The sequence below is a fragment of the Sciurus carolinensis genome, chromosome 10 (assembly GCF_902686445.1).
Source record: "Sciurus carolinensis chromosome 10, mSciCar1.2, whole genome shotgun sequence".
In the NCBI taxonomy this organism is placed as follows: Eukaryota; Metazoa; Chordata; class Mammalia; order Rodentia; family Sciuridae; genus Sciurus; species Sciurus carolinensis.
The window spans coordinates 67,058,667-67,202,845 of record NC_062222.1 but is presented as its reverse complement, the minus strand read 5'-3'; the positions used below and the strand labels follow the sequence as shown (position 1 = coordinate 67,202,845).

Genomic DNA, 144,179 nt, shown 5'->3' with positions numbered 1-144,179 from the left:
TAGACCAAGCGACCTGCCGCACTTGTCCTCTTCCTCCGGGCAACCCCCCGGTGTTCTGGAGCGGTCGTTCTGAGTCCAAACAGCTCGCCTCACAGCTCCTCCTCTGGCAACTGCCTGTGGCTCTGATGCAGTCACTCCTAGACCAAGCGACCCGTCGCGATCTTCCTCCAGGCAGGCCACCAGTGTTCTGGAGCGGTCGTTCTGAGACCAAACAGCTCGCCACGCAGCTCCTCCTCAGGCAGCCGCCCGGAGCCCCAGTGGTCGCTCTGAGTCCAAGCGCTGTGCTGAGCCACCTCCTCTACGATGATCCCAGTTGTCCGTGTTTACCGCTACTGTAGGGGGAGGGGCGTCTCGCCGAGCAACTCTACTTCACAAAGTTCCCTGCGTTCCGGGGCTACCGCCCCATCCAGGACGCCTCCCCAATGGGAGAGACTCACCCGGCAGCTTTGAGTTGGTCCCAAGTCTCTCACTATCTCCTCTTTTGAATCTTGCGTCCTGGAGCAACGTGAAATGCAGCCGCCCCCTAGTTCGCCATCTTGAAAACTCGACGGTGACTTATTTTAAAACTGGTTTTTTTTTCTTTTCTCCCTCTCCCTAGTCATGGGAGAAGCATGATTAACCTTCTTCCTGTCCTAGGTCAAGTTATCTGTCTTTCATTTCCTGCACCACAGAAATGAAGGAATCCATACTTCAGGGCTGCCACTGAAAGATCTAAGAAATGGCTATATCTCAAGGTTGCAAATGAATTATTGCTCTTGACAGGGCACAGCTGGAGCGTAGCCTTTGAATCACCCCTTTAAAAACCCACTGTTTCTCCCGACAGAATCACAGTACAGGAGTCCCCTGTGTTGCTCCTTTGCTAATAAAGTAATAAAATGTCTGTTTCTTTCCCTTTAAAAATCTAGTCCTCATTATCAGATTGGCATTAGGCACAAGGACCACAAGGAACCTGAGAGCCCTTCTGCTCCAGGTTTCCTGGGCAAGTCTGGCACTTGGAGCAACGCCCCACACCTATGCTGCCTACCACAATCAAGGAGGCGGGTGAGAGTCCAACACTGGAGAATGAGGAAACAGGGCAAGTTTGCCTTAGGTTGAACCAGAGGACCTATTCCTAAGTAAAGGGAGGGACTGAGGGACCATCCCGGCAGCTGCTGAGGTTTCTTGTGCTTCAGGGATCTCCCTCCTTCTCTCTCTGAATGGTATGGTTTGATACACCCGTTAGTCTACTTTGAGAAAAGGAAACTGGATGAAGTAAAGTCATGACAACTTAGTCATTTTGTAAGTACCCCTGGTGTGCAGGCTGAGACCCTTGATTCCACACATTTGGTCCCTCTTCATGGGGACATCTGTGGCACCACTGGTGTAGCAATCACAGTTAAATACGAGTAAGGAATTTGGGGATTTCCCCCCTAATCTTGTCTATCTGTTTTAAAGGTTTCCATCTGTCAGTCCTAGTGTTGGGGTATCCCCTCTGCTTGCCTACCTCTGTGGGGAATTTTGTTTCTATTACTGGCCCTTTAAGACATGGTCAATGCTTCAATGAGCTCACCAAAAGTCTCTTGGGCAAGATTTTGGCTTAAAAGGCCAAATATAGGCATAAGCCTATGACTAAGAAAAAGATGATGTTTTACTATGGCATAATCTGCCATTTAATGGTTTTCTGAATCATTACATAGTCTTGAAGTTGAAGTTGATCGTCAGAATTAAAGTAAGTGGAAGAAATTTCATATGTTCAGGCATTTTATGCAGTTGCATGGTAAGGAGTCTGAATAGTCAGAAACTAAGTTGATGGTGCAAAAAGGCAGGGCCTCTGGTGTGAAAAAAGAGCAGACATGAGAAGAAGAGGTCACAAAAGAGCTAAATCCTTTCAACTCAGTGCTGGCAGGCTGCCATTGCTTCTCAGCCCAACTCCAGGTAGCCACAGATCATCCTGACCTGGGGGATTATTCCAGCTGCCTGGGCTGTAGAGAAATTGGCTGCCAGCCTAAAAGGACATGGCAGTTGATGTTGGCACTGCTAGATTATGACTTGGGGACAGAAATGGTCTCCCTTTTAGGATCTGTTAGGACATTCCAGGAGATGCCCATCACTGGGGCACAGGAGTTCTTGCTGTGACAGTACTCCATCAATCTAAATGACAGGGAGACTGGCAAAAAACAAACAAGCAAAATGCTATGGACCAAATGGCTAGAACAAGGGAAAAAACCAAACCGCAACCTTCGGTTCTGGACAAAAGTATCAACAATGAAATATGAACTGAGCAACTGCAGGGTCCTGCCATCCAGCTATAAAAACTAAAGACTTTGAACTATGCAGGCTGTACAAGCAGCAGGGGCCTGCCCACATAGAGACAAAGAGGAGCCACCTGTCTGTCCTCAGCACCCAAGATAAAGGCTCCAGGTACTGATATAAATGGAGGCCAGGGTAACCTGGAAGAGGCAGTCCTCAGTATGCCCATGCATACTCCCCCACCTTGTGCATCCTAAACCTCTGAGCTTTCTCCTGCCAGCACACATTTCTGGGTGGAACCCTGCCTACTGCTCAGAGAGCTGAGCAGGTACAAGGGCATCCTTGGAATCCCCATGTATATAGGCACCTGCCTCTTTGCCCTGTTAGCTTGTGCAGAGTGATCCCTAAAACTTTCTGTATGGTCAGTCTGCACTTTACTGGACAGGGTACACTGGACATAAGGAAAAGACTTCAGTGAGTGGAGGAGGTAAATGATAAACCCTTCACAGCTAATCAATATTACCTTTCAAATATATAATGCCTGGGAGAACAGAAACTAAAGCCAACTCATGTTTTGTTGCAGCCCCTGCAAAAGAATTTTCAAGAAAACCTAAAGAAAAGGACAGGAGGTAAATAATATTAAGTAGATCCTAAATGGGTGTTAAAATTTGTTCATGATTATTTAAATAAATATTCATAAAAATGGATGACTGAGGAGAATATATAAAATTAAAATATTCAGGTTTTTAAAAAGGATAAAATAGAAGGGCCTCCCTCCCTTGAAATCAATACGCCTACTGTAAGAAAAAGACCCAGCAAGAGCCTCTAGTACAATGGACCGTGGGATGCTCACTTAAAGTCAGTGGCATTGTGATAATGATAACAGTCACAAGTCAGGTTCAACCACATCCCAAACTCCCACCCCTTGAATGCAGGTTTGGGAAATAATGATTAAGGCATAGGATTTTTATACATGCTGGATTGTCCAGTCCCTCTCCAGGGAAGAGATTTGTTATGTAAATATTTAGACAACCTTCTCATCCAAAAAGCAATGACTCTATTTGCAAGTGCCACCAGAATACATGCTCTGGTTTCAACTTCAACTTCTCATCCAGGAAAAGGAAATAGAGCTTGCTGTGCCTGAGGACTATTAAAAAGTGAATAAGGCCATAAAGGTCAACCCTGGGAAGGATGATCAATGTTACCCCAACCAAAATTTGCTTAAGGAGGAAGTTACCTGCCTCAGGAAGAAACAATACCCCCTTTAAGAGAGAGGTATTGATAAGGATCCAGCCTCTTCTGGATAAATTCTTAAAACATGGATTGAGGGCTGGGGATGTGGTTCAGCCGTACAGCACTTGCCTAGTATGCACAAGGTCCTAGGTTCAATCCTCAGCACTGCCAAATTAAAAAAAAAAAAAAAAAAAGACTCAGTCTTGTCAGATATCTTTACAATACTCTGATCCTGCTGTTTAAATGCACATACCCACACAAATCCTGATAGGTACTAATTTGTGTAAGACCTTAGAGCTTAAAGAAATATTGTTTAGGATATTCAGTCCTTAGTACCACATCCATACTCCCTGCTAACTGAAATTCCAGCACAGTTCTACATTCAAATGATGCATTCTTTTGTATCCCACTGCAAAGGAATTTCCAATTACCGTTTGCTTTTGAGTGACCGTACTTCAGTACCAAAGTAACCACCCAGTATTGCTGGATTGTCCTACCTCAGGGATTTAAAAACTCTCCTGCTCTGTTTGGTGAGAGTCTTGCAAAAGACCTATAAGGGTAACAGCTGAATCAAGAAATCCTTTTGCAGTGTGTGGATGATATGCTTATAGACAGCCTTTCAAATACTATTGTTGACTAAACCACCTAATCTCATACAGATATGAGGTGCTCAGTAAAAAGGCTCAGTTTTGTACACAAGTCACCTACATGAGATTCCAGATTAGCCAACAAACATGAAGTTTGATGTCAGACGCAAGCAGGCCATTGAGATTTAGTGAAGCCAGAAACCACAGGCAGTTTTATGTGCTCCTGGGAATGGTAGGATTCTGCCATATTAGGGTCTCTAATTTTAGACTAATAGCTAAACCCCTGTATAAAATCTTAAATAGAACAGAATTAGAACTTTAACTTGGACCCCAGAATGCCGACCTGCCTTTGAGAAGTTCAAATAAAGCCCAAAGACAGTCCCTACCCTAGGCCTGCCTACTCACTAAAGGAGTTCAGACTATGTGTATGAGAAATAAGGTAAATTCCTAAAGTTCTCTTACAAACATTGGAGACACACTGTGACCAATATTTGTCAAAACAGCTTGATGACACAGGAAAAGGATAACTACTGGCTGACTGGATAACTACTGGAACAAAAGGGAGACAGCAGGCATTCTGTCAGACAATCCAAATGTCCATTATTAAAAAAAAAAAAAAAATTCCACTTTAAATCCAATAACCCCATTGCCAACAAATGATAATAGGCCAATACAACATGACTTCTCAGAGATCTGAGAGACTGTTTAGCAGGTTAGATTTGCTTGATCAGCCTGTCACTGAACTGAACTGGGACCTCTTCACTGATGGGAGAAGCTTCATGGACAATGGTCACCAGATAGCTAGATAAGCCATGGCTCAGGACAATAGGTACTAGAAATTGAGGGTTCGCTGCTGAAAACATCAGCCCAGAAAGCTGAACAAATTGCTCTAACAAGACCCCTCAGACTTTCCAAAATGAAAGAAGGTAAGCATTTATACCAACTCGAAATATACTTTCATGATAGTACATGGACATGGAGTTACCTTAAAAGAAAGAGGGCTCCTCACTGCTGAAAACAAGAACATTAAACATACCCTTGAAATTGTGGCTTTAATATAGGCTGTGGCTGCACCAAAACAGATGCCAATCATTCACTGTCCTAGGTATCAGAAGTTGGATGATTATGTGATCAGGAGAAATGGAGCTGCTGACAGGGCAACCGAAGGGACCAAAAGAACAAAGACCCTAACACCTCAATTTGAATCAGATCAAATAAACAAACTGGCTCCCAGAAAATGGTGGAGGGAAAACAGTAAGTCAGCTCCTCCACAGACCAGAATCAAAGCAGTGGCGGAACAACTTACCAAAGAACCAAATCAAGTTGAAAAGCAATTTTTACTTTTCTTACTAATTTCTTAACCAATTCAAAGAAATCGCTCCAATGTACCACTCAAAGTAGTGAATGCTGAAGGACATTATGAATAAGTTTTTAAAGATTTATGAGTATAAGGCATTGTTCTGAAATGGCTATAATTACTGGAGATTAGAATCTCCTCTCAATGTGGTATTAAAAACTGAGCATATTAGCAAGTTCAAATTTTGTGAAAATATTTACACTAAGACGTGCCCAACTCAAGACAATACTAAAGAAAAAAGCAACTCACTAAAAAATTCCTTATATAAAAGTAGAAGAGATAATTATCCCAGAATATGGGTAGAAATACTAATGATATTTAAAAAAGCATGGGAATGAGCTGCCCCAAATAGCTCATAACAGAACTGACTCTATTGACACCACAGTACCACAGTGGTAGAGATAAAGACAGAAATAGAGATAGAGACACTGGAGGAAAAAAAAAAGAAAAGAAAAAATAGAAATCCTGGAAATTAAAGATTTAATAATCAAATTAAAAATTAAGTTAGAAGCATCACCAATATATGATACCACTTTAAAGAAAGAGTTTTGGGCCTCAAAGACAAAATAAATAATCTTGAAGATAAAGTCAAAATAAAGAAAAGATGTTAAGAGACCACAACCAGAATATTCAAGAAATATGGGATAATATTAAGAGACCAAATCTAAAAGTCATAAGCATACAAAGGCACTGAAATACAAACTAAAGGAATACACAATCTTTTAAATGAAATATTATCAGAAAAATTGCCAAACCTTGGGAATGAAATAGAAATCCAAATATAAGAGGCACTTAGAACACCAGATATTCAAGACCACAAAAATCCTCTCCAAGACACATTATAATTAAAATCCCCAATGTACAGAATTGCCACAACCAGTGCAACCAAACTCTAGGGTCCAGCAAGGGGGAAGGGGAATTGGAAAATAAAGATTCACAGACACAGATCTTGAAGATTAAGCTGGGATCAGGTGGAACTCTGCTCTCTGATGGAGATGCAGGTCTAAAGAGTTATGCCAGCAATCTTTATTTATATATGTCTCATTATCAGGTTAAAGACTATGCAACCCATTATTCTTTGTGTTCAGGAAAATTACAGAAACTAGGACATCTATGTAGCTTTTCCACAGTTGCAAAGTGCAGTGTTAGGAGCTTTGTGTAGCTCTCAAGAAAATCCATTGTTGTTTAAAGTTACTATAAAGTGGGCAGGAACCGGAGAAGCAGAGCTGGTGAAGCATTGTGGTTGTCTAGCATAAGAATTCCTTCCTTCCCAGGAGCTGTGTGCCTGAGATCAAGGTCAGAGCTGATAGGACTCTTACACAGAGTCTCCTCATGCAGGGCATTGCCACAGCAGTTAAGCATCCTATGCCCTTGCACAGGAACATACCCAGGTACCAGGCATACCACAGCCATGAGGTCATCAGAGATTCCCAATCTCAGTCACTGCTCTCCCATCCTCTGTCACCACTTTCCACACAGAATTCTAAAATAGAATTCCAAAGCCTACAAAAGAAAAATTTAGAGGTAAGTCAATTAGAATTTCTACTGATTTCTCAGCCTAGACTCTTAAAACCTAGGAGGACTTGGAATAATATGTACTAAGCCCTGAAAGATAACAGGTGCCAACCAAGATTCCTATATCCAGCAAAACTGTCCTTCTAAATTGACAATGAAATAAAAATATTCCATGATAAGCAGAAACTAAAAGAATTCATAAACACTAAGCCAGCACTACAAACCATATTCAATGTCTCACACAGAAGAAATGGAAAGTAAGTATCAGAACAGCAAATGGATGAAATCTGCTAGAATAGTCAAAGGAAAATCAAGTCTGAAGCATTAGAAATAAATCAAAATGGCAGAAAATAAAAGTCATCTCTCTATAACAACACTGAATTTAAATAGCCTAAACTGTTCATTCAAAAGACAGGTTGGCAGAATGGATTATAAAACAAGACCCAAACATAGTTGTTTACAAGAGACTCATCTTATAGGCAAAAGCTGAAGGTAAAAGAGTGGAAGAAGACAAACCATGAAAAAGGAGACCAAAAGCAAGCTGTAGCACCTACTCTCAAAATAGACTTCAAGTCAAAATTAATCAGAAGATACAAAGAAGGTCTCTTCAAACTGGTTAGGAGAATCATCAAACAACAAGATATGATAATTATAAATGTTTATACCCTAATATTGATGCCCCTATGTACATAAAACTAACCCTATTCAATAGAAAGAATCAAATGACTGCAATACAATAGTACTGAGAGTTTTCAACGCAACTCTCTTACCAATACATAGGTCATTCAGACATAGACTAAGTAAAGACTCTCCAGAACTAAATAGTATTAATCTGGACCTAACAGACAACTGTAGGGGAAGGGAAAGAAGTACCAGGGAATGAAATGGAGCAAATTACATTCCAAGCATGTATGATGGTGTCAAAATGAACACCACTGTTATATATAAGCATAATGTACTAATAACACATAAAAAAACCAATAGGTATTAGACACAAGTTATTAGTCATTAAAAGCAAAAAGCCCTTTTAGAAATACAGTATCTTCAGGATCAAAAAGTCATCATTCAAATTAATTATATCAGTGATCAATTTAATGCCTCTAGATTCATCCTACCCAAAATAGCAGCCACTGGCCATATATGTCTACTGAGTACTTGAATAGATAGTCTGCATTACAATATGCTGGATATATAACATGCACAACATATTCTGAAGAATTAATATGAAAAAATATTGTAAACTACCTCAATAATGTTATATTAATCATGTCACTGGATGAGGTCTGAGGAGGTCCCAGGGAAAGAGACTTCAACTTAGGACAAACACCATAAAAAACAATTTCAAGACTTGTTGGATAGAGGAACAAGCAGTTTTACTTAGGAAGAATCTACATACTTGAAGGGAAAGAGAGAGAGTGAGGTCTGTCTTGAGAAAGAAAAAAGCAAGACTTAGAGTATTAATATCTAAAGAAGGATAGTAGCTAAGGGCTTGACTAGATGTGAAGTCAAGGTAGGGTTACACTTTGAACCGCAGTTTTCCTTATACTTATACCTTTCCCTCTCATCATGCTACTTTCCTGGGCAAGGATGTGGGTACAAGAACACAGGTTGGGTTCCTCAGGAGTTGCTTGTTTGCATTCCAAAGGTTCATGTACATTTCCCTTCTGAGACTCAATACTGTCCATGTCTCTAAATTCCTACCTCAATTGCAAATTGAAATTAAAGTATCCTTAATATGTTACTGCACACATTACATACAGATAGATAAAGTGTTTTACAGTTCCCAAACAATATTGCTGTATTATCTCCTTTGGTCCTCACAGCCATGAGGTTAGCTGGGCAGGAGAGGCTATGAGCTGGTGATTGACATGCCAGCACCGATCCTTGGGCCTTAGACTCTTACCAGGTCATGACTCCACGGGCTGAACACTTACATAATACAATGGCTGAAACCATGAAGCATCTAGCATTCCTAGTGAACGGTCCAATAAGACTAAATGTTCTTAGCACACTTCACACTGTACTGAGTGTACACGGGCACTTTCCACTGACCCATAATTCACTTGTGAACTTCTTAAATAAAATACAGATCATTCCTGACAAACATGTTCCCTCATCCAAGAAAGAAGCTGTCATCTATGATGAAGTAACTAGAGGTAGAAAATGAAGGAGTGGGATAGTTTATAGACAGCTAGGTCTGAATCTCCCTGCTCCCTATCAACTCACACCCTCTACTGGATATGGAGAATAAGTAATTCCCAAAATAATGAAGCCTGAGAAAAAGAAAAGGGAGTGAAAATGAGGGCCTTGCACTGACAGCTTTCATCTCCTGAGACAAATGTTTTCCAGATGCTGGCTGAAGGCAGAGGATGTTTTATCATCCTCAAAGGAAACAGTCGCTAGGAGGCGTTATCTCCTCCAGAGTAAATCCTCTTCAGACCCTTCCCACAGATCTTGACCAAAAAGGTCACATTCCTGACCGTCTGAAGCGAGCAGCACCGCAGCGCTTCTTTGTCTTGAAGGGCAGCTAGATTTCTCTGAGTTGCCAATCAGAGGACGACGAGACGTACGGGATTGAGGACACGATCACACGGAGATGGCAAACCAACGAATGGTTTATTTTATGATGCTCTCACACACAGGGGGGCACGCCAGCCAGCTTAATGACCTGACCGTGACCGTGCGCAGACGGTCTCGGAGCAGGTATTAGCCCCAAGCAGGGTCACAATCCGGGGTTTTTATATGTTTCACACAGGGCATATCTTATCTACCACACACAGCTTAGTACTCTATCTAGTCCTACAGCTTAGGGTTGCCTAATTTGCATAATTAGTATCAGTGCACTCCTCTTAGTACTTTATCTAGTCTTACAGCTTAGGGTTGCCTAATTTGCATAATTAGTATCAGTGCACTCCTCTTAGTACTTTATCTAGTCTTACAGCTTAGGGTTGCCTAATTTGCATATCAGTGCACTCCTCTTAGTCTGAGCTTAGAGAGCTCTTGTTTTACATTGGCAAAGCACTCCTCCTGGCCTGAGCTTTAGAGAGCTCTTGTTTTACATTTACAAGGCACTCCTCCTGGCCTGAGCTTCAGAGGGCTCTTATTTTACATTTATAAAGCTCTGTTTTACATTTATAAAGCTGTGTTTTACATTTATAAATCTTTGCTCCATTCAGTCCGTCCCCTGGAGCGGGGGCGACCCCCAAGGAGGGGCGTCGCCGCTCCACACAAATGTACCAGGTCTCCAACATAACAATATTTGGTAAGGAGACGGAGGAGGTTTTCATGGCCTGGCAGGTTAAGTACATAGGAGGGGAGTGTTTTATTGCAAAATTTATAGAGGAAAACCTGGTGGCTATCGGGGAGGACAGAAGGAGGAAGACGAGTAAGATCAAAAACAGAGCCGTCGATGGCGATGAATTTGGGGCTTGAAGACCGGGGGAGGCCCACCACATAGCGCCAGAAGAGGTGTTCCATGAGTGTGTCCCGAGGAATAGACGAAGGTACGTAGATAGTACTAAAGAAGAGAGAAAGAGAGAGAGTTCAATAGAGGAATAGGGTCCGTGCGAGAGGATAGAAGAGGAGGTAAGGTATAATGTAAGTAGACATACTTAGTAAGCCTAATAAGATAGGGTCGCATGATGGCTTTAAGAGCCAAGAAAGAAAGGGGGTGTACAACAGACTTATTTCTGAAAGATAAAAGAGAAAGAAAGAAATTCATAGTATGAGGCTGAAAAGAATGTTCCAAGGACAAGAACCAGTCACATGCTTTTATACTAGGGGCATCAGGATTATTCAAAGAAGCAAATAGAAGACCTAAAAGGGCTTGGTTATGGTAAGGGAACTTAATATAATAACAATCAGCAAGCAAAAGGGAAGGTGGATGTTTATGAAACCAAAGATGGTTGAGAATCATATATGGAGAAGGAAGGGGTGAGAAAACATAAGGGTTGTGAGGTTGTTGGCAAACATAAGAGCAAAGGTTGCATGGTAATAATGTTGGAGTTAAGCTTTTAACAATATGTGATAATATATCAAAGGAGTAGGTGGTATAAGTTTTTAGAGCTGCAAGTTTGAAAAAGTCATATACATGGAATTGGATGCATAGTGGACAGGAAGCATGATGGATGCGTTCCAGTTCAAATATGCGTGCCCTTTCCAGGCGTCTGCTACGTCTATGGCGGTTGTGGTATCTCCGGCGGTAGGTAATGCCGGGGGTTGTACAGTTCGGCCTTGCGGAGTTCATCATACTTCGAAGAAGTGGTGTTATTGCAGATGCAAAGCAAAATTTTAATGATGAAGAAAGCACCTAAAAGGAAACAAACGACAGTAAATGATTCTTTGAGCCAATGGAATGGGTTCCATCTGGTAATGCAGGCGAAGTCAGCAGCTATCAGCCTGCGGAAGAAACCAATAAAGGAACAGTCAGTAGTACTGGAAGAAAAGATGTGCGTTGGGATAAGATAAGAGTTATCCACGAGGGCTTTAACTTCGTTCAAAGAATAATCCAGGTGACGGAGATCCTTGGCAATAGAGTCATTGAATGCTTTGTATACTTTCTCATTTTGTTCATATACTCTGTTCAAAGCAGAGATGGAAGACTGAAGTTTCTGCATCAAATCTTGTTGATAAGCCGGTGTCCTGAAGAAAATTCCAAGTCCAAAGGTGTGGTTGGAGATGATGGAAACATGAGTGGTTGTAGCTTTGTTAAGGTCATTATGAAGCACACGGATGACGTTGGAAGATAGGTGGCAACCAGGATCCAGGTAGACTGTATCATTATAGGTAACATTCTGCCATCGGGTGATAGAGTAATTGGAGTGATGACAGGTGAGAATCCTGTAATTTCCCAAATCAGCAATGGATGAAGCAGGAAGATGTACTACAACGTCCGTAGTAGGAGGTTTATCAGAAATAACCTGAAAGGTCAAAGCCGTTTGTTTTCCAAGGTGCCAAACTGAGGAAGAAGGAATAAACCAAGAATGTTTGTCAAGTTGAGCCCAATACATGTCTTCCAAAGGGAGAACCCATGAGTCATGAATTCTCCGAGGTGTAGGTTTAGTTTTGTAAGCCACAATAGCAGTAGAAGTAGAGATTTCCCAAAGATGTAAAGAGCAACGTCCAGAGTCACAGTGGCTTTCTTTGGTAGGGTCCAGTATGGTTATCATTGATGCGGTTTCTTGTCCAATTCCAGTGATGAAGAGTGTGCGTAGATCAGTGAAAGATGCCTGAAGCAATGCTTCCACGTGATGGCATTCCTGTTGTTGTTGGAGGTGAGTTATAGCAGCCTGCATCATGTTAGTAGTAGTAGTATAAGATTGTTGGAGGGAACGGAGTTCAGAATGTAAGACCTGTTGTTCAGCCTGGAGTTTCTGTAGCAAGACGCTCATAGTATGCATATTTCTGGAAATTCCATGTATGATTCTTGTGTGTTGATTGGTGAGCGCTCTAACGGAGTTGATTTCAGCTCTAAGTTCTTCAGTCATAGCTGCAGCAATTAAAGCTCCAATAGCGGCGCCAGCCAAGAAGGCGCCGACAGCAGCCGCCTGTAGAGGGCGTCTGAGGTTCATACCACCATTAGGGCTATAATATAAGTCAGGAAGAATGGTAGCTACAGAGGTTTTACAAGGTTCCATATTAGACGCGAATTCATGAAGGTCTAGGATTAGGTGTATGGGAGTGATAGAGGGTTTGACAAGCAAGCGAGTAGGAGCATACAGAAGAGGTAAGTACATAGGAGCAGTGTGGGTAACGGGTAGGTCATGTGGTGGAAACAAAACAGATCTGGGGAAATGGGCTGTAATCCATGAGTGGGTCTCATTAAAACCACCCCGATGAATAAGACAAGGTTCAAAATTGGTAGTTCTATAACACATCTCATGATCCATCTTAACTTCATAAATCTCAGAAAATCTGTAATTATCAACCAAGTCTGTTTTGTTCTTAAGGATAGAATGGGAGATCATATCATACATATACCATTTGTTATTTTGCCCTGGGGCTACCATGTAAAAATAGTAAGGTAGATAGCCAATTTTGCGTGGTGAGGGCCATTTAGAAAAGTCCATACCAGCATGGAGCCACCAATTAATGGATCTATTGTCAGCTGCGGCGATATGGTATCGGGGAATAGAGTGAGAAATGGATAGATTAGAACAACCATAGGGGGTACTGTGATAAGGTGTAAGAGGAAAAGGACGTTGGTCCAGATGGAGAGTTACTTCCTGGATACAAGGGTATTTATAATTTAAAATGGTAACGGTAGGTTTCAATTGTAGCAGGGTGGAACGTTCTGGGTAGTAAGTGGAATTAACAACAGAGGCATTAAAAACATCCATGGGTACATCATAGAAAGAATGGTTATACATAATAGATCGCTGGGTCACATAGAGAAGCTTGGTAGCAAGGGGACACCAATGACATCGCTTGAGGCCTGACTGAGGAATGTACGGCAAACCCAGGGTATCATTGTGCACATTGATAGGTAAAGGGGGCATGCAAGGAATGTCCATATAATGTACCATAGAAGCAAGTGAGGGGTCAGAAATATTAATAATAGGAAAGAATTCAGGAAAGAATCTGGTAGTAGAGGAAGTGCCGGTAGCACCACGAAGGGAAGGGCGCATATAAGAATCTGGTCTATAAAGGGAAATGTTAAAAGAGTGCGGCGAAGGTTTTGAAGAAACATTAAGAGGCAGAAAGAAAACAGGGGATTTAGTGGCATAATAGGGGAGTAGGTTCATTGTAGAACTATTAAAAGTACTGGAGTTAAAGAGGTAAATATGAGAAAGGTTCCATATAGGAATGCTGTTATGTAACTCCTGGGAATCATTCCTCCATACCCAACGTAGACGCCTCATAGAGGAGGCATTATTGTTATGGGAGTTGCTATAAGAGTAATAATCTGGTTCAGTATGGAGTGACTTATTATAGAATGTAATATCAGAATATTCTGAGTAAAGGACAACACCATCAGTGGAGTTGCCAGCATAAACAAAGCCTGTGACGTTGAGGTATTTAAGCAAGAATGAATTGGCAGGAGTCACATATGATTTGGGCATAGTAATAGGTTTAGGAGAATTTTGAAGAAAGATGGAGATAGATAGTTCCTGGTAAGGGGGAATGGGGAAACAGAACCAGCCTAGTTCAGCTGATCCATTGTGAAGCGGTACCATAGTAGCAAAAACAGCACGGATACAGAAGGTTTTGTAAGGGGAAAAGTGGTTTTGGAAAGATGTAGGAGGGAGAGTACTGGGTGCCAAAAGGTTAGCAAAAGGTTGAGGGACAGGGTCAGTAATGACCACTGGGTATCTCCAGGTTTGAGTACCTAAAGCCATAATTTCCCACCATTGATCAACCGGTGGGAAGGAAATATTGGAGACAATGTAACGACTATGAGCATTGAGGAGTTCAAAGCGGCCAAAGATAGGTAGATTGGGAAAATCTGCTACACAGGTAACTTTTGCTTTCAATAATCCACCCTTAAGTTCATTAACATCATTAGAGGCATTAAAGGGTAAGTTCAATCTTTTAAAAAGAAGGGAAATATTAACAGGGCACAGATTTCCAAAAGGTTCTGGAAGAAAGGGAGGCCATCTAAAAGAAGGAGTGCAATATTGTATAGATGTGCCTGTATTGCATAAATTATAAGGGGGTGCGGTAGTTGTGAGAGTTGTTGATGTTGTAGAATTTGTGGGAACCTCATCCTTAGAGTCATCCTCTTCTTCATTCTCATAATTATAATCCCCGTGTTCCTCATAATACTCATCATACCAAGGGTCACCTTTAGGGCCCTCATTTTCCCATAAGGCTAACATGCGGGCGAAGAGAGATAATTTCGCCGCCGCATAGCAGGTGAAGGGGGGATCTGTATCTAAAGCATAGGTGATAGTAATGTTGTGGTTTTCAAACTTAACAGCTATAGGAAAATGTTGCAGGCCAAGCTGTTGAAAATGATAAATGTAATGAGGTGAATGAGCCCAGACAGTTTTAACCAATTCCATGTGATGGCAACGTAAAGGGTTAGATTCCAAAATATTAGAATCATCCCAAGCGGATTGAACATCCGTAGAATGCCAAACAGGGCTAAAAAGGCCTGTAATGTTTGCTTTATGATATTCTTCACAAGGGAGAACAGAATCGTGAGAAAAGTGTTGAAGCCTATGGGTGCAAAAGGCATATTTAGTCCAAAACAATTGCTGGGCAGCAGTGTAATTATTAAGAAAAAGCTGGGAGAGCCAAAAGTGAGGAACTATGGAATCATTTTTATGTAGGGAAATGTATCCTTTGACAAAGGATCGAAATGATGCTGCATGGGCTTGGGTCCAGGTTGACAGATTAACTGAATACCAAGGAGTAGTAGGAACAGTGCTGACAGGAGAAGTGTAAGTCCCAGTAGCAGCTCCATTTGAGCTACTGAGGGAGCCAACAAATAGTAACGTTAAGGACAACACAAACCCAATATCGGAAGTGGTGGGAGGAGTTAGTATCATTGCAAGGGGGGCGATGTTCGGTGGTACAGATAGTGAAATGGGTGACAAGGACCGTAATAAGGTAAAGCAGGCAAAGAGTAAGAGTAGCAGAAATAATTCTAATGGGGTGCATGATCCTAGCTATCCTACAATAATAGGGTGCGAGGGGCCATAACATAAAAAGGGGGTACAACAAACCAGAACAGGGAGGCGAAGAGAAGAATGCAAAGAAATGTATACATACAAATTATAAAGGAGTGATGTCCTTAGCTTTCACGAGGGAAAGTTCTCCCTTAGAGCTGGAAGTCCAATAAGTATTGCCAGGTCCAAAAGCAACAATGTCCTTTTCTTGCAAGGAAGAGTCTTTGCGGTGTTTATGAAGAACCTTAGAAGACGTCAGAGGCGGTGAGGGAGGTTCAGAAGGGTAAGAAGAAAGGTGTTTGGGGAAGGCTTCGTCCAAAGGAGAATCTCGATGGAAACGAGGACGAGAATTCAGTTCAAAAAGGGCGATCTGGAGAGCACGGGTGAAAGGCAAGTCTTTGAGGGCAGAAAGGCGCTGTTTCAGTAGTCCATTAAAGCGTTCGACGTGACCAGCAGCCGTGGGGTTATAAGCGAGGTGGAAGTTCCAAGCGATGTCCAAGTTACTGGCTAGTTTCTGCACAAGAGTTCCAGTAAAATGTGTGCCTTGATCAGATTCAATCAAAATGGGAGGTCCAAAATGAGAGATCCAATCCCAAAGTGCAAAGATGGTGGCAGCCTGATTAGGTTTGGCAGAGTCATGAGCCGAAGCAAGTCCTGTAGATACATCCAGAATAACGCAAACAAAACGTTTATTTGAAAGAGGACCAATAAAATCAATTTGTAAGGTGTGATTAAAGGATTGGGGTGATGCAGTGGAAGCAGGGGGGTTACGACGAAAACGGGTGAGGGATTGAGGGCAGTGTTGGCAATGTCTGACAGCTAGTTTACATTGATGCCAAGTAACGCCCAAATTTCGGTGTGAACACCACTGATAAAGCCCATGAGTACCAATATGTCCCAGAGCGATATGTAACTTAGTAATCTCGGAGACATGAATAGGCAATTCAGTGGGAGGAGGAGAGACTTTCCAGTTAGGTTTTCTGGTCAATTTTAATTTAGTGTCTCCAATTTGTTCTGAGGACCAAAGCGCTTTGTTAGTCAATTTCCAGTCAGGTTTTCTGGTTAATTTTAATTTAGTGTCTCCAATTTGTTCTGAGGACCAAGGCGCTTTGTTAGCCAATTTAAGAGTATAAGATTTAGCGATTTTATCAACAATGTCGTTATTTTTGGAATGGGTGTCAGTGTGTCCAGTATGTGCATCAACATGAGTAATTAGAATGGTAATGTTGGAAGAAGCAAGTTCTTTCCAACAGTCACGACCCCACACTGGCTTGCCATTTATAGTAAAATCAGTCAAGAGCCATTTAGAGGACCATATTGCTATACCATTGCAAACTGACCATGAATCAGAAAATATGTGAATTACCTTGTGACCTTCATTCACAGAATGTCTGACAGCCAAAAGAACTGCTATTAATTCAGCAATTTGAGCTGATTTATCCGTCCCCTGGTCTTCCAGGACACAACCATCCGATGGTCTGAAAGCAGCTGCTTTCCAATGAACTATAGAGTTAAGTACTGAAGCTGAGCCATCAGTGTACCATACATTTGTGGTGGAGGGGGAAGTAGGGCCCCAACGACCGATGGGTTTTAACACACGTTCGGGGGGAATTTCGGGGGGTTCTACAAGAGGAGCAGCCGCTATCAGTTCGGAAAGTTTGCCTGGGGAGGAGGAGGATTTAAATTGGCCTTGAGAGATTAAATTTTGGAGGAACCATTTCCAAGTAAGGACCTTAGGTTCCATAGGGAGTCCTTTGAGGGACTCATCAGGCATTTTAATCCAATCCAGTAGGGCAACTGGGGTCCTAATTAGGAATTCACGTCTGTGAAGGTCAAAAGTAAAATGTTGTAGTGCGGTCATAAGTGTCCACACATACTTTTCAAATAAAGAATATTTATTAGAAGAATAGGGGAAGCGTTTGCAATAGAAGCCTACAGGTCTTGAAGTGCCTTCAGACTTAGCAAAAATGCCCCAGGTTCCATAACCATTTAAAAAGAAAAGGTCAATAACAAGAACATCTCCAGGTTGAGGGATGAAGAGTTTAGAGTATAATTGAATATACTCTTTAGCTTGGGAAAAAGCAGTTACTTGGGGAATATCCCACAAAAAATCAGAAGCTTTTCGGGTAACTTTATATATAGGTGCCAGAAGAAGTTGCAAAAAAGGGATGTGATTTCTCCAATACCCAAACATGCCAATAAGATGTTGCGCTTCTGTTTTGGATTTAGGAGGGGGTAAGTTAAGTAACTTATCCAAGACTGGCGAGGGCACAGTAGGGCCTTCGGTGGACCAAAGTACACCTAAGAACTTCACTTGGGTGGCTGGTCCGTGAACTTTATCTGGGTTCACAGACCATCCTGCATTCTGTAATGCCGAGATAACAATGTCTTTGGCCTGAGCTGCTGACTGCTCTGAGTGAGCACAAAGTAAAAGGTCATCCACATAGGAGAAAAGTTTGATGTCTGGAGGAAGGGACGACCAAGGTAAACAAGTTTGGAGGGCATTATGAGCAATGATGGGACTATTTTTGTAGCCCTGAGGTAACCTAGTAAAACGATATTGTTGGGCATTCCACGTGAACGTGGTAATATCCCGGGATTCTTCCGCCAATGGAATGGCGAAGAACATGTCAGAGAGGTCAATAGTAACAAAAAATGTTGGGACATATTCCCTGATGGAATTAAAAATAGATTCAACATCGGGTAATTGACCAGGCATGGCAGGGGAAAGTTTATTAATCTGCCGATAATCAACAGTGAATCTCCAAGAACCATTAGGTTTCCTTACAGGCCAGATGGGGCTGTTATAATTAAAAGAGGTAGTGCGCTCAATAATCCCTTTATCTAACAAAGTATTAAGTGTGTTTGTAATTTCTTCATGTCCACCCTTTAGAGGGTATTGGGGTGTAAAAGAGGGTGGTATGGATGGTAAAGTAATGGGGTTAATAGCCACTGCTGGCATTATAGTGGAAGAAAAGCACTTGAGTTTTTTTAGGGGTAAATATTCCCCAAAAAATAGAGGTAGGGTGTCCATACCTAAAATGTTAGCAGGAGCAGCGAATGTAAGTGCTTCACACTGAATTTGGATATCATAGCAATAAAGATTAACAAATACCACATTCGCATGGATTGGATTACCAGAGATCCCTTGAATCAAGATTTGTGATGTGGGTTTGGCAGCTGGGATCAATGAATGATCAATAATGGTTACTTGGCTGCCTGTATCAATTAAAAAGGAGGCACTAAAGGTGGTGCCATTACAATCACCGGTCACAAAAATGTGAGGTCTGTTATCTGGTTCTAAGATTGATAATTTACTTGTGTGGAACGAGAAGGTTGTAATCTGTTTTGTAAGTTCCACCGCTGATTGTTTATCCTGTAATTGCTCCTGGGTTGGGGATATGATGTTCTTACGGTTGGAGGTAAGTTGGGACGAGGTGGGCTTTGATTTTGGCCCCTGAAACGGCCTGAAACGAGCTTGGGGTGCCAGGTTTGGCCAGAACGCTGGACCCCTAGTCCGTTTTTTGCTCTACGGATCTCAGAGAAAGGTTGCTGGGTTGTGGGTGTTCTATATCTATTTTGCAGAAAGTTTCCCTGTCGCCCTGAGGTTCTATTAGGTTGAATACGGTAGAATGGATTCCAACGGGGTGATCGGGCCCGTGAATCCACTCGAACAAGAGGGCGGGGAAGTCCCTGAGAGACCTGGAACGTTAGCTTTGGTTTCTGTTGCAATTCCCTGCAATCCTTTAGAAATTGATATACATCTGAGAGTGAGTTATAGGTGGACATGGCCGTTTGTAAAGAAAACTGCAAGGTGGAAGGGGCTCCTCTAAGAATTAGCCTTTTAAGGGTTTTATTTAAGGGATGGCGGAGAGGGTGGTCTGCGTGATCATCATAAATGCATAGTAATGTGCCTATTTTCTTAACCATTTTTAGACCTTCCTCTGGTGTTTGCCATCTCACCTTGTCCTGAAACTGCTCTAAATCTATAATAGGGAAGGCATGCCTCCATGCCATGCACATCCACGTCCATAATGAAAAGGTGCCTATTACACTTTCTTGTACTACTTGCAAGGCATCATGCAAATTAGGATTTTCTGGTGTTAAAGCCAATTGACCTAATTCTTCATTATTCAAACGGAGGGATCTTGCTCCTCCTTGATATAAGTGAACCATATAATCTGCGTCGGACATATTTCCTTGCTTATAATCTGTCCTTGCCTGAGCTAATTCTTGTCTGTTCAATTCTCTAGTTTCTATTACTTCTGTCTTATCATTCCATCCTCTGGCTGGTGTGTTAGTTTTAGTTACACTCACTGGGTCTGCAATTTTTGATAACTGGTTAACTATAGCGGGGGATCTGGCGTTTTGTATTGCTTCTTTTACTAGGTGTTTGCCTCTCATTCTATCTTGATGTATGTCATCTATTACTTTCATTAATATCCCCGGGATTTCCTTTTTATCTGCTCGAGCCAAGATAGGCTCGACGTTCTCCGGATTGCTCAACGGAATTTGAACGTCTGTGCCTTTCCTATACTTAACAAACTTCCCTTGGACTATGCGTTCGCTATTTCTCCAAGGTGATTGGGGTTTGAGACCTGCAGGATCCTCCTTAATTTTTAATCTCTTAAATGCTGAAATAAGATTTGCCATGGCCATATTTATTTATTACTTAGTGGAGTAGCTTTATTAATTTTGCCAAGGTGCGCACCTTAAGAATTCTAATTCTCCACTGAAGGATTGAGTCGTTCTGGGTACCCTTGTACAAACTGTCTAGCTCGAAGCAATATTTACTTATAAGCCAGTCCCTTATCATATTATGATATTAATGCTATAATTACTGTAATTATTATCTGAGTTGATTTGTTTGAGGCTTGAGGTAAATGAATTGGAGCAGAATTTACTGTGCACTTGGCGGTTAGGGTCGTGTGTCTCCCCTCATCCGCTACCTTTGCCAGACTCCCCTTGACGTCCGCTACCGTGGGAAGCGCGGGTGTCACGCCCCCATGCCGGTCTTAAACCAGACGTATCCGGTCGTGCCTTTCGGAGTTTCAGTCAAGGATCACTGACCAATGCCGGTCTTAAACCAGGTTCCCCCGGTCGTGCCTTTTGGAGTTTCAGAGGTACTAGAGACTGACCTCAGTTAGCCAAGTGCCTCAGTTTACATATTAAATAAACATATATATATTAATATGGGTGTAAATCAACTCAAGATAATAAATATAACTATATATGAATTATTATATATATACATATATGCTGACTGGCCTGTGGGAGATATATCCTGTTAAGGCTAAGGGATTTTCTTACCAATCCACGGTCCCGCGATGTTCGTCCAGGAATCCTGCCGACTACGCCAGCTGAAGCGAGCAGCACCGCAGCGCTTCTTTGTCTTGAAGGGCAGCTAGATTTCTCTGAGTTGCCAATCCCGTACGTCTCGTCGTCCTCTGATTGGCAACTCAGAGAAATCTAGCTGCCCTTCAAGACAAAGAAGCGCTGCGGTGCTGCTCGCTTCAGCGTCCAAGCAAACTGATACATGTTCACTAGACTATCCCTCAAAATAACCTATAGAAACCAGTCCCTTTCTTTGTTCAGTGGCTCATTTTCCACCAGGAGAGTGGGTCCACGGGCACCATTTCATACCCCTGAATAAAGAGCTGAGATGACGCGTGAGATTTGCGTCCTGCCCGGTATTTTGTGCTAACACACTCCTCCCTGCTCCCTGCTGGCCTTCAGCCTGAGCTGCTCCATGAACAAGCAGGAGAGATACAAACACACTACCCAGTTAGGGGAGAGGAAGAAGAGAGGGAAAGAAGGAAGGAGTGCAGTGGGCAGGCAGGAAGGCAGGCTGCCAAAAAGACGAGGGAAAAAAAGAAAAGAACAAGGGTGATGGACAGACATGGTGAACTTCAGTAAAGTTCACTAGTCTTTTGTCTCATTTGAACACTCACCTTCCTCATCTGTGAGACTAAAACTCATATCTAGAAGGCTTTGTCCCAGATTATGTGTGTATGTGTGTGTGTGTGTGTGTGTGTGTGTGTGTGTGTACACACTGGGGATCAAGCCCAAGGCTCACACATACTAAGCACATGTTTACCACTGAGCTACACCCCCTGGGCCCTACTTTTTCTCAACTTTGAGTGACCCTGGCAATTCTCAACTTCTTAATATACAAATGTAAGACTAAAATACCTACCTGGGAGCTTAGTATGAGCATGATGTGGTTGAAAAACACACTTTTACACAGTAAGCACCCAATTGAACATCAAGGGCCATTTCCCTTTATTCTAATGATCTGAAGATCTTCTCTGAAATCATTCCAAACTAATGGGATGATCCAATAAAGTGAAATGCTTTCTTCTCCTTCTAAGGATTCTGTTGTCCCTTTTGGCCTTTCCATCCCTTCTCTTCTCCACCCTAGAACACAAGTAAGGTGGGTCAGAGTGAGACAAGAAGCAGAAGGAACTGACCTCCTGGATGAGGCTAGGACAAATTTGGGTGCCTCTCCTTCTCCCTCTCCCGCTCCCTCCCCACCCTCTCACCCTAATTTCCTTGCTTCCTTCCTTTCTCTCTCTCTTTATTTTCAGTACTGGGGATTAAACTCAGGGCCTCATACATGCTACACAAGCACTCCAGCAATAAGCTACATCCCCAACCCTTTTTATTTTATTTTTGAAACAGTATCTCACTTAGTTACCCAGGCTGATCTCCAACTTGTGTTCCCTTGCCTCAGCCTCAGCATAGCTGGGATAGCAGGCAAGACTATGATAATCAGAACTGTGTGTGCTTTAAGTTGGTGAGTCGTATGTTATGGAAATAATATCTCAATAAAGACATTAATGGAAAGAAAAAAACTATGAGACCAAAATCATCTAGAGTATCAATTTTGCTTCACGTCCTGGGGTAAGCTGTCATTGCTTTTTTTTTTTTTTAAATGGAAAAAATTTAGTTTCCTATAGTCTTATATAACGTATAAATAAAGAGAGGGTGGCCATTCAGGTTCTATAATTTTCACTAAAACATTTCAATCCAAACTTCTTACCCCAGAAAGCAAAACACTGTAAACTTCCCCCTTGATATAATTAACCACTGCCAAAACTCTATCAAAAATGTCTGAGGTGACAGATATGTCCCCTACCCTGATCTGATCATTATACAGTCTAAACATGTATTAAATGTCACACATGAAACATCTGTATCTATCTATAGATAGAGATTTAATTATTGAGGGGCAAATAAAAATTAACTTTAAAAAACTCTCAAAAGAAGTATTTTCAGAGTAATGAACATAAAGTCCATTTGCCATCTATAAAATCTAAATTTATTCCCAGATAAGATCCCATCAAACCACAGCACATGGGGCCAGAAGGTCTTAGCATCCAAGTGGATCCTGTGATGTGTAGGGCAAGAAAAATCACACCGGCAACAATTCTCCTTAGGAAGAAGTACCCTTAGAACATGTACCATTGCAAGCGTTATGGATCGCACTGAGGGTGCTTCCATTGCCATTCCTCAGTCTCCTCTGCATCCCCTGTGACACACATGCAGACATTTGCCTCAAAAGTAAATGCCAGGGAAAGTTTCTCAGGAGAGCTGGCATGTTTTCCCCTTTATCTTCACTGAACTGTGTGATAATCATTTTCTTTTGTTCTCCTTTATTAAGTGCTGGGAGCCCTTGGGTCAGCACATATCCATTCCAATGTGCTCCTTCAAGGCAGTTTCTACTCTAGGCTATATTTTGTTTTCCATTTACTACACTTATACTCATTTCAAATACTTCATGGATGCTTAATGACAATAAACGCAGAAATGTAGGGAACATTCCTCAAGCTTATCTGACAATAGTAGCTGACACCATGGTCTAAGTAAGCCAAACAGTCTGAACAGAGAAACTGAAGCAATGGTAAAGACTCACCATGGAATGAAGGTCTTTGCAGCTGTTGAGGCTGAGTTTGAGCTGAGGGGAGGCCTCGTTCTGACATGCATCACAGAAAGCTGTGATGTGAGCTCGCCCGTGCTGCCTTGCCTCATGCTATGTGCAGGAGCTTGCCATTCCCCCAGTCCTTTGTCTCAGACCTGTTGCTGGGCAGAATTGCTTAGGCATTCTTGGTTTGCTTACACTACCTGGACCCTCGACATATAGTTCACCTATAGGCTGACTCTGTTATACCTTAACAAGCGTGTTAACCTGATTGGATAAAGTGTCTATATATGTCCTGTGCAATCCTAAATTAAATTAGATCCATGCCTTCAGAGCTCGATCTCCGATGCCTGGGTAAGCACGCTGGGTAAGGGTAGGCATCATTGTCCTCACCCTCAGCAAACCCGTCTCTGAACATCTACACAGAAATAGCTTTGCATGTGCACGTATTTCAGCATACCTTATGTAAAAGAACATATCCTGAGGGAATTCCTGCGAAACACCCAGGGCCTGAAACAAAGATGCCCAATTGGGAAGCATGGTGCACATGCCTGTAATCCCAGCTACTCAAGAAGCATTAGCAAGACATCCAAGTTCTAGGCCAATCTGGGAAACTTATGGAAATCCTGTCTCAAACTAAAATAAGCGTAGCTGATACACTTGCCTATCATATGTGAGACCCTGCTTCAATCCTCAATACTTAAAAAAAAAAAAAAAAAAGGAAAAGGAAAGAAACCAAATAAACATTTGTTTGCATGAATCTGTATATTTTTCTTAAAGAGAAATGAACTTTTACATGTCTACATATTAGGTAAGAAAGCAAGGCAAGGGTGAAGAAACTCCATGGAAGCTCGCGAGTCTGAGTTGTAGGTGGTTGCTTTTCCGTGCAAGTTGTTTCTGCTGCTGCCGCCTCTGCAATGGGGAACGACAGCACCCGGAGGACAAGATGTATGTTACCTGTGCTGAATATGCTCACTTTTATGGTGGCAAGAAGCCAGATATCCCACAAACAAATTTTCGTCATTTACCTTTTGACCACTGCAGTCTTTCTCTGCAGCCCTTTGTCTACCCAGTGTGCACCCCACAAGGTGTTGTCGTTGACTTGCTGAATATTGTTTCATGGCTTAAGAAGTATGGGACTAACCCCAGCAATGGAGAGAAACTTGTCCCTGATCAAGCTGAACTTTACCAAGAAGAGTGAAGAGAAGTATCGCTGCCCGGGCTGTTCACTGTATTCACCAATAACACCCACATTGGGCCATCAGGACTGGCATGTCTATGCCTACAAGGCAGGGGAGCAGCTAAACATCAAGGCCAAGAACTTTCGGGACCTGCTGACTGATGAACCCTTCTCGCAGCAGGACATCATCACCCTCCAGGACCTCACCAATTTGGACAAGTTGAATATCTCCAACTTCTTTCATGTTAAGGATAACATGACAATAACAGATCCAGATGAGGAGAAGGCCAAAAAGGACCCATCTTATTATTTGAAAAACACAACATCAATGTTCATAGCTGCTCAATTCACAATAGCCAGACTGTGGAACCAACCTAGATGTCCTTCAATTGATGAATGGATAAAGAAACTGTGGTATATATATACAATGGAATATTACTCATATATAAAGAATAATAAAATTATGGCATTTGCAGGCAAATGGATGAAATTGGAGAATATCATGCTAAGTGAGATAAGCCAATCTCAAAAAACCAAAGGACAAATGATCTCACTGATAAGCGGATGATGACACATAATGGGGGGTGGGAGGGGGGTAAGAACGGAGGAAGGAGGGACTGTATAGAGGGAAAAGAGGGGTGGGAGGGGTGGGGGGGAGGAAAAAATAACAGAATGAATCAAACATCATTACCCTATGTAAATGTATGATTATGCAAATGGTATGCTGTTACTCCATGTACAAACAGAAACAACATGTATCCCATTTGTTTACAATAAAAATAAATTTAAAAAAAATATTTACTGGGGGAAACCCATGCTTTCAAAATGATGCCAAACAATCTGTGGCTACCAAAATAAAAACCCAATATAAGAATAAGAAAAAAAAAGAAAGAAAGAAAGAAAGAAAAAACAAATACTGAGACCCGAGAGACACTCCAGGAGTTGTACAAGGAGTTCAAAGGAGATGAAATCTTGGCAGCCACCATGAAGGCCCCTGAGAAGAAAGTGGACCAGCTAAATGCTGCCCACTACTCCACGGGGAAGGTCAGCGCTTCCTTCACCTCCACTGCCACAGTGCCGGAGACGACACACTGCCAGTGATGAAGATGTGCTGCGCCACCAGTTTGGAAAGAAGGGCTCTGTGCAGTTGCACAGCAACAAAGGTGATCTCAATCTGAACTGCACTGCCACCTGACACCAAAAACCTGCGAAAACTTCATCAAGCTCTGCAAGAAATGCTATTATGACGGCACCATCTTTCACAGGTCCATCAGGAACTTTGTGATCCAAGGGGCAGACCCTACAGGCACAGGCACAGGGGTGAGTCGTACTGGGGAAAGCCCTTCAGAGATGAGTTCCAGCCCAGCCTCTCTCACACAGGCCGAGGCATACTCAGCATGGCCAACTCGGGGCCAAACACCAACAGGTCTCGGTGCTTTATCACATTCCGTTCCTGTGCTTACCTGGACAAGAAGCACACCATCTTTGGAAGGGTTGTTGGGGGCTTTCACACACTGACAGCCATGGAGAATGTGGAGAGTGACCCCAAAACTGACCGCCCTAAGGAGGAGGTCCACACTGATGCCACCACAGTGTTTGTAGACCCCTATGAGGAAGCAGATGCCCAGATTGCACAGGAGTGGAAGAAGACACAGCTTGAAGTGGCCCCAGAGGCCAACGTGAAGTCCAGCCAGGCTCAGACTGGGAGCCAGGGCCCCAGACATACCGCCAGGGGCTTGGCAAGTACATCAATCCAGCTACCACAAAACGAGCCTCCAAGGAAAAACCATCAACCAGTACAGCTGCCCCACATCCAAGAAAAAGCCCAGCCAAGGTTTGGGGACTTCAGTTCCTGGTAGCAGCAGGCTGGTCACTCTGGATCCTGGTAGGGATGAAGGGCTGGGGGAGGTTTGTGCCCATGTTCCTGACCTTTCTGCCTGACTTTCATGCTGTGATCCAATAAATCTCTTGCCTATTAAAAAAAAAAAAAAAGAAAGAAAGAAAGGCAACATTGCATATATATATATATATATAAACTGTTAAGTTCACAATTTAATATTTGACCTTATATTTTTCTAGATTGCAGAATTATTGGAAATTTTTGGTATTATTTTAAATATTTATTATAACACAATGTTTAATTTTTACAGTTAATTATGAAAACTCAACTATTCACAGAAAGGTTATGAAAGCACCTACAGGATGCCATCACATCCCTCTCTTCTCCCCTCCCCTCCTCTGTCTCCTCTTCCCCTTCCTCCTCCTTCTTCAGAAGGGGTCTCTCGCCATGTTGTGCAGGCTGACCTCCCTATCCTGGGTTCAAGTGATCCTCCCTTCTCAGCCTCCCGAGTAGCCGGGACTACAGGTGCGTCCCCATGCGCCCAGTTTTGTCCAGAGCTGGGAAATCCTGGACCCCTGCCCAGCTCCCCTGGCTTCTTTCCAGGGCCCCACCAGCCCGCGCCTTCTTACCTCAGTGGGGGGTGCGGGACTCACCCTCCCTCCTGCGCTCTGGGGACAGGTTCGCGGGGATCCAGGACATCAGCCGCCCCGAGGCAGATCTTCAGGCGACAGGGAAGACCCCTCCGCTCCCACTGCCCTGGGGCTGGGAACTCACCACCAGTGGAGCCTGGGACGTTGCAGACCACCCGGCTCAAGGCTGCGGGCAGCAAGTGGGGAGGCCAGGAGGCAGCGTGGACGTGGCTTCGCGGTGCAGGATTGGGGTTGCGGGTCCAGGACGCCGGCTACCGCCCAGTCCTCGAGATTGGGGTCCCCGGGTCAGCGAAGGGGCAGAAGGCGAAAGGCGTGGCGCTGCCGTCTTGCCCAGGATGACCACGGTGGGCACCTCCGCTCTCTCAAGGAGCCAGGACACCCGGAAGACCATACTGGAGCACACAGGATGAACCAAAAACTCCCTCCTTTTTTACAAATAGAGAAAATAAACAGAAAATGGATCTGTGATTAACACAAAGGACAGCAAGATGTGTGTGCGTGGGTAGGTCAGTGGTGGAGTGTTTAGAGCCTGTATGCTGGGGCAGAGCCACCTTGGTTCATAGAATTCACTTTACACTGCAAAGTACTGCTTTTATTGAAGGTTCACTTTGTATTATACATACCAAAAAAAGTACAGAAAATCTAACTGGACAGCTTGATGTACAAAGTGAACTCACCTGTTCATCCACCACCCAGATTTGTTTTCAGTGTATAACAATTCCCCAAGGTTCCCTCAAGCTCACCCTAGTCACTATCCATTCTGAAGATTACAAGCATCAGTATGCTGACTCATACCATTAGTTTTTAATTGCTTTTATTTTTTTATTCTTATTGTCGTTGGCAGTGCTGGGGATAGAACCCAGGACCTCCACCTTGCACATTCTCTATCATGAGTGGTACCACAGCCTATGAGGACCTTAATAACTTTGTTTCATGAACTCTTCTCTTAATCCTGCAGTCTCTCCTCTACACTTTAAGTCCCTCACTGAGGTTACTGGGGAGATTCTCTCTCTCTCTCTCTCTCTCTCTCTCTCTCTCTCTCTCGCTTTTTTTTTTTTTTTTAAGAAAGCCCTAGAGTATTTTTTTAACTTTATTTTATTTATTTTCCTGTGGTGCTAAGGCTTGAACCCAGTGCCTCACATGTGCTAGACACTCAGCAAGCACTCTACCACTGAGCCGCAACTCCAGCCCGCTGGGGATCTCTTCATTGATACATTCTGTGGGCTCATTTTGGCCTTTCTGGTGTTTGACACAGTATGGCATTTGACACAGTAGAAATCTCCTTTTTTGGCTTCTGTAACTCCCTTTCTTCCTGTGTTCTTCCTGGTCCTTTTCAGCTTATTTTCTTCTTTAGGAAATGTGTAGGCAGAGTATTCTCTGGGACAGGATATTTGGCTTTCTCTTGGATGATCTTTTCCATAGCAAAACTTCAACTAGTACTGTTATGTGGTGACTCCCAAGTATCTCTCCCCAGTTCCAGACCTCTCTCATGAGCCACACACCTTGTGCCAGATTCTACTGGACATCCCAGTGGGCTGTCTCACAGGCACAGAAACCCAACACTCCTAAATCTGTCTCGTCACCTCACCCTCCAAACATGCTTCAGTCACACTTCTCTACTGGGATGAGTGTTACCATCACCCGCAATGAACACCTCACCCAAGCGTGAGCGGCATCAGAGATGCCTTCCCTTAACCACCTTCTAGCATCCTTATACCTCCTCAAAGGTAGCACCTTTAAAATCTGTCTTTTTTTCATGCATCACTTACATTTAAATCTGGAATGTTCCCCCAAAAGCTCAGTGCAGCAGTGTTCAGAAGTAAAATGAATACATTGTGAGGGTTGTAACTCCATCAATGGATTAATCCATTTGATGGATTAATAATTTGCCTGGACTAACAAGTGGAAACTGTAGGGGCATATGGGACATTGTGAAGGAAGTAAGTCACTGGGGGTCTTTGGAGATACTGTATCTGTTCCTAAACCCTTTCTGTTTCTTTTTCTCTCTCTTTGCTTCCTGGCTGCAATGAACTAACTGACCCTCCTCCTCCATGTACTTTCACCATGATATTTTTACCTTGGAGTCAGTCAACCATGGACTGAGTCATCTGAAACCATTAGCCAAAATAAACCTTTCCTCTTCTATGTTGTTCTTGTCAAGTAGTTTGGTCATGGCAACAAAAGACTAACAGAGGAATTACTCTTGTCCCTATTTAAACCCTAATCATCTCTCTCTTGAATTATTCATTTTTTTATTCAAATGATTTTTTAGTAATTTAATTAATTACAAACAAAATTTATGAAAGAACATAACTGGGAATTCTTCAATAAGAGTGTTCCTCTATAGGGAAGGCCTCTCTGGAGCCTGAAGCAAAAGTGGGAGTCAGTCAGATGAAAAGAGAACTATGTAACTGAAGGATCTGAGACAAGAAAGTGCTCAGAACATTCCAGAAGCTGAGTGAAGCCAGTTCCCTGAGTTTGCCATCAAATGAAGAAGGAAAGTTGTGGCCAGGAACAAGATTATTGATAGGGAGCTTATGGTGGGAAGTAGGGGTTGTAATCAAGAGAATAACAAGATTCATTAAAATTTTAAAATAACTCTGAGTGCCATGTGGACCACAGCTTAGATGGGAGACACTTTACAGACTTGAATTTCACAATACGGTCTTTGATTTCTTCAGAACTGTCATTTCCTACAAACACTGGTACTTGAACCTCATCAAGTCAATTTTGTTTTGTTTTGTTTTGCTTTTGAGACAGGGTGTCTCTAAATTGCGAGACCTCACTAAATTGCTGAGGCTGGTTTTGAACTCAAGATTCTCCTGCCTGAGCCTCCCAAGTTGCTGGGATTACCAGCGAATGCCACAGCACCTGGCTTCATCAAGTCAGTTTTGGTGTCCAAAAAGGCCTACTGTTTCCTTCCCACTGACCTAATTCCTGCTGTAAAAGAAAAAATTATTCGACAATACTTATTAAAGCAGGGTAAGTAGACTTTTTTTCAGGACCATCACAGTAGGAATGGGGACAAAAATTGGGTTGGATTCCGAATGCAGTATGGGCAAGTGGGTATTTTTAGCCCAGTAGCAGAGAGGGAGCAGGGAGTATTGGAAAGTTATTAAGAGGAAACATCAGAGGCAAAAGAGATTCTGGATAAACCCACCAACAGAATCCTTGCTAAATATGGGCCAGAGTGATCAGCCATTACCTGAGAAAGGTGGGGAATGAAGAATTCAATCAGACGTTGAGGGTGATCAGATATGGAGAAGAGAGGAGTATTGGTATACCGACTTACCTCGGTTCTCTGCTAAAGCTCAATTCCTAGAAGGCTCAGGAGTCTGCTCTTTGTTCTGCAGTTGTCCCTCTAAAGTAGCCCCTTCCAAGCATGGGGACATCCTGGGCCCACTTCCTCACATCCCAAGAGGTTCACCTATCTGTCACTCTCACAGAAAGGGAAGAAAGGATGCTGTCATGCACATATTGGTATTGGCACATCGAGCTTCTCATGTATTGTTGACAGTATTGCCCATTTCCCTCTTGTTCACTAGTACTTATTATTCACTAATATGCAGAAATTTTCTTGTAAGTTGATGACAGTTAAATCAGTTCAAGCTTAATAATTCTTTGACTTATGTATGGTACTTGCATTTATATATGGCATTTTGGACTTATAGGGTCCCTTCAGATACACATCTGTCTGTGTGTGTATGTGTGTGTGTGTGTGTGTGTGTGTGTGTGCACACTTCTGGGGATTGACCACAGGACCTCATATGTACCAGGCAAGTGCTCTACTTCTGTGCTAAAGCCTCAGCCCTTTTTAATTAATTATTTATTTATTTAGAGACAGGGTCTTCCTAAATTTCCCAGACTGACCTCAAACTTATAATCCTCCTGCCTCGACCTCTTAAGTAGCTGGGGTTACAGTGATGTGCTATCATGCCTGGCTCTAGGTATCATTATTTTATCTCCTCTACGTCCCTATGAAAATACAGTACAGAACAGAGCTAGCAAAGGTGGTTTCCTGTGCAAAGTGGCAACTTCACTTTGTGACCTATGGCCTGGAATCTGGGACCGAGACCTCTTGGTTTTACTCTCTTTACATCTGACACAGTTACATTTTTGTGGCAGTTCGGTTTCTTCTTTGGCCCACACATAATTATGAGTAAAAATTAATTTCCAAGGGACTTAAAAAATGTCACCTGGTCAGATTGTGTGTGGTTTGTTTTTTGGTGGTTGGTTTTTTGTTTTGGGGAGGTTTTTTTGGGGGGTGTTACTTACTTTGTAAGGTATTAACCTTACTTTGTAATGACAGCAGACATTTATTAACTCAGAGTTCTGGAGGCCAGAAGTGTGGAGAAGGCTCTGCTCTCTCTGAAACTGAGGATCCTCCCTGCCTCTTCCTTGATTCTGGTGGTCACCCCAACCCTTGGCATCCATGCTGTGGCTATACCATGCCAATCCTCTATCTTTACATGGTGGTCTCACTGTCTCTCTATCCATGCGTGACCAGCCTTTTATAGGGACACTGGCCCTGTTGATTTTTAATTTTAGGGATTTACTGATGTTCCTTATGTGAGCTAGCATCTTACTAATTTTTGCAAACGGTCCACAGACACTTGAAAGACTGTTGTTAGGGGACAGACAGATGTGAATGGTGGGAACATGAGGTTAAGGGAATAATTCTATAAAATGGGTTCCCTGTGCTGACCTCCATGTGCTTTCTATTCCAGGAAGCAATTTACCTGTAGCCCTGCTTGGCCTACATGGACAGGATATCTCACATTCCTCAGCAAACTCCCTGTTATCTGCAGGAGAAATGCAGGCCCAAAATAATGTTGATAAGAGGAACCCAAGTTACCCTGAAGGGGGAGACTGTTGTGATCAGATCCTAAAACTCTGGGAGAGAAGGATAGTTCCTCCTAACCTCAAAATCTGTAAGAATGTATGATTCAGAATCCAATTAGAACTAGTCAGCATGGGCCAAAGTGACCTAGAGTTGCCATGGCAGTGGGGACTTAAAAGTCTGAAAAGTCATCTTGCTGTCAGTCAAGAGTCAAGAGTTGGACCTGAGTGGGACGCTCTGGAAACTTCTCTGGGACCCCTAATAAAAGTGGAATGCAAGAGAGGCACAAGGTCCCTCTCCTCTCTGAGAGGACCCGCTCTCCGTCTTGAGAGTGTCCCCTTTCCTTTTCCCTATCCCTTCAATAAATTCATTCCTGTTACTCTGAGTGACATGTCTGAAGTATTTCTGACTTGGTTGCAAGAATCGGGGTTTAAAGGGTTCTTCACGCTGCTGCAGTTTCTTAGAAGGTCCTACGTCTGTTACACTGAGTGATCTATTTTGGTAGAATAGGTTGAGTATCCTTATCCAAAATTCTTCACATTGTTGTTTTTAAGATTGTGGAGTGCTTTCAGATGTTGGTGTATTTGCACTTAGATAATGAGATGTCTTGGAAATGGGATTCAAGTTCATATGTATCTTATATGCATGGCCTAAAGGTACTTTCACATAATATTTCTAATAATTTTATAGATAAAGTTTCATGGTATAGAATATTATGCTTCTGGTGTCACTACTCACTCAAAAACTTTCAGATTTTTGAGCAATTTCGGATTTCAGATTTTTATGTTAGAGATATGCAACCTGTGTGAAGTTTTTTTTGTTGTTCTAATTAGTTATACATGACAGTATAATGTATTTTGATATATCATACATAAATGGAGTATAACTTCTCATTCATCTGGTTATACATGATGTAGAGTTACACAGGTCATATAATCATATATGTACAGAGGGTAATAATGTCCAATTCATTCTACTATCATTCCTATACCCATTTCCCCTCAACTCTCTTCACTCCACTTTGTTTAATCCATAATACCACTATTCGACCCCCCACACCCTTTACTGGGAATTAGCATCCACATATCAGAAAAAACATTCGGTCTTTGGTTCTTTGGGATTGATTTATTTCCCTTAGTATAATATTCTCCAGTTCCATCCATTAACCAGCAAATGCTATAATTTCATTCTTCTTTGAGGCTGAGTAATACTCCATTGTGTATATATACCACAGCTTCTTTATCCATTCTATTTATCTTCATTTGTTGTTGGTTCCATAGTTTGACTATTGTGAATTGAGCTGCTATAAACATTGATGTGGCTATGTCACTGTAGTATGCTAATTTAAATTCCTTTAGGTATAAACTGAGGAGTGGGATAGCTGGGCCAAATGATGTTTCTATTCCAATTGTTCTGAGGAATCTCCATACTGCTTTCCATAGTGGTTGTGTCAATTTGCAATCCCACCTGCAATTTATGAGTGTACCCTTTTCCCCACATCCTCACCAACACTTATTATTGCTTGTCAATACGTAAAAATTTATAATAATAATTAAATCATTGTTCATACCACTTATCAATGCTAAATAATCTTCTATCAAACTCAATTTTCACCCAGTAATTACATTTTTCCATTAAGTGTACTATTCCTTAACACCTCTTAACATTTCATACTTAATGTGTTTTCCCAAAGTTTATTTTTAACTTTATTTTGAGTGGGTTTTTTAAAATAAAATTTCTACAGATGACTTTTATTTCTTTCACCTGTTGTTGGAACTTTAAGAGTTGAATTCATGCACGTCATACCTTTGTCAAATTTCTTATTATTTTCTTTTTAACATTTCCTTATTTTCCACTTTTATTTTCTGCCTGCTAAAATTTAAGATTTGTTATTTGCCTCTTTATTCTAGTGATGGAAAATTTTACAATAGCTATGATTTTATAATACCATGTATTTTATAATATTAGGAATAAAATATTATCCTTAAGTGCTTTGAAATGAAAGACCATGTTTTAAAGACAGCTCTTTTTTTGTTTGTTTGTTTGCTTAGGTGTTGATGGTTTGGTGGCCTGTGTTTTAACATATTTTCTTCTGACTTAGTTTATGAGAAACTGGAAACTCAGAGGTTAAAACAAGAACGGAATAGCACAAGACATACGTGCACATGGCTATGTATGTGTCCTTTACCTGAAGTTTCAATATTCCCCTTTCCTTTATGGTCCTCATTTCAGGTTGTCGAATTCTGTTTTTTCCCCACATTTTTATTGGCAAAAGACTAGTCAGTGGTGTTCACTGTTTTTGGTCTTACATGCCTCTCTCTAAAAACTTTGCATACCCTAATTATTGTGTTTGTTAAATTGTGTGTTTTGGGGGGTACATGTAGAGCAAATATATCTATAAAAATATACACATGCATTAAATTTATACAAATAACATCCTAACACTTTCTTACCAGCCACCTACAAGGTTTCAAGTTTTCTTGGCTCAGTTGAGTGAACCACCTTGTACCCACTATGGACACCCCAGGAAAAATGCTGATGATGTCATAGAAGCTGCGGATCGTGTCTTTTACAGCCACAGCATTTTGTAACTATTTCCTTGAAATACCTGCTTCTCTTTGTTTTTCATTTTTGTCTATTTCTGAACCCTGCCAACACATCAATTTAGAGAGTGAACTTTTACGAAGAATAAGGCTACTGCAATCCCACTTCTCTGCCAAAAGTTTTTCTCACCAAGTAGAAATAATGGTGCCCACCTAAAATGTACCTATGCAACATCATCAAAACTGTAAAAGTAGCCAGGGCTTGCTGTTTTATTCAGCCCAAATTAAAATATGAAAAAAGAAATTGCATTCTAAATATCACATCTCAAAATCACTTTGAAATTATTATCTCCATCTTCCTATTTTGTTTCTTCAGAAAATACTCTGAAGTCTACAGGTTTATATCAGCCAGTCATCTGGCCTAAGCAAAAGTGTTTTAAAATTAGCGATGTTTTTGAAAAAATAAACTATTAAAAGAACTCTAAATTCAAATAATGTCCATTTCTTTGTCTCAAAGAGTGAAAATGTTAATTCAACAAATACATGCATCTAGTATGTACCTAGCACTGTTCAAGGCATTGGAGATATGGGAACAAAAAGAACACAACTCAAACCTCAGTCTTCATAAAGTTTATGTTCGGATATTAAGAGAAAGATCTCTCATAGATAAGGACAAGAACACCAAAGAAAATCAGAGGTGGCATAACACCCACATGCTCACCTCTTTCCTTATCTCTCCTCTCATTCAGTATTTTGGAGGAAGAGTCCCAAGGAAAGCTAATGAGTAATATTATACTGATGCTATGTGTATGGCTACCCCATAGTCATATAAACATTTCCTGGGCGGAGTAAAAACTGGATAACACTTTGTACCTTGAGAGAGGGGATCAAGGGTTATTGTTGAATGCACTCAACCAATCCAGCTTCTCCGTGCCTCTCAGGCAAGTTCATGTACAAAAACATTTTCAGTATATCTCAGAGAGCACGAAGACAATATTCCTACCACCTTCCCCCAAATACAAGATTACCTCTGGGAACCCTTCACCGATAAGAGGAGGAACACAGTGAGTTAACTTTTTAGCAGCAAGGGTGGGGCGGTTCTTGCTCTGATAGTCACCTGGGTCATGCACTGAACAGCTCTCTCTGGACAGGCTAATGAAGTACGCTGTGGTCATCACTCATACGGTGAGAGAGAGAATAGACAGTTAGGGTGCAGCACCTTCTGCAGCACCTACTGCAATGAGGGCAAAGTTCTGCACTGACCATGAATGCATGGCATGTCAATGGATAGCAAGAAGGGGCCCGTGTTGGCATGGATCAGATTGTATAGCCTAGGCCTAAGGTGAATGGGGAAAGTTGTACTGTCGTGAGTAAAGAGACGGAAATGAGCTCACATATTCCACTGCAAGCTTCCTCGAGCCCTCTCTGTTCTTCATTCCCACCATCTTTAAAGACCACGTCCGTCTTTCCTCTTCAAGCATTTCTTTTCAGTGTATCTGGCCCTGTCCTTCACTTCATGTTGTGTGACGCCAACTCTTCAGTAGTTGTTTTGTATTTAGTTTTGTGTGTTTATCTGATCTTGAACCAGAGCTTGAGTTTCTTGAGGGCAAGGTTTACCCCAAGTTAACTTCCTTGTGTTCCTCCTGGCCCCAGACACACTGTGGTATACATGCACATCTGCTATGGTGGAGAGAGGAAAGAATGAGTGGCAGGAAATTGGAGAATGAAGAGACACAAGAACATAAAAAAATTTTTTTCAATACCATTAACAAAAACAGAAATCAAGATTAGGCCAAGAAAGCAAAAGGGTAAAATGTGATATGGGGGTGGCAGGTAGAACTGAAGGCATTCCCATTTAATTTGGGATCGTTACAGCATCATCTCTCATACACAGGTGTGTGCACACATCCATGCACAAATGAACCCACTGGATTTCTATTCTTAAGGAAAGATAAGCAATATCTTGCTTATTCATTTTGTGGCACTGCTAAGCACTTACCATGTGGGCAAGGGACTTTTACGACTGCCATTGTGTATTAATGGTCCGTCCTAGAACCCATCAATGTTGATGAAGAAAAGACTAGTCATTTAAGATAGATATGTTATTTATAAAACTTTGAAAAAAAAAAGTACAAATTTTTTGTGTTCCTGGTGTCAGCAGTAGCTATAGGAATTAACATATTTCAATCATGAAACAGGTGGGTCTACTATATTTTCTGGAAGATCATATTACTTTCCCCAATTTTGAGTATCTAGCATAAGGCAAATACAGTTCAACAGTATAGCTGTGGTCACAGTAGGTTTCGTCTGCATTAAAGTAATTTATACATTTCATATTCTGGATTTTTAATATTTTTTATTTTCATTAACATGAGTCACAAAATATTGAAGACTTTGGATTTGACTTTGTGGCCAAAGCTGCTCTTTAATATACATCAAGTAAAACTAGTGGGACTCATGTAACCATTCTCATTATGGTTCTATGACTTCCCTTGATTCCAGAATTTTTGCAAGATCAGACCCATAGATTTGATTTCACACATGTAATAAGAGGCCTTCTCAGTGTGTTACATTGACTGGGGGATCAAGCTATGCTAACAGAGGGGCAGATCTGAATTTCACCTGATATAGGGTGACCAAGCAGGATAAGGAACTGAAAGAAAGAGATCATGTGCAGGAGGAGAGCTACTGTACCTAGAAATGCTTGCTAGAAGAATCACCTCTGTTCCAGGAGGAGGCCAGAGGGAAGCTTTACCCAGAACTTAGGCTAGGACAGATGCTTCCTCCTAGAAGTTCCTCACTCTCTTATGTCCCACTTTCTCAAGGTGTAATGTGCATTTCCAGGTATGTGAAAGGCTAGGACGTTTCATGTACAGTGAGCTTCAATTCTGGAGATGCAGGAGATTTTAGTTATTCTGAGGTAGTCACCAACCTGTCACCAGCTCAGGTTCTGAATGTGCCATGCAGACAGTGACTGCTGGCCCCCAAGTGGCTATTTATAATTAAGTTTAAATCAAGATTATACAGTTAAAAATTTATTTTCTCAATCAACTGGACACATTTTAAGTGTTCAAAGTCTATGTGTTGCTAGTGGCTACTCAATTGGGAAATGGAAATAACAGAACATTCCTTCATCACAGAAGGTTCCCTTGAACAGCTGTTCTAGAAGGTGCTTACCAACAGCTGTGTGTTTTCCTGAACTGATGTTTACACCTGGAAGGCCTGAGGTTTATCAGAGGGCATAGACCTCACCTTGTGTTTCTCATGCTGTCTATTCAGCTACATGCCTGTTCAAGAAAAGCTGTCACTAAAGCACCAAACTTTATCCAATATCTCAACTGAATAGGAATTATATTAAGTAATATTAAATTACATCAACTCATTTAGTCAGCTTTTGCATCGCTGTAACCAAAATACCCTACAAGAACAACTTAGAAGAGAAAAAGTTTATTTTGGTCTCAATCCATAGATGGCTGACTCCATTGCTCTGGCTCAAGGTGGGGCAGCGCATCGTGGGGGAAGGGTCCAGGAGAGGAGAGCTGCTCAGTTCAAGGCAGGATCAGGAAGTAGGGGCTGAGGAGGGTCTGCAGGGGAGATGCACCTTCCAGGGCAGGCCCCAGTGACCCATGTCCTCCAGCCATGCCCCACCTGCCTACAATTACCACCCAACCATTCAAACTAGGACAATAGCTTTTACAATCCTATCATCCCTGCATTGACAGAAGCTTTTGAGGGACATCACAGCCAAACCGTAACATCAGTGTTCTAAAACAAATTTCACTGTGGACAGAGACAATTTATAAAAGACCATTAAGTAAAATTCTAGAGTTTTCTTCCAGCATGTGTCTCCAGCTGTTGTGTTTGGCCTCTTGTTTCACCTCCCCAAACTTGACCATTAAGTTCTTGAGGGAGAAATCATGACTCCACTTCTTTGTTTTATACTGAAGACTGAACACACGGAGCTACATCCCCAGCCCTATTTTGAGACAGAGTCTAAGTTCGGCGGCTGAACTTGTACTTGCAATCTTCATTCCTCAGCTTTCCAAGTCTCAGACATGTGCCACCATGTTCACCTTAGAAGTAACTCCATTTCTGACATCCCCCAGGTGCCCTTCCATAAGGCCTCTGCCAGAGGATACAGGAGTCCTGTCTCCTGGGTTGTGGACTACACCACCTGGGCAGCCATGCTCTGGGGCCTTGTTGAGAGCAGTGCTCTATGTGGCTTTGCAGTTGGGCAAAGTGAGGTCTCACGTGGCTCCGAGCCCTACCTGACTTCTGGGGATAGAATACCAGCATTTCAGTCCTTGGGGTGATTCAAGGCAGTCACATAAAGCTGTCCCCATCTGGTTTGATGCACAGTAGATGACAGTTGATAATACATGAGGAGGATTTCCTAAATTTTTTCATTAGCTTTTATTTGTTAGGGAGTTTCTCTTTTAATAATTTCTTTGGAGAACTATCACTATTCATTGTACTTTTTTTTAATCATCATGTAAGATTGAACAACATGAGGCAGCAGCGTTGTTCTGTCGATGCTGTATTCCCAGCTCTGAGAACAGTCACATGGATAGACACTCAACACACACTTTTTTGAATGAGAAGATAGAAGTTGCTGGGTTTGACAAAGAAAAGAGAAGAGAAGAAAGGCAAAGCAAGGCGATTCAACTCTCCTCTCATTTATTTCTTTTCTGTGGCAAAAATAATTTACACAAAATTTACCATTTTAACCATTTGAAGTGCACAAGTTGGTAGCATGAAATACACTCACCAAGTTATGCAACCATCACGTGATGCATCCATTAAACACTAACTTCCCATTTTTCCCCTCACCCGACCCCTGGAAACCCTACTCTGACATTCTGTATATTCAGCTCCTTATCATTTTGAACAATATCAACTTTGCAAAGATTGAGGAAGCTAATCAAGTTTCTGGGCCATTGTATTCACTACTTTTGTGTTCTTTTTCTTCTTCTTTTCCTGTTCTTTTGTACTGGGGATTGAACTCAGAACTTTCTTGCTAGATAGTGCTCTACCACTGAGCTACACCCCCAGCGCTTTTGATTTTATTCTGAGACAGAGTCTTGCTAAGTTGCCCATTGCCTCAAACTCAGGATCCTCCTGCCTCTTTCTCCCAAGTACTGGGATCACAGGTGTGCACCACCAGCCCCAACTATGTTCTTCATTCTTTTGGTATGTACACCTTTGTTTGTACTGGGGTGATTTTAACTTTGTCTTCATAAGGAACTATTTTTTTCTATTCATCATTTCAAATAAAGACATAGGAAGTAGAAAAAAAATGATTTTAGAAAATTTATTTTACTTTTCATTGATTCAGTCTTAAGCCTTTAATGAAGCATCTTTTTCAGTCTTTCATTTATATATACAGATGTGTCTATTCAGTGGAAAAAAAAAACACTTTCTGAACAAGTGTAAATTTATAGTTACCTAAAATAGTGCTTTGCCTCAAAAGTAGAATGAGCTCTTGTGCTTCCCTCACACTCAGTCAGCACTTTCACAGTCACTTGGAAGCATGACTTTTCATTTCTTTCTTTCCTCTTTCCTTTTTTTTAAAAAATAGGAACTAACAAAGCAAGTCAGATCCAGAGTGTCAAAAGCAGTATTTGAGGGAATTATTGCATGTCAAGTATTTGGTTTTAACTTATTCATATTTCATATATGTGGGAAGACTACAAGGAATATGTATATATTAAGTTTAACAAAGAATGGAAATGTCTTTAAAGATTATAGTCAAGATCAGAACCAGCTCCAAGTCCCGGAGCCAGCGCGGCGTGCTCCGGCCCGCAAGCGGCTTCAGGAACCAGGAAAGGACAGCCAGGGACTTCCCCAAGCAGCCCGGCCCCCTGCGGCGGGAGGCGCCTTTCAAGACTAGCTTCTTGGAGCAGACCGCCCAGTGAGAGCCTTTCTACACAGAGCCAGCCAGAAGTCCACGAACCAACGGAGAGCTTCGACCCGCAAGCAGCCTCTGGGATCAGGGCAGGGCAGTCAGAGACTTCTCCAGGCAGCCCTGCCCCCTCGGGCAGCAGGCTTTTTCCACGGGTGATCCAAGATGGCGGACTAGAGGGTGACTGCATCTCTAGTCGCTCCAGAACCCAGGATTCAAGAAGGGGAGGCATTGAGAGATGATGGATAGGGGCGGCTTATCAGAGCAGAGCAGGGCAGCTAGAGTCTTCTCTAGGTAGCCTTGCACACTCCGGAGGTGGGCTCGTCCCACATGGCCAGCTGCGTGGTGCAGGCCCCTCAGTGAGAGCCTTTCCACACAGAGCCAGCTCCAAGCCCTGGAACCAGTAGGGGGCTAGGGGCAGCTTTCTTCAGAAGCACTGCATTATCAAGTTCCTCCAAGACTTCAGGCTACTGAAGGCTGGGAGGTGTTACACTGGAAATCAACAGGGACACTATAAGCCAATAGAGGAAATCTGCAATATCTCAGGGTCCCACTGACATCTGACCAATATGAGAAAAGAAGGGAAGAAAATGTCCCAAACAAACCTAGATACTACATAAATAAAACCCAATGACAGCACAGCAGAAGAAATGTCAGAAAGGGAGTTCAGAATGTACATAATTAAAACAATCAGGGAAGCAAATGAGGAGATGAAAGAGCAAAAGTAGGCATTGAAGGAGGAGATGAAAGAGCAAATGCAGGCATTAAATGATTGCACCAATCAACAGTTAAAGGAGCAAATACGGGAAGCAAAAGATCATTTCAATAAAGAGTTAGAGATACTGAAAAAAAAAAAACAAAAACAAAAACCAGAAATCCTTGAAATGAAGGAAACAATGAACCAAGTTAAAAACTCCATAGAAAGCATAACCAATAGGATAGAACACCTGGAAGACAGAACCTCAGACATTGAAGAAAAAATATTTAATCTTGAAAACAAAGTTGGCCAAACAGAGAAGATGGTAAGAAATCATGAACAGAATTTACAAGAATTATGGGATATCATGAAAAGGCCAAATTTAAGAATTACTGGGATTGAGGAAGGCTTAGAGAAACAAACCAAAGGAATGAACAATCTATTCAATGAAATAATATCAGAAAATTTCCCAAATCTGAAGAACGAAATGGAAAACCAAGTACAAGAGGCTTATGGGACTCCAAATATACAAAATTACAATAGGCCCACACCAAGACACATTATAATGAAAATACCTAACATACAAAATAAAGACAGAATTTTAAAGGCCGCGAGAGAAAAGAATCAAATTACATTCAGGGGGAAATCAATAAGAATATCAGCAGATTTTTTGATGCAGACCCTAAAAGCTAGAAGGGCCTGGAACAACATTTACCAAGCCCTGTACGGATGCCAACCAAGAATCATATACCCAGCAAAACTTACTTTCAGATTTCACGATCAAATAAAATCCTTCCATGATAAACAAAAGCTAAAGGAATTTACAAAAAGAAAGCCGGCATTACAGAACATTCTCAGCAAAATATTCCATGAGGAAGAGATGAAAAACAACGATGCAAATCAGAAACGGGAGGAACTACCCTAAAGAAATAGCCAAATAAAGGAGAAACCAAATCATGTCAAAAAACAAAAATGAGTCAAATGACTGGGAATACAAATCACATCACAGTAATAACCCTGAATGTTAATGGCCTGAACTCATCAATCAAAAGACATAGACTGGCAGATTGGATTAAAAAGAAAAATCCAACAATATGCTGCCTGCAAAAGACCCATCTCATAGAAAGAGATACCCATAAACTAAAGGTGAAAGGATGGGAAAAAACATACCATGCACACGGACACAGCAAAAAAAGCTGGACTATCCATCCTCATTTCAGATAATGTGGACTTTAAGCCAAAACTAGTCAGAAGGGATAAAGAAGGACATTACATACTGCTTAAGGGAAGCATAAATCAGCAAGACATAACAATCATAAATATCTATGCCCTGAACATTGGCTCATCCATGTACGTCAAACAAATCCTTCTCAATTCCAGAAATCAAATAGACCACAACACAAAAATACCAGGCGATTTTAACACACCTCTCTCACCACTGGATAGATCTTCCAAACAAAAATTGAATAAAGAAACCATAGATCTCAATAACACAATCAACAATTTAGACTTAACCAACATATATAGAACATACCATCCAACAAAGAATGAATACACTTTCTTCTCAGCAGCACATGGATCCTTCTCTAAAATAGACCATATTTTATGCCACAAAGCTACTGTTAGCAAATACAAGGAGATAGAGATACTACCTTGTACTCTATCAGATCATAATGGATTGAAATTAGAAATAAATGACAGAATAAAGAACAGAAACTTCTCCAATACCTGGAGATTAAATAATACACTATTATATGATGAATGGATAACAGAAGACATCAGGAGGGAAATAAAAAAATTCTTAGAAGTAAACAAGAACAAAGACATCATATCAAAATCTCTGGGACACTATGAAAGCAGTACTTAGAGGAAGATTTATATCATGGGGCGCATTCAAAAAAAGAAGTAGAAATCAACAAATAAACGACTTAACACTACAACTCAAAGCCCTAGAAAAAGAAAAGCAGACCAACACCAAATGTAGTAGAAGATAGGAAATAGTTAAAATCAGAGCCCAAATCAACGAAATTGAAACAAAAGAAACAATTGGAAAAATTAACAAAATAAATAGTTGGTTCTTTGAAAAAATAAACAAAATTGATAAACGCTTAGCCACACTAACAAAGAGAAAGAGGGAGAAAACTCAAATTACTAAAATCTGGAATGAACAAGGAAATATCACAACAGACACAAGTGAAATACAAAACATAATTAGCTATTTTGAAAATCTATACTCCAACAAAACAGAAAAACTCAAAGACATCAACAGGTTTCTAGAGACATATGAATTACCTAAACTGAACGAGGAGGACATACATAACTTAAATAAATCAATTTCAAGCAATGAAATAGAAGAGGTCATCAAAAGCCTACCAACAAAGAAAAGTCTGGGACCAGATGGGTTCTCAGCCGAGTTCTACAAAACCTTTAAAGAAGAGCTCATTCCAATACTCCTCAAAGTATTCCATGAAATAGAAGAGGAGGGAACCCTCCCAAACTCATTCTATGAAGCCAATATCACCCTGATACCTAAACCAGACAGAGACACATCGAGGAAAGAAAATTTCAGACCAATATCCTTAATGAACATCGACGCAAAAAATTCTCAACAAAATTTTAGCAAATCACATACAAAAATATATTAAAAAGATAGTGCACCATGATCAAGTGGGTTTTATCCCAGGGATGCAAGGTTGGTTCAACATCCGGAAATCAATAAATGTCATTCACCATATCAACAGACATAAAGTTAAGAATCACATGATTATTTCAATAGATGCAGAAAAAGCATTCAATAAAATACAGCATCCCTTCATGCTTAAAACACTAGAAAAAATTGGGGTAGTGGGAACATTCCTTAACATTATAAAGGCCATATACACTAAGCCCATGGCCAATATCATTCTAAATGGTGAAAAACTGAAAGCATTCTCCCTAAAAACTGGAACAAGGCAGGGATGCCCTCCATCACCACTTCTATTCAACATCATCCTTGAGACTCGAGCCAGAGCAATTAGACAAACCAAAGAAATTAAAGGGATACGAATTGGAAAAGAAGAACTCAAACTATCCCTGTTCACTGATGACATGATTATATATTTAGAGGATCCTGGAAATTCCACCAGAAAACTCTTAGAACTCATAAGTGAATTCAGTAAAGTAGCAGGTTACAAGATCAATGCTCATAAATCCAATGCATTTTTATACGTAAGTGATGAATCTTCACAAAGTTAGGAAAACTACCCCATTCACAATAGCATTGAAAAAAATACAATACTTGGGAATCAATCTCACAAAAGAGGTGAAAGACCTCTACAACGAGAACTACAGAACACTAGAGAAAGAAATTAAAGAAAACCTTAGAAGATGGAAAGATCTCCCATGTTCTTGGATAGGAAGAATTAATATTGTCAAAATGGCCATACTACCAAAAGTGCTATACAGATTCAATGCAATTCCAATTAAAATTCCAATGATGTACCTTGCAGAAATAGAGCAAGGAATTATGAAATTCATCTGGAAGAATAAAAAACCCAGAATAGCTAAAGCAATCCTCAGTAGAAAGAGCGAAGCAGGGGGTATCGCAATACCAGATCTTTAATTCTACTACAAAGCAATAGTAACAAAAACGGCATGGTATTGGTACCAAAATAGACAGGTAGATCAATGGTACAGAATAGAGGACACAGACACAAACCCAAATAAATACAATTTTCTCATACTAGACAAAGGGGCCAAAAATATGCAATGGAGAAAAGATAGCCTCTTCAACAAATGGTGCTGGGAAAACTGGAAAACCATATGCAACAGAATGAAATTAAACCCCTATCTCTTACCCTACACAAAACTCAACTCAAAATGGATCAAGAACCTCGAAATCAGACCAGAGACCCTGCATCTTATAGAAGAAAAAGTAGGGCCAAACCTTCAACTTGTTGGCTTAGGATCAGACTTCCTTAACAGGACTCCCATAGCACAAGAAATAAAAGCAAGAATCAACAAGTGGGATAGATTCAAACTAAAAAGCTTTCTCTCAGCAAAGGAAACTCTCAGTAATGTGAAGAGAGAGCCTACAGAGTGGGAGAATATCTTTGCCACTCATACTTCAGGTAGAGCGCTAATTTCCAGAATCTATAAAGAACTCAAAAAACTCTACACCAAGAATGCAAATAATCCAATCAACAAATGGGCTGAGGAAATGAACAGACACTTCACAGAAGAAGATGTACAAGCAATCAACAGATATATGAAAAAATGTTCAACATCTCTAGTAATAAGAGAAATGCAAATCAAAACTACCCTAAGTTTCTATCTCACCCCAATTAGAATGGCAATTATCAAGAACACAAGCAACAATAGGTGTTGGCGAGGATGTGGGGAGAAAGGTACACTCATACATTGCTGGTGGGGTTGCAAATTAGTGCAGCCACTGTGGAAAGCAGTATGGAGATTCCTCAGAAAGCTTGGAATGGAACCGCCATTTGACCCAGCTATCCCACTCCTTGGCCTATACCTAAAGGACTTACAATCAGCATACTACAGAGATACAGCCACATCAATGTTCATTGCTGCTCAATTCACCATAGCCAGATTGTGGAACCATCCTAGATGCCCTTCAGTTGATGAATGGATAAAGAAACTGTGGCATATATATATACAATGGAATATTACTCCACAATGAAGAATGATAAAATTATGGCATTTGCAGGCAAATGGATGAAATTGGAGAACATCATGCTAAGTGAGATAAGCCAATCTCAAAAAACTAAAGGACAAATGATCTCGCTGATAAGCAGATGAGGACATATAATGGGGGGTGGGAGGGGTTAGTGTTAGAGTTAGGGTTAGGTTTAGGGTTAGGGATAAGGAGGGTGGTAAGAATGGAGGAAGGAAGGACTGTGTAGAGGGAAAAGAGGGGTGGGGGGGAAGGGAAAAAAATAATGAATCAAACATCATTGCCCTATGTAAATTTATGATTACACAAATGGTATGCCTTGACTCCATGTACAAATAGAGAAACAACATGTATCTCATTTGTATACAATAATAATTTTAAAAAAAGATTATAGTCAAAACCAGAATTTTTAGTCTCATTTGGTTCAAACTAATAATGTTAACATTTTACCCTATGTTAATCAAGATATTTTGTAAAGGTGTTTTGTTCTTTGTCTTAACATTTTTACGTTCTCTTGTCCACTGAGAATGTTACATTATGTTAGCTCAACTTAGGCAGTAGGCATATTTCATCTAAACACTATCATTTCAGAATTTTCTTACATGAAGAATCACCTTAAGAAGTTAACAAAAATCATTTCTATTTTCAAGAAATTGTTTAAAGATCCTTTGTAAAAGAATAATCACATTTTTACTAACTTGGGTCACATCTCCAAAGTCAGCCCAGGTAATCCTGCTTAGCACATGATATTCACTAGCTGACTATCAGATATCCCGGAACAGGACTGACAGGGACAACAGTTCTCATTCAAGGCCATTCAGACCTGGCCGTGTGCAAACATCATGGATATTTTTTCTTTTTTCTTTTCTTTTTTTTTTTTTTTTTTTTTTGGGGGGGGGGGTGCTGGGGATTGAACCCAGGGCCTTGTGCTTACAAGGCAAGCACTCTACCGACTGAGCTATCTCCCCAGCCCCTCATGGATAGTTTCTAAACATAAGCCTCTTAAGCTTCCTCTTCATATTATACATTAAAAAAAAAAAAAAAAAAAAAAAAAAAAAAAAAAAACAGGGGAAGCTTAAGCCTTTGTCACCCTCTCACACTGGTGGTACTTTGGATTCTGGGTCACCTGAATGTAGCCTAAGAAAACAGACACCAGAGAGTTCTGAACAAGCAGATCCTTCAGCTAACCTCAGGCCACCTAGTCATCAATCTGCCAAATGAAGGACATAACTGTGGCTCTTTGAAATGCTCAAATGAGGACTTGTTTGAACTTGGTGCTTTTTTATTAGAAGACAGAATCTTCTAAATCAGTCATTTTATCAGATCCATCAGTAGAACATGAAAAGAAACTCACTTTTGTCTTTATGTGAAAATAATGTTTATAGTGATTCACAAAAAGGAATTGGAATTGGTCTCCTTGCACCCTCAGATAGATAGATAGATAGATAGATAGATAGATAGATAGATAGATAGATGGTAGATAGATGGTAGATAAATAGATGAATGATTCATAATAGATGAATAAGGGATAGACAAGAAAGCTACTTTCAATTTAAACTTGTATTTAAAGGAAGTGACAAGGGGAATGTAGGGTTGACCTCCTTTCTGAACCGTTTGCCTGATGTTAATTTATTTCCTGTTTAAAAAGAATCCACACTGGTGTGAATTGGCTCAGCTGAGCCAGGAAGCACCCCCATATCACCTCAGTGACCCCCCCCCACACACACACAGAAAAACCTCTCCAAAGAGAGATCCACCCACAGTTAGGTGACCTTGTCAGGCAAAATGGGGAAGAGGAAGCTGAGCCTCCTCTCTCCACACTCTTAAGAGCCTTTCTTAGCCACTGTCTACTTTCAAAACCTCCTCAGAGGACTCTTTTATGCATTTCAACTAAAACATATGCAGGCGTCCATTAGCCATCTGGAAGCCAAAGTAGAGTGTTAGATGCCTGGAATGGAAGGGGAAAGTACGAGATGTTACTCTGACTGTAATTATCAGCCCTTAGAATGGAGAGTTTAGCTAGGAATTTATATGTATCCTATGTTCTGTTCTCCTTTCTGCTAGAGAATCTTAAACAAGAAGAATGACTTTATGACATAGGCCAGTAAATGGATAGATCTGGAGACTCTCATGCTAAGTGAAATAAGCCAAACCCAAAAAACTGGGGGTCAAATGTTCTCTCTGATATGTGGATGATAACTTACAACAAGTATGTGTTGGTAGGGAGGTAGTGGGCATAGAAATTTAGTGGAGTAGACAAAGGGGAGTAAAGGGAAGGGAGGGGGGATAGGAATGGAAAAGACAGTGAAATGAATCTGACATAACTTTCCTGTGCATCTATATGAATACACCACAGTGTATCTCACCATAGTGTATAACCACAAGAATGGGATCTTACTTAGAATAAGATATATTCCATGACTGTATAAATATGTCAAAATAGATTCTACTGTTATATGTAACTGAAAAGAACAAAATTTAAATTTAGAAATTTTAAAAAAGAGTCTTAAACAATTATTTTTTCTCAATTGGTAGAGATTTAGTAGCTCACTAAAGGAAAAATGTCTTCATTGGTTCACTCATCAATCATTTAATATTTACTGAGTCAACAGATTTGCATGCACATGTGCACGTGTGTATCCCAGTGCTTAATATGTAGAGTACACTAACCCCAGCCCTGCCTCTGGTTTATTAGTGAAAAATCCTCATTCGTATTTCCCTGGTTTGTGCTGTTTTGTTTTTTAAACATACTTAACATATACATGGAAGTTACTATAAGATAATATAAAAGATAAATAATTAATCCATGACTCAAGTTTCTTGGTATTCTCAATATCTATTGCATATTCCTATATGTTCTGGCGTAGAAAGTTATGGAATATGTAGAGATTTGTATTTCTGTTAACTAAACTTGAATATGTATATGAGGAAAAGTGTCTCAGTTCTTTTTGATTTATTGAAAGACCTGATTCTTTTCATATAGCTCTTCTACAAGAGTTTTATTGAAAACTAAGAATAGGTTCATTATCTATTCTTTCAACACACACTTGTTGAGTGGCCAAGCTCCACTACGACCTGGATTTATATTAGTTACTATGATAAATGAAGCATAAATAATTTTATTCAGGTTGGTTTGTTGATCTTTAAATTATTAACATTCATAGTAAACTAGAATTAGGTTCTGCCTTCCACTTAAATAATTACAAAGTAATTAAAATTAAATAACCTCCAGGTATGGTGACACACAACTGTAGTCCCAGTTACTTGGGATGCTAAGGCAAGAGGATCCCCTTGAACCTCAGTGTTCAAAGTTAGTTGGCAAGACCCTGTCTCAGATGATGATAGAGGATAGACAGATACATAGACACACAGATTAAATGTAAACAAGGTTATACAATCAGAAAAAAATTAATTTAAAGATTCAGCATTAATTTTTAACTACAAATGGCTAAACAACAACAACAAAATTACAGTAATTTAGGTACAGATGAGTGTTACTCACAAAAGCCACTTTCCTCTGAGAGAATACTGGTTTCTAAACACTGCTCCACAGAAGACTGCCAATGGTTGACAGACTTCAATAGCCATAGTGGAGTGTAAACACAAAGACAATGAGTAACATTTTTACAATTCTGTATTTAGTCAAAATTCTTATAATATATCCTTCCCACTTCAAAGCTTGTAAATTTGTTATCTGTTATGAAAAGATGGTGATAAATATATTTTCATTTTCTTTTTTTTCTTTGCTTTGTTACATTTTTATTGTTCTTTCTTGTTCAGACAAAAAGCTATCAACTCATTGTTGGTAGTTAAAATCTATTTTGAAAAAATTGCCAATCCATAAATTGGGAAGTGTGCAAATCCTGGTCTGGTACACATGCATTTCCTACTTACCCAAGACCTTGGGAAAATTTGTGTGACCTCTCGATGTGCCTGGTCTTCACTTGATTACCCCATATTCTTCAGGAAGACCTGGACTTGGACCACAGCCCTTTAGTACATCCCTCAAGCAGTCCAGGTGTCCCAAGAAGTCTGGATGACTTTGAGGAGAAAGAGGAGGAAGAGACTGGACATACCTCCAGAAGAAGGAAAAACAGTGGGGTTTTAAGACTTCAGATACAATACTGACTGGCAGAAAGTTGTGCCAATCAACACTCCCACCAGCTCTGTGCGAAAATTTGTCTCCAAGGCCTAAGAACACTTATGAGAATGCAGTTCAAGGATAGAGCACTTGCTCAGCATGCAGGAGGCCCTGTGTTCCAACCCAAGACAGCAAAAGAAAAGGAAAAGGGGAGGGAGATTCTGGTTATCATACTGTTTAAGAAAAAAAATTCAGCATTTCTTTTTTTTTTTGCGGTGCTGGGGATTGAACCCAGGGCCTTGTGCTTGCAAGACAAGCACTCTACCAACTGAGCTATCTCCCCAGCCCCCAAATTCAGCATTTCTATTTGAAAAGCCAACTCAACTGAAAATACAATGGCAAGGTGGCTTCAGACCTCCTGACAGTTGTTTCTGGCAGCCTGGTGAGATCCATGGACCACACAGAGCACTCCATTGGCAGCATCTTGTCCAAAATCAATACTGTGACCTGAAGCTGAAGAACATGGAGTGAACCAAAGTGAAGAGACCAGAGATGCTGGGGAGGCTGGTGAAGGGGGTGGAAGAGATAAGTGGCTGTGGGCTAGAAAACACCTGACTAGGGAACGAGGTGCTTTTTGATATAGATGTACTCTGTGACTGTGTCGTAGTTGAAGTGTTAAAGATAAGGGGAAAAATACACTTGCAGACTTTCATAATGTTGTTCCCATTCACTCTCGTTCTCGTTTTTTTCTCTCTGAAAGACTCTGATTCTATAAAATATCAAGGTGGTCATATTCTGTAAACCTTAACTTGAGAGATTTATCTTCCTCTGTAACTGTAGATCAAACAAAAATCTGGAGGTCTCGTCACAAACCCAAGTTCAGAAGCTCATCCCACAGGAAAACCAATTTCCAAGAGGTGAGTATTGGGGAGAAAGGCTTTTCAGTGGCCAAAGAATGGAGAAGACAGAGCTGTTTAAGTCAGCTTTTTCATCACTGTGACCAAAAGATCTAACCAGAACAATTTTAAAGGAGGAAAAGTTTATTTGGCTCTCACAGTTTCAGAGGTCTCAGTCCATAGACAGCCAGCTCCATTTCTCGGGGCTCAAGGTGAGGCAGAACATCATGGTGGAAGAGTGTGGAGGAGGAAGGCAGCTGAGAACATGACAACAGAGAATCAGAGAGAGTTCCATCCAAAGAACAAAACACAAGCACCAAGGCACATGTCCATGGACCCATCTCCTCTAGCCATACCCTACCTGCCTACAGTGCCACCAGTTATCCATTCAAGTGGATTAAGGCACTGAATATTTTAAAACTCTTATAACCCAATCATTTCACCTCTGAATGTTTTTGTGTTGTCTCACACATAGGCTTTTGGTGGACACTTCAGATCTAAACCATAACAGGAGCTTTGCTCACACACACACCAGTTTCTCAACTGCATCAGAGGTGAGGAGTTACAGATATAGGTCAGAAAAAGAGAGGAGAAAGAATGGGCTACAAAGGGGAGGAAGATTCATGTCTTTTCTGGGAGGGGGCAGAGGTTTCTCCAGGTGCTTGGGTTGTCACCTCTTCCACTCCTTTCATGGTCTGGTGTTAACAGTCATGGCAGCTGGTAGGTGTCTTCAGTCTTAAGAGAGGTGGGACTAGACAAGCTAGGGCAAGTTAACCTTATATTACAGTTTTGGACAAAACATTTATCAAAATGTTTAACAGATCTATGTACAGATCTGAGCAGAATCTGACTCAAAGGTTAAGGCAACAAAGGAGAGAGACACACTCTGAGGGCAGATACCAGGCATTTTCAACCCATTCTAGTTACCCATTGGACATGTGTAGACCAAGTGAAGAGCCAGTGTTTTCAGCAAAAGTGACCTTCGAATTCCTGAAGAGTTATCAAAACCCACACATCAGAGTTGTTATCTATAGTAAAGCTAGGGAAACTGATACTGTATTGCCCAGGTATGCAATCTCCAAAATTAGAGATTTTTAAGTCAATTAAGAAGAGTAAAATCAAGAATCAATAAATGGGATGGATTCAAACTAAAAAGTTTCTTCTCAGCAAAGGAACATTAATAACATGAAGAGAAAGCCTACAGAGTAGGAGAAAATCTTTACCATACACACCATAGATAGAGCAATAATCTCCAGAATATATAAGAACTCAAAAAATTTAACTCCAAAAAAAAAAAAAAATCAATAATGGGCTAAGGAACTCAAGAGACACTTCACAGAAGAAGAAATACAACTGATCAACAAACATGAAAAAGTGTTCATCATCTCTTACAATTAGAGAAATTCAAGTAAAAACTGCTCTAAGATTTCATCTCACTCCAGTCAGAATGGCAATTATCAAAAATAAAAGCAATAATAAGTGTTGGAAGAATGTGGGGAAAAAGGTACATTCATACATTGCTGGTGGGACTGCAGATTGGTGCAACCACTTTGGAAAGCAGTTTGGAGATTCAGAAAACTTGGAATGGAACCACCATTCGACCCAGCTATCCCACTCCTCAGTTTATACCCAAAAGACTTAAAATCAGCATACCACAGTGACACAGTCACATCAATGTTTATAGCAGCTCAATTCACTATAGTTAAACTATGGAACAAAACAAGATGCCCTTCAACAGATGATTAGATAAAGAAAATGTGGTACATATACATAATAGAATATTACTCAGCCTTAAAGATGAATGAAATTATGGCATTTGCAGGTAAATGGATGGAGCTGGAGCATATCATGCTAAGTGAAATAAGCCACACCCAAAAAATCAAAAGTCAAATGTTTTCTCTGATAGGCAGATACTAATCCACAATGGGGGCAGGGGCAGAGAATGAAGAAACTTTGACTTGTGCAGAGGGGTATGAGAGGAGGGGGTGGGGGGATGGAAAGAATGGGGGAATAAGATGGACATTATTACCCTGTATATATGTATGATTACACAACAGGGGTGACTCTGCACCATATTCAGCCAGAGGAAGTTATGCTCCATTTGTGTGCAGTGTGTCAAAATGCATTCTACTGTCATGCATAACTAATTAGAACAAATTTAAAAGAGCAAATGAAATTGGGGGACTCTATTTAGATTTTTCCTCAGTAACAGTGTGATTCTCTTAATACTTTGAATATTGATGGCCCTGCCTTCACTGAACGGTACAATAAATTGAAAAATTACTCCAGTGACTAAGAATTGCTAGTATTTGCTGTAACTCTCCAGTCTTACCTATTAACAGATTGCTTGACCCCCTGATATCCTAAGGCAGTTTCTATATATAAGCATTCACCAGCAACACCCTGGTTTCTTTTCATTAGGATGAAAGACTAGGTCATGACAGTGAAATCCACAGGGAACAGATGGAGTGGCTGGTGCGGGAAGAGCTGGAGCGCTGGGAATCTGATGACGCAGCTTCCCAGATAAGTCACGGTCTAGGCACACCTGTGGGACTCAATGGCCAGCCTCGCCCCAGAGGCTCCCGCCCTTCCTCCTCCCAGTCCACAGAGGGCACTGAAGGTGGTGGTGGAAATGGGAGCGCCAATATCCATGTATAATGGTGTCTTGGTGTGTAGGTCCCTGACAGGCTAGGAGGTGGCTGTCTCAGTGGCCATAACAGTACACTATTTATATGCCCTGATTACCATATGTTGCTGGTCTATGTGACTGATTGTTAATTCGCACTTAATTTTACATAAACTTTACCTGTAAATCAGTGAAGATTTTTTCCTTTTCTCATATGACAAATCTAGATGTGAATATTAAATTCAGAAAAAAAAAAAAAAACTTCAAAAGTATACTAATACCCAGTTTCTACCCTGCCTGCATCTTCTCAGTTGACAATGAAGTAGCCTTTTAAAACTTCGAGAGAACTGTCAGAGGGTTCTGAGTTTCACTTTCGACCATAAAATCCATATTGCTACTTTTGTTCGATGTGTGAAGGGAAAGGAGGGCATTCTTCTCCACTCAGAAATAATTCATGAACTTAATACATAGCTTTAAGAAAGAAGTCTTCTATTTCAACTACCTTCCTCAGGTGAACTTTCCTAAGAATTTAACTTGAAAAGAGCCCATAGAATGGATAGTAGCCGTTCTGTTACAAAGTTTATGATTGGTTAAGATAAATGATATACACTATGTTTTGATATTGTTTTCTCAAATGTAATGTCTGGCAGACTAACTGTATCGCTTATCTTTTTAAATATATTTTAGCTCTTATTTGAAATCAGTTGAGAAAATCCCCAAGATCAATTTTAAGATAACATGGTGTCACTAACCATAACATAGAAGAATTGGAAGGGGCCTCAAGTTGTAAACAGTTTAGTCTTTGTAGGTGACAATGGTCTTTATCCCAACTATTTTGCTACCAGTGGTCAAAAACAGCCACAGACAATACAAAAACATTTCTCCAAAGTTAGTGCATCCTTTAGGACCTATACCCCACAGACATCAGGGACAATCATTCTGTTATTGCACATTATCATTTTGCCACCAAGTTGCTGGCTGGTCTGGTTTCCTGGGAAGTCAGGACCATAGAGACAGCCCCAGCTGCTGGAGGACACATTGACAGCATCCATTCCTGTCACCTTGACAATTCTGCTCTAATGACATTGAGCAAGCAATGGAATGAGCAAAAGACATCTCACAAATGAGTGATGCTGCTTTTCAAACACACACATATTCTACAGATGTTAATAAAATTCAAATCCAAGGGCTGGGGATGTAGCTCAGTGGTAGAGTACTCGCCTAGCAAGTGCAAGGTCCTGGGTTCAACCCCCAGCACCACAATAAATGAATGAATAAACAAACATTCAAATCCAAGGTTCATGGAGGAAGACTTCAAAGACAGAGAAAGAGGTGTACGTACTTCCTCTTGAACATCTCTCTCCTCACTGCCACTTTTTCTCACCTTTCTTCTTCCCTCCCCCAACATACCAAGGAGCCTTCCACAGCAGCAGTCTTCCTTGATAGCCTGAGAAGAGCAGCTAAAATACAAACAGCAAATGGCATTCACTTATACCTGGAGTTTCCTTTGTTATAAACAAAATTAAGTGGTCCCCTCCATTATAGATTAATTTTGATATTCAAGGAAATAAAATTGAAAATATATATTCTTAAGTAAACATGTATATGTTAACATTTTCTTTCCCCTTTATAGAAAAATAAACTTACACTTAAAAAACTGTCCCTTAATTTAAAAATGGACAATGATAAATTTTTTATTTCTTACCAAAATAAAAATTACATAAAATGCAATTATAATGCAACAGAGGATAAATATTATATATTTGAAATATATTAGTTTAAAAATGTTATTAGTCATTTTGAATGTTTTATTGGTTATGGTAAATATATTTTCTACATAAAGTAGATACATATTTCTCTCTGTGTAATGAGGAAGTGTGTGTACTGGAACTGTGGTAAAGCACAAGTCTATTATGAAGGTGGAATTGTACCAAAATCAAAATTGATTCACCTTCATACTATATTAGAACTTGGGTCATAGAAAGAAAATAAAATGTTCCTTAAAGTTCAAAGATAAAAATATCAAGCTATGTTCCCAGGCCAATGTTCCAACAATAGGCAGGGCACCCACTGATGGACTAAATGACATTCCAATATGACTACAGTTATTGGTGGGGGGCGGTGTTATGCTCCGGTGATCTCCCAGCTCCCTTACTTTCCACAAGTATTTGCTTTTAAAAAGGGAAGCTAGATGCAATGTGATCTCCTGAATTGGGTCCCAAGAACAAAAGAATATTAGTCAAAAACTAGTGAAATCTGAATAGAATGTACACTTTGATCAATAGTAATGTACTAATACTAAGTTCTTTAGCTTTGACCTATTTGGTTTGGAATATAAAATGCTAACATTAAGGGCAAAGGAAATGTAAGAACTTTGCACACTATCTTTGCAACTTTTCTGTAAATCTAAAATTATTTTCAAATTAAAAGTTTATTAAAAAGTGGGAAACTTAAGCATGTACCTGTGTAGATTAGAACACAAAATTTAGATATTAATTCCACTACATAAGTATCAATAAGTTCCACCAACATCATTAAGCTTATCAAAGACATTTTTTTCTATCATCATGGTTGACGAGGTTTTCCAAAATATCTTAGATTTTATACTTTTAATATAGTATTACTATATTTGTTATTTATTAGATAATGGCAGATCATGGATTCTTAGATTACTATCAGAGAGTAGGCTGGGATATAACTCAGTGGTGGACTGCTTGCCTCGCTTGCGCTAGGCCCTAATTGATCTCTCACACCACAAAGGCAAAGAAACACTGGATGAGGGAATCAACACCAGGAATATTAGTAACTGGTCAATAGTTTCTAGAATTCAGTTCTTTGCTCTCAGATCAATAATTGATACTGGATTTTTTCCTCAAGGTCACCCTCCGATGAGAAGACCTTATGTATTATATATCAGTTCTTTTATGTCTAATTCAGTTTTTTCGTGATTCCTGTAAATGTTTCTGTTAAAAATAATTGTTGCTAAATGACAGCATGATGGCAAATGAACAGAAGACAACAACAAAAAAATCTTGATTAATGGATACTTAAAGTGTTTCTTTTTAATGTGAGGGTAATTCATAGTAAATTAGACAGGAATTTAAGAATGTTTTTTAAGAAATAACAATTTTAGGTAGGCAATTGTGAGGAAGATAATTATCATACAAGCCAAAAGTCACATGGTCCTTCCACAAGCCCCAAGGCGAGAGATCAATGCCCTGATTTGTCAAGTGTGCTTCGCCAGTACATCTGAAATTCAACAGAAAACAATAAAATGTCATTCCTACAATCTGTCAAATTTTACTCAGCATATTCTCTGTTCCTTATTGAGGTGTAGAGGTAACCAAATTGTTAATAATAAACCCTTCGTGAATAATTGCTAACAGTGACTGAATGCTTCAATTTTGGTAGATACTATACCAAGTAACTTGTACCTAACAACTTGGTTAATACCTCATACAATCCCAAGGGGTACAGCTATGATACACATTTAAAATAGGAAGGGAAGGAGGTTTACCAAACTTGACCAAATTTAGAGTCATGCTATGGACCAAGTTTCTAGCCTCCTCAGATTTACTTGTTAACAAATCTATGATGCTGCTATCTTTGAAGGAAACATTTGCCAAGCAACCTTTCACTTACTCCAGATGGGGAACACTTAGCTTCACCTGATGACACCTACAGTCCCTGCTAAGGTGATCACCAACAAGACAGCCAGCCAAAAGAACGCAGGCAAGAATTCCAAATCTAAGAACAAAGGGAGTGAAGGCTTCCAGTCGAGCCATATTTGGTCAATTGTCACACCAAGACTCTAATAAGGAGTGTGGAAACCCAGCTACAGGAAGTGACCAGGAGACCCAGGAATCAGACTCAAACCTTAGGTAGCAATTGGAGCAGAGCTGGATGGAGCATTCCTGCCACAGGTTAGAAAAGCGGCTGGTACTAAAAACACCTGCTGCCATTCTTGTGCACCTCTAATGTTGAGAGCAGGGTTGCCTCAAGGACAGACAGGACTGCAGGGCCCCTGTTCTTACCAAGGTTATTAAGAGATAATTGTCCAAGGAATGTGCAGCTGCCTGGAGACCTTATCCGTCAAGGACGAGAGCAGGGCCTAGCCCCGACTCAGCTCCTGAATAGTTCACCTGTTCCCTCCCCCCTTCTTCCTCTAGGACCGTCCAGTTCTGGCTGGACCCAATGAAAATCAAATAGATTGACCGGACCCAACCAGGGGAGGTTTAGCTGTTCGAATGTTAGCCAATTAGAAGAACACTGTAAAACTGCTTGCTTTTCCTTATAAAAACCCTGCTGACGAGGGCTCGGGGCCTCTCCTAGCGTCGTTGATTAAGGACGCAGAGGACCGGGTTCGAACTCGCTAATAAATGACTCTTTGCTGCTTGCATTGATCGTGGTCTCTGGTGGTCCTTGTGGGGTCTCAAGCCTTTGGGCACAACATATGGGGGCTCGTCCGGGATCCCCAAGCCCACCCAGACACCTGATCATAGAGTCATAAGTGACATCTTCCACCGGTGAGTAAGGCATTGCCGTGTGTTTTCTGGTCTGAATTGCCTGCAGGTTCTGGTTCTGGGCTGGCACAGTCCTGGCGGACGCGCTATAGGACCCCAGCAGGGTCTCGGGAGACGTCCCCTCGACCCATCTGGTGACATTTGTCACATCTGAGCAGCTTGTGCTGCATTCTGGTCACATCTGAGCAGCTTGTGCTGCATTCTGAGCAGTTTGTGCTGCATTCTGGGTGAATTTGTCACATCTGAGCAGCCTGTGCTGCATTCTGGTCACATCTGAGCAGCTGTGCTGCATTCTGAGCAGTTTGTGCTGCATTCTGGGTGAATTTGTCACATCTGAGCAGCTTGTGCTGCATTCTGAGCAGTTTGTGCTGCATTCTGGGTGAATTTGTCACATCTGAGCAGCTTGTGCTGCATTCTGGTCACATCTGAGCAGCTTGTGCTGCATTCTGGTCACATCTGAGCAGTTTGTGCTGCATTCTGGGTGAATTTGTCACATCTGAGCAGCTTGTGCTGCATTCTGGTCACATCTGAGCAGTTTGTGCTGCATTCTGGGTGAATTTGTCACATCTGAGCAGAGTTTGCGCTGCTTCTGAGCAGCTTCAGTATTGCATTCGGACGACTGGCCGCATCTGGTTAACTCTTTGTCCCATTTGGGCTTTGTGTGGCACCTGGGAAACTACAAAATACCAGCTAGCCAATTTTTGACTCGGCGCGTTACGTGTTTGTCTGTTTGTGTATTGTATTATATGGTCTTTACTCCTGCCTTCTATTAAGTTCTTCTTTGTGTTAGTCTGTTACAATCCACCATTCCTCACTCTCAAACTTCACACCTCCAATCTGGAGGAAAACGGGTCTATAGATCTCCTGATAGAAAGGAGCAGTACTCATCAATGGTCAAATTCATTCCATCCTTTTCGAATTATACAGGAAACAGGTTTTCAACCGGATAGACGACCAGCGGCAATTCTCTGCTGTGACGATATCTCCAACCCACATCGGCGTCGCCTGGCCCGGTTTCTTTTTTATCTAACCCTTACATCTCTCCTCCTCTCGATAGTTGGATACTTAATTGCTATAGAGATGGGCCAAACCCATAGTACTCCTTTGACCATTATGGTCAGCCATTTTGAGGAGGTTCAAGCCAGAGCACGTAATTTGTCAGTTGAAATCAGTAAAAGAAAACTTATAACTTTTTGCAAGTCGGACTGGCCCACCTTTCAAGTGGGATGGCCCCCAGAGGGAACCTTCCACCTTCCAACTATCCGTAAGGTCAAAAATAAAATCTTCCAATCAGGAAAAATTGGCCACCCAGCTCAAATCCCCTACATTTTAACCTGGGAAGATTTAGTAGAGAATAACCCTCCAATCTGGCTTTCTCCCTTCCTACCGCCACCGCCCTCCCCTACAACTAAGATGCTTGCCTTAAAGAAGTTAGATTTGTCAGAAAAGCCCACAGCTCCCTACCCTATTCTCCTGGAGGAAGATCCAGACCCCCTTCTTGTTAATCCTCCTCCTTATATGCAAGCCCCTATTTCTCCTCAGGACCCAGGACTGGAGGGGGCAGAACAGAGAGAAGCGGCTGCAACAGAAAATGAGGAAGAAAAAACTGGCTCGGGAGGGCTGGCAAGACGAACGCGGAGCCGAGCCCAACGAGCAGCCGGCCCCTCCCAACCAGAAACTCCAGACTCCACAATCGCTCTGCCGCTCCGAGAAACTGGGCCGCCAGATAATGCTGGCAATCCCCGGCTTCAATATTGGCCCTTCTCTACCAGCGATTTATATAATTGGAAAAATCAAAATGCTAAGTTTTCTGACAACCCTAAAGATTTAATTTCCCTTTTAGATAGTGTCATGTTCACTCATCAGCCTACTTGGGATGACTGTCAACAGCTACTCCGGATTCTGTTCACAACCGAGGAACGTGAAAGAATTCAGATGGAGGCCAGAAAGTTGGTTCCTGGAGACGATGGACAACCTACTGTAAACCCTGACTTAATTAATGCTTCTTTCCCCTTGTCCAGGCCCCCGCGAGATGAATGGGACTACAATACGGCTAAAGGTAGGGAGAGACTCCGGGTTTATCGCCAGACTCTAATGGGGGTCTCCGGGCAGCAGCTCGTAAACCCACTAATTTGGCCAAAGTGTATTCAGTCATGCAAGAAAAACAGGAATCACCCTCAGCTTATTTAGAAAGATTAATGGAGGCATTTAGACAGTATACTCCTATGGATCCAGAGTCCCCAGAGAATCAGGCAGCTATAGTAATGAGCTTTGTTAACCAGGCAGCACCGGACATAAGGCGTAAGTTACAAAAGATAGAGGATTTAGAAGGGAAAAGCATTCAAGACTTAATGAGAATAGCTCAGCGGGTATTCAATAACAGAGATGCACCAGAGGAAAAGCAGCTTAGGGCTACTAGGGAAATAACCAAAGCATTAACAGTAGCAGTGCAGGGAGGGAGAGCAGAGAAAGAAGGAAACAGACTCCCAAGTAATCGACCACCACTTGGGAACTCCAGAGCGCATGATCTGGGTCGAAATCAGTGCGCCTACTGTAGGGAGGAAGGCCATTGGGCTAAAGATTGCCCTAGAAAGAGAAACCACAGAACCAGAGATAGTAAATGGACACCTAGGAGTCCATCGGTCCTGGTCACCCAAGATGAAATGCACGATTAGGGGCGACGGGGTTCGGAACCCCTCCCCGAAACTAGGGTAACTCTGAAAGTGGAGGGGACTCCAGTGCAGTTTTTGGTGGATACAGGAGCTCAATATTCAGCTTTGACTGACCCTCGAGGAGAGATATCAACAAGCACCTCATGGGTGCAAGGGGCTACAGGGATTAAAAAGTGCCCTTGGACAACCAAAAGAACTGTAGACTTGGGAACGGGAAAAGTGTCCCACTCGTTCTTAGTCATACCCGACAGCCCCTATCCCTTGTTGGGAAGAGACTTATTAACCAAAATCGGGGCCCAAATTCATTTTCACCCCGAAGGTGCCCAGGTAACTGATGGATCTGGGAAATTGTTACCTATGCTAACTCTTACTTTGGAGGATGAATATCGGTTACACCAGCAGCCGCACTCCCCTGATAAAAACATTGCAGACTGGGTATGGCGGTTCCCAGATGCCTGGGCAGAAACTGGAGGAATCGGGTTAGCTAAACATCGGCCTGCCCTCTATATAGAAATAAAACCAGGAGCTAACCCCGTTAGGGTTAAACAATACCCCATGCCCAGGGAAGCTCGAACAGGAATAACCCCCCATATCCGGCGACTGCTGAGCCAAGGAGTTCTACGCCCTTGCCGATCGGCATGGAACACCCCCCTGCTTCCAATACGGAAGCCCAACTCGAACGAGTACCGCCCAGTTCAGGACCTAAGGGAAGTAAACAAAAGGGTGGCAGACATACACCCTACTGTGCCTAATCCGTATACACTTTTGAGTGCGCTTCCTCCTTACAGACAATGGTACACGGTGCTGGATTTAAAAGATGCCTTTTTCAGCTTGCCTCTAGCTCCAAAGAGCCAAGAGCTATTTGCTTTTGAATGGACAGACATTGACAGGGGTATCAATGGACAACTTACTTGGACGAGACTGCCGCAGGGATTCAAAAATTCTCCCACCCTGTTTGACGAAGCTCTACACGAAGACTTGGGTGAGTTCAGGCAAAAACATCCCAACCTAACCTTGTTACAATATGTAGATGATCTCCTTATAGCTGCAGAAAACCGGGATGAAGGTATCCAAGGAACAGAAAATCTACTCCAGACACTGGGCACCTTGGGATATCGGGCGTCAGCAAAGAAAGCTCAAATCTGCAGACCCGAGGTAACATACTTAGGCTATCTCCTAAGGGAAGGTAAACGATGGTTGACCCCAGCCCGCAAAGAAACTGTTTTAAGAATCCCAAAACCCCAGTCCCCACGCCAAGTAAGGGAATTCCTCGGGTCGGCTGGCTTCTGTCGACTCTGGATTCCAGGGTTTGCGGAACTAGCAAAACCACTGTATGAGGCCACAAAAGACAAACAGCCTTTCAATTGGACAACAGAAGCAGATACAGCATTCCAACAAATCAAGGATGCCCTATTGTCAGCCCCAGCTCTGGGGCTTCCCGATGTCATTAAACCATTCTCCCTCTATATAGATGAAAGTAAAGGGATAGCAAAAGGAGTCTTAACTCAATACCTAGGCCCCTGGAGGAGACCAGTAGCATACCTGTCAAAGAAACTGGATCCAGTGGCTGCGGGCTGGCCCCCATGCCTATGTATGATTGCAGCCACAGCCCTAATGGTAAAAGATGCTGATAAATTAACAATGGGACAAGAATTACATGTGATCACTCCACACGCTATTGAAGGAATCCTGAGACAACCTCCAGATCGGTGGCTCAGTAATGCTCGGCTCACACATTATCAGAGCCTATTGCTTAATCCTCTCAGAATTATTTTTCCGGCACCCTCAGCCCTCAACCCTGCTACATTGCTTCCTGACCCTGACCTGGACTCACCTATACATGACTGCTCGGAAATCCTAGCCCAGGTTCATGGGCTTAGAGAAGACCTGCAAGATCATCCGCTGTTTGATACAGATGCAGTATGGTTCACAGATGGGAGCAGCTTTCTACATCAGGGTCAAAGGTATGCGGGTGCAGCAGTAGTGACTGAGACAGAGGTAATTTGGGCTGAGCCCCTACCAATGGGCACCTCTGCCCAGAAGGCAGAACTGATAGCCATGACTAAGGCACTAACGTTGGGAAAAGACAAAAAATTGACTGTATACACGGACAGTCGTTATGCCTTTGCAACTGCCCATATCCATGGGGCTATCTACAGGGAAAGGGGAATGCTGACTGCAGAAGGGAAATCTATTAAAAACAAGGAGGAAATTGTGTCCCTGATAGACGCCCTCTGGTTACCAAAAAAATTGGCTATCGTACACTGCCCTGGGCATCAAAAACCATCTGATCCAGTATCAAGGGGCAACTGCTTGGCAGACAAGGTGGCACGTAACGTAGCCCTCCAGAGAGACTTGATCACGGTTGCTCAACTCCCAGACTCTGGCCCACGAACCCTCCCAAAAGACCCAACCTACACGGAAGAGGACTTATCATGGATTCACCAACAACCACTAGCCCAATGCTTAGATGGATGGTGGAAACACTCTGAAAATCGGATAATACTTCCAGAACTGATGGGGCAAAAAGTGTTGTGCAGGCTCCACCGGACCACCCACATGGGGACAAGGAAATTACAGGACTTGGTGCTACAAGCAGGAATAAAAATTAAAGGTGTGCAAAATAAGATAGAACAAATTGTCAAAAATTGCAGAGTTTGTAAGTTAACAAATGCTGGATATAGCAAGTGTGAATCAGGAAATAGATTAAGGGGGGATAGGCCAGGAGCATATTGGGAAGTTGATTTCACTGAAGTAAAACCTGGAAGGTATGGGTATAAATATCTATTAGTTTTTGTAGATACTTTTTCAGGATGGGTTGAAGCATTCCCCACCAAGCGGGAAACGGCACAGACAGTGGCTAAAAAGATCTTAGAGGACCTCCTGCCAAGGTATGGATTTCCTGTGATGATAGGGTCTGACAACGGGCCAGCATTTACTTCACAGGTAAGTCAGGGGCTGGCTTCGGTACTTGGGGCAAATTGGAAACTGCATTGTGCTTATCGACCCCAAAGCTCAGGACAGGTAGAAAGAATGAACAGAACTTTAAAAGAGACCTTAACCAAATTAACCCTGGAGACTGGCGGTAACTGGGTGGCTCTCCTTCCCTATGCCCTATATCGGGTGCGTAATTCTCCCTATAAGATGGGACTCACCCCTTATGAAATCATGTTTGGGACCCCACCTCCAATACTCCCTGATCTGGCTGAGCGGCTGTTAAAAGAAGAAAATGTAGATGATTTTGAACTTTTATCTTCCCACCAGGCCCTGCAGAGGGCCCACAGAGAAGTCTGGCCTAAGCTCAAAAGTCTGTACGAGTCAGGCCCGCCTCCTGTTCCTCACAACTTCCACCTGGGTGATTGGGTCCTGGTGAAGCGACATCGACAGAGCAACTTGGAACCGCGGTGGAAGGGCCCCTACATGGTCATTTTGACTACACCCACCGCCCTCAAAGTCGACGGCATCGCCTCCTGGATTCATCACACCCACGCCAAATTGGCTGAACCCCTTTCTGACATCGTGCTTCCTGCCCTAGACGACTCTGCCTGGAGAGTGGACAGGTCTAAGGACAACCCACTAAAGATCAAGCTTTGCCGCCATAGGCTGTAAATATGTTCTTGCTTTTGCTTTGTTCTTTTGTTCTGACCACAACCATAGCTGCGGCTCCAGTTTTTGGAGCCACCAACTTTAGCCCATATCAGCCTTATGAAATCACCTGGGAGATATCAAACCCAACGGCAAAAGTTCCCAGCTTGACTGTGACTGAACACCACCCTTTATGGACATGGTGGCCTGAACTGCAAGTAGACCTTTGCACTTTAGCAAATGGGGCTTTTTCAGTGGGAACAGGCACTATCAGTGTTGACAAAGGATTACATCTAAGTAAGCGGGCCCTTACAGATACAGTTAGTGGGAAAACAAGAAACTTTAACTGTGCTCATACCCGTGGGAGGGAAGAACTTCAACGCCTCCCCTTCTACGTATGTCCTGGTTATTCCCACCAGAAAGAATGTGGAGGGGAGGAATCTTATTTCTGTGCTAAGTGGGGATGTGAAACTACAGGGCAGGCTTATTGGATAAAAGCCTCTCGGGACCTGATTGAAGTCAAGCGAGAAAAAAAAAAACAGTTTCATGTAATAATAGGTGTAACCACCTCTCCATCACCTTTACTGATAAGGGAAGGCAGGATAAACAGTGGATGAGAACCCGATCCTGGGGGTTGCGCCTGTATGCTGAGGGACCTGATATGGGGATAGTGTTCACTGTTCGGATGGTTATAAAGTTTTTCACCCAGCCCTTAGGGCCTAACCTTATTTTACACCCTCCAGCCCAAAGAGTTCCAGTCATTCCCCCCACTCGAGGTCCGAGAATTATTAAATTAGTTACTAGCCTCCCAAATACCCCACAACCGACCACCCACTCCTTAAGTACCCCCTACTTAAGAACTAACCAACCCCATACACAGTCAATTGTGGATTCAATTCTAACGGAAGCTCATCCCCTTCTGAGCCTTTTGTCTCGGTCCTTCCTAGTGCTCAATGCCACCTATCCCAATTGGACCAGGTCCTGCTGGCTCTGCTATGACACTGTTCCCCCTTATTATGAGGGAGTAGCAGTGCAAGCGCATGTTACTACCTCCACCAAGCTCCAGGATTGCCGCTGGCGATCTACACAGTCCCTAACCCTAGAACAAGTGTCAGGGCAAGGGCTCTGTTTAGGAGCAGTGCCCTATGCCAGCCGATCCCTCTGTCGTTTGACATGGAAAATCCAACCGGAGGAAGAGAATTCTTTTATAATCCCCCACAACGATACTTGGTGGGCTTGCTCCTCTGGACTCACCCCCCTGCGTCCACTGGAGTGTGTTAAAACAGTCAAAGGATTACTGTGTTCTAGTCAGATTGGTTCCGCGGCTAATTTACCATGAGTACAAAAGTTTTATGACCTTGATTGAACAAGGATGGGGCCTAAAACAGAACCTTATTCGGAAAAAAAGAGAACCTATTACCACATTAACTCTTAGTCTGCTGCTCGGAGCTAGCTTGGGAGGGTTAGGAACTGGAGTAGCTTCCTTAGTTACTCAGAACACATATTACTCCAATCTAAGAGCAGCAATAGATGCAGACATGGAGCGGTTGGAAGATTCAATCTCGCATTTAGAACAATCTTTAACCTCCCTAGCTGAAGTGGTCTTACAAAACAGAAGAGGTTTGGATTTAATATTCTTACAACAAGGGGGCTTGTGCGTAGCCCTGGGAGAAGAATGCTGTTTTTATGTAGATCACTCTGGAATAATTAAAAATAACATGGCAAAAGTAAGAGAAGGACTAGCAAACAGAAAGAAAGAACGGGAAGCTAGCCAGAACTGGTTTGAATCCTGGTTCAATTTTTCCCCTTGGTTAACTACTCTGGTGTCCGCTATGATAGGACCCCTATTGTTGTTGTTACTAACCCTAACTGTAGGACCTTGTATAATCAATAAGTTAATTGCTTATGTTAAAAATAGAATAAATACAGTGCAGCTAATGGTGCTAAAAGCCCAGTACCAGCCCATTAAGCAGCAGGAATTAGAACAATAGAGACCCAAGATTGGCTCTCTAAATGTTCTTGGGAAGGGGGAATGTTGAGAGCAGGGTTGCCTCAAGGACAGACAGGACTGCAGGGCCCCTGTTCTTACCAAGGTTATTAAGAGATAATTGTCCAAGGAATGTGCAGCTGCCTGGAGACCTTATCTGTCAAGGACGAGAGCAGGGCCTAGCCCCGACTCAGCTCCTGAATAGTTCACCTGTTCCCTCCCCCCTTCTTCCTCTAGGACCGTCCAGTTCTGGCCGGACCCAATGAAAATCAAATAGATTGACCGGACCCAACCAGGGGAGGTTTAGCTGTTCGAATGTTAGCCAATTAGAAGAACACTGTAAAACTGCTTGCTTTTCCTTATAAAAACCCTGCTGACGAGGGCTCGGGGCCTCTCCTAGCGTCGTTGATTAAGGACGCAGAGGACCGGGTTCGAACTCACTAATAAATGACTCTTTGCTGCTTGCATTGATCGTGGTCTCTGGTGGTCCTTGTGGGGTCTCAAACCTTTGGGCACAACACTAAGAAATTATCAGTTCCAAAAATATCTGTGGGTTCTCCTGATGTAAGAGGAGATTCCTTCTTTTGTGAGGATAAGTTGTCTGTGAGCATGAAGCCTGTGGGGGGCTCCTCCTTATCTGGTCCCACTTCTCCCATGCACTCCATCCTGACCAGTAAAATGACTTTGTGCTACAGAGATGCCACACCCAGATCAAACAGAAAAGAATGGGCAGGGTAAAGAAACCCTTCTTCACAGAGATTTTCCTTATCAGTACTCAAAATAGAAATGTGTCCTATTACTAACAATTATTTGAACATTTAGAAGAGATTTAGGTTATCAGTATTTTCTTTTCACTCATTAATTCATGCATCAAACTCAAACCACTAACAACGGCCAAAGAAAACAAAATATTATTGAATTTTAACAAGATCCTGTATTTTTATTAAAACCTGATTTCTGCTTTAATGATGGTATGCAAAAATGAACTTCCTTCTTTATCCTACTACTGCATGCATTGTAGATCTTACTAGTGTCTGGTTTCACATGCATCACATACAATTCAAAACTGTAAGCTCTTGCTAACTATTCAAAGCAGCCCATTTCAAATTGTTCTGAAAAAAATTAGAACTAAACCATAATCAAAAGCTATTAAAAGGGTCTCTTAAAATGATCAAAACTAGCAAGCAACACACAGGAAACAGTAGTCCATGTTAAATACAATTTTGACTTGTCAGAATGTAGTTGCACAGCACGTTCACATGCATTAGTACACAATGACTCAGTTTATGAGTAAGAAAATTAAGCTCAGAAATGTTTGTTGACACTGAAATGATTCCTACCAATCCTAAGCCCAGGGGTCTTTTTACACCACACCACAGTAGTAAGCAATCTCGTGTTGTGATACTGCATGCATACTTACATTGCAAATTCGTTTTCTGTTGTACTGAATCCTGGACAGAAGTTTTGTCCCAAAAATTCATTATACTGCAAAGCCTATAACAGAAAGGGTAGTGAGGCAAGGTAAAAACTTGTAAATTTCAAAAGGTTTCCAAGGAATTATCACAACTATGTCTGTTATGATTGGAATATGTGGTTTCTCCCCAAACCTCCTATGTTAATGGTAGAAATATTCAGAGGTAAATGATTAGATTAGCAGACTTGTAACCTAATCAGTCCGTTCTAGTTTAGATGGGCTGACAAGGTGGTAACCATGGACAGGCGGGGCATGGCTGGAGGAAATGGATCACTGGAGGCATGCTTTGGAAGGGTGTATCTTCCCTGCAGCCCTTTTCTCCCTCTCCTTCCCTCCTCTCTGTCTTCTGTCTGTCTCTCTCTCTCTCTCTCTCTGCCAAGAGCTGAGCAGCTTTTCTCTGCTGGGCCCTTCTTCCATGATTGCTGCTTTACCTCGTGCCCAGAGCAATGGAGTCAGTCATCTATGAACTGAGATCCCTAATCTGTTATTTCCTCCTCTAATCTGTTATTTCTTTTGGTTTGGTGCTGGGGATTGAACCCAGGGCCTTGTGCATGCGAGGCAAGCACTCTACCAACTGAGCTATATTCCCAGCCCTCTGATCGGTTCTCGATGGGTGTTTTGGTCACAGTGCTAAAAAAGCTGACTAATACTGTTCTTCAATTTAATTCTACTGTTATTTCTAAAAACATACCAAGTTTCTGTGAAATGACTTGTTAGAAACCTGGTCATCGTGTATATAAGACATGGGTTATTTTGGAGCTGATTAGCTCCCTAAAATCAACATGGCTCTGAGTATCAAATAGTCTTTGTTTTCCTTCTAATTTCACTTTTGACATTTCATCTTCTCATTTATTTCCTTATCAAACTGAAACATAATATTTATTTCACTAACTAGTCAATCTTTTACTAAGATTACTCTTTTACTAAGAGATTTCTCTTTACCTTCCTCAGACAATGGTGTGATTTGGGGAAATACCCAGCTGATTCCCTCACCTTGTGCTAAACAAGGCTAAAAGGAAATACTCATGCATTTCTCCTGAAAGAAAATTCCTAGATGGCAGATATTCACAGCTTATGGCTAGGGAAATGAGAGGGTCAGGCTTGATTCTGGTTGTTCCCAGATGGAAACCCACTCACAAAGATGAAGACAACTTACCGTATAGCCATATGTAGGAATGCTGAAGTACTGTAGCCAGGAAAGCCAAGGTGCAATGGTTCTAAGACTTACCAAAAGACCTGAAAAAAATTACAAAAAGCAAACTGAAAGGTTAGAACAAGACCCTTTTTAAGAACTCTAAAACCTTCTCAACATTTCTGCCAAGACCAACTCTTTCTTGAAATTCTTTCCATTTACTTTAAGCACTTACTAATCTTCCTTTGTATGTGTATACCTCTGCATAACTATGGCAGCTCATGATTTTAAAGAAAGTACAATAAACCTGTAAATACAATAAACCTGTAGTCTATATCATATATTCCACTTATTTGGAAAATCCTTGTCAAGACTAGATCCTCATCTTTCTCTGTAACTGCAAGGGAAGATTAAGAAGTACAGTCATCCCTTGGCATCCACATACAGATACCAAAATCTGGGAATGCCCATGTCCCTTAATTGCATATAACTCACACATATCCTGTAAACTTTATACACAACTTGTACTTATTTAAAGTCAACTCCACATTGTTTATAATACCTAATACAACAAAATGCCATATAAATAGTTATTATACTATATTCTTTAAGGAAAATCACAAGAAAAAAGTCTGTCTATATTTAGTACAGATGCAATTCTTTTTTATATATTTTCTACCTGTAGTTGTCTGAATCTTCAGATACAGAACTCATGGACATGAAGAAACAAGTATGCTTATTATTTTAATGAAGCCACCACTATGTGTTCACCCTAATAAACCTTGCAATCTAAGAACATAATCCAGAATAATCCTGAGCAACCGATGTCCTCCTCCAAACTCATACAATAAGATTCGTTATATACAAGGGTTTGTAATCTATGTTGATGACTTTAGGAATAATTTGGGGTTCTGAAAGCAGGCTTAACATAACCCAACACCTAGAACTAACAGAGAGCATAATATAGTGAAGTACATCAGAAAACATAGTCAACCTCCATTTAAAGTGACCAGAAAGCAATGAAGATGCCAGGAAGGACTGCTTGAGACACACCAGGGACAGTTACAAGGTCCATGTAACACTTGTACTAACAGGTGCCAGGTGCACTGAGATGTGCAGAACAGTGACAGTGATGCAGTGGGCCTTCGAATATTTACTTTTGAATGTACCACATGCTTGGCATATAACACAGCATCGCTGAGTAAAATGTGGTTTTAAGAATGTTTTTTAAAGTTCCACAGAGAAACCTTTAAATAATAATCAACCCATCAAATAAATAAAACAAAACATTTCAACTGACTGGATGACAATATAAATAAGACTTAGCTCTTTTTTGATGACCTACATTGGCAGTTTCCAAATTCAGAAAGAAAGAACCAAATTTTGGGAAGAGTCTGAGCTAAGTATATTGCATTTAAAGATACATACTCCTACTCTAGCAGAAAGTAATATTAACATTTACATTAATATACTAAGCAGTCCTATTTACTTGATGTCTGAGAGGGAAAAATCATGGTAACTGATTCCATTCATCCATTGATTCTATGTGAGTGTAAAATGTAGGGACATGTAAGATTAGGAATAATAACCATCAAGCAGAAAACGCAGAAATAGACTGATATAAGAGATTCTCAGAAGACCAGAAAGGAGGTGACCTAGAATGAATTTTCCAGTATTTTAAAATACACCTTTTCAAAATACAAGAAGGGCCAGGTAAGATTCCCCTATGCCATACACGGTTATACCTCTCACAGAGCTTTGCTTGGATCTGAATCAGAGTAGTGAATTCAACCAAATTGCTGTGGGTGAACAGCTGGCAGTTCTCTAACACTGGCATTAAAGGCTGACAGATAACCTGTCATTTTTTATGAGGGAATCAGCCAACTGTTCTGTTTTTTTAAGTTCCTATTTATCAAGTCATAAAATATCATCAGAATTGTCTTTTAAAAGCACATTAGAATGGAGATGTACTTAATTTATAATAATTACTTTAGAACAGAAGCAAAAAAGGCAGGAAAGGGCCAGGAGGAAAGCCAGCACATTCTCTAATATAAACTGTACTTCAGCAAATGTCTTTGAAAGTATCCGAGCCCACATACAGAATCCTCAAAGCAGGTTTTTCAGGACAGGTGAAGGGACAGGCAGGAACGAGGGGCTCAATTCCCTCTCACACTCACCATCATAAACACAAAGGAGATGGTCATGAAAAGTGTAGCCACAGATACCACGCTCTGACCTGCTGCTATGGCCAGTCCCATGGAACTGGCTGCATAAGCCACCATAATAAGGGTAAACATCATGATGAAGAAAGCGTCTGCCTGTGCTTTCAACCCTTGAAAGAAGAGAAGGGGTCAGTGCAGCTGCTTTGGCCACTGTGTAGCTGGGGTGGTTTATTGTACAAATAACTCTAAATATCAGAACGAAAAAAGTCATGCACGATCCACCTACCTGGGTCACCAATTTCATTCTTTCCCTCCATGTAAATGCATAAAGTTATCATACAGATTGCTTTTTACATTTACTACATAATACTGTTCCATACAACGAACACCTGTGCTGCCTTGTGCCTAATGATGAGCAATTTCTGAGTTGCTGAATTAAACAAGTACAGGCAGCACAACTGGCCAAATTCTCCTGCCTTCTCCTCTCACAGGAAACTCATCAACAGCACACTCACATACCCACATAGCCACAATACTCAGTGTCCCCTGCAACTGCATTAGTGAAGAGGCTAGGATCAGGATTCACAAGCTCACAGTGGTTTTAATATCTAGGGGAGAGGAGGTGTCTCCATAGCCTGAGTTCCTCTATACAAATCACCACTTGGCTCTGTGACTGAGAACAGGACTAATTTTGGATTCTTAACCTATTTCATAAACCATAATGAGGTAAAGCATAAGAACACCTATCAGGAGCCTGGGGATCTACACATGACTAATTCTTTACAACATACTGACTTTGTAAAATGGAAGGGTTACACTTAAATAATGGTTTTATTGTACAGAACTTTGTCTAAAATAGATATTTCTGGTGTGTGTGTGTATATCAGTGAAATACATGGGAATTCTGATGCAATGAGTCTGGTGGGAAGTGTGAGCATAATGTACAAATGAATGTTTATATCTATCAAATAAATATTTTTATTAAATCATTAAACCCCCAAAGTCACCATTTTCCTCTGATTAGAGAATGGATGGGGAAGACTATATGTGTGTATTTTAATATTTTTATGTCTGTCTAAATCTCTCTAGATATTTCTACAAAATGATATGGATAGTAATAAAATAAATGTAAATAAATTGGTTTCACCTACATTCAAGGCTGAAAACACGTCCTCTTTGTCTTGTTACTTACCTATCATGAAGTACAATATACAAGTAAATATGACACTTGGAAGCAACCGCATGGGTAGTAAATCAGAAAACAATTTTCCAAAGAAGTAAGATGACACTCTGTAGTATCCACTGATGTACTCGTGTCTGGAGAACAAAGACACAAATCACACATCCAGATGAGGCCAGGAAGGCACAGCCCAGGTGAGATGCTGCTGCGCAGACTCTGCTGCCACCAGGTCTGACACTGCGGCTCCCTGGGGCAGCCCTGAGGCTCTTGCTGTGACCCTCCCTGAGGCTCTTGCTGTGACCCTCTCTCGTGACAGCACCCGTCCTGCTGCTGCCCACTCTGACCCACATCACCCCTCCAGGGACGCAGAGTCTGCATCTCCTCACTCTCCTCAGAGGTTCTGCGTCTCCTCCGAGCCTGGCTCTGCCTAAAGAGAAGCACTTCAGGGGCTAATCTCAGTGGTAACAGAGGCTTTTCCTCTCCCCACTTCTGAGTGTGAAGAATGTGACGTGATTATTCTCCAAGACCCCCATGTGGCAGCAGATCCCCAAACTCTACTTCTGCTATTCTCATGTTCAAAAAAGAAAAAGATTGCTTCTTTCGAGGATCACATCTCCAACTTGCAGTCCTGTCAACTACTAAGTCCTCGTCTTTCCTCTCCCTGACATCTTCCTCCTCTAATTCCAAACTCCTCCACTGGTGTCTTCTCCCTTCCCTCTCTCATGATTCCTCTCCTTGGCATGTCTACATGGGCAAATTCCTTCCATCTTTGAAAAACACGAGACAAACCCAGTCTACTCTTTACTACGAGGCTGCCCTCTGACTCCTTCTACTCCTGCACTCACTGAGGGGCTACAGTTGGTCACGTTCTTTGTCAGCTTTACCTCCTACACCAATTTCCTGCTTGATTTACCTCTTCAGGTTTACCGAAGACTCTCAAACTTTTCTTGCAAGAGCCATCATGACCTACCATTTTGTTAAAAGAAAAGTTAGTTTTCAGTCCCTTTATTGCTTGCTTTTTCTGGACTACTGGGATTTGCGTACCATAAACTAATCCTGAAACTACCTTTCCTTGCTAAGAGGCCCCACACACTTGATTTTCTATCTCACCTCTGGCTATTTTTTCTCAGCTAATATTAGTAATCCCCATACATATGTCAAAAGTTCACATTATACATTATAAATGTGTACAATTTATATTTTGTCAATTTAAAAAATAGGTAAAGCAGAAGAAAACCACTGGTAATCCCAAGGATCACATCTTTGGCCCAATTCCAGATATGACCAATTTGACTAACAGACAGCAATGCCCCTTCCCTGAACAGAAACCTACTCACATGAAGAGTTTCTTCTCAACCACAAAGAGCTCCATGGCCGACACGCTGCTGAAACACTGGTTGATCGTCAGGAAGAAGAGTACCCCAGCTCTGCCAGGACAGAAGGGAACAAGATTCCTCAGCTGACCCAACACGCTTAGGCTGGTTTTCTATCCACAGAATTCCTTCCACAAATGATGTGACATTAAGCAGATTGTTGGAAGGAAGGAAGGAAGGAAAGAAAAAGAAGAAAGAAAGAAAGAAAGAAAGAAAGAAAGAAAGAAAGAAAGAAAGAAAGAAAGAAAGAAAGAAAGAGAAGGAAGGAAGGAAGGAGAAAGAAAGAAGGAAAGAAAAAGAAGGAAGGAAGGAAGGAAGGAAGGAAGGGAGGGAGGGAGGGAGGGAGGGAGGGAAGGGAAGGAAAGGAGAAAGAAAGAAAAAAAGAGAAAGACAAGAAGAAAAGAAGAAAAAAGAAAGAAAGGGAGGGAGGGGAAAGAGGGAGGAAGGGAGAAAGAAGGAAGGAAGGAAGAAAAGAAACAAGGGAAGAAACAATGAATGAATGAATCATTCTGGCTAAAACAGAGGGAGGCATGACCCTATGAGGCCCCTTGAGGTCTCCCTTGATCTCTGTCTCCATATTCTAGCATATTCTGAAATTCACATTCTTAAGCTGCTGTCTACTGAATTGGATTCCCCTTAAGTTCCTGTTTAAGCCTGAAACTCCAGTGTGATGGTGCTTAGAGACTGGACCTTTGGGAAGTAACAGGGCTTAGAAGAGGTCATGAGCGTGTGGTTGTTTTACAATCTACACACGAGTGAGCACATGTGGTTTTTGTCTTTCTCTGCCCTGATTATTTTACTTAGCTCAAGGTTCTCCAATTCCATCAATGTTGTCACAAATGACAACATTTCTCTTTTAAGATGGAACAGTATTCCACTGTCCCCACATTGTCCTTATCCCTTCATCTGCTGATGGACTCTTCGATTCCTTAATTTGGGTATTGTGAATAGGCCTACAATGAACATAGGAGTGCAGATATTTCTTCAACAAACTAATTTCAAATACTTTGCATAAACATCCAGCAGTTATATTAGTGAATCTGATTAACTTTATTTATTTATTTTTTTATTGTAAACAAATGGGATACATGTTGTTTCTCTGTTTGTACATGGAGTAAAGGCATACCATTTGTGTAATCATAAATTTACATAGGGTAATGTTGTTTGATTCATTCTGTTATTTTTTTCCCTTCCACCCCACCCCTCCCACCCCTCTTTTCCCTCTATTCAGTCCTTCCTTCTTCCATTCTTGCCACCCTCCTAACCCTCACCCTAAACCTAACCCTAACACTAACACCTCCCACCCCCCATTATGTGTCATCATCCGCTTATCAGTGACATCATTTGTCCTTTGGTTTTTTGACATTGGCTTATCTCACTTAGCATGATATTCTCCAATTTCATCCATTTGTCTGCTAATGCCATAATTTTATCATTCTTTATGGCCGAGTAATACTCCATTGTATATATATGCCACAGTTTCTTTATCCATTCATCAACTGAAGGACATCTAGGTTGGTTCCACAATCTGGTTATTGTGAATTGAGCAGCTATGAACATTGATGTGGCTGTATCTCTGTAGTACGCTGATTTTAAGTCCTTTGGGTATAACAAGCAGTGGGATAGCTGGGTCAAATGGTGGTTCTATTCCAAGCTTTCTGAGGAATCTCCATACTGCTTTCCAAAGAGGCTGCACTAATTTGCAACCTCACCAGCAATGTATGAGTGTACCTTTTTCCCCACATCCTCACCAACACCTATTGTTGCTTGTGTTCTTGATAATCGCCATTCTAATTGAGGTGAGATGGAATCTTAAGGTATTTTTGATTTGCATTTCTCTTATTACTAGAGATGTTGAACATTTTTTCATGTATCTGTTGATTGCTTGTAGATCTTCTTCTGTGAAGTGTCTGTTCATTTCCTTAGCCATTTGTTGATTGGATTATTTGTATTCTTGGTGTAGAGTTTTTTGAGTTCTTTATAGATTCTGGAAATTAGCGCTCTACCTGAAGTATGAGTGGCAAAGATATTCTCCCACTCTGTAGGCTCTCTATTCGCATTGCTGACAGTTTCCTTTGCTGAGAGAAAGCTTTTTAGTTTGAATCTATCCCAGTTACTGATTCTTGCTTTTATTTCTTGTGCTATGGGAGTCCTGTTAAGGAAGTCTGATCCTAAGCCGACATGTTGAAGATTTGGACCTACTTTTTCTTCTATAAGATGCAGGGTCTCTGGTCAGATTCCAAGGTCCTTGATCCATTTTGAGTGGAGTTTTTGTGCAGTGTGAGAGATAGGGGTTTAATTTCACTCTGTTGCATATGGATTTCCAGTTTTCCCAGCACCATTTGTTGAAGAGGCTATCTTTTCTCCATTGCATATTTTTAGCCCCTTTGTCTAATATGAGAAAATTGTATTTATTTGGGTTTGTGTCCATGTCCTTTATTCTGTACCACTGATCTACCTGTCTGTTTTGGTGCCAATACCATGCCGGTTTTTGTTACTATTGCTTTGTAGTAGAGTTGAAGATCTGCTATTGCGATACACTCTGCTTCCCTCTTTCTGCTAAGGATTGCTTTAGCTATTCTGGGTTTCTTATTCTTCCAGATGAATTTCATAATTGCTTGCTCTATTTCTGTAAGGTACATCATTGGGATTTCAATTGGAATTGCATTGAATCTGAATAGCACTTTAGGTAGTATGGCCATTTTGACAATATTAATTCTGTCTATCCAAGAACATGGGAGATCTTTCTATCTTCTAAGGTCTTCCTCAATTTCTTTCTTCAATTTTTTGTAGTTCTCATCATAGAGATCTTTTACCTCTTTGGTTAGATTGATTCCCAAGTATATTATTTTTTTCGAGGCTATTGTGAATGGGGTAGTTTTCCTAATTTCTCTTTCTGAAGATTCATCACTTATGTATAAAAATGCATTGGATTTATGAGCATTGGTCTTATAACCTGCTACTTTACTGAATTCACTTATGAGTTCCAAAAGTTTTCTGGTGGAATTTCCAGGTTCCTCTAAATATATAATCATGTCATCAATGAACAGGGATAGTTTGAGTTCTTCTTTTCCAATTCATATCCCTTTAATTTCTTTGGTTTGTCTAATTGCTCTGGCTAGAGTTTCAAGGATGATGTTGAATAGAAGTAGTGAAAGAGGGCATCCCTGCCTTGTTCCAGTTTTTAGGGAGAATGCTTTCAGTTTTTCACCATTTAGAATGATATTAGCCATGGGCTTAGCGTAGATGGCCTTTATAATGTTAAGGAATGTTCCCACTACCCCAATTTTTTCTAGTGTTTTGAGCATGAAGGGATGCTGTATTTTATCGAATGCTTTTTCTGCATCTATTGAAATAATCATGTGATTCTTAAGTCTGTTGATATGGTGAATGACAATTATTGATTTCCGAATGTTGAACCAACCTTGCATCCCTGGGATAAAACCCACTTGATCGTGGTGCACTATCTTTTTAATATACTTTTGTATGCGATTTGCTAAAATTTTGTTGAGAATTTTTGCGTTGATGTTCATTAAGGATATTGGTCTGAAATTTTCTTTCCTCGATGTGTCTCTGTCTGGTTTAGGTATCAGGGTGATATTGGCTTCATAGAATTAGTTTGGGAGGGTTCCCTCCTCTTCTATTTCATGGAATACTTTGAGGAGTATTGGAATGAGCTCTTCTTTAAAGGTTTTGTAGAACTTGGCTGAGAACCCTTCTGGTCCCGGACTTTTCTTTGTTGGTAGACTTTTGATGACCTCTTCTATTTCATTGCTTTAAATTGATTTATTTAAGTTGTGTATGTCCTCCTCGTTCAGTTTAGGTAATTCATATGTCTCTAGAAACTTGTTGATGTCTTCGAGTTTTTCTGTTTTGTTGGAATATAGATTTTCAAAATAGCTTCTAATTATGTTTTATATTTCAATCGTGTCTGTTGTGATGTTTCCTTGTTCATTCCAAATTTTAGTAATTTGAGTTTTCTCCCTCTTTCTCTTTGTTAGTGTGGCTAAGGATTTATCAATTTTGTTTATTTTTTCAAAGAACCAACTATTTATTTTGTTATTTTCCAATTGTTTCTTTTGTTTCAATTTCGTTGATTTCGGCTCTGATTTTAACTATTTCCTGTCTTCTACTACTTTTGGTGTTGGTCTGCTCTTCTTTTTCTAGGGCTTTGAGCTGTAGTGTTAAGTTGTTTATTTGTTGATTTCTACTTCTTTTTTTGAATGCGCCCCATGATATAAATCTTCCTCTAAGTACTGCTTTCATAGTGTCCCAGAGATTTTGATATGTGGTGTCTTTGTTCTCATTTACTTCTAAGAATTTTTTTATTTCCCTCCTGATGTCTTCTGTTATCCATTCATCATATAATAGTGTATTATTTAATCTCCAGGTATTGGAGTAGTTTCTGTTTTTTATTCTGTCATTTATTTCTAATCCATTATGATCTGATAGAATACAAGGTAGTATCTCTATCTCCTTGTATTTGCTAACAGTAGCTTTGTGGCATAAAATATGTATTTTAGAGAAGGATCTATGTGCTGCTGAGAAGAAACTGTATTCATTCTTTGTTGGATGGTATATTCTATATCTGTCTATTAAGTCTAAATGTTGATTGTGTTATTGAGATCTATGGTTTCTTTATTCAATTTTTGTTTGGAAGAACTATCCAGTGGTGAGAGAGGTGTGTTAAAATCGCCTAGTATTATTGTGTTGTGGTCTATTTGATTTCTGGAATTGAGAAGGATTTGTTTGACGTACATGGATGAGCCAATGTTCAGGGCATAGATATTTATGATTGTTATGTCTTGCTGATTTATGCTTCCCTTAAGCAGTATGTAATGTCCTTCTTTATCCCTTCTGACTAGTTTTGGCTTGAAGTTCACATTATCTGAAATGAGGATGGATACTCCAGCTTTTTTGCTGTGTCCCTGTGCATGGTATGTTTTTCCCCATCCTTTCACCTTTAGTCTGTGGTTCTCTTTCTATGAGATGAGTCTCTTGCAGGCAGCATATTGTTGGATTTTTCTTTTTAATCCAATCTGCCAGTCTATGTCTTTTGATTGATGAGTTCAGGCCATTAATATTCAGGGTTATTATTGTGATATGATTTGTATTCCCAGTCATTTGACTCATTTTTGTTTTTTGACATGATTTGGTTTCTCCTTTATTTGGCTATTCCTTTAGGCTAGCGCCTCCTGTTGCTGATTTGCATCGTTGTTTTTCATCTCTTCCTCATGGAATATTTTGCTGAGAATGTTCTGTATTGCTGGCTTTCTTTTTCTACATTCTTTTAGCTTTTGTTTATCATGGAAGGATTTTATTTCGTCGTCAAATCTGAAAGTAAGTTTTGCTGGGTTTAAGATTCTTGGTTGGCATCCGTTTTCTTTCAGGGCTTGGTAAATGTTGTTCCAGGCCCTTCTAGCTTTTAGGGTCTGGATTGAAAAATCTGCTGATATTCTTATTGGTTTCCCTCTGAATGTAATTTGATTCTTTTCTCTCACAGCCTTTAAAATTCTGTCTTTATTTTGTATGTTAGGTATTTTCATAATAATGTGCCTTGGTGTGGGTCTGTTGTAATTTTGTATATTTGGAGTCCCATAAGCCTCTTGTACCTGGTTTTCCATTTCATTCTTCAGATTTGGGAAATTTTCTGATATTATTTCATTGAATAGATTGTTCATTCCTTTGGTTTGTTTCTCTAAGCCTTCCTCAATCCCAATAATTCTTAAATTTGGCCTTTTCATTATATCCCATAATTCTTGCAGATTCTGTTCATGATTTCTTACCATCTTCTCTGTTTGGTCAACTTTGTTCTCAAGATTAAATATTTTTCTTCAATGTCTGAGGTTCTGTCTTCCAGGTGTTCTATCCTATTGCTTATGCTTTCTATGGGGTTTTTAATTTGGTTTATTGTTTCATTTCAAGGATTTCTGTTTCCTTTTTTTTTTCAGTATCTCTAACTCTTTATTGAAATGATCTCTTGCTTCCCATATTTGGTCTTTTAACGGTTGATTGGTGCGATCATTTAATGCCTGCATTTGCTCTTTCATCTCCTCCTTCAATGCCTGCATTTGCTCTTTCATCTCCTCATTTGCTTCCCTGATTGTTTTAATTATGTACACTGTGAACTCCCTTTCTGACATTTCTTCTGCTGTGCTATCACTGGGTTTTATTGATGTAGTATCTAGGTTTGTTTGGGACATTTTCTTCCCTTGTTTTCTCATATTGGTCAGGGATCAGTGGGACTCTGAGATATTGCAGATTTCCTCTTGGCTTATTGTGTCCCTGTAGATTTCCAGTATATCACCTTCCAGCCTTCAGTAGCCTGAAGTCTTGGAGGAACTTGATAATGCAGTGCTTCCAAAGAAAGCTGCCCCTAGCCCGCTACTGGGTCCAGGGCTGGAGGCTGGTTCTGCATGGAAATCCTCTCAATGGGCGGTCCTGCACCTAGAAGCTGGCTATAGACAGGGCCTGCCCCTGCCTGGGGGAGCCAGGCAGCTATTGGAAAGCCTGTCCCTGTCCTGCCTTGGTCCCAGAAGCCGCCTGCAGGCCAGTTGGGTCTGGGGCTTGGGGTTGGCTCTGTGCGGAAAAGCTCGCACTGGGTGGCCTGCTCCAAGAAGCTGGCTGTGGGTCAAGCCTGCCGCCGGATAAAGCAGGGCTGCTTTGGGAAGACTCTAGCTGCCCTGCCACCCGGGCCGAGCTTCACCTGGTGGGAGATATTCACCCTGCGGTTCTATGTTGGTCCGAGTCTCTCAATACCTCCCCTTCTTGAATCCTGGGTTCTGGAGCGACAGGAGATGCAGTCACCCTGAAGTCCGCCATCTTGGATCTTCTGATTAATTTTTTAAATACCTTTTTCCTAATTTATTTAGCTATCAGAACTCTGTAAGTGTATTAAGTCAAAGGAGCTCACACTCCACAGGATTCAAACCCAGTGTCTCAGTTACACAGGTTAGAGGAAGTGTAAAGACAGTACTTGACCACGGCAAAGAGAACTAAACCCTTGGCCTCCCTGGCAATTTAAAATGATGAAACACTGGTATTTATCCCTGAAGAAAGTTCTAACAACCTGGTTCTAGAGATGGCACTGAGACATTTTTTTTTCCCCTAATCAAAAGAATTAATCACAGATCAAGCAAACCAGGAGGTATTAGACAATCCACACACTTAGGCCACTTCCACTTTGTCCAAATTCTTATAAAAAATGGTAGCAAATTTAAGTCAAACAATACAAATTAATATAATTTCTCCAGAAAACACCTGGAAAAACAGCTAAAGCTGTTCTTTATTTCTCTGGATCATATTACCAAGACTATTAATGTCCAGCTTTCCAGTGCATCTTTAAAATCCCAATAAGTGCAAGTTTATCAACAATTTTTCCAAATACTTCTTGCTACACAACATAAAGGCCGAGAGCTCCTAGATCCTAGCACAAAGATATGCTGTGTGAGTTAAGAATACAACCTACACAAACCATCAATTATGAGCAAGTATGGAAACAATTCAGAGATCCCAGTCCTCAGGGAAGGTCAAAAGATAAGCAATGACCTAACTCTGAAAATAGCTGCAATAACAGTCTCACTGTAGACCAACACCACTTGATTCCACACGGAAGAACATTTTTACCTAAGTGAAATCCACTTTTATGCTCATTCTTTCAAAACTAATTAGTCTTTTCCAGACATCAACATATGCTCAACATAAGCATCTTCAACTATCCTCAGTAATAAAATAAGAATAATACCACATGCTGTCTCTGGAAGGTCACCTGAGCCTTTGGGTGTCAAGTAGAGCCCAGTGTCTAGCAAAGTGTGGTTCTCAGCACCTATATTGTGACAAGAACTCCGAGGTCTGTGATGCAGCAGAGCACTTATGTTCAGAACATGACGCAGACCTTAAAAAGTCTCACTGTAAAGCCAGGTGCAGTGGTACAAGCCTACAGTCCCAGCTACTTGGAAAGCTGAGGAAGGGGGATCATTTGAGCCCAGGAATCCAAGGTCAGCCTGGACAACAGAGCGATACCCCATTTCAAAACCTAATACAAAACACAAATAAATAAATCTCATCATGGAACAAGATTCTTAAGGGTACATTATAACTGAAACTAGGTATCAATCATAACACTAACATAACCATTATTCACGGTTAGTAAAGCTGAATCCCACTGGCTTATCTTACCCTCAAGTCAAACAAATCCAAAACAATGGAAATTGGTTAACTAGCAGCATAAAAATAGATAAACTGAATTACACCAAAGCTAAAAATATTTGTGCATCAAAGGACATCATCAATACAATTTTTAAAAAATCCTACAGAAGTAAAGAAAATGTGTGGAAATTATAGATCTGAGAAGGAATTAATATCTCAGAAATACAAAGAGCTCCTACAACTCAACAACAAAATAAATTTAAAGTGGGCAAAGAACTTGAATAGACATTTCTCAAAAGATCCAGATCTTTACTGATATTTTAAAAAAAAGAATAACTACTAAGTGTTGGGGAAGATGTGGAGAAACTGAAACCCTTGTGTACAGCTGCAGTAGAAGACAGCATGGCAGGTCCTCAAAAAATCAACACAACTACCATATGACCCATCCATTCTGCTTCTGGCAATATACCCCAAGAACTGAAAAGAGGAATTCACACAGGTATCTGTACACTCAAAACAGCATTATTTGCAACAACCATAAGGAGGAAGCAACCCAAATATTCATCAATTGATGAATAGATAAATGAAATGGAGTGTGTGTTTGTTTGTGTGTGTGTGTGTGTGTGTGTGTGTGTGTGTATGTGTATGTATGTAATGGACTATTCACCTTAAAGTGGAAAGAAAGTCTGACACATGCTACAACATGGATGAACCATGCAGGCATTATGTTAAGGGAGATAAATCATCAAAAAACAAGTACTTAAGATTCCACATACATGAAGTTCCTAGAATAGCCACATTCAGAAAGACAAAGAATGGTGGTTGCCAGGGGTTGGGAGAAGTAGCTATGAGGAGCTGTTGCTCAATGGGTATGTCAATTCCATTTGGGAACATAAAAAAGAATTCTGGAGTAAGATGGTGGTAACTCTTGTACAATGATGTCAATAATCTTGATGTCATTTAACTATATACTATAATGGTTAGAAAGGCAAATTTTATGTTCTGTATCAACAGAGACATATGTTTATGCATGTGAAAAACAAAAGTGACTTCCAGTTTTCAATTCACTCATTCATCCAAATCCACAATACAGTAGTGCTGTTTAGCCTATATTTATCTTAAACTTAAATTCTTTTTTTTTTATTGTAAACAAATGGGATACATGTTGTTTCTCTGTCTGTACAGGGCGTAAAGGCATACCATTTGTGTAATCATAAATTTACATAGGGTAATGTTGTTTGATTCATTCTGCCATTTTTTCCCTTCCTCCCCTCCCCTCCCACCCCTCCCCTCCATCTCTACAGTCCTTCCTTCCTCCATTCCTGCCCCCCTCCCTAAACCCAACTCCAACCCCAACACTAACCCTTCCCACCCCCCATTATGTGTCATCATCCACTTATTAGCGATATCATTCTTCCTTTGGTTTTTTGAGATTGGCTTATCTCACTTAGCATGATATTCTCCAGTTTCATCCATTTGCCTGCAAATGCCATAATTTTATCATTCTTTATGGCTGAGTAATATTCCATTGTATATATACCACATTTTCTTTATCCATTCATCAATTGAAGGACATCTAGGTTGGTTCCACAATCTGGCTATTGTGAACTGAGCAGCTATGAACATTGATGTGGCTGTATCTCTGTAATATGCTGATTTTAAGTCCTTTGGGTATAGGCCAAGGAGTGGGATAGCTGGGTCAAATGGTGGTTCCATTCCAAGTTTTCTAAGGAGTCTCCATACTGCTTTCCAGAGTGGCTGCACTAATTTGCAGCCCCACCAGCAATGTAAGAGTGTACCTTTCTCCCCACATCCTTGCCAACACCTGTTGTTGCTTGTATTCTTGATAATCGCCATTCTAATTGGGGTGAGATGGAATCTTAGGGTGGTTTTGATTTGCATTTCTCTTATTACTAGATTTTTTCATATGTTTGTTGATTGCTTGTATATCTTCTTCTGTAAAGTGTCTGTTCATTTCTTTAGCCCATTTGTCAATTGGATTATTTACATTCTTGGTGTAGAGTTAAACTTAAATTCTTAATGTATATTCATAAATTGAACAAAGTAACAGCTTTTTTATTTTAAATCAAGATCCAGATTTACTTACCTATTCTGGATTCCAATAGAATCAATGCTTAGCCCGAAGTAAATGGCACCTATAACTAGTGCCAGTATGGTTGTGACAAGAATCTTTAAAAAAAAAAAAAAAAAAAAAAACAAAAAGAGTTTCAATTAGAGGTAACGATTTTTACATATCAATATTATCACACAATATATGGCAACATAATCAGATCTCTCCATTGAGATAAACATTTTTAATGCTTTGACTCCAGTCCCTGGAAGAATATAAAGCAGTATATTTTTAGAGTGCTTTCTAAATAAATAGCAAGTCAAGGTGTTTGTTGTTTGGACAACCGACAGAACAACAAAGCAGATGACTGCCAGTTCAAGGTCCAGCTCAGGTGCTACATTCACAAATGCCACACAGGAGACAGAGGGATGCAGAGGCTAAATAAATCATTTTGGAAATAAAGTCTAAGTGGTCTAGAGTTTGGACCTAAACTGAACTTTCAACCTTTGTGTCAGTTAACATGCAGTTTCATACTTCAAGACAGTCAAATGAAAACAGGATGTCTTTATTCCTAACATTAAAAATAAGTAAAAATTTTAAAGCACACACACAAATTCAAACAATGGAATTTTGCATGATAGTAAGTAGGTGTGAGCTTGACCTCACCTTTCCAATGTCTGGGGAGTCCCTGTCTGCATGGGAAAGTGCATCGTCACTGTCACCAAAGCACTCAGCCAACTCTCTTTGGGAGCATCCAAGTGCTTCCATTACCATCTCTTCTTTTACTGCTTCTCCTTCAACCTCGGCCAGTGAGGCCTCAGCTGCCAAGGCTTGATCATCCTCACCCATCTTCACCTACTCAGTCTGTGTGTAGGGCTCCAATGACACTGGACAAAGCACTTTGCATTTAGGATAAAAATTCTTATAAGGATGCTTCAACTCGCAGAGGATTAAAGTTCTATTATGATATAATTTATGTGAAGAATTCTACTTAGTATTATCACTCATGGGTTAACAATAAAAATATAAGAAATGATAATCTAAAGACAAAATATCCTACCATTTATCTTAGAAACTTCAAAGTTAAAAAATCTCAACCACACCAAGGTCGGAGGCCAGTAAGCTGAGCCTGCCCGCCTGCCCCGCTACTGCTGAGGTACACTGCGCCTACCTCCATGCTGACTCAGCACACCCTCGCTGGGACTCCCCAGCTTCTTTGGGCATTCTGAATTATTCCTGAGGGCGTGGCTGTCATCATTGGAAGGGTGGCTCCCTTCCTGAGACACCTACAGGAGACTGGAGGCCCTTTGACAGGTACCTCTATTTACTCACTTACATCCTACACCCTTCCCATCCTCTTGTTCACAACTAGAAACACTGTAAACAGTAATCAAACTCATCCTGTTCATTACAATAATATTAAAGTCTTTAAAGGGGCTATCTGTTCAGGGTTGCATTTTCTCTGTATTGGGTGCTACTGGTATTGCTATCCCCTTCAAAGGAGAGGGAATGGAAAACTGCAGGGTCATAATAAGCCTGCAAGGGGGGAACTTCAGTATCTCTGATCTTCACTGCTAGAGGGGAATAAACAGAAACAATATGAAAAAACAGGAGAAGAAAGTGTCCCTAACAAACCAAGATGCTATTGTGATACAATTCAATGATAGCAGGGCAGTAGAAATGACAGAAAAAGAGTTTAGAATCTACATACTTAAAATGATCCGGGAAGCAAAAGACAAGATAAGAGAACAAATGCAGGCAATGCATGACCATTCCAGTAAACAGTTAAAAGAGCAAATGCAGGAAGCAAAAGAACACTTCAATAAAGAGAGAGAGATTCTGAAAAAAAAAAGGAAAAAGAAATACTTGAAAGAAACGATAAACCAAATTAAAAACTCAATAGAAAGCATCACCAACAGAATAGATCTCATGGAAGACAGAATCTCAGACAATGAAGACAAAATATTTAATCTTGAAAATAAAGTTGAACAAACTGAGAAGATGTTAAGAAGTCATGAATGGAACCTACAAGAATTATGGGATATCATGAAAAGACCAAATTTAAGAATTGTTGGGATTGAGGAAGACACAGAGATACAAACCAAAGGCATGAACAACCTGTTCAATGAAATAATATCAGAAAATTTCCCAAACATGAAAAAATGAAATAGAAAATCAAATACAAGAGGCTTACAGAACACCAGGTACACAAAATTACAACAGATCCACACCAAGGCACATTATAATGAAAATACCTCACATACAAAATAAAGATAGGATTTTAAAGGCTGAAAGAGAAAAGTGTCAGATTACATATAAGGGGAAACCAATACGGATCGGATAGCAGCAGACTTCTCAACCCAGACTCTAAAAGCTAGAAGGGCCTGGAACGATATATTTCAAGCTCTGAAAGGACACGGATACCAACCAAGAATCCTATACCCAGCAAAACTAACCTTCAGATTTGATGATGAAATAGAATCTTTCCATGATAAACAAAAGTTAAAAGAATTTACACAAATAGAAAGCCTGCCCAACAAAACATTCTCAGCAAAATATTTCGTGAGGAGGAAGTGAAAAGCAACAATACAAGTAAGCACGGGGAGGAACTACCCTAAAGGAAAAGCCAATCAAAGGAGAAACCAAGTCAAGTTAAAAAACAAAAATAAGCCAAAATGATCAGGAATACAAATCATATCACAGTAATAACCCTGAATGTCAATGGCCTAAACTCAATAATCAAAAGACATAGACTGGCAGATTAGATTAAAAAGAAAGACCCAACAATATGCTGCCTTCAAGAGACTCATCACATTGAAAAAGACATCCACAGACTAAAGGTGAAAGGATGGGGAAAAACATACCATGCACATGGACCCAGTGAAAAAGCAGGGGTCTCCATCCTTATATCAGATACAGTGAACTTCAAACCTAAGTTAGTCAGAAGGGATAAAGAAGGACATGTCATACTGCTTAAGGAAAGTATACAACAGCAAGATATAACAATTTTAAATATTTATGCCCCAAACAATGGGGCACCTATGTATATCAAACAAACCCTTCTCAATTTTAAGAATCAAATAGACCAAAACACATTAATAGTGGGGACTTTAACACACCGCTCTCACCACTGGATAGATCCTTCAAACAAAAATTGAACAAAGAAACTATAGAACTAAATAATACAATCAATGATATAGACTTAATGGATATTTACAGAGTATTTCATCCATCATCAAGTTAATATACTTTCTTCTCAGCAGCTCATGGATCCTTCTCCAAAACAGACCATATGCTATGCCACAAAGAAGCCATTAGTAAATACAAAAAATAGAGATCCTACCCTGTATCCTATCAGACCATAATGGAATGCAATTAGAAATGAACGACAAAATAACAAACAAAAACTACTCATACACCTGGAGACTAAATATGCTATTGAATGATGCAATGATAAGAGAAGCCATCAGGGAGGAAATAAAAAAATTCTTAGAGGACACTCTGAAAGCAGTACTAAGAGGAAAGTTCATTGCATTGAGCTCATACATTAAAAAAATTAAAAGTCAGCAACTAAATGACCTAACATTACATCGCAAAGCCCTAGAAAAAGAACAGAGCAACACCAAAAGTAGGAGAAGACAGAAATAATTAAAATCAGAGTTGAAATAAATGAAATTGAAACAAGAGAAACAATTCAAAAAATTGACAAAACAAAAAGCTGATTCTTTAAAAAAGTAAACAAAATTGATAAACCCCTAGTCACACTAATGAAGAGGAGAGAGAGAACGCAAATTACTAGAATTCGTGATGAAAAAGGAAAGATCATGACAGACACCACCGAAATACATAACATAATTAGAAGCTACTTTGAAAATCCATTCTCCAACAAAATAGAAAATATCCAAGACATTAACAAACTTTTAGAGACATATGATCCTCCCAAACTGAATTAGGAAGATGTACACAATCTAAACAGATCAATTTCAAGCACTGAAATAGAAGAAGCCATCAAAAGCCTACCAACCAAGAAAAGCCCAGGACCATATGGATTCTCAGCCAAATTCTACAAGACCTTTAAAGAAGAACTGATACCAATACTCCTCAAAGTATTCCAGGAAACAGAAAAGTAGGGAACTCTTCCAAATTCATTCTATGAAGCTAGTATCACTCTGATACCAAAACCAGACAAAAACACATCAAGGAAAGAAAACTTGAGACCAATATCCCTGATGAACATAGATGCAAAACTCCTTAACAAAATACTGGCAAATCGCATACAAAAATATATTAAAAAGATAGTGCACCATGATCAAGTGGGGTTTATCCCAGGGATACATCCAGAAAACAATAAATGTAATATGTCACAATCTATAGGTTTAAAGTTAAGAACCACATGATTATTTCAATAGATGCTGAGAAAGTATTTGAGGAAATACAGCACCCCTGCATGCTTAAAACACTAGAAAAAATAGGAATAGTAGGAACATACCTCAACATTGTAAAGGCTATCTATGCTAAGCCCATGGCCAACATCATTCTTAATGGAGAAAAACTGAAAGCACTCCCTCTAAAAACTGGAACAAGACAGGGATGCCCTCTTTATCACTTCTATTCAACATCATCTTTGAAACACTTTCCAGAGCAATTAGACAGGCCACAAAGAAATTAAAGGGATAGACAAATAGGAAAAGAAGAACTAAAACTGTCACTATTTGCTGATGACATGATCCTATATTTAGAAGATCCAAAAAATTCCACTAGAAAACTTCTAGAACTAATAAATGAATTCAGCAAAGTAGCAGGATATAAAATCAATACACGTAAATATAATGCATTTCTATTCATAAGTGATGAATCCTCTGAAAGAGAAATTAGGAAAACCACTCCATTCACAGTAGCCTCAAAAAAAATAAAATAAAATAAAATATTAACCTAACAAAAGAGGTAAAAAGACCTCTACAATGAAAACTACAGAACATTAAAGAAAGAAATTGAAGAAAACCTTAGAAGATGGAAAAATCTTGGATAGGTAGAATTAACATTGTCAAAATGGCCATTCTACCAAAGGCATTATATAGATTCAATGCAATTCCAATTAAAATCCCAATGACATTCCTCATAGGAATAGAGAAAGCAATCATGAACTTCATCTGGAAGAACAAGAGACCTCGAATAGCAATAGCAATCCTGAGTAGAAAAAGTGAAACAGGAAGTATCACAATACCAGACATTAAACTATACTACAGAGCAATAGTAACAAAACAGCATGGTATTGGCACCAAAATAGACAGGCCAACAGTACAGAAGAGAAGACACAAAGACAAAACCACATAAATACAGTCACCTCATACTAGACAAAGGAGCCAAAAACATACAATGGAGAAAAGATAGCCTGTTCAACAAATGGTGCTGGCAAAACTGGAAATCCATATGCAGTAAAATGAAATTAAACCTCTATCTCTCACCCTGCACAAAACTCAACTCAAGATGGATCAAGGACATAGGAATTGGACCAGAGACCCTACACCTAATAGAAGACAAAGTAGGCCCAAATCTTCATTATGTTGGCTTAGGATCAGACTTCCTTAACAAGACTCCCAAAGCACAAGATATCAAAGAAAGAATCAAAAAATGGGATGGACTCAAACTAAAAAGCTTTTTCTCAGTAAAGGATACAATCAAGAATGTGAAGAGAAATCCTACAGAGTGGGAGAAAATCTTTTCCACACACACTTCAGATAGAGCTCTAATCTCCAAAATTTATAAAACTTTACACCAAAAATACAAAGAACCCAATCAATAAATGGACAAAGGAACTGGACAGACACTTTACAGAAGAAGACATACAGACAATTAATAAATATATTAAAAAGTGTTCAACATCTCTACTAATTAAAGAAATGCAAATTAAAACAACTCTAAGATTTCATCTTACTCCAATTAGAATGGGTATTATCAAGAACACAAACAATAACGGACGTTGGTGTGAATTTGGGGAAAAAGGCACACTGTTACTCTGCTGGTGGAGTTGCAAATTGTTGCAGCCACTCTGGAAACCAGTATGGAGAATCCTCAGAAAACTTGGAATGGACCCACCTTTTGACCCAGTTATCCCACTCCTCAGTTTACACCCAAAGGACTTAAAATTAGCATACTGCAGTAACACAGACACATCAATGTTTATAGCAGCTCAATTCACAAAAGCTAGATTGTGGAACCAACCTAGATGCCCTTCAACAGATGAATGGATAAAGAAACTCTGGTATATATACACAATGGAATATTATTCAGTCATAATAATAATATTATGGCATTTGCAAATAAATGGATGGAGTTGGAGAATATCATGCTAAGTGAAATAAGCCAAGCCCAAAAAACCAAGGCCGAATGTTTTCCTGATAAGTAGAGAATGATATATAATGGGGGTTAGGAGGGTGGGGAGGGAGAGAAGAATGGGGGAATTTTAGATTATGCAGAAGGAAATGAGAGGGAGGGGGGTATAAAAAGTGGTGAAATGAGACATCATTACCCTATGTACATGTATGATTACATGAATGGTATGAATCTACATCGTGTACAACCATAAAAATGAAATGATGTACCCGATTTGTGTACAATGAATTAAAATGCAATCTGTAAAAGATTAAAAGATAAATTTAAAAAAGTGAAACAAAAATTTCAATGCTATAACAGTATCAAGACATGAAGTATTTCGTGAAGGACGTTTTTTGTCATGAAGCAAGCAAAAATAGAAAGAATCATAATCTGAAAAAACTAGTTTGTAAAAGTAGTCTGGAAAGATTATTATTTAAAGATATCCTTTAAAATCCCCTCATTAATAAGACAAATTTATGGGGAAAACATTCACTTCTCTGTCACATTTTCAGTCTCCTCAGAATACACACTATTTCATTTGAATAGACCAACCTTGCAAAATGCACACTGCTAGCTCTGTTAACATGCAGCCTGCACTTGTATGCAAGAGTCTGTACTTTCACATAGTACAACTTTTAAGAAAAAGACAAATCTTTTTCTTTGTCAGTTTTTCTTTCTTTTGCATTCAAACTTGATATACACTAGCATTGCAGTATTGTCATTAGGATGTTTTCTAAGGGCTCCAAAATTCAAAAACTCCAGTCAGTTTTCTAACATACTGACAAAACTATGAATCCCATGTTCAGAGAATGCATTTATAAGGTGTGTCTATTATTTTTTTCTTGGATGAAAAAATAAGAAAACTAAACAGTGTACAATGCTTCAAATGATCCTGTTACAAACTTTCAGCATCTGACTTGTTTTGAACAGAAGGATAAAGAGAAATTCTCCAACCATGTTATTCTGTATTTGCTCAAACATATTTAACCAATATTTCTCAAGGTATGTTCTGAGGGATATTTGTCACTGTCACTAAAAAAGTGAATCCATACTCAAATGTTTAATATGCTAATAGAAATGATGATTCCTTTTTTTAAATAATTGCCAAAATGATCAATAACTTTTATTTAACCTTTTTCTATATTCTTGAACATGAGATTATAGTAAGATTTCATGAATTGATGATTCTTCAAGAGATCAATGATAGTCTTCCAAAGATCAGGAAATATTTGGCAAATAAATAAATACTAAATCTTTCTATATGGACAATCCATTGATTTCAAGATCATCCAAATACAACCTCTGGTTAAAGGCTAAGTTTGAATTATATAAGTAAATAAATAGTTCAAACTAAAGTATGGTTATATGTCAAAAGATGCAAGATTTATAAGCTAAAAGTCATCAAACATTTTAACATTGAAAACTTAGAGAAATAGAAAAACACTAGATTAAGGACCCTACATCAAGTATCAGTAAACTATAGCCCACAGAACAAACAGGTCCACCACCTATCTTCATGAAGCCCATGAGCAAAAATGTTTGAGTCAATTTTTAATAGCTGGGAATAGGGGTGGTAAAGAATATTTCTTACAATACAAAATTTGTATGAAATTCAAATTGAATGTCCATGAATGAAGTTTTATCAGAACAGTCAGGATCATTTGTTTATGTATGAGCTATGGCTGGTTTCATGCTACAATGGCAGGGTTGACTACCCGAGAAAAAGAGCACCTAAGATCCTCAATTCTTAAAGTATTGCTGAACAAGCAACCTGGATCCCCCAGGCCTACTATTTGCACCTTATGAAAGCCAAGACCCAAAACAGGCACAACACAGATGCATTACAAATGTGTGTGTTCCGATTATGCCCTGTCCATGACACTTACATGTTTCTTTTTTTTCTGTTTTCACATTTATTTTTTTTAATTTTTAATTTTTATTTTTTTATTTTTATTTTTATTATTATTGTACACAAATGGGATACATGTTGTTTCTCTATTTGTACGTGGAGTCAAGGCATACCATTTGTGTAATCATACATTTACATAGGGCAATGATGTTTGATTCATTATTTTTTTCCCTTCCCCCCACCCCTCCCACCCCCCATTATATGTCCTCATCCGCTTATCAGCGAGATCATTCGTCCTTTAGTTTTTGGAGATTGGCTTATCTCACTTAGCATGATATTCTCCAATTTCATCCATTTGCCTGCAAATGCCATAATTTTATCATTCTTCATTGCGGAGTAATATTCCATTGTATATACATGCCACAGTTTCTTTATCCATTCATCAACTGAAGGGCATCTAGGTTGGTTCCACAATCTGGCTATAGTGAATTGAGCAGCAATGAACATTGATGTGGCTGTATCTCTGTAGTATGCTGATTTTAAGTCCTTTGGGTATAGGCCAAGGAGTGGGATAGCTGGGTCAAATGGTGGTTCCATTCCAAGCTTTCTGAGGAATCTCCATACTGCTTTCCAAAGAGGCTGCACTAATTTGCAACCTCACCAGCAATGTATGAGTGTACCTTTTTCCCCACATCCTCGCCAACACCTATTGTTGCTTGTGTTCTTGATAATCGCCATTCTAATTGGGGTGAGATGGAATCTTAGGGTAGTTTTGATTTGCATTTCCCTTATTACTACGGATGTTGAACATTTTTTCATATATCTGTTGATTGCTTGTACATCTTCTTCTGTGAAGTGTCTGTTCATTTCCTTAGCCCATTTGTTGATTGGATTATTTGTATTCTTCCTGTAGAGTTTTTTGAGTTCTTTATAGATTCTGGAAATTAGCGCTCTATCTGAAGTATGGTGGGCAAAGATATTCTCCCACTCTGTAGGCTCTCTCTTCACATTGCTGATAGTTTCCTTAGCTGAGAGAAAGCTTTTTAGTTTGAGTCTATCCCAGTTGTTGATTCTTGCTTTTATTTCTTGTGCTATGGGAGTCCTGTTAAGGAAGTCTGATCCTAAGCCAACAGGTTGAAAATTTGGACCTACTTTTTCTTCTATAAGATGCAGGGTCTCTGGTCTGATTCCGAGGTCCTTGATCCATTTTGAGTTGAGTTTTGTGTAGGGTGAGAGATAGGGGTTTAATTTCATTCTTTTGCATATGGTTTTCCAGTTTTCCCAGCACCATTTGTTGAAGAGGCTATCTTTTCTTCATTGCATATTTTTGGCCCCTTTGTCTAGTATGAGAAAACTGTATTTATTTGGGTTTGTGTCCATGTCCTCTATTCTGTACCTATCTATTTTGGTACCAATACCATGCCATTTTTGTTACTATTGCTTTTTAGTAGAGTTGAAAATCTGGTATTGCAATACCCCCTGCTTCGTTCTTGCTACTTAGGATTGCTTTAACTATTCTAGGTTTTTTATTCTTCCAGATGAATTTCATAATTCCTTGCTCTATTTCTGCAAGGTACATCATTGGGATTTTAATTGGAATTGCATTGAATCTGTATAGCACTTTAGGTAGTATGGCCATTTTGACAATATTAATTCTGCCGATCCAGGAACATGGGAGATCTTTCCATCTTCTACGGTTTTCTTTAATTTCTTTCTTTAGTGTTCTGTAGTTCTCATTGTAGAGGTCTTTCACCTCTTTTGTGAGATTGATTCCCAAGTATTTTATTTTTTTTGATGCTATTGTGAATGGGGTAGTTTTCCTAATTTCTCTTTCTGAAGATTCATCACTTATGTATAAAAATGCATTGGATTTATGAGCATTGATCTTGTAACCTGCTACTTTACTGAATTCACTTATGAGTTCTAAAATTTTTCTGTAGGAATTTCCAGGTTCCTCTAAATATATAATCATGTCGTCAGCGAACAGGGATAGTTTGAGTTCTTCTTTTCCAATTCATATCCCTTTAATTTCTTTGGTTTGTCTAATTGCTCTGGCTAGAGTCTCAAGGACGATGTTGAATAGAAGTGGTGAAAGAGGGCATCCCTGCCTTGTTCCAGTTTTTAGGGGGAACGCTTTCAGTTTTTCACCATTTAGAATGATATTGGCCATGGGCTTAGCGTAGATGGCCTTTACAATATTAAGGAATGTTCCCACTACCCCAATTTTTTCTAGTGTTTTGAGCATGAAGGGATGCTGTATATTATCGAATGCTTTTTCTGCATCTATTGAAATAATCATGTGATTCTTAACTTAAAATCTGTTGATATGGTGAATGACATTTATTGATTTCCGAATGTTGAACCAACCTTGCATCATTGGGATAAAACCCACTTGATCGTGGTGCACTATCTTTTTAATATATTTTTGTATGCGATTTGCTAAAATTTTGTTGAGAATTTTTGCGTTGATGTTCATTAAGGACATTGGTCTGAAATTTTCTTTCCTCGATGTGTCTCTGTCTGGTTTAGGTATCAGGGTGATATTGGCTTCATAGAACGAGTTTGGGAGGGTTCCCTCCTCTTCTATTTCATGGAGTACTTTGAGGAGTATTGGAATGAGCTCTTCTTTAAAGGTTTTGTAGAACTCGGCTGAGAACCCATCTGGTCCCGGACTTTTCTTTGTTGGTAGGCTTTTGATGACCTCTTCTATTTCATTGCTTGAAATTGGTTTATTTAAGTTGTGCATGTCCTCCTCATTCAGTTTAGGTAATTTATATGTCTCTAGAAATTTGTTGATGTCTTCGAGGTTTTCTGTTTTGTTGGAGTATAGATTTTCAAAATAGCTTCTAATTATGTTTTGTATTTCACTTGTGTCTGTTGTGATGTTTCCTTGTTCATTCCAAATTTTAGTAATTTGAGTTTTCTCCCTCTTTCTCTTTGTTAGTGTGGCTAAGGATTTATCAATTTTGTTTACTCTTTCAAAGAACCAACTGTTTATTTTGTTAATTTTTCCAATTGTTTCTTTTGTTTCAATTTCGTTGATTTGGGCTCTGATTTTAACTATTTCCTGTCTTCTACTACTTTTGGTGTTGGTCTGCTCTTCTTTTTCTAGGGCATTGAGCTGTAGTGTTAAGTTGTTTATTTGTTGATTTCTACTTCTTTTTTTGAATGCGCCCCATGAAATAAATCTTCCTCTAAGTACTGCTTTCATAGTGTCCCAGAGATTTTGATATGATGTGTCTTTGTTCTCGTTTACTTCTAAGAATTTTTTTATTTCCCTCCTGATGTCTTCTGTTATCCATTCATCATATAATAGTGTATTATTTAATCTCTAGGTATTGGAGAAATTTGTTTTTTATTCTGTCATTTATTTCTAATTTCAATTCATTATGATCTGATAGAATACAAGGTAGTATCTCTATCTTCTTGTATTTGCTAACAGTAGCTTTGTGGCATAAAATATGGTCTATTTTAGAGAAGGATCCATGTACTGCTGAGAAGAAAGTGTACAGTTCTTTGTTGGATGGTATATTCTATATATGTCTATTAAGTCTAAATTGTTGATTGTGTTATTGAGATCTATGGTTTCTTTATTCAATTTTTGTTTGGAAGAACTATCCAGTGGTGAGAGAGGTGTGTTAAAATCGCCTAGTATTATTGTGTTGTGGTCTATTTGATTTCTGGAATTGAGAAGGATTTGTTTGACGTACATGGATGAGCCAATGTTCAGGGCATAGATATTTATGATTGTTATGTCTTGCTGATTTATGCTTCCCTTAAGCAGTATGTAATGTCCTTCTTTATCCCTTCTGACTAGTTTTGGCTTGAAGTTCACATTATCTGAAATGAGGATGGATACTCCAGCTTTTTTGCTGTGTCCCTGTGCATGGTATGTTTTTCCCCATCCTTTCACCTTTAGTCTATGGGTATCTCTTCTATGAGATGAGTCTCTTGCAGGCAGCATATTGTTGGATTTTTCTTTTTAATCCAATCTGCCAGTCTATGTCTTTTGATTGATGAGTTCAGGCCATTAACATTCAGGGTTATTATTGTGATATGATTTGTATTCCCAGTCATTTGACTCATTTTGTTTTTGACATGACTTGGTTTCTCCTTTATTTGGCTATTCCTTTAGGCTAGCGCCTCCTGTTGCTGATTTGCATCGTTGTTTTTCATCTCTTCCTCATGGAATATTTTGCTGAGAATGTTCTGTAATGCTGGCTTTCTTTTGTAAATTCCTTTAGCTTTTGTTTATCATGGAAGGATTTTATTTCATCGTCAAATTTGAAGGTAAGTTTTGCTGGGTATAAGATTCTTGGTTGGCATCCATTTTCTTTCAGGGCTTGGTAAATGTTGTTCCAGGTCCATCTAGCTTTTAGGGTCTGGATTGAAAAATCTGCTGATATTCTTATTGGTTTCCTCTGAATGTAATTTGATTCTTTTCTCTCGCGGCCTTTAAAATTCTGTCTTTATTTTGTATGTTATGTATTTTCATAATAATGTGCCTTGGTGTGGGTCTGTTGTAATTTTGTATATTTGGAGTTCTATAAAACCTCTTGTACCTGGTTTTCCATTTCATTCTTCAGATTTGGGAAATTTTCTGATATTATTTCATTGAATAGATTGTTCATTCCTTTGGTTTGTTTCTCTAAGCCTTCCTCAATCCCAATAATTCTTAAATTTGGCCTTTTCATAATATCCCATAATTCTTGTAGATTCTGTTCATGATTTCTTACCATCTTCTCTGTTTGGTCAACTTTGTTCTCAAGATTAAATATTTTTCTTCAATGTCTGAGGTTCTGTCTTCCAGGTGTTCTATCCTATTGCTTATGCTTTCTATGGAGTTTTTAACTTGGTTTATTGTTTCCTTCATTTCAAGGATTTCTGTTTCCTTTTTTTTTTTTCAGTATCTCTAACTCTTTATTGAAATGATCTCTTGCTTCCCATATTTGGTCTTTTAACTGTTGATTGGTGCGATCATTTAATGCCTGCATTTGCTCTTTCATCTCCTCCTTCAATGCCTGCATTTGCTCTTTCATCTCCTCCTTTGCTTCTCTGATTGTTTTAATTATGTACACTGTGAACTCCCTTTCTGACATTTCTTCTGCTGTGCTGTCATTGGGTTCTATTGATGTAGTATCTAGGTTTGTTTGGGACATTTTCTTCCCTTGTTTTCTCATATTGGTCAGTTGTCAGTGGGAATCTGAGATATTGCAGATTTCCTCTATTGGCTTATAGTGTCCCGGTAGATTTCCAGTGTATCACCTCCCAGCCTTCAGTAGCCTGAAGTCTTGGAGGAACTTGATAATGCAGTGCTTCCGAAGAAAGCTGCCCCTAGCCCCCTATTGGTTCCAGGGCTTGGAGCTGGCTCTGTGCAGAAAGGCTCTCACTGGGGGCCCGCACCGTGCAGCTGGCCGTGTGGGGGGAGCCCATCGCTGGAGTGTGGAAGGCTACCTGGGGAAGACTCTAGCTGCCCTGCCCTGCTCTGATAAGCCACCCCTATCTGTGCCTGCCGCCCAGGCCAAGTTTCGTCCAGTGGGGTAGACTCACTCCGTGACTCTATTTTTGTCCAAGTCTCTCAATGCCTCCCCTTCTTGAGTCCTGGGTTCTGGAGCGACTGGAGATGCAGTCACCTTCTATGCCGCCATCTTGGATCACCCTGTGGAAAGTGCCTGCGGCCGGAGTGGGCACAGCCGCCTGGAGAAGTCTCTGGCTGCCCTGCCCTGATCCCAGAGGCTGCTTGCAGATTGAAACTCTCCGTTGGCTCGGGGACTTGTGGCTGGCTCTATGTAGAAAGGCTCTCACTGGGCGGTCTGTTCCGAGAAGCTAGCCTTGAAAGGCGCCTCCCACCGCAGGGGGCCGGGCTGCTTGGGTAAGTCTCTGTCTGCCCTGTCCTGGTCCCTGAAGCTGCTTTCGGGCCGGAGCATGCCACGCTGGCTCCGGGACTTGGAGCTTGTTCTGATGAGAAAAAGGTCTTACATGTTTTTTGAACAAGACACCTATAAACCAATTTAGAGACAAGTAAGAAAAACTTAATTCATAAATCACACTGAAGAATCAACTCATTTCATCATCTCACTGTTGAACAATGGGCAAACAAGGTTGATGGACCTGACTCACATGATATGTTTCTAAATGACATCAAATCTACTACCAAAGAACAAAATGTTACCCTTGGTGGACAGGACACAAAAGCGCCTGTGTTCTGACAGGAATGCCAAATCATAAGAACCAAAAATGTTTGGAGCAAAGGACAGCATAGCTGAAATAGGGACACGGGCTCTCAAAAACACTTGAAAGGCTCATGCTGGGAAGTCAGTGTATTTCATCAGAGCCAACAACATGCCACCTTCTCATACTTAACAGAAACTCAGTGACATAATAAAAACTTCAGGTGTCCCTCAGCACCTGGTCTCAACTGTAAACCAACCCTCTTCTCCTCACCTCGTTCCCTCTCCCTCCCTTTTCTATCCCTTCTCTGCTGGAACTTCTGCATAGGTCCAGGTGGCATATTTTCTCTATTCAGTTATCATTACTCTGCCCTCATAAGAAAATAAGCTACAAGAGCAAAGATTTAATTTTATCCATTTTATCCACTACTATATTAGAGTCTCAAAAACACAACACATGACCTTGGGTTTGAACTTTTGGAAGGAATCAGGGAATAACAATGGATAGTTACTAGAAAACCACACACGTGGTTCACACTGCCTTTACATTTAACAAGAAAATTTCCACTAAGACCATTCGTTATGGCTTGTTTAAACAACAAAAATTCTGAGAGAGTACCTGTTTTACTTGTTCAATTCACTATTTCTCTATCCCAAATGAAGTGGTACAGATGACAAGTGGATGGAAGGCTGGGCAGAAGGTACACATAATCCCCAAGTAGACCACATTTGAACCAAATAGCTCCCACGTGAGTACTTCACAGCCCAACAAAAAGAATCTGTCAGGTTACCTGAGCTATAGAGGCCTGGGGATTGCCCAGTAAATTTTTGAATGAACACTTGCTAATCCATCTGAGCTGATGACAGAAGGAGGTGACGTATGTGATCTCCCTGAAGGCTGAGCTCCTCTTCTTCTTCTGATCTCCTGAGAGTTGATCTAACTCAGCTTTTGTGTCTCTGCAGAAAGAGGAGCTGGTGTAAAACTCAGCTAATTTTTCTATGACTGGCTTTCTTTCTTGAAGTCTCTTCAGAATTGTTTGCTTTGGAGTAAAAGTGGACAATGAAGGGAAATATTTTTAACAGGTAACAACTGATTTAACCCAATTTTCTGTGACCCTTTTTTGCACTGCTTTTGAATTTCAAAGGTTGAGTATATAAAAATTACTAGCTTTATTATTGCTTTACACATTACAAAAACACAGCTAATTGAACTGGATACTGCCATGAGCTTATGGATACAGCAAATCAATTACCTTTTCCTATTTGGGCTCTCTTTTTTGTTGTTGTTGTCACTGCTGTTTTGTTTTATTAGAGTTTTATTGTTATACATACTAGTTGGATTCATCCCAACAAAATCATACATGCATGGAATTCAATTTCAATTCACGTTCCCTTCCTGTTCCCTACCCTCATTCTCCTTCCTCTACCCTCTATTTACCTATTTTTAATTAATTTTTTCTACTTATACATAAAGGTGAAATTCCCTGTGTTGTATGTGTTTATGCACATAGCGTGATTTTTAAAAATTCATTCCACATTTCCTCCCCTTTCCCATCCCTCCTCTCTTCCTCTCAATCTCCTTCTATTCTACTGATCTTCCCTGTATCTTTATGATATCTGATCCTCCATTCTTCTTTCCTTTATTTTGCTCTGGTGTCCATATATGAGAGAGAACCTTCAAACTTTCATTTTTGGAGTCTGGCTTATTTTATTTAGCATGATGTTCTCCAGTTTCATCTGTTTACCAGCAAATGGCATAATTTCATTCTTCTGTAAAGCTAAGTAAAACTCCATTGTGAATATATACCAAAATTTCTTAATCCATTCATCTATGGATGGTAACTCCAGGTTGATTCCATAATTTTGGTATTGTAAATTGTGCTGATATAAACATTGAGGTGGCTATATTGCTACACTATGCTCCTTTTAGTTCTTGTCAATAAATATCAAAGAGTAGGATAGGTGGGTCATAAAGTGGTTCCATTCCTAGTGTTTTGAGGAATCTCCATACTGCTTTCTGGTGAACTCTAATTTTTAAAATAGGCCTATTATACAGTTATAAATCTTTACGTAAAAATGTGGTCCTTGCTTTATACTATTTGCTAATGCATAAAGTATCAAGTTTGTATTTTTTAAAATACCATAAACAATGAGAATATTTATTTTTAGTGGAAACTCTGCTTATAACAAGACAGTATCATATATAGGCTTATTTATTAATTAATGTAAAAACACCCACAGAACAGAGCATCAACATGAATTCACAAAACCAGGTTTTAATGAGCTATCACATTGCTAAATGTCAGTCAGATCAATTAGGCAAAATGTGTGAATCTAAGAGACTCACATACCTTCACAGTCTTCTATTTCTGTTTAATACCACAGCAGAGGAGTCTCCATTAATGACATTCAGAAAGAAGTCCGCAGGGTTGTTATAGGGCTCCCAATGGTAATCTATGAAAAAAGACACCCCAAGCACTCAACCATTGATGTCTTAGAAAATAAGGACTCACTTCCAGAGGGTGATGGAGGTGAGGCTAGGGCTGAGAAAATGTACCAAATTCTCCTTCATCTTCTTATACTCTTTTCCTCTCACTAATTTATCCTTTCTTCTTAACATTCAATCACACAGTATTTCAAAAACTGTTTCTTAGCAAAAACAAACAAACAAAATAATACTCCAAAGAAATCTTGGGACTCTCTCAGAACATTTTATATTTGTCGTTACCTATCATAAATCCTGAAACCCAAAACAGCTGTCACTAGTACTATCACAAATTCTTCAAAATATAAATCTAAGTCCAAGGGGGTAAAAAAGTTAACTATGCAGTTCATTTTGCTGAGTTCACCTAGGGAATGCTAGACTGGCAGTGCACATGTCAGAAATGATTGAATCTATACCTTCTAAACTCAGAGGTCCAAACGATCACCTCTCATGCTGCCATAATCCTATACCCAGAACAAATCCCCAGAGCAGCATTATCAAGAGAACGTGACTAGCACAGTACACCTAACTCTCAACTCAACTTCCTGTAGCACAATCATCTGAACTTGGCCTGAAGTCCATCTCTTAAGTTCATCTCCTCTAGATTCCCCAGACCTATATATGCTTGATTATTTTTAAATGACAAAGATTAAATAAAAATTTAGAAAGAGAATAGTGAATATTTACAACTATATGTGGGGTTGTAGAGAAACATCTATAATCATAACCTGATATCTCTAAAATAAAGCAGATTTCATGAGCCATTTAAAAAACCACAATTAAATCAGAAATACAATGAACAGAAATGACTGCCCATCAAATTCAGATTTAGGACTAGCCATTCTACCAATGAATAAGTCAATTACCCTTCCATTCAAAGCCTAAGTCTGCAATCTATTGTTACTAAAAAATTAGGTAGCATATCCATGCACCCTCATCAAGGCAGTGTAAGAATCACATGCAAGAGGAAAAATGAGGCTGGGGAGATAGCTGAGTTGGTAGAGTGCTTGCCTTGCAAGGACAAGGCCCTAGGTTCAATCCCCAGCACTGCCAAAAAAAAAAAAAAAAAAAAAAAAAAAAAGAGGAAAAATGAATGAACCATCCTCTCTTCTATGGTCAAGAAATCAATGATATTGGGACTTAACAAAAAATATTTAACCGACAGAATAAGTGACTACAAGTCTAATCAATTAGTTACCTGAATTTTAAAGGAAAAGTCACCATAACTGAGAAGCAGCAAAGACCTAGGGCCAGTAGAAACCCTCATTTGTGCGACACAACACACACACACACACACACACACACCATACACACAGAAGACCGGAGAGAAGGAAAGAGACCTAAGCAACAAGCAAGTCCTGTAAAATGAAGAAAATTCTCGCACCAAACTGACCCAAGATGCTTTAGAGTGGTAGAACCCAAAAATCCAACAGCACACCTATTGACCTCTGTTTCCCCACAAGAGACTAATGAATGAAGGACCAGTGGCATGACAAAGGTCAAACCACACCTGCTGATTCAAAGTATCCCAAAGCCTCCTGTGCAGGACCATGGAACATTAGTTCTCCTGAGGCCAATAAGGCGAGGCTGTCGAACAGCTTGAAGATGGAATAGCGAGGCTGATGAATGGAGAAGATGATTGTTCGTCCCTGCTTAGACATCCTAAGTTAAAAAAAAGAAAATAAGCATCGTTAAGCATCTAAACCTTGCACTTCTTGATAAAATACTTTCTTTATTCCCACTGTTACCTCCGTTGTTCTCAATTCAATATCATTTTTCTTTACTGACTTTTCATCTCATCCTACATAACCAATTTGTTAGGAGGGGAACCTAAATTCAATTGCTTTCATGAAAAAGAAAAAGCACTAGGGAGTATAGCTCAGTAGTCATGCTTAATGCATATAAGACCCTGAGTTCAATCCTCGGGACAAAAAAAAAGCAAAACCTAGTTTTGTTTTGTTTTGTTTTTTGGTACTGGGGATTGAACCCAGAGGGGCTTAACCAATGAGCCACATTCCCAGCCCATTTTACTTTTTATTTAGAGACAGGGTCTCACTGATTGCTTATTAGGGCTTTGCTAAATTGCTGAGGTTGGCTTTGAATTTGCAATCCTCCTGCCTCGGCCGCCCTACCTAATGGGATTACAGGCATGTGCCACAGTGCCTGGACAGAAGTTTTAAAGTAGGGTGCATCAACAATCTAAAAGCCATTAGAATGCTCATTGACAAAGCGGGTTCCTGGACAGTCTTCCCAGACACTGGATTAGACTGGAGGGAAAGTGGTACTAGCAATTCATATTATTAAAAAGCACCCCCCCCCCAGGTATCGCTAAGCACACCCAAGTTCTAGAACTCATTATGGACTAAACATTAAAACAATGATTGTATGCCCAGTTCTCACTGATCACTTAAGTCTTCTAGCTCTTTAACAACAGGTTCTCATTCTTCTGCCTGAGGACACAGCTCACTTACTAGGCACTGGCCATGTCTTTGATAAATGCTTTAGTGATAATCTCATCTCAACTTTTACAATGGTGTTATAAGGTAGTTCCCATATTATCATTTCCTTCTTTCTATACATCAGGTTAAAGGTCAAGCAACTGGCCTAGGCAGTCACAGTTACTAGAAGGGCAAGGTCTACTTTGATCTCTGGTCTCATTCCATGGAAGAAATAGAAACTACCTTTCCACAGAAGTTATTTCGTACAGACAGAGGAAACAAAATCGCAAAACCATTGTTTAAACTGTCATTTAAAAGGTTTATGAGAAGCAACACTTCAATTAAGCATTTGGAATGAGTGAAGAAGAAAAAGGTACTCAAGGAAGAAGGACAAGATGAACAAAGTATGAAATAAGAAGATTTTAGCACGGAACTACACAAGAAACTCAAAGTCACAAAGCAAGGAGGGTGCCTGCTAGGTGAAGAAGCTCACTAAAGAGACGGCAGCAAAACAGGCACATGATGAACCCTTCACTCAGACTCTGGAACTTTAGTGCACAGACAATAGGGAATTGGTTAAAGCACTCAAAGCAGAAAGTGGGATTGCATGGGGCTGATTCCAAGTGTGGCCTGAGGACTGGTGGCATAGTATCAGTATGATCTCTTACAATCTTGGGCTCTGCCTGTGACCTACAGAAACAAAATCTGCATTCTAACTGGACCCCGGGTGATGAATATGCACAGCAGAGCTTGGGAAGACTGAACAGAGCTCCCTGCATGGGGCAGGGTGCCTGTGTGCTGAGCAGAGCAAATCACAAAACAGTTACAACATTTTGTACCAACTCCTCAGTCTCTAATGAATACACTTGCACATATAGACAATAACATATTGCAGATATGTTTCCTCACATGGGCAACTGAATCTCAGACTTAAAACATCTAATATCTTATTCTTTCCATTTCTTCTCTCTTAGCATAGAAACTTGCTCAAGAAAACAAAAGCAACAGGGGTAGCAAGTTAGCAATAGAGAGGGGAAGTCATGAATGTGGTGTCTGGAAACTTAAAAGCTGAGGCAAAGAGGTGTCCAGGGGTGGTGGACAAAGGGAGTGGTCAGATCATTTGGTAGACTGTTTTTATTAGACAATTAAATTACTTATTTGAGCAAGTAAGTGAATATATTGGGAAAATGTCAATCATTTCTCTGTCTGCTATCACTTACAAACATGGAAATGGCAAAAACAAAATAACATGGAGGTTTCAGAATTAAAATATCATGAACTCATGATGCATGTATTTAGTAATGAATGTATTTAATATACATACATCTATAACTGCTTTTCTGTAACTTTATGTCTTTCTATTAAAAAACAGACATATACATATATTTATATTTGCAAATGGAATGTAGAAACATACTTCTACATCTTACAAACATACACACACATGCACATACTTATGTTTCCTAGGTATGCCTCCTAAAGGTCTAGAAGCAATGCCACTCCAATAGCAGTGAGCACAGTGACCAACCAGATTTTGGTTTCTAATTAACTAACTGAAAGGAACCAGGATCCATCCCCAAATGGCTGACAGAAGTACAACATGAACATGAAACATCATAGTAACCATATAGAAAGAAAGGTTGGAAGAATGATTAGGGAGAAGTCAAAAGAACACAAAAGACACATTGAAGTGGCTTTCACTGGACAAAATCAGGATCAATTTGATCATTACAACAGTGAAGAACAACAGATTCCAAAATATTACACCACACAGGAAATGAATAGGGGAGGAGGAAAAACCTCTTCCTTAGATACAATATCAACAATGACCTGTTAGGCAACTTTCACAAGAGTTATTGATGTATGCTCAAACTTGTGGGGAGAGATGTTATGAGGACACAATCTTGGGATAATAGTCAATTATCTTCCCCCAACAAAATACCAATCTATTACAATGGGAAAAATAATTTCCCAGCAGACACCAACATGATCAGGGAATCAAAGTGCACACCACTTGCGGTGGGTGCAGTCCTGGGTATGTAGCACTGAGAGCTCAGCATCAGTTCACGCCCAAGTCAGCTCATGGAAATCTAGGTGAAAAGAATTAAGAATTATATTACAATATTAATTATATGACAATCAAGTCATTATAGTAATCAGACTACTTTCTCTATATTTTTGTTATGTTTAAAATTCCATAAAGTCAAAATTTTCAATCAACAGGATTACAGGAATTCTAAGACATCTACAACTGCCTTTATACCTGGCCTACAAATCCAAGCAAGCAAGTTAAGGCAATGAGTGCTTAAAGGCTAAGAACAGGCCTGGGGAGCAGCTCAGGGGTAGAGCACTTGCCCAGAATAAGATTCCTGGGTGCACCGAGACAAATAAAATGGTAACAGAATAAAAGAAACTGCCTTACTGGAATGACAAAAATCAAGTGAACACAGATGACAAAAATCAAGTAAACACAGATAAAGCAAAGAAAACATCACTCAGAAAAAAAAAAAGTGGTAAATGATGGCATCACAGGATCATTCTTCCAAACAAAATACAATAAAATATACTTTACATAAAATTGCTAGCAAATATAGGAAGCAGCAGCCAGGAAAAAAAAAAATTCCTGGGGATGTTCCAAGGAGGGGAGATCACAGGACTCAACACTAGCTATACATTCTAAACAGCCCCTAATCACCAAAACTCCAAATATCTGCTCAAGCAAATCTTCCTTATGATTAGTAAACTGTAAGTTCACTTGGTTCCTCTCATTTTCTCTTCTTGATCCTGCACAACCCACAAAAAGGACTTATTTTGTCCACTCTTTGTTACTTCTGACCACAACTGTACCTCTCAAACCGACCAGTGGTATAGAATAGAAGACAGAGAGGAAAACTCACATACGTACAAGTTATCTCATACTAGACAAAGATGCCAAAAGCATGCAATGGAGAAAAGATAGCCTCTTCAACAAACGGTGCTCACAAAACTGGAAATCCATATGCAGGTAAAATGAAATTAAACCCCTCTCACCTTGTATAAACTCAACTCAAAATGAATCAAGGATCTAGGAATTAGACCTGAGACCCATCACCAAATAGAAGAAAAAGGAGGCACAAATCTTCATCATGTTGGCTTAGGACCAGACTTCCCTAGCAAGACTCCCAGAGCACAAGAAATAAAAGCAAAAATCAATAAATGGGATGGATTCAAACTAAAAAGCTTTTTCTCAGTAAAAGAAACATTCAAAATGTGAAAAGAAAGCCTTCAGAGTGGGAGAAAATCTTTTCCACACGCACTTCAGATAGAGCTCTAATCTCCAAAATGTATAAAGAACTTATAAAACTTTACACCAAAAATGCAAAGAACCCAGTCAATAAATGGGCTAAGGAACTGGACAGACACTTCACAGAAGAAGATCTACAGGTGATCAACATATATATGAAAAAGTGCTCATCATCTCTAGTAATTAGAGAAATGCAAATTAAACCACCCTAAGATTTCATCTAACTCTAATTAGAATGGCTATTATCAAGAACACAAGCAATAACAGATGTTGGTGTGGATGTGCAACTCCATTGCTAGTGGAGTTGCAAATTGTTGCAGCCACTATGGAAACCAGTATGGAGATTTCTCAGAAAACTTGGAATGGACCCACCATTTGACCCAGGTATCCCACTCCTTGGTTTATACCCAAAGGACTTAAAATCAGCATACTACAGTGATGCAGCCACATCAATGTTCATAGCAGCTCAATTCACAATAGCTAGACCGTGGAACCAACCGAGATGCCCTTCAACTGACGAATGGATAAAGAAGCTGTGGTATATATACAGAATGGAATATTACTCAGCCATAAAGAAGAATAAAATTATGGCATTTGCTGGTAAATGGATGGAGTTGGAGAATACCATGCTAAGTGAAATAAGCCAAGCCCAAAACACCAAAGGCCAAATGTTTTCTCTGATAAGTGAATGATGATACATAAGGGGAGGGAAGAAGTGGCGGTGGGTGGGGCGGGCAAGAGAAGAATGTAGGAACTGTGGATGGTGTAGAGGAAAACAGGGTGGGAGGTGGTGGGAGAAGGGAAGACAGTAGACTGCGACAGACAGTATTACCCTATGTATATGTATGATTACGAATGGTGTGAATCTACATTGTGTACAACCATAGTAATGAAAAGTACCCCATTTGTGTACAATGAATCAAAATGCAGTATGTAAGAATAAATTTTTAAAATAAATAAATAAATAAAAATAAAAATAAATACCTGTAAAAATATAGGGAAAAAAAAAAAAAGCACCTAAGAGTCTGGCATATAAAGAGTGTGGAAATAAGTACTGGCAGAAGAAAGGGAAGAAGGGAGAAAAGGAGGAAGGGGAGGAGATAAAACTGCCAAAGAAATGCTATAGAAAAGTAACTTGGTCACTACACAAATTATAAATCCTAATGTGACTGAATATAGTTAGGAAAACCAAATTATGCCAAAGTGAAATAGGAATGACCCTTGGATTCTCATTCTTTATCAATTCCAAAAATATACCTTAAAAAAGCATGGAACAAAGTCCCTGGAGGAAGAGAGGGGAGAAAGCCTTAAAAAGAGAGAAGAGAGAAACAGGAAGGAGAAAAGTTAGGTGCAGAGGCATCAGATGAGCCCATGGCACTGACAACGAGGGTGGGAGGCCCACGGAAAGGCCGTGTGCGGGGCCCTTTTACACAGGGACACACTCCCACCAGATTCAACCACATTAGATGGTTTCTCCACTTAACTTCCCGTCCCTACTATGCAATTAATCACTATGCCCATCATGACAGAAAGCAGTCTGTGACCACCACCTTAGGAAACTTCTGACTAAGGTCCATTGTCCACACAGGGAGGTCCTCTTTCCTGGCTAGGACTCTATCAGGTTTTCTCACATTACCTGGAATCTGCCACTTTACTCAGACCCAACTCTTCAATGACCTTGTTGATCCGCTCATTTTTTTCATGATTTGTTGTCGTTGTGGGAAGCCGAAGAGCCACTGAGAACTGTAAGTTTTCTCTCACTGTCAGGGTGCCCATCACGACATCATCCTGAAGGGAAACATGGGATTTCAATGAGACACACTGAATCTTTTCTAAAACCATCACTCTGATATATTAACTTAATCCATGAAAACAATATAACCAAGGTGACGTTCTAGTTAATGGTAACTTTCAACTCTACAAACTTCAGGGACTCCACAGACAGACAACCTCAACACCCAAGGGAGTCATTTTCAGGCTTCCACCTGCACACCCAGGTGAAGCACAGGTACTCACGGTGACTAACCATACACTTCCAGACCACTTTGTATGAGGACGTGGACAATACACACCTTCTAGAGGAAGGAAAAAGGTGCCAGAAGGGCAAAAAGGACAAACAGCAGACCCTTTTGGAAATAGTAAAACTGGTAAATTGATAGCACTTGCACCACAGGGATCCTGTTCCAGGTCTTCTCTGTCTTTCCATTTAATCTCACCCTAATCTTAAGGGAGATACAAAAGGTTAAAAAAGTTGGTTCCATGAGAGCTGGGTTCCAGGTCACATACTCAGTCTGGAAGCACACTAAATTATAAGGCATCTCCCATACAGAAACAGAGGAACCACGAAAGGTAAAATCACGAATACTTACTTGAACCACATAACCTGAATTACATTTGAAAATTGGCAGGTCGAGGAGCTCCATTGACCAAACATCTCCAGATAATCCATGTGGATCTTTCCTTGCAAGCTAAAACGTCTAACAACCTGTAAAAGGACATACGTGTAGTATCTTTTTCCCTCCAACACAGGCCATTTCTCTCTGCTACTCTGAATCCAAATTCTGCTCAAGTTAAAAAATTAGTCAAGTGATCCATGATTTAACCCAAATATACATATATATATATATATATATATATATATACACACACACATATGTATTTAAAGCACACACATATGTAGATATGTGTTCATATTTATTCAAATTCTCATCTTCTTTTTCATCATGTAATAATGAAAGCTTCAAAAATATAAAAGCAAACAACATTGGCTTATCGAGCAATGAAACTCCCTAGTGACCTTCTGGCTTGACTGAAGGTCCCAACCAAGAAATAGGCTCCTGTACCTAAGAGTCATGTCTTCAGTTCGACCTGCTGCTCCATGTCCTCCTTTTTATTCCTTCCCCTTAGGTCATAATACGGCCCACTGCTGTATGCCAATCACTTTATCATGCCATGTTAGTAAACCTGACCTAATAAGACTTCCTGGTCCTTGAGATAAAACCACAAGCTAGCCCAACTACATGTTATCCACAGAACCTAAGAACCAGATTGGACATACATAGCAAAGACTTAATATCCACATAAAGGTGATTTTTTTGAAGCACACTAAAATTTCCCAGAATAGGTCTACTGATACTTTCTGTCATACTCAAGAGGATTTGCCTCCACCTGTGAGTCCCAGAATGGCATTAAGACCAGGTTTCATGATACCACTATAAACACAAAAACAAACAGAATTATTGTTCCACTTTAAACAAAGTTCTACTAATTTGTGGTCTACATCAAATATACTCAGTGAAGTTTGATGAAACTACAAACTGAAAACAAGCACCAATTTAAAAGAGAAAAAATGAACGGTTGGTTAATAGAAGCCTAGTACATAGAGGATGTCAATCACTACTCAGGACTAACAGTAAAGGTGGCTCAGGTCCCTAAACATTCCTTTGATTGATCTCTAAACTACTTATCCCTTTTGGAAAATGATACATCTAATGTTCAAGGATCCTTGAAATTAGCCTGAAGATATAGGCTCAGTGGAAGATCCAGTGCTTAACATGCAGGAGGCCCTGGGTTCCATCCCCAGCAACAACAACAAAAATTCCTTGAAATAAGAAATAGATTCTCATGAAGCTCCCTTAACACACTGTAAAACACATGACAGCTTCTGAGAAATATCTGATGATCAGTATCTTCAAACAGCCTCACTTGAAACCCAGTCAAGTTCTACATAAGTAATCACAGATTGATAGAATATCAGTAGTAGTCTTTGTACTACTAAAATCTGATCGGAACAAAAAACATCTAAAGTAGAAATCCAAAGGTTAGAAGGAAGTACTCCTGAGGATAAGAAAGCGTCCCCAGTGCTTAGGACCAAAACATCACCAGTTAGAAAAAGCAAAACACACACAATAAAGTTAGATAATTCCCCTCCTTGTTAAGTGTCCGAGAGTGGACAGGAAAATGATCAGTTTACAACTGGGAGACATCCCTGCTGTAGGGGATGTCCTTTAGGGATGTGCAGGCCCAGAACAGATACCAATATGCTTCTTCCTTTTCATTATATAATAAGAAAACTCAAAAATATAAAAACAAAACAACATTGGCCTAGCAATGACCTCTCAAATGACCTTCTGGCTGACTGATGCTGGTGGTCCCAACCAAGAAAATATGCTCCTTTACCTGAGATTCATGTTCATGGGCATGAGAAAGAGAAAACAGAGGCCACACTCGGCCCATTCAGAACCCTGGTGTTTACACCCAGTCTACCTTTAGGATTTGTAAGTAGGCAGATATATTCCACAGAGTATGGAGTCCAAGAGCAAGGTCACACCTGACAGTAATTCATTCTCAGATTAATAATTCCCAGAGGTCAATCCTACGACTACACAACTCTCATGAGTGATGAACTTCCCAGTGCAACTTCCCCACAGCTCTTAGGAGGACCTCAGCGTCAGCGAGGACTATGGCACCTGATCTGTCACAATCGTACCATAGCTGCTGGGGGCGGAGGCAAAATGTATCTTTCACTTTGCTCTTTAAATCTGAGGATACTCTCACTGAAACATCAGATGAAGACAGTGAGAACCTGGCAAACCTGGAGCAAGCTATGACAGAAAAATCTCTTATTCTTTTGGTGGCTTTTCCCCCATGCAGTGCAAAACACACTCAGGAAAGGGTTGACTTTCAACGTGCATTTATCTTTAGCGCTGGATGCATCTTCTTTAATAATAGCTACCAAGTAACTGCTTGTGAAATGACCAGAAATGAGCCTGTCATTCACTCAGGTTTTACTGCCAGGAAAGCTTTCCACATTTTTAAAATACTAATCAAGGGAGGGAAAACAGGAGATCATGAACCAAAAATGAATTCTATGCATGTATGAGATTTTCAGGATGAATCCAACTACTATGTATAACTACAAAGCTCTAATAAAAATAAAATACCTACTTTACCAAATCATCCTGAATGACTCAACCATAAACTGAATGTGAATGTATTAAAGACAAAGAATTTTACAATTTCCTGCATTTGATTTATTTTGACAGAAAACAACAAAAATGTGTGATTACAAATGCAAGAGTTCCAATCTGGAGCAGGGACTAATTCCACCTCCATCCACTTAGCACAATTATTAAGTGTCTACTGCGTACATAGGAGATACTCTTTCAGATCTGGGGATGGAGCTCAGCGGTTAAGAGTACTTGCCTAGCAAGTAGGAGCCCCTGGGTTCAATTCCCAGCATGGGAGAGAGCTGAGAACAAAACAAGTGATAAACAAGTGAAAAAACAAAGGCCCACCCCTCCTGGAGTTTACATTCCAGTCCAGGGATCAGCACATTGTAGCTGGTTGTTCTGTTTTCAAAAACAATATGATTGAACAGAGCCATGTTCATTTGGTTGTGCAGCAATAGCAGTTTTTGTGCTACAAACGACCCATAAAATTGAAGAACTTATGATTTGGTCCTTTACAAGAAGTCTGCTGACCCCTGTTATAGTCTATGGTCCACAATTCCCTGGTCTCCCCACCCTCGCCTCCACCCTTCTATCACCCCTCACAAGTCATTCCCCTCTTATTTATGGTTTTACAGCATTTGTGTGTAAAAGTGTTGTGTCATTACACTCTAAAACCTTGCCAAGGAGAACTGTATCATTATGTTACCACCTACGACTCCTTCCCTCCCCCATTACATGTAGCACACCAAATAAAGAGTACACAGAAATTCACCTGCAGGATTTTTGTAACATCTGTTACATTATAGTGGACAACATCAACCCTTTGCTCTTGTTTGTTTTTAGACAAAAGAGGTCATTACCATTCTTGGAGGATGGCCTACCTCCTTATACACACACAAGGTACTGCTTTTTAAAACTCCATGTGCCCAGTTCTACAATTTAGGATTGGGGTGTTCACAGTATATTTTAATCTTTCTATCCCAACAGAATGACATAGTGAAAGTGCTCTAGTTTTTTGAATTCTCCATTAGACCAAACAGTTTCTGAGAATGGACACACATCTGTATCGCTAGCCATTCTGCACCAACAAGCAGTTTTTTTAAGTCAAAATTATAGATATATTTATATGCACATGTGTATCTGTACATGCATACATATATTCCCTAGGTCAGTCTGTGAAGAAGGCCTGGGAGCAATGATAGCCTGAAAGCAATTAGCATTCAAATCACCCAGATACTGCTTTGTAAAAACCATTCTCCACTGACTCCAGGTCAGTCAGGGCAGGTATAAAATGAGTCCAGAACTTCTTGCTGTGCCAAGGAAATATCAAAGAATGAAGGGATAAGTCAAGATAATGAGAGAGGAAGGGAGGAACTCAACTTGTCAGGTCTCCCACTGACTAAATCAGGAATATTAGTAGCATCAAGATAAAGAATAATAATCATGCATTACAACTGAATGCTATTGAATATAAAGTACAAAACCATAAGTCTATACAGTAAATAAGAGGAAATGAATGAAGGTTTTTCCTATTAGTAGGAATTCAAACAATAAGATGATATAATAATGTCAAAGAATCTCCCCTCATAATACTAACCAAGTACATAGAAGAAAATAGGAACATTATGGTGAGTTTGGCAGACAGCAACCTGACCAGTGATCAATCTTAACAATACCTGGAGTGAGAAGGGACTAGAAATACCAGGCTGCACAAGACTGAACAGACACGATGTGGTGGTCAGTCACCTACATAACGACCATGGGTGGGTGACGAGCGGCACTCAGAACACTTCCTGCCCTCTTTCTTTTTTTTTTTTTTTTTTTTTCCTTTCGGTACTGGGGATTGAACTCAGGACCTTGAGCTTGTGAGGCAAGCACTCTACCAGCTGAGCTATCTCCCCAGTCCTTCCTGCCCTCTTTCTGAAGCTACACTTCCCCTTGGATGCTGTCAGACAATGACTGAGTGATCATACAGGAGAGGGACCTTCTTTCTGGAAAGTAATGCTGAAGGAGATAGGGATAAAGGATCATCATGTTTCCAAAAACCAGTCATGAAAAACCAACACAACAGAGACACAGTAACAAGAGCAAATGCAGTGAAATACTGACTGAGAAATACCGACAGTTACGGAATCTAGGTGAAAGGGTTATGTTCATATGGGTTTAAAATTGAAATTATTTCAAAGTAAATTATTAATCTGAAAAACTCTCCAAGAGGGTAAGGAATTTCTCTCATGATTATAGGATATCTGCACATCTACTAGAATGGGTGATTTTTTAAAAATATTTTATTTGTTCTAATTTGTTGTACATGACGGTAGAATGCATTTATACATTTTGATGGATCATACATAAATGGAGTGTAATCTCTCATTTTTCTGATTATACGTAATATAGGACCACATTGGTCATGCAGTCATATATGTACAGGAGGTAATAATGTCTGTTTCACTCTACTATCCTTCCTGCCCCCATACCCTTTCCTCTCCCTTCACTCCCCTCTACTTTATATCAGGTAACTAACTATTCTTCCCTATCCACCCCACCCCTTACTGTGAATTAGCATCCGAATATCAGAGAAAACATTTATTTGGTCTTTGGTTTTTTGGTTCAGCTTATTTCTGTTTAGCACGATATTCTCTAACTCCATTCATTTACCAGAAAATGCCATAATTTCAGATAATTTTTTTAATAGATCTTCAGCATTGGTGAGGGAAAGTTCAAGTGCTGGGTATGGAGACAAAGTAACCATAAGAGAGTTTTCATAAGGTAGGAACATTTTTTGAATTCTCATGATCAAATTTGTTCCATCTTCTGACAAAAGGAAAGGAAGAACAAAAATTTTAAAGTCAAGGTCTTTAACTTTTTGGAATATAGTTGACAATGTAAATGGTGATGGTGCTATCAAACACGAATCAAAAATAAGAAAATAAGACTAAGTCTTTACATACCCTAGAGACTATGTGAAGCCAGCAGACAGGAGAAAGATCAAAAACACTGCAGCCAGAAAAGGGTAACTTTTCTCATGGATCCTTCAATCAGAAATGGGAGTAAGCAAGAATACCAATTCTTACTATCCTTTTAACTGTAAATACTGAAAGAACTGTAAGATTTAACTGCAATTTTATGAGCCCAGGAAAGCACGAGAGGATGACCTCCTCCTTTGCTGAAATGTACACCATGGAGTCATAAAATGTCGTGAAGTTTTGAGTTCATGAGACATTTAGGGTATCAAGTCACTAATTGAAAAGATAAGCAAGAAGAGCTGTTAGTGGTGGAGCACTTGCCCAGCATGTGCAAAGCTCTGGGTTCAATTCTCAACACCACACACACACACACACACACACACACACACACACACAGAATATAACCTATATCTTTATTCAGTGGTGAGCACCACGCTTAGTAGGCTAGAGGCCCAGGGTTCCATCCATGGCACCAAAAATAAAAAAATCAAGGCAAACGTACCCTCATACCCTATGCTTTTTGCTTCTGTTCAAACTGCACATCTTCAGATCACATTACCTTCCACCTCTTTCAGCACAAAATCTGAGGAAACCAACATTTTCTTGATTATCTTTCACAAAAGGTTTGTCAGCTTTTCATAAGTGAATTCTATCTAATTTTGCAGCACAAGCCTTCCATCCACCAATCCTCCCCTTTTCTTCTGATCAGAATTGCTTAACCAACACAAGAAAGAGACAAGGACGAGGTAAGACAGCAGGTGTTGCTGCAGGAGAGAGTTCTAGCTCAGTGGAAGAGTGCTTGCCTAGCATGTGTGAGGCACTGGGTTCAATCCTTAGCACCACATAAAAATAAATAGATAAAAGATCACTACAACTAAAAAATATTTAAAAAAAACAATAAAAATTTTTATATTATATAATACGACTTAAAGTCCAATAGTAGTTTTTGCATTATACACTGTTTTGAATTCTGTCCTGTGTTTTTGTAAATGTTGATGTCATGTTAAAAACAGTTTGACAAGATGTGATTTCTGAATGTCACGGTGAAGAAATTCAATGAAGGGCAGGTAAACAGCAGGAGTAACTATGACACTTTTAAAAAGTGGACACAATACCTTTTTTTTTAAAATTTATTTTTATGTGGTGGTCAGGATCAAACCCAGTGATTCACACATGCTAGGCAAGTGCTCTACCTCTGATCTATGACCCCAGCCCACAACTATGACACTTTTAAGGTAACCAAATGCTATCATCTAATTAGTGGTGCATATGAATGGGCTGGGGGTGTACAGGTTAGTGATTAAGCGCCTCTGGTTTCAATCATTGGTACAAAAAAAGAGAGACAGAATAAAATTGTTTTTCCACCACAGCTGTCTTATATATCTGTAGATCTGTAGTATACCTGGCAACTCACCCTAAATAAGGCTTTATAATGGATTTTGTATTATTTCTGTTATAGGAAAATAAAAGCTCTAGCTGGTATAAAAATAATACAAGTTTCCTGTGGACACTACCTCTCCCTGGCATTATCAAAAGGTAAAAATCATATTTTAGAACTCTGAGTGTCATTAGGAAATAGTTTTCTGATTGATAACTGTTGATGTCTAATGCATTAATGTTCATTTTAACACATTTAAAAGTTTTTAACTTTCTAGATTTCAATAGATATGTTGTTCTTGATGGTCCAGTTTCTTTGTTCTTACTAAGCTCTAAATAGTGCCTCATTCATTTCTTACCATAAGCAGTAGTCCCTGCTTATATGATCTGACTGGCCAACTCCCTCAGAAATTAGTAGTGGCTTTACTTCCAGCCCTTGGCCCTTTATGTCGAATGGCTTGTCTGCACTGGTAAACCAAGACCAAGCATTTTTTTTAACCTAGATCAAAGAAAGAAAAGTCAAGATGTCAAAATTATAACCTCACATTTTGCCTACTAACCTCTCCCACACTCTGTCCATCCTCAATCCAAATTTTAAATATTTTTTAGTAGTAGATGGACACAATAACTTTATTTTATTCATTTGTTTTCATGTGGTGCTGAGGATCTAACCCAGCGCCTCCTACGTGCTAGGTGGGCCACAACCCCAACCCCTCAATTCAAGTTTCTGAAAGGAGAATGCTGGGGAGGAAAATCTTCTCCTCTACCCTCTTATGTTTAATGTCTGGGGGGGTTTGGATTAAATGAACAGAAGACAGATTAACAGAGAAAATGCACCCAATATTTGTTGTTCTTTTTGTACACAGGAGTTCCCAGAAAAATAATGAAACTGAAAAGAAGTGGTTAGACTCAGGGACCCATATACCACTTTAACAAAAGAAAGGGAGTTTGGGCTTCAAGGGAAAGAAGTTATGGGGAAGTGATTAGAAAATATGGGGAAACTAATGGAAGATAAAGGTTATTTCAATAATCTTTTTTGTACAGACTCATCTCCATGCCAGCACTCCATCACCAGGGATAAGAGTTGCTCTCCTCTCCACAGAGCAGAAAGGCAGACAGCTTCACTAGGGAAATTTAGATCCTGCTCTTATGCAGATGCGGGGAGGGCAGAGAACTCTTCCTGCATCTGTTGATTCTGATGCAGCTCAAATAATCCTTTTGACAGGATTGGGGATGAAGCTCAGGGGTAGAGTGCTTGCCTAGCATGCACAGGGCCCCAGATTCAATCTCTCTCATTGAGCTACAGCCCCAGCATGGAGGGTAGATTTTAAATACTCTCATCAAACAGAAAAAGTAACTATGTAAAGTAATTATTAATATTAGATGATCATGGCATTCATTTCACAATATGTATATAAATTAAAATAGACTGTTGAACACCTTAAATGTATGTGATTTTAATTTTTCAGTTACACCTCAATGAAGTTGGGGGGGGATTTGTAGGATTAAGGTAGTAGATTCAACTTGAATTTGGTATTCCAGTGTATGCAACTCTGAATTTCTTTTCTTTATTTTTATAGATGGCCAAGTGTTTTCATGGAGAAAGAACAGCCATGGGCAGTTGGGCCTGGGCAAGGAGTTCCCCTCCCAGGCCAACCCACAGAGGGTGAGGTCCCTGGAGGGCATCCCACTGGCTCAGGTGGCTGCTGGAGGGGCTCACAGCTTTGCCCTGTCACTCTGTGGGACTTCGTTTGGCTGGGGAAACAACAATGCTGGGCAGCTGGCCCTCAGTGGGAATAATGTCCCAGGTGAGGAAAGTTGCTGTTGCAAGCTGGACAAAGGGCAGGGGCAGTCTCAAAGGTTAAAACAGTGGTTCCCAAACTGTGTGACTCCTCAGGTCAGCTGGGGAGACATTTAGTTTCCTATTGCCAATAACTTGGTGCCTTAAAACAATACAAAGTTGTTATCTGGGATTTTGTTTGTTTGTTTGTTTTTGTTTTTGTTTTTCTTTGCAGTGCTGGGGACAGAACTCAGGGCCTGTGTGCGCTAGGCAAGCTCTCTATAGCTGAGCTGCAACCCCAGCCCTCCTAATTACTGTCTTACAGTTGGAGATCAGAAGACTGACACTGGGTCTCGTGAGCTAAAGTCAAGGCATAGGCAGGGCTGCCTTCCCTTTTGGGGGCTCTGGAGTTGGATTCCACTTCTCACCTTTTCCTGCTTCTAGAGTTCCTTTGCGTTAATTGACTCAGCCTTATTTACTCTTCAAAGAAAGTGATGGCTGATGAAGTTTTTCTTAAATCACATTACTCTGATAGTGACTCTTCTCCCTCCCTCTTCTTCCCAAGTGACCTTGGGATGCCACTGGGTCTACCTGAATCATTCAGGCTGATCTCCCTATTCTAAGGTCAATGAGTGAGCCATTTTAATTCTAACTGCTTCCTTAAGTCCCCTGTGCCAAGTAGCCTGACATTCAAGACTCTGGGATAAGAAAGCAGGAGACCAATGTTCTTGGCAAGGCCATTATTCTCTTTACCACAGGAGCCCTTTAGAAATTTTGACGCCCAGGCTAAACTCCATAGTTATGAAATCAGAATGTCTTGGGGTGAACTCCAGGCTTCAATCTTTGTTAAAGATCTCCCAGGGGATTACAATGTGCAGCAAAACTTGTAAACCACTGACTTAGTAGACTGTTAAAGTTAGGGGAAATAACCAGTCCTTGTATACAAAACTCTTGTAAATGGTAAAAACAAAACTCACCAAGAAGTCTGCTCCAGGAACTCGGTCCTCCCTGTTCAATTCTTTGCATTTGGTATATAACACTTAGCCCCTATTATGTGCCAGTACTGGGCCAAGTGCTTACATCTCATTTTATTTAACACTCTTAACATGTTGTTTCTCTTCTCATCTCAATTATTCTTAGCAATTTCCTGAACACTTATACTATGGCAGAAATGAGTAAAACATAATAACAGTATAATTAGAAATGAGTCTCAAAGTTTAACTTTCTAAGTCGATAGCTTCAGGCATTCCATAAGATTAAGCAGCTTCAGAATAAAGGACAGGTTTTATTTTTTTCCTAAATCGAGTTTTCACGGGATGTGGTGGCACATGCCTATAATTCCAGTGACTCAGGAGGCCGAGGTAAGAGGATCACTATTTCAAAACCAGCCTCTGCAACTGAGCGAGACCTGTTTCAAAATAAATAAAAAGGGCTGGGGATGTGGCTCAGTAGTTAAGCACCTGTGGGTTCAGTTACCAGTAACAATGAAATAAAAACAAAATAAAATTTATCTCTGTTTTATACTCCTGATTAAGCACTTTAAAAATTATGTTAATGAATTATAAGATAATATAAAAGGTATTATTAGGAATACAAATAGAAAGACTCATGAAATTCTGAATCTATTTCTTGAACTCTAGAAATTCTGCTTTCCTTCAACAGAGCAAAGCTATAAGCCTCGTTCAATTGGTGCACTGAAGAATCTAGGTGTGATTTACATCAGTTGTGGTGATGAGCATACTGCAGTGCTTACTCAGGTAATTTGCAATTTTTACAAATCCCAGATAAAGGTTAACAAAGTCCATGTTCTCAGTAATGCTGTAAGCAAGATGATGTAATCCAGGTTACTGTAACAGTATACCATTGACTGGGTGGCTTAAAAACTACAGAAATTTATTTCCCATGGTTTGGAAGCTGGGAAGTCCAAGATCAAGGTGCCAGTAGATTCATGTCTATTGAAGGCAAACTTCCTGGCTCATAAATGACCAAACTTTGGCTGTGTCCTCACATAGTGGAAGGGATGAGGGATCTCTCTTGGGTCCTCTTTTATAAGGGCACTAATCTCATTCATGATAGTTCTGCCTCCAGACTTAATCATCATCCAAAGACCTTGCCCCCTAAACCATGTTGGGGGTAGGATTTTAGCACATAAATTTTAAGGCATTAATGTTCAGATTGTAGCATAAGGTGTACTTCAATATCTAGATATATCTATTCAACACATAGATATCTCAAGAGGAGAAATGAAGCAAATATAAATCATGACATTTTCAAGACAGTATAAAAAAACTAACTTCAGCATTAGAAACTATGTTCAGATTTCTATTAAGTTACATTAATGTAGGAGCTAATCTTTTTAGCAATTATTCATTGATAGTGTAGTTCTTTTTTTGTTGTTGTTTGTTTGAATCCAGGGATTGAACCCAGAGGAACTTAACCACATAACCAGTCCTTTAATTTTTTTTTTTTTTTTTTTAAAAGCAGGGCATGGTGGCAAACATCTATAATTCCCTAGCAGCTTGGGAGGCTGAGAAAGGAGGATCAAAAGTTCAAAGAGGCCCTAAGCAACTCAGGAAGACCCTGTCTGTAAATAAAATATACAAAAGCCTGGGAATATGGCTCAGTGTTTTAAGATCCCCCGAGTTGAATCCCTGGTACAAAAAAAAAAAAAAAAAAACGTATTTTGAGACTGGGTCTTACTAAGATGTACAGGACCTTGCTAAGTTACTGAGTGTGGCTTTGAACTTCAGGTCCTGCTGCCTCAGCCTCCAAAGTTACTATGTTAACAGTAGTCACTGCATCCAGCAACAGTGTAGTGGTACAGAAAAAGTTATTAAGGAAGCTACCAAGTAATTTTTATAATTCTGAAGAGCTCACTTTACAGATTTTGTTCAGGTTCTTGCTTGGCTTAATTATGACCCAGTTTCAGGAATATTTTCCTCTAATTCTTGTCTAGCCATATAATGTATTCCAGTGGGTGTATTCTTCTCATAACCATAAGAAACAGACTTGAAAACCATTTATATACTTGAAAAGCTTGTTTAAAAACTGTATACTCCTCCCAGCGACTTGGGAGGCTGAGGCAGGAGGATCACCAGTTCAAAGTCAACCTCACGGCTTATCGAGGCCCTAAGTAACTTAATGAGAGAGAACCTGTTTCAAAATAAAAAAAATAAAAAGGGATAGGGATGTGACTCAGTGGTAAATCACCCCTGGGTTAACCAAACCAAACTAAACTATATACTCCAAATTTTTTTTATTTTATTTCTTGCAGTGCTGGGAATCAAACCAAAAACTTCTCACATACTGGGCAAGCACTCTACTACTGAGCTACATTCCTAGCCCACTAAGCAATTTCTATTTTCTGTTTTAAAAATGTCTTAAATTAGGAAACTTAATTGTTTGAATTATTCTTTTTTTATTTGTTCTTTTTAGTTATATGTGACAGGATTTGTTTTGATCTATTTATACAAGCAGGAACTGTATCTTATTCTAATTAGGATCCCAGTGAATTATATTATTCTTAGTTGACAGAGAAAGCTGGAGTTGCTTTCAATCACAGAATCATCTTTTGAAAGGAACTTTAAAAAAAAAGAAAAAAAGCCCAGATAAATAAACAACTCTGTACTTAAATGGTGGAGATACTCTTGAGCCTGTTAATTTATTCATCCATTCATTTAACAGATATTTATTAATTGCTTTCCATTGTTGTGAGAAACTACCTGAGAAAATCAACTTTAAATACAGAATGATCTAAGGCTGGTGATGTATAACTCACTGGTAGAATATTTGCCTGGCATGCTTAAAGCCCTGGGTTTGATCCCACTACTGGAAAAAAAAAAAAAAAAGAAGGAAGAGGAAGAGAAGGAGAAGGGAGGAGGAGGAGGGAGGGGGGGGAGAACAAGAAGGGAGGAAGAGGAGGGAGAAGGAAGGATGGGGGAGGGAGAAGGGAGAAAGGGAGAGAAGGAAGAGAAGGAGAAGAAGGAGGAAAAGAGGAAGGGTCAGAGACAAGATATAGCCTTCAACAGCACATCCCAATTAGATCCTATCTCCTAAGTTTCCACCATCTCCCAAAAGCCCATTAAATTATGAACACATCAGTGGATTTATCCACTGATGAGATTAGAGCCCTCATGACCAAATCACCTTCCAGAGGCCTCACCTTTGAACACTGCTGCACTGGGGACCAGGACTTCAGCATGTGAGATTTGGGGCAATATTTCAGAGCCAAATCATAATAAATGCCGAGTTCTTTTTTCTTTTCTAGATTTATTGGGACAGAATTGACAAAAGTTGTATAAATGTATGGTGTACAAAATGATGTTTTGATATATGTGTACACTGCTAAATGATTTTCACAATCGAGATAATTCATATAAGTCACCTTAGATAATTATCTTTTTTGTGGTGAGAATATTTACAATCTACTCTCAACAATTTTCAAGTATATAACCCATTAGTGTTAACCACAGTCACCATGCTGTACAATACATCTCCACAGTGCCTTGTTTTTAATGTGGTAAGTCTACTCTCACTATAAAGAAATAATAAAAGACCCCTTCCATTTATGTAGAGATTATATGTCACATATTGTTCTCATGTAAATTCTTATTTTTTCATTTTTTTATTAGAGCATTATAATTATATTTACTATTTGTGTTCATTTTTGACAAAGTAATACATGCCAGGAATTTTATTTCAATGGCCATTATCCCCCATTCCCTTTCCCCTCCCCACAAATTCTCTTATGAAAATTAATCTAGAGGCTTTTAGTTACTTATTTTAAAACATGAAATTAAGCTGGTTCCTCCTTTTACAACAGGATGGGTGAGTGTTTACATTTGGAGACAACAGCTCTGGACAGTTAGGACACAGCACCACTGCCAAGGCAAGAGGCCCACAACTTGTGGAAAGAATTGATGGCTTGGTTTCACAGATAGATTGTGGAAGGTAATAGGCTGGTTTTATTTTAAGTGTGGGTGGGGAATGTTATGTTTTATTAAAAACTACATAGAATCTTTTTTGCAGGGGAAGGGGTACTATGGATTGAAACGTAGGGCCTTTAACTACTGAACCACATCCCCAGATCTTTTTAATTTTTTTCTTTATGTTGAGACAGGGTCTTGCTAAGTTGCTTAGGGCTCACTAACTTGCTGAAGCTGGCTTTGAACTTGTCATCCTCCTGTCTCAGCCTCCTGAGTTGCTGGGATTATAGGTGTGCACCACCACACCCAGTTCATATAGAATTTTATCAACTTTTAAACTCTAAAATATGGGGCTGCTTTCCCCAGACCCTCCCCGCTTCCTGGTACTGGAGATTGATCTCAGGGGTGCTCTACATCTCCAACTCTTTTTATCTCCAGAAAGTGTCTCGCTAACTTGAGACACTGGTTTGAGCTGGGCTAGAATTTATGATCCTTCTGCCTCGACTTCTCCAGTTGCTGGGGTTATAGGCATGTGCCACTGGGTCTGGCTTGACTCCTTTTTTCTTTTAAATATTTTTTCAGTTGTCAATGGCAAAATGCCTTTATTTTATTTATTTATTTACATGTGGTGCTGAGAATTGAACCCACTGCTTCATACATGCTAGGCAAGCACTCTACCACTAAGTTCCAACCCCAGCCTCTTGACTCCTTTTTTATATATATATATATTTTTAGTTGTAGATGGACACAATGACTTTATTCGTGTGGTGCTGAGAATCAAACCCAGTGCCTCACACATGCTAGGCAAGCACTCTACCACTGAGTCACAACCCCAGCCCTGCTTTTTTTATAGAGCATTTTTTCCTAAAAATTTACCTTCTTCAAATAGTTTAATTTTTCAATTTTTTCATTTTTTTGTAGACATTTAATTTATTTAATAGGACATTATTAGAAGTCGGCTTCTAACAGACCACCTTACTAGAAACTGTGGGAGGGCACTGCTTGATAACAAAAGTGTGTTTGTTGTATGCTTGAGTTGATAAGACAAAATTAGTCTCATGCTTGTAGAATATGATGAACATTCACATATATATTCAGAATTTTGCATAACCTAATTATGAGGGCATTTTTGAGTAACTAACCCAATGTATTAAGAAAATAAAAATATTTGTATTTGAAGCACAAATGATAGAAGCCATAGAAAAGAGCTGTCAGTAATAATTTATCTTTAATGTTAGTATAAATTAATACTCACCACCTGTTTAGCTACACCACCTGGTGCCCTCTATACTGATATTGTGAAAAAGAAGCTGGGTACTTAGTAAAAGTCGTTCTGTGGTTTTGTATTGAAAAATGCCATCCTTCTCAAAAAACATGAGAACCTTGGCATTCACTGTCTTGTGTTCTCTCCTGAAGTTATCACACCCTTGTGTATGTCTACACCACTGGTCAGGTGGTATCTTTTGGTTGTGGACCAGGTTGCACAAACAACATGACCCATCGAGAAGCCACCACAGAGAACTTTAACATGAGCTGCCTGATTTCTGCAGATGGTATGAATTGTCCCACTGATTCATGATTCTGTTAGTGCCACACAAGAGGAAATAGTGTTCAGCCTCCTTCAAAGGAGCCCATAGAACTAAGGTTCCTTTAGTACCTTTATTTCAAATTTGTGCATTTGTTCCTCAGCAGTGATTCCTGGAATATTTAGTGATCATTCCTGAAAATGAAGATAATACAAAAGAAGATCCCAAATAGATTACTTATCAGAACAGTATACTTTTACATATCACACCTTTTCTAAAACACATGAATCTAGATTTACTATGCAAACACCTGGAAAGATATGTTTTTAATTAAAGTATATATGATATTTAATCTTAACAAAACTAATCTTTTATGCTATTTGTAGTGAAAATTTAGCACAGTATGTATTGTCCATAAATGAGTCAATGTGGCTTGGTTATACATCAGATTTATTGTTGACTGCTAACAACTCCAGGCATGTGTTTCTTATTTTCTTTTAGACTTTACGGATATTCATGTCAAATACATTTTTGCTGGAACATATGCCAACTTTGTGACAATTCATCAGGTACATAGTGTACTTTCTTTTAAACATTGTTTCTCCTCTAGATTTCAGAGCAATCTTTGAAGCATTGTATTATTCATACGTATTCAGATTTCTTACTAAAATAATGTCTTCTGTTAGGATACATCTGAAAAAGTATTATGTCATTCTCACTTCCTCATTTACCAAACTTTCTAACAGATTTGACCCGCAAACTCATATTTATTGCCTTTGTACTTTTTTTTTTTTTTTTTTTTTTTTTGGTATTGGGAATCAAACACAGGGGTGCTTTACCATTGAGCTACATCCTCTGCCTTTTTTTACTTTTTATTTATTTTTTGAGACAGGGTCTCACTATGTTGCCTAGGCTGACTTCAAACTTGCAAAACTCCTGTCTCAGCCTCCCATGTCACTGGGATACAAGCATGCACACCATGCCCAGTCCTTTGTACTTTTTATTAGTAAAAGTATTAATGATGGTAATAACAATAGATGAATATTAATAGTAGTTATGTGTCAGGCATCAACTAAAGTCCTCTAAATGGAACAACATGTGTAATGCTCAAATAATATCAACTGTCAGCAAATAATATCAACTGTTAGCTCCAGTTGATATTATTTGCTCCATTTTATAGATGAAAAACTGAGTCAAAGAAAGAGCATTGAAGGCAGAGGGAACTATACATAGAAAGGTTCGCAGGCAAGAATAACTTTGGTATGACAGAGAGAAGACCAGTGAGGCTGAAGATAATAAGAAAGAATGAAGAGTTGTATAAGATGAAGCCAGTTATATGAGAAAGTACCATTTTGAAATGTTGTAGAGGAGATCCAAAGACTTAGTTAGATGTCCAAAGCTGGAGCTCAGGGAGGATGCTGGCAGCAAAACATAGACACGGAAGCTATTGAACTGTAGGTGGTGGGGCTACGGCTATAGCTCAGTGGTAGAGCACTTGCTGGGACACGTGAGGCACTGGCTTCGCTCCTCAGCACCACATAAAAGCAAACAAATAAAATAAGGGTATTGTGTCCATCTACAATTAAAAAAATAAAAAGTATATAAAGCCAGGGGCCCAGATGAAAGATCACAAGGACTACATCATCAGTAACAACTGCCAGAAAATATGCCTCTTCTCTGTCCAGAAGAGAAGAGGAAACTGCAAGAAGCACCTGTGCAGAGCCCCAGTTCCTATTCATGGATGTGAAATGCCCAGGGTGTTATAAAACCACACCAGAGTCTTCAGCCATGCACAAATGGCAGTTTTGTGTGTTAGCTGCTCCACTGTCCACTGCCAACACCTGGGAGGAAAAGCAAGGCATACCGGATGCTCCTTCAGGAGACGGTAGCATCCTGGATCAAGATGAGTTGGAAATAATCCCAAAAAACACAATTCAAAAGAAAAGGAAAGACTGGGCATAGTGGTAGGTGCATCACCACAGCTACTCAGAAGGCTGACAGGCAAGGATCACCTGGACCTGGGAGATGGAGACCAGGAGTGTAGCAAGACCCTGTCTCAAAAAAAAAAAAAAAAAAAGGCCAAAAGAAAAGCAGAATAGAGAAAAGAAGAAAGGAAGCAAAGGAAAAAGAAACACCACCCAGTTAGAGAGAGAGAGAGCAGGTGCAAAATCAAAGTGGTCAATACTGTAAACATGACTGAGAGGTCAAGAATGAGTGGCACAGAGTTAAAACTGTGTTCCAGAGACAGAAGGAAACCTGACTGGGGTGCAGTGGACACAGAAGAGGAGAGGGGGGAAAACGAAAACAGAGACTTTGACAATTCTTTGTTGTTGTTGTTGTTCTTTTTAGTTAAATGTGACAGTAGAATCCATTTTGACACCGTTATAAAAGCATGGAATATATCTTGTTCTAATTCAGTTCCCAGCACCTCTCCTTCCCCTTCCCATCCCCTACAAGACTGTGACAAGTCTGAGAAGCTTTGATAGGAAGGGGAGTAAAGAACTATGTCCTAGGAGCAGAATTCAGAGCAGAAGTGAAGAATTTGAGCAGAAATAGTTACTTCTGTAATAAGGAAGGGTGCAGCTGAGGGCAGGGCGATGGTGGGCAGGGGATAGTTCTTGCCTGATCACTTCATTTTTCTCAGTGATGAACAAGGCAGTGTCTTCATCTGAATGTGAGAGAAGCAAAGTGTGTGGCAGGCTTAGGAGGAAAAGGAAGGAGTGCAATACTTGTCTCAGAGAGTGAGAAAATACAGATTCTCAGAAATGATTAGATAGTATCAAATGCCCTTTTGAAACTGGTGATTGCAGACTTCAAGTGCAATCACTCAGCACAGGCTGCCTGGACTTGATTTTGGAGTAATCCAGATTGAGGTTAACTACAAATGGAATTTTCCTAGTTAAGTGTGATAGGAAAGAAACGAAAGAGAGAAGTGACTGGAGTAAGGAAGAGAGGAAGGAAGACAGTGAACAAATCACAGGGTCAAAGGGTGGGAGACCCCAGAGTGTCAAGGAACCTGGGACCAGGTTTCCCTCAAAAAGAAATCAATCAGAAAGATGGTATTGGATGGTCACAGAAAGAGAATGTTTTCAATAGAAATTTCAAAGAGGATGATTATGAAGTCCAGCTTATCACTTATATATAGGGCTTTCAACCTGGGTGAGTTTGTATCCCAGGAATTATTTGGCAGTGTCGGAAGACATTTTAGGTTGTCATGACTCAGAGACAGGGTTGTGTTGATGTGAAGATCACTGAGGCTGGCATCTAGTGAGTATGGGCTATGAATGCTACTAAATATCCCACAGTGTATAGGACAGCCCTTCAGAACAAAATTATCTGAAACAGAGTATCAGTTGTGTCAGTTTAGAAACCCCGATCCAGAACATGGGGTGGCTGAGGCAGAGCAGAGGAAGAATGGAGCTGAGATTAAGAATTAAGATGCTTAAAATTCCAGCCACTCAGGAGCCTGAGGCAGGAGGATCATAAATTCAAAGCCAGTCTCAGCAACTTAGTGAGGACTTGAGCAACTCAGCAAGATCCTGTCTCTAAATAAAAAGAAAAAAGGGCTGGGGATGTTGTTCAGTGGTTAAGGACCCCTGCCTTCAATCCCCAGTATGAGGAGGAGGAGGAGGAGGAGGAGGAGGAGGAGGAGGAGGAGGAGGAGGAGGAGGAGGGGGAGACAACAATGACTTAGGAAGATAGATTGTGCTCATCAGTTTCGATGTTGCCAAGCATGAGGATAAGAAGAGTGGGCACAGGAAGGTGGTGGTGAGGAAACAGCTAGCAAGGTGCTCAAGTTTTTGTAAAAGAAGGGAGTCTGATGCCACACACTATCGCACTCCCCGCCCGCAGAGAGACACGACACCTGGTTCTTTTCAGCTCTTTATTGCGCGCGTCTACTTCCTCATAGTTCTTTCTTTGTTCTCCTCTTGAGGAAACTTACACTCCAATATATACAGTACTTGTAACCAATCAGCATTTTCGCACGAGGGGAGAGCATTAACAGATGCAGGCAGCGAAGGCAGGCATATAGTGGACCTGTACTGTCCATCAGGGGGCTTAGCCAATCCCTGGAACTTCCTCAAAATAATGTCAGTTGTTTGTGCAAAAGTTAACTGCTCTGGCTCACTGCCAGGCGCCATCTTAGCCTTGCCACACCTAGGGCCACGGGTCTGGCCGAACCCCGACAGTTCCCCCCTTTTCCTCTTTTTAAAAAAAAAAAGGAAAGCTCGGGACCGTGCCTGTCTTAGGCGGAGTTGTCAACCACCGTCCTTACCCGTCATCGGATAACTGCAGAGCATGCTACAGCTCCTGTCTTAGGTCGGTACGGTGGTCCCCTCCTTCCTTACCCGTCTGGCTAGCGATCCAGCATCGTGAGCCATACTTGTGGGGAACTGCCGGCCTCTAGGGCAGCCATGGCCTGATGGAAAATGATACGATCTCTAGCTTGATCTCGGCGCATGCACATGATAAAGCGTGTGAGGAAGACAACAGCAACAACCATGAACATACAAAAGGCTCCCATACCTGCCCATTGTTTTACAAAACTGAAAGAAGAGGATAGCCAACTTAGCACTTCGGACATAGGGCTACATTAACTCTAGTAGCATTGAGACTAACAATTTGAGATCTAAGAATAGCAGTAAGATTATCAAATGTATAAGACCAATTTGTTTGAAGCTGAGCAGACAAGATTCTAGACAAGTTTGCTGCATAGCTAAGGTTATGGTAAGCTACAGGTGTAACGCACAGTCCCGTCAGACGATAAAATACATCCCACGTTTAACAGTTCTTGTAAAATGTCCACTTTGTTCCTTGAAGCAAGTCCACTCGCTGGTTTACTAAAAGAATTCCTGCTTTTAAGTGTTGATCCACTGTCTGCTGAGTAGATAAGGCAGTAGCAGTCTGTTGAACCACCTTATTGATTGTGGCTGCAGATTGTACAGATGTAGTTAAGGCTACAGCTGCTGCAGTGGCAGCTGCCGCTGATGCAACTATAGCGGTAATGACTGCTGCGGTGATTCCAAAGTCCCTCTTATTTCTGGAAAGCAATACTGGCAATTTATCATCTGTAACAGAGACTGGCATAGGCAAGAAGGTAGGAACACACATTAAGTCTGCCAGCAGGAACCTAGAAGCATTTTAACATTGAGAGATAGCACAAATCTGAAGTACAATTGAGAGAAGCAGTTGTTTTGTTACATAGTTGAACTGTTCCTCCTAAGAGACTAAAAAGAGGTAGTAAGTTAGTTTATTTCGTGGAAACACACAACTGAGCCGCAGCTCCAGTAAAGCACCGGGTTACCCTTATTACCCAGAGTTTAAAAAAAAACCCCAAACAAAGAGACAAAGAGAATGTTTATCTTTAGGGGACCTGAAGGTCTCCTCTATTCCCCCTTTTTGTTTATAAAGAGTATTTTTGAGGGTGAGATGTGTATGTTTGACAATACTTTGTTTTTGTGGGTTATAAGGTACATTTGTGGTTAGAGTTATTTTAATTTTAGTGAGGAATAGGTTCTTACCAATTTTAGTTTTTAAAGAAAAATTTAGACTTTATAACGTAGTACAATCTTTAACAGTTGCTTAACCCATAATTGTATAAACCCCTATTTTTAAGACAATTGTTTTAAAGAATAAAACTTAAGAGACACAAAGTTAAGAATGAATTGGTGTTTTAAGAAAACTTTGTTATTTACCATGTCATTTTACCATATAGATTAAACTTTGGCTTATATCAACACATTAGTATTTCACCTTAGGAAAAACCTTTAATAGCTTTAGCTGTTTTACATACACACAACCAACTTAGTTACACACAGACTTGTTGAAACTTGCCCTTTGTTACACACAGACTTTCTTATCTGGAAACATTTTCTTTTACCTTTTACTAAATACATTTTTATATCCAGAACCCTTTATTTATTTATTTATTATTATTATTTTTTTTTTATCTGTTGACACCTTTTTGTTCACATTTTGAAACAACTCTTATGAAATTTCTGAATTTAGATAAATCACCCTATTTTAATAAGATTAAATATTTTGTTGTTTATAGTACTCTTAATTGAAACAGTTGAAACTTTTGGGACCCTTTATATATAGAATTCTACTTGTTAGGACATAACTCTTAGTAACCTTGTTTTTAGTTTAGTGATGACACAAAGCAAGTTTAAACCCTTTTATTTACCATCCTATGAGAACACCAATAAGGTTTAAGTATGATACCCCATGGAATTTGAGGAGTTAAGAGTACCTGATGTTATTTAACAATTAGCATTTTAACTTTGTAAATTAACCAGACGTCTCTACAAACACATTTGAGTAATCCCATACATGTTACCTCCAATTTATTTATTTTATAAAAACCAAGATATCAGACAAGTGTCCTGAACAGGATCCGTTGCCTCTTTCCTGCTGAAGAAAAGTCCTAGAAGCAATTGATATTAGACATTGTTTAACATTAACATTTCATAGTTTGACCACCTGGAGACTTGCAAGTTATTTTAAGACATTTTACTTTCATTAGTTACCCAATTTAAATTGAACCTTTTTAAATCACGTGAATAAAAGTATTGGGATCCATTTTAAATTTTAATTTTAAGAGCGCTCAGTTTTGACAAAACATGACATTAGACAGCACGACATACAGATAACATAAAATCAAAGGCCTTGTAACTTTATAGGTAAATGTTCATTGCAATGAAACAGCTGTTTTAAAAACTTCAGTTGAATAAAAATAGAACTGATCAAAAATAAAAATCATTAACCTAGGTATGTAGGATCAAAATTATGAGCTCAAAAATACAGCATTAAAGAAAAAACAAAACAAAACAAGAATCCTGAAGAATAAGTTAGTTTGTGTAGCGGCCCAGGAATTTAAACGGACACTTTTTTTCTTCTTTTCTTCTTATCTTTAGGTTACCCCCCTTTTCTCCTTGAGACGCTGTAGTTACATTCCAATGTGGCAGGGGGAGGGAGGATCACCCAGGACTTTTTAACCCTTTTTTACCTGGTGAGAATCAGGTTAGGTTTGAATGCAGAAAATCACAAAACATTATTTTTACTACTTTAAGGAATGGAGCTGCTGAGCTCTCTGCCTAGGGGGACCCTTCCCCTAAACTGATTTCCCTCTTTTAACAAGTTGTTCTTCACACCCACTTTCATTTTTATTTTGTTTGTCCCTGATCTTATTGACGCCCTTTTTGATGTTTTAGACCTTTTTTCTTACATTTTCTCCAAAACCTGACTGCCCTCAGTCAGAGGCTCCACAAAAGAGTGTTTTTTAACTATTGCCCACAGGTCTCGAGTCTTCACCGGTGTCAATGTCATCATTAATAGGGCGCTTAGACTGCATTGTTAGCTTCCCAAATGTCCTTTCTAGCTCCCCCCTGAAAATTCCTCTTTTGAATCTTCCCCTTCTGAGTTATTATTTCTTTCTGAGTTCTGAGAACAGAACCGTTTCTCTTTAATCTCTTCTAAAACCTGACTTCCCTCTTCCAGGGGTCCCTTTAGATTTTGTTTATCTTTATGTTGTAAGCAAGATTTAATCAGGGACCAACTGGCTAAAGTTCCAACAGGTAACAGCTTTTGTTTTTTTTTTTTTTTTGTTATGTGTAGATCCTCTCCCAGGTGCTTCCACTGAGGAATATATTTAACAACCCTTATCTAAAAACCACGGAGAGACCTTTTTTATGGTATCAAGGAATGCTCAAGCTGTTTCTGCCTTCAGAGGCATTCCGTGATTCCCCAACAACTCCCTAAGAGGCCGCGGCATTCCAGTCCCAGACGTTCTGTTCCTATGATTAAATCTTACAGCACTAAGAGCTCCAAGCACACAAACACGCCACACAACAAACACAAAAAATAACACACCACACACACAGTTGGTACCACTGATCTATCTATGTAGACTCAATTGTCTTCTGGGTTCTTTACCCTTCACTGCCGGCTACCAATGACGGACTCAAGGTCTAAATGAACTACCAATGACGGACTCAAGGTCTTTAAAATGAAATACAATGCGGACTCAAGGTCTTAATATGAAATACCAATGACGGACTCAAGGTCTTTAAATGAAATACCAATGACGGACTCAAGGTCTTAATATGAAATACCAATGACGGACTCAGGGTCATAAATGAAATACCAATGACGGACCCAAGGTCATAAATGAAAATAAATAATTACCTCTTACTTTATCTGTAGATTCCCGGGTTTTCGGCGCCACCTATCGCACTCCCGCCCGCAGAGAGACACGACACCTGGTTCTTTTCAGCTCTTTATTGCGCGCCGTCTACTTCCTCATAGTTTCTTTCTTTGTTCTCCTCTTTGAGGAACTTACACTCCAATATATACGTACTTGTAACCAATCAGCATTTTCGCACGAGGGGAGAGCATTAACAGATACAGGCAGCGAAGGCAGGCATATAGTGGACCTGTACTGTCCATCAGGGAGCTTAGCCAATCCCTGGAACTCCTCAAAATAATGTCAGTTGTTTGTGCAAAAGTTAACTGCTCTGGCTCACTGCCAGCGTTCATCTTAGCCTTGCCACACCTAGGGTCAGGGGTCCGGCCGAAACCCCGACAACACACTTCACAGGAACTGGAGATTTCAAAGCAAAAATAAAGTGGCATTAAATGCCCATAGGTTAGCAACTCATTATCCTAGATTCCTGGGATATGGAGAAAATATCTTCGTCTGATCAAATTGTAGGGGTGAACCAAGACTCAGATCGAGATGCTGAAGGGAGGGGCTGAGGATGTAGCTCAGTGGTAGGACAGGTGCTTGGCCTGCAGGAGTGTGGGGATTCTATCTTAAGAAAAGCCCAGAGATGTAGGTATTGCTATTGCATTTCTTTATTGTGGTAAAGAACATGTAATGTAAAAGTTATCATTTGAAACTTTGTTTTTCTTGGTATTGGGGATTGATCCCAGGGGCACTTTAGCACTGAGCTACATCCCCAGCACACCCCTCCCACCATTTTTTTTCTTTTGAGACAGGGTCTCCTTAAGTTGCTGAGGGCCTTGCTAAGTTACCAAGGCTGGCCCTTGCACTTGCAATCCTCCTGCTTTGGTCTATGGAGTGGTTGGGATTACAGGCATGTGTCAACATGCCTGACAATTTGCAATTCATTGGCATTAATTATATTCACAATGAACAACTATCCCCACTATCCATTTTTTTCATCACCACAAACAAAAACTCTGTATTAAATAATTTCTCATTCCCCGTCTCCTCAGCCCTAGCAACTTCCACTTTCTGTCTTTATAAATTTGCCTAGACACTTCATAGAAGCAGAATCATATAATACACAAATAAAGGTTCATCAACAACTAAAAAATATTTTAAAAAAAAGAGGGGCTGGGAGATGAGAAGGATGAAGGCATGTGAAAAACTACTGAAAGGGGTTTCACACTTTTTGGAGTATTAATGACCTCTAAAAGATAGGAACAGCTAAGGTGTGGCCAGGGTAGGACTTTTTATCAGTCTATCAGCAAGCATTTATTGAATGTCTCTTGATGTTCCCAGACTGTATTAAAAATTGTAGGTCTGAATTAGTATACAACAATCTCCTGAAATGTTTTATACATAAGATGCAGTGATGAGACACCAGAAACATTACCAGCTGGTTCTAAATTATAGCTGGATGAATTGAAGTGTTTTAGTTACTCAACTGCAGTGCCAAAGAGGACTTCAGTCATGGGACGCTCATCTGACAACCTGATGCTGACCAGAAATGGAGATGAAGTCCATCCTTCCTTCCTCAGTGTGGTTTTTCTACAGGAATAGGAAAGTAATAACTATAAAATTAAACATCAAAACCAGGTGCAGTGGCAATGCCTGTAGTCCCAGTAATTCAAAACACTGAGGGGAAGGTTTGCAAGTTTGAGGCCAGCCTCAGCAACTTAGCAAGATCCCATCTCAAAATAAAACATAAAAAGGCAGGGGAGTGAGGGCTGGGGTTGTGGCTCAGTGGTAGAGCGCTTGCCTGGCACAAGTGAGGCACTGGGTTCCATCCCCACCACCGCAAATAAATAAGTAAAATAAAAGTATTGTGCTCATCTACAAATAAAGAAACAAAATACTTAAAAAACAAACAAAATAAAAAAGGAAAAATTCAGTCATGAAACATATAACTATTTTTATATTTCAGATGTGCTGTTGGTAATAAAAAATAAATTCATTTATTTAATGTTCTGTACTGTTAATTTGTACTGAAAATTACAGAGGAATTATGTGGGAGGGGAGGTGATGTACTGGGGATTAAACCCAGAGTTGCTTAACCACTGAGCAACATCCCAAGCCCTTTTTGGTTTTAACTTTGAGACAGGGTCCTGCTGAGTTGCATAAGGACTCACTAAGTGGCTGAGGTTGATCTTATACTTTTAGATCCTCCTGCCTCAACCTCCTGGTCACTAGGATTACATGCATGCACTATGGCACCTGGCAAGAAATTTTAAATCACATCATAAGCTGTGAAAGAACGTCAACTTTAATTTTCCTGAAGTTTCTTTTCAATTTCTAATTTTAAAAGGGGAGAACTAGGAAATTTCTTTACTAAGATAATTATCCCTTTATGTAATTGATCATTTATAATGGGTTTTGTTTCATTTGTTTGTTGTACCTCCTTTTCCAGCCCACATTTGAAAAGAAGACATATTTCCTCTTTGGGATGCTGTGTGGACTCTCCCTATACAATTTAAAAGTTGACAACCTTTCTTTTCCACTGGCTCAGTAGAAGAAACTTCTGGACAAAAAGCCATCATTAGAAGATTTAAAATAACTCAATCCACTATTGGGGAAGTAAGTGAATATACTTGCTTTTTTAAGACTGTATTTTATAAGTCTCAGTGGTTTAGGCAGAAATAATAGATAATGTGGAAAGAACTTTTATTGTCACTAGGGCATACGCAGCTCTTTCCAATAGTGAGATTTAAATGGCTCAACAGTTCCTATTTAATCTCACCTAATTTGTTCACAAAAATTGAAAGAGGATAGTTGGAGGACTTTGTTTCACTCTTTAATTCTACTTATATAGAATCTACCCATGTGAAAATCTCAAAGCACAACCATATTACAAATACTAGAGGAACAAAAACAGTTTGGTAGAAGAATGGCCCAACACATTAATTCCCCCCCTTCTTTTACTTATTCGTCTATATTTCTAGAGACTAAGCATTTCAAATCAGTTGAAAAAATCGAGATAATTAAGAAATGATACTGGGATACTTATTCAGTCCTTTGAAAAAACTAATAAATTCAGACCATTTCTCACACACCTTAAATCAAACTCAATTCCACACATACCCCAAATGTCACTTTAAAAATGAAACTTGAAGCTGGGGGCTGTGGCAAACCTTGTAATCCCACCTCCCTGAGAAGCTGAGGCAGGACCACCGCAAATTCTAGGGCAGCCTGGGCAATTTACAGAGATCCTTTCTCAAAATAAAAAGGGCTGGGGGTGTAGCTCAGTGATAGAGCATTCGAGGTTCAATTCCCAGAACCACAACCCACAACAAAATAAAAATACTGCTTTAAAACTACAGGGATGAAAATAGTTTTCAAATTTAAAAATGCAGATAAATCTCCAATTTTAAAATCCATACACCTCCATAAAAGAAAAACTTGATCATTTAGAAAGTTTAAATTGTGCACAGGAAGAAAGGAGGTCAACAAAAGGCAAGGAAGGAAAATACCACGACAGGCAGAGTTATGGTTTAATATCCAAACACCTCTTACAAATAATAAGAAAAAGATTCACAACTCAACTTTTAAAAAGTCAGGTAAGGATATGAGCTGGCAGTTCACGGAAAAAGAAACGCAAATGGCCAACAGAGAAAGCAAAAAAATGTACAACTTCACTCCAGTTCAATGCCAAACAACACAACAGAAAGACACCATTTTCCTCACTCCAGAGATGGGAAAATTTCCAAAGATTAATAAGGGTGCGGACGCTTCACCACCTGTAAAATCAGAACCACCATACCTAACAGGTAGGAGGCTTAGGACCTGGGCCAAGGGCAACTCAAGGCCAGTGTAAGATCCTATCGCGGATAAAGATGACTGCAGTCTCTAAAAGGTCCACAAAATCGGGGTAGGTAGGTGGTGGTGTGTGTGGGGAATAGGGGAAATGAACTTTGAACAGAAAGCAAGCTACAGGGCGACTGTAGCTCAGACGGTGAGGATGCTCCCGTCCACTCACGCGCGGGTCAGTCTGCCAAGTACGGTCCAATCCACGTCCACACCCTGCGGACGCGGGGCCAGCGGGGACCGGGATAAGGACAGCTCAGGTCGCTGCCCCGCTAAACCACCTGGGCCCGGCGGGCGTCTGCAGCCGGAGACAGCAGCGGCCCAATGCCCTTCCGACCGCTGCAGCGGTGTAAGGCAGAGGACAGCACCCCGCACTCCAGCCTCTGAGGGACAGCGACGGTGCCGTCGCGGCCCCCGCCCTGCGCGCCCCAGCCCGAGACCCAGGGGACCTGCCCGCAAGCTCCACTTACTCGGCGTCCAGCATCTTCGCTCCTGGGCGGCAGCTGGTGGACCTCGACGCCGGCCCCGCCGCGCTCCAGCACCGCCAGGCGCCTCCGCGTGCAGCAAACCTGGCGCGTCGTCTCGGACCTTCGGAGCCACGCGCCGCGGAGACCCGAGCGCTGGGGAAGAGCCAGAGCCAGAGCTGCGCGCTGTGCGGCTCCGCGGAGCTGGACGCGATGACCCTGCCGGGAGTCGAGCGCACGCCGGCCCCGCGACCTCCTCGGCAGCCTGGGCTCCATCGCTGTCGTCTTCAGCTCCGCGGCCCGCGAGGGAACGAGAGAGCGCCCAGAATGCCAGTTCCTCGCGCGCGTCGCACTGCGGAGCTGGAGCGAGCGCGGCGGCGTCCAGGAACCGCGACCGCCTCTGCCCCGCCCCCGCCCAGACTCGCCCCACGTGCTGTTGGGGGCGGGGCCGGCGGTCCGCGGAGAAGACGAAACGGGTGGGTTTTGTGAGCGGTGGAGGCGAAAAGGAAACGAAAGTAGGAATTCAAGCGCTGCGAGAGGCCTGGCAGGCGGCCACAGAAACAGGTCCTTGGTAGGTGGTCAACCGCCCACCGGACTGGGGACGCTGTCAGAGGGCAGCAGCCACCTGAATCCCGACGGAATGGCTTTCGAGGAAACTGCAATTCCGCTAGGAGGCACCTGACACTTGCCAACTCAGAGAATTCTGGACGATGCTGGGGTGTGAAAACAAGCCAAAGTGTGTTCAGCCTCTGTTCCAGGCTCAAGCCTGAGGACGGCAGTGAAACTGGAGAAAGCTGGGCGGTCAGTCCACCCCCGTCTCACGGCCGCATCTTCACCTCTTACAAACAGGGATCCGCCCTATGTTAATACAGTTTTGCCTTTTCTAGAATTTTATACGATGGAATCATAGGAAAGTAGTCTTTTGTGTCTGACCTTTTTACTCGCAGAATGCTTTGAGATTCAGCCAGTTGTGTTGCATAAGTATCCGCCTTGTTACTGCTGTGTGGCCTTCTGTGACATGGGTATATCACAATTTATTTATCCATTCACCAACTTGATGGGCAAGTTAGTCCTTTCCAGGTTTGGTTACAATGAATAGAGCCGCTGTGAATATTTGTGCACAAGTCTTTGAGGAAACAAATGTTTTCATTTCCTCTGGGTAAATTCCTACAAAGTGGAATTGCTGTATCTTTTGATAAATGTTTGGATTTCTTTTAAGAAACAACTAAACTTCTGAAGTGCGGTACCACTTGGCGTTCCCTCCAGCAATTTATGAGAGTTCCAGTCACTCCACACTTCAACAGTTGTAGTGTTGCCCTGTTGTGGTTTTAATTTTCATTTCCCTAATGACTAATGATCTTGAGTGTCTTTTGAGTGTGCTTATTTGCTATCTTTAGTTCTCTCTTTGGTGAAGTGGCTATTCAAATCTTTTGCCCACTTAGTAAATCAGTGTCTTCTCTGATCGAAGGGTTCTTTCTATACTATATTGGAGCTCTTCGTGTGTTTTATAACATGTCCTTTATTAAATGTATATAATGTTTTCTACCAGTCTGCAACTTCCTTCTCATTTTATTAAGATTGTCGTTTGAAGAGCTAGGTATATTTTTATGCAGTTCATTTGCTTTTTCTCCTTGTACGTAGTTCATGATCTCTTTATCCCCTTTAAATCTTTGCTGAACACAAGATTGCAAGATATTCTCAAACGTGTTCAAGAAGTTTTATAGATTTAGGTCTTTATTATATTTCATTTTTTTTATAGTGTAGGGGAAGGTAGACGAGTATTTATTTTTTCCATGTAGACTTGTAGTTGTTCCAACTTGCCTAGCTCCATTAATTTGCCTTTGTCAAAAATCATTTGGCCATATATGATTGGATTTGTTTCTGGATTTTTAATTGTTCATATGATCTACTGACCTATATATCTATTTACTCTACCCACACACTGTCTTATTTACTATAAACCCCAAGACTCAAAATCAGTTCACTGTCCTTTTTCAATGTCATATTGGCTATTCTAGGCCCTTTGGCATTTTCATATACACTTTTGGGTCGATTGATGATCATCCATTTCCATAAAATAGGCAGCTGGAATTTTGCTTGAGATTGCATTAAATTATCAATTTAGCTGGGTGCATTAGCTAGTAGTCCCAGCTACTGGGAAGTCTGAGGCTAGAGAAAAGCTTCAGCCCAGGAGTTAAAAGACAGCCTAGAAATATAACAAGATCAACTCAAAAATACACACACACACACACACACACACACACATTTATATATATATATATATATATGAATTTGGGAAGAATTGATGCTGTTTTTTTCAGTGAACATGATCTATCCCTTTATATTAATTCAAAGCTTTCTTTCAACAATATTTTGTAGTTTTACATGCATAGTCATACATATTTATTAAAAATATCCTTAGGTATTTCTTACTTTTTGATATTGTAAATGGTACTCTTTTCAAATTTCAATTTATGATTCTGGTGACTCTATAGAAACACAGTGAATTATATAGTGACCTTGAATCCTGAGACCTTTTTATATTTACTTAATCTAGTTTTTGTAGATTCTTCAAATAAGACAATTTTGTTCCTTCCATTCCAATGTGTATGCCTTTTATTTTCTTTGTCCTCTTGTACAGTCTCCTACCTCTAGTACAACATTATACAGTGTTGCATGAAAGCGATGAGAGGTGGTGTTAGCAGGAAAATCTTGGTCTTTCACCATTAAGCATGAGCTTAACTTCAATCCCTACTATAGGAAAAAAAAATTAAAAACTTTAGGTTATCCCTAAACTTTAGGGATCCCCAGGCACCTGACATTTAGATTGTTTCCTTTCGACCTTTCACCACCATTACTTTTTTTTTTTTAATGCAAATGGATGAATTGTACTAGTTAAGGAAGAAATAGGAACTATTCTATACACAATCATTCAGAAAGCCAGGGAAGAGGGAACACTTCCCATTTAGTTTTTTTTACTTCAGCCATTCCCCAGTATCAAAGAGGCAAACCCGGTGTGGTGGCACAGACCTAGAGTCCCAGGTACTCTGGAGGTTGAGGCAGGAAGACCTCAGGTTGCCTGGGCAACTTAGTGATGCCCTGTCTCAAAATAAAAAGGGCTGGGGATGCCCATAAGTGCTTGCCTAGCATGTCTGAGGCCCTGGGTTCAATCCCCAATGATGAAAAAAAAAAAAAAATGACAAAGACCAGAGAGACAAAAATCCTTTGCCAAATTTTAGAACATTGAACATATCCAGCCAAATATAAAATGGATAATGCCTATGAGCCAGTGGGGTCTAGCCTGGAAATGCATTACAAAGTCATTTATATTTCACCATATTAACAGAACAAAACAATAAAATTAGTACAGACAGAGAAGAAACAAAATCCAACACCTACCCATGCATAATAAATACTCTCAGCACACACAGACTAAAAGGGAACTTTGCCAACATTGTTAAACCTGTGTGAAGTTAAGCTCATGCTTAATGGTGAAAGACCAAAATTGTCTTATTTGAAGAATCATAAATTGAAATTTGAAAAGAGTACCATTTACAATATCAAAAAGTAAGAAATACCTAAGGATATTTTTAATAAATATGTATGACTATGCATGTAAAACTACAAAATATTGTTGAAAGAAAGCTTTGAATTAATATAAAGGGATAGATCATGTTCACTAGGCTGTCTTTTAACTCCTGGGCTGAAGCTTTTCTCTAGCCTCAGACTTCCCAGTAGCTGGGACTACTAGCTAATGCACCCAGCTAAATTGATAATTTAATGCAATCTCAAGCAAAATTCCAGCTGCCTATTTTATGGAAATGGATGATCATCAATCGACCCAAAAGTGTATATGAAAATGCAAAGGGCCTAGAATAGCCAATATGACATTGAAAAAGGACAGTGAACTGATTTTGAGTCTTGGGGTTTATAGTAAATAAGACAGTGTGTGGGTAGAGTAAAATAGATATATAGGTCAGTAGATCATATGAACAATTAAAAATCCAGAAACAAATCCAATCATATATGGCCAAATGATTTTTGACAAAGGCAAATTAATGGAGCTAGGCAAGTTGGAACAACTACAAGTCTACATGGAAAAAATAAATACTCGTCTACCTTCCCCTACACTATAAAAAAAATGAAATATAATAAAGACCTAAATCTATAAAACTTCTTGAACACGTTTGAGAATATCTTGCAATCTTGTGTTCAGCAAAGATTTAAAGGGGATAAAGAGATCATGAACTACGTACAAGGAGAAAAAGCAAATGAACTGCATAAAAAATATACCTAGCTCTTCAAACGACAATCTTAATAAAATGAGAAGGAAGTTGCAGACTGTAGAAAACATTATATACATTTAATAAAGGACATGTTATAAAACACACGAAGAGCTCCAATATAGTATAGAAAGAACCCTTCGATCAGAGAAGACACTGATTTACTAAGTGGGCAAAAGATTTGAATAGCCACTTCACCAAAGAGAGAACTAAAGATAGCAAATAAGCACACTCAAAAGACACTCAAGATCATTAGTCATTAGGGAAATGAAAATTAAAACCACAACAGGGCAACACTACAACTGTTGAAGTGTGGAGTGACTGGAACTCTCATAAATTGCTGGAGGGAACGCCAAGTGGTACCGCACTTCAGAAGTTTAGTTGTTTCTTAAAAGAAATCCAAACATTTATCAAAAGATACAGCAATTCCACTTTGTAGGAATTTACCCAGAGGAAATGAAAACATTTGTTTCCTCAAAGACTTGTGCACAAATATTCACAGCGGCTCTATTCATTGTAACCAAAACCTGGAAAGGACTAACTTGCCCATCAAGTTGGTGAATGGATAAATAAATTGTGATATACCCATGTCACAGAAGGCCACACAGCAGTAACAAGGCGGATACTTATGCAACACAACTGGCTGAATCTCAAAGCATTCTGCGAGTAAAAAGGTCAGACACAAAAGACTACTTTCCTATGATTCCATCGTATAAAATTCTAGAAAAGGCAAAACTGTATTAACATAGGGCGGATCCCTGTTTGTAAGAGGTGAAGATGCGGCCGTGAGACGGGGGTGGACTGACTGCCCAGCTTTCTCCAGTTTCACTGCCGTCCTCAGGCTTGAGCCTGGAACAGAGGCTGAACACACTTTGGCTTGTTTTCACACCCCAGCATCGTCCAGAATTCTCTGAGTTGGCAAGTGTCAGGTGCCTCCTAGCGGAATTGCAGTTTCCTCGAAAGCCATTCCGTCGGGAATTCAGGTGGCTGCTGCCCTCTGACAGCTCCCCAGTCCGGTGGCGGTTGACCACCTACCAAGGACCTGTTTCTGTGGCCGCCTGCCAGGCCTCTCGCAGCGCTTGAATTCCTACTTTCGTTTCCTTTTCGCCTCCACCGCTCACAAAACCCACCCGTTTCGTCTTCTCCGCGGACCGCCGGCCCCGCCCCCAAACAGCACGTGGGGCGAGTCTGGGCGGGGGCGGGGCAGAGGCGGTCGCGGTTCCTGGACGCCGCCGCGCTCGCTCCAGCTCCGCAGTGCGACGCGCGCGAGGAACTGGCATTCTGGGCGCTCTCTCGTTCCCTCGCGGCCGCGGAGCTGAAGACGACAGCGATGGAGCCCAGGCTGCCGAGGAGGTCGCGGGGCCGCGTGCGCTCGACTCCCGGCAGGGTCATCGCGTCCAGCTCCGCGGAGCCGCACAGCGCGCAGCTCTGGCTCTGGCTCTTCCCCAGCGCTCGGGTCTCCGCGGCGCGTGGCTCCGAAGGTCCGAGACGACGCGCCAGGTTTGCTGCACGCGGAGGCGCCTGGCGGTGCTGGAGCGCGGCGGGGCCGGCGTCGAGGTCCACCAGCTGCCGCCCAGGAGCGAAGATGCTGGACGCCGAGTAAGTGGAGCTTGCGGGCAGGTCCCCTGGGTCTCGGGCTGGGGCGCGCAGGGCGGGGGCCGCGACGGCACCGTCGCTGTCCCTCAGAGGCTGGAGTGCGGGGTGCTGTCCTCTGCCTTACACCGCTGCAGCGGTCGGAAGGGCATTGGGCCGCTGCTGTCTCCGGCTGCAGACGCCCGCCGGGCCCAGGTGGTTTAGCGGGGCAGCGACCTGAGCTGTCCTTATCCCGGTCCCCGCTGGCCCCGCGTCCGCAGGGTGTGGACGTGGATTGGACCGTACTTGGCAGACTGACCCGCGCGTGAGTGGACGGGAGCATCCTCACCGTCTGAGCTACAGTCGCCCTGTAGCTTGCTTTCTGTTCAAAGTTCATTTCCCCTATTCCCCACACACACCACCACCTACCTACCCCGATTTTGTGGACCTTTTAGAGACTGCAGTCATCTTTATCCGCGATAGGATCTTACACTGGCCTTGAGTTGCCCTTGGCCCAGGTCCTAAGCCTCCTACCTGTTAGGTATGGTGGTTCTGATTTTACAGGTGGTGAAGCGTCCGCACCCTTATTAATCTTTGGAAATTTTCCCATCTCTGGAGTGAGGAAAATGGTGTCTTTCTGTTGTGTTGTTTGGCATTGAACTGGAGTGAAGTTGTACATTTTTTTGCTTTCTCTGTTGGCCATTTGCGTTTCTTTTTCCGTGAACTGCCAGCTCATATCCTTACCTGACTTTTTAAAAGTTGAGTTGTGAATCTTTTTCTTATTTATTTGTAAGAGGTGTTTGGATATTAAACCATAACTCTGCCTGTCGTGGTATTTTCCTTCCTTGCCTTTTGTTGACCTCATTTCTTCCTGTGCACAATTTAAACTTTCTAAATGATCAAGTTTTTCTTTTATGGAGGTGTATGGATTTTAAAATTGGAGATTTATCTGCATTTTTAAATTTGAAAACTATTTTCATCCCTGTAGTTTTAAAGCAGTATTTTTATTTTGTTGTGGGTTGTGGTTCTGGGAATTGAACCTCGAATGCTCTATCACTGAGCTACACCCCCAGCCCTTTTTATTTTGAGAAAGGATCTCTGTAAATTGCCCAGGCTGCCCTAGAATTTGCGGTGGTCCTGCCTCAGCTTCTCAGGGAGGTGGGATTACAAGGTTTGCCACAGCCCCCAGCTTCAAGTTTCATTTTTAAAGTGAACATTTGGGGTATGTGTGGAATTGAGTTTGATTTAAGGTATGTGAGAAATGGTCTGAATTTATTAGTTTTTTCAAAGGACTGAATAAGTATCCCAGTATCATTTCTTAATTATCTCGATTTTTCAACTGATTTGAAATGCTTAGTCTCTAGAAATATAGACGAATAAGTAAAAGAAGGGGAGGAAAGTTAATGTGTTGGGCCATTTCTTCTACCAAACTGTTTTTGTTCCTCTAGTATTTGTAATATGGTTTGTGCTTTGAGATTTTCACATGGGTAGATTCTATATAAGTAGAATTAAAGAGTGAAACAAAGTCCTCCAACTATCCTCTTTCAATTTTTGTGAACAAATTAGGTGAGATTAAACAGTAACTGTTGAGCAATTTAAAATCTAACTATTGGAAAGGGCTAAGTATGCCCTAGTGCCAGTGAAAGTTCTTTCCACATCATCTCCTTTAAAAATAGTCCCCCAAATACAATTCTTGCTTTTAAATATAGGCATTAGCTCATGGGGGCAGCATTCTGGGCAGTGTTTATTATTGTTTTTAGCTTTGTTTCTAGATAGCGTGTCTCAGAATACACAGTATATTTCTTCTTGAAATGAATTATGTTGCTCTAGAATTGTTTCTTACCAACCTTTTCATTTGTCATTGAAAATTTAATTTTTCCTAATTTATTAAAAAAGGATTTAAATGGGGTGAGGAAATGCATGCCTTTAATCCCAGGAGCTGGGAAGGTTGAGGCAGGAGTATCAGGAGTTCAAAGCCAGCCTCAGCAATTTATGGAGGCCCTAAGTAACTT

General features: G+C 40.3%; 1 long non-coding RNA gene and 3 pseudogenes across 1 annotated transcript; 3 read left to right on the top strand and 1 right to left on the bottom strand.

Annotated features, from left to right (window-relative positions):
• The first annotated feature begins 20,860 nt into the window (after nucleotides 1–20,860).
• Nucleotides 20,861–26,493, top strand: LOC124994214 (RING-type E3 ubiquitin-protein ligase PPIL2-like; annotated as a pseudogene).
• A 29,991-nt stretch (nucleotides 26,494–56,484) lies between these two features.
• LOC124994213 (broad substrate specificity ATP-binding cassette transporter ABCG2-like) lies at nucleotides 56,485–110,481 on the bottom strand (annotated as a pseudogene).
• Nucleotides 110,482–117,261: 6,780 nt separating this feature from the next.
• Nucleotides 117,262–123,771, top strand: LOC124994346 (uncharacterized). The gene is made up of 4 exons (XR_007110465.1): nucleotides 117,262–117,394; nucleotides 119,029–119,123; nucleotides 122,189–122,316; nucleotides 123,708–123,771. It is a non-coding gene; the product is annotated as an uncharacterized LOC124994346 (long non-coding RNA).
• Nucleotides 123,772–125,554: 1,783 nt separating this feature from the next.
• Nucleotides 125,555–125,706, top strand: LOC124994627 (40S ribosomal protein S27-like; annotated as a pseudogene).
• Nucleotides 125,707–144,179: the final 18,473 nt, after the last annotated feature.